Raw genomic sequence first — 141741 nt, 5'->3', positions numbered from 1 at the left:
TAGGTCAATCAAAAATTCAAGATTTATCAACAAGAATCGCAAATATTTAATTTAACATCTTAAATTTACGAAATTTTGCATTCGAAAAACTAAAACCTTCGAAAAGTCATAGTTAGGCTTCGAATTTGAGAATTCTGGGTTCGGCAGAAAAATACTAATTTTGTCAAAATTTTAGAATGCCTTTTACATGCGGAATTGACACAAAAATCACTCAATCCGGATGAGTAACGAAGAAACTGCCGAAAAACTGCGTACGTATAATTAAATAAACGCAATTTGCAATTAATTAACAATTACGAAAATTAATCACCCCTTTTAATTCTTGCAAATTTGTAATATTTAACCATGTTCATGCAATTTAGATTATGAAAATAATAAGGGGCTCTGATACCACTGTTAGGTTATGATACATATGACAATTCATAAATCATGCGGAAAAACCATAAACCCAGGAAAACATATTATTTACACATAATCATTTAGCATAGAATAGATGCATACTCTTTGTTGCGTGCCTTCCCTAGCTGCGCCCGAACCGAACAAGAACAAGTCTTTAGGACTCCAAGTGTCGTCCCTCCGTAGATAGTCCACAGCACGTCCGGATCCGCCTTAAGATTGACCAACTAGAATCGCCCTTAAGGTACTATTATTTTCGGCACTTTATAGGCAAATGTGTGACTGAATTTTTCTCTCAAAAACTCACTTTGAATACTTTGAAACTTGTGTTATAAATTGTGAGCCCTAGCCTCATATTTATAGCGGTATGGAAAGGGAATCGAAATCCTATTCAGATACAAATTAATCAAACCTAGAATCCTACAAGAACTCTAATTTAATTAATTTATCAAATAGAATTAGGAATTTAATCATTAACCGAACTCTGCATGTTTTAGGAAACGTGCACGAACACAAACACTTGCACACACACGCACGACAGCCACGATGGGCCTCATGCGTGCGCGCGAGCAGCAGCCCACTCAGCGCGCGCGCGCGCTGCGCGTGCTGTGCGCGCTGTGCGCGCTGCGCGCTGCGCGCAGCCTGCTGGGCCTGGCCTTGCTGTTTGTGCGGCGCGCTTGGCTTGCTGGGCGATGGCCTGGCTTCGTGCTGGGCCTCGTCCGGCAGGCCTCGTCCGATGCTTATTCGTACGATGCGCTTCCGATTAAATTTTCCGATTCCGGAATTCATTTCCGATACGAACAATATTTAATATTTCCGATTCCGGAATTAATTTCCGTTTCGAACAAATATTTAATATTTCCGTTTCCGGAATTATTTTTCGATTCCGGTAATATTTCCGATTCTGACAATATTTCCGTTTCCGGCAATATTTCCGATTCTGGCAATATTTCCATTTCCGATAATATTTTCCGATACGTACCATGTTTCCGTTTCCGGCAACATCTACGACTTGGATAATATTTATATTTCCGATACGATCCATATTTCCGTTTCCGGCAATATCATCGTTTCCGGAGTATTCATTTCTTGCCTGTGACGATCTTAGCTCCCACTGAAACCAAGATCCGTCGGTTCCGAATATTCATAGATGGAGTATTTAATGCCATTAAATACTTGATCCGTTTACGTACTATTTGTGTGACCCTACGGGTTCAGTCAAGAGTAAGCTGTGGATTAATATCATTAATTCCACTTGAACTGAAGCGGCCTCTAGCTAGGCATTCAGCTCACTTGATCTCACTGAATTATTAACTTGTCAATTAATACTGAACCGCATTTATTAGACTTAACATAGAATGCATACTTGGACCAATGGCATTATTTCCTTCAAGAAGAAGGTTGAACACACCCGGCCGGAGTTTGGCTGAGGTGGTGCCGGCGCAACTGCTAGGCTGTCGGAGGGAGAAGGGGGGGAGGGAAAGAGCAGGGAAGGAAGAAAGGGTGGTGAGGGAGAGGGGGTCAATTTAAATTTAAAGGGCAGGATCGTACTTTCACGCAAAAATTTGGGGTGTTTTTAACCGAATAGGGCGTCGAATAAAAATCCCCTATATTTAATGCTCACGTTGAAAATACTTAGACCCTTATGTGTCGCAACTCGCAACATGTATCGTGTATGTAGGTCGAGTAAATGAGTTAACGGTAATGTTCAATTTGAATGATATTTAAGTTGTACGGAGTAACTTTTTTAATGATTAAAAAAAGATAAATGTAACTTTCTCGAGTTGAGTCTTGCGGCGCACTGTGACGTAGTCTACTAAAGTGTACCAGCCGCCAACATGGCTAAGCGAGGCCATCCAAGGAAGAATCTGATTTAACAATCGGCAAACATTGCATCTCGATCGAAAGGGAAGACTCGTGTGGTTTGTTCTGATACCTACATCAAATCCAGTAGTGGGTCTACAACTTGTTCCTCGACGAGGGGTGGTGCTCTGGTGAGGTTTGCTACTGCTACTATTCAACCTAATACTCAGCAGGTTTCAAGGTGATTAGATCTGGTTGGTGAGGGAATTGCGATCCCGAGCAAACTACAACATACGACAACATTCAAATTGATTCAAAGGGTATGAAACTCTCTTTTATCTCTTCTACGTTGAAGAATGAATGTCTACGTAATGCGTGTTTGCAAGAAAATTTTATTGATTTAGAATCGATGAAATGTAAATCAACAATTAATTTCTATTGTAATACCTCTTATCTTTATAATAATTATAAATATATTTTATTATATTTATAAAAGCATTTTATGATTTTTAGAATTTATTTCGCATTTAAATATTATTTAAAAGTATTTTAATTAATTAGAATATTTATTATTTTAATTAATTACGAAACGAATTTAATTTTCGAGTCGGAAAATTTAATGGGTCGCAAGTAATTTTAAAGGTTTGGGTTTTTAAATAAAATTCCAACTCGTTTTATTAATCGAGCCCAATCAAAAGAATTTAATTCTAACCTTTAGGCTAGCCCAATCATTTAATTGCTAAGCCCAATGTCAAATTTCCAAGCTTAGCCCAATAGGGATTTGATAGCCTATAAATAAGACTCTCCTCATTAAATGATCCCCCTTGTTTTTCATTAAAGTCCCCCTTCTTTTCTTGCCCCACACTCTTCCTCCCTTTTCTCTCTCCTTGTGCCCGGCTCCCTCACCCGCAGCGCACATCACGAGCCCTCGTGTTGCCGTGCCTTGTGCCCTCGCTGCCCCGCACTTCGTCGCCCACACTCGCCCAGCCGCACGCGCTCGCCCTTCCCCTTGCGTGCTGCTGTTGCGGGTGTTGCTGTTGTTGTGTGCGTTGCTGCCTCTCCCCCAGCCACACGCCCCTTGCTCTCGTCCCTCGTCCCTCGCCCCCGCTCTCTCTCTCTCTCGCCAGCCCTCGCGTCAGCCCTCGCGCCCAGCGCGCGCTGTGCCCCTGCTCGTCGCCCCTCTGCCGCGCGCGCACACACGATTGCGTGTGTGTGTGTGTGTGTGTTCTTGTTCGTTATTTAATTCTTTCGCCCAATCACAATTAATTCGTTGTTGTTCCGTGCTATAGGCCGGATTGGTATAATCCTATTTTCCTTAATCTATTTTATTTCAATTTCGTATTTCAAATTACATTATTATTATTGTTTTGAATAACTAAAATGCTGGGAATCGGTTATGAACACCGTATTATGAGGATTTATATGTTTTGATTCATGAGGCGTATTTTAATTATTAAAGTATGAATTTTCAGATTTGTTTATATAATAAAGAATTGATTTTTGTGATGATAAATTGGTTTTATTGAGAAATTCAAGTTAGGGTTTTGACCTAGACCTAATGGGTCAATTGATTAGCATAATTAGGTGATTAATTTAATTATGATAATCAATTATATTTTCAGATTTATAAAAAGGTCTAAAGTGTTGATTTTTATTGATTTTAAGGGTGGAAAAAGTATGTTTTCATACTAGGGATTAGTTTTGCAAATTGAGATGATTATTTTATTGAAGAACGATTGAATTCTAGTTATTAACAAGGTTTTATATTTTATAAAGTTGCTGGAATTTTAATGAACATGGAAATAATTAAAGTTTCATTATTTTGATGATAGGAGGTGATTTCTAAGTGAGTGATCGTTTTACAAAGTGGCCCCTACGCTTAGGTATTCAAGGTACGTACAAGTCTAGGGCGACCACATTATTTGTCAAGGGACATTACATGATTGTTATTGATGTGAATTATATTATGTGAACTTGGTGGATTCATATTTGTTTTGGTGAACGATCATATGAATTATTATATTGGAATTATTGATTTATTGGTTGAACACGCATGTTGGGACTATTATGAGTATGGATTTCATTGTCAATCATGTTGTTCAATATTTATGCATGTATGGTTTGTTTCACATGCAAGGGATGAGTTATTTATTGTTATGTTATTGTACGGGATGTCTAGCATACTTTTGAGCCAATTATTCGTACCTCGTTGTACTATTTATTTTACCACATGTGAAGGGTTAGCTCACATAAGCCACCGCACATGTAGGGTTCAGTTGGGAATATTCTATATGAAATGAATTAGTATTTTTCGTGCAATGGCACAACCCTCATGTTAATAGGCATGATGTGGAATCTCACCTTTTGTGAGAAGGAACTTGGTAATAATTTCACTACGTCTTGATTTATTGATCACAAGTCCTAAAGGATTAAAATGAGATTATTTTGGTTGTCGTTTATTAATTGTATGTATGTGTGTTCGAGTCTCGAGTTCACCTTTAATAAAATATTAATGAACGTAAAGTGCAACCAGAACAAGCTTCAAAACTCTTGGAACGTATATACCTTGAGTATGAACAATGGTGGGAGATTTGCCGGAAAGCTTCAATCTCCTACTAATGATACAAGACGTTGTTTCATTTAATTTATGCGCTGGAATTCCGTCGGTATGGCCCGACACTCGGTATGGTTCGATATTACCCTTCCTTTATGGAATATTCTTTTGGCCCGTTCGAAGCTTATTCTAATTAAATTGCGAGTCAAGAGTCGAGTCAAGAGTCAAGTCTTGTATTCATGATTTACTTGTTGTTTATTAAATGGCTTTTGCATGTTGATTAGTACTTAGCGAGTGATGCATGTTTATAGTTTATTTCACTCTAGCCTTGTAAGTACTCAGCTTTTGCTGACTACGTGCTTTGTGTCTTTTGGTCATGGTCTTTGCCTTAATGACCCTATGATGATCCATCATTTGCACTTGCATTGTTGGGGAGTAGATTAACTTAGCAGGTTGGTAGATCAAAGTACGATCGAAATCATGTGGCTTGGGATGGTTGAGAGAGTTGCTTTCTTTCGTGTTTTAAAACTATTTTAAATTATACTTTATGCATGTTTTGGGTTTGTTGAATTTTTAATACTTTGGTTTTTGGGCCGTTATGGTTCCAACTTGTAGGAGGCCTCAATAATTATTATTTATGTTGGTTTGAAAGTTAATTGACATTAAATTCCGCTGCGTAATTCTGGTACTAGCCTTAACCGTTATCACGGTGGCAGTAATACTTTAGTAATTCCTTTATTTTTAGTTGGAAAATGGTTTTATAAAAGCAAGGAATTATTATGGTGTTACATCTATGTAGTTGGTGCGTTACTATAAAATACATGAGTATTTATGCTGAGTAAAATTGAAACACTGTTAAACTTGACATTTTCCTCCACAAAGAGGGTTTTTTTCTAGCTGATTCGATTTCAATCCATGGAAGATAGGAATATGGTGGTAGCTATTAGTTCCTATACTTTAGCTAATTGTCCTCTTATCATTAAGCAATGATCCCCTGACTTTAATTTCCAGGAGGAGGCATTGAATGAGGTTCCTCTTTGGATTAAGATTCTGAATTTGCCACTAATTATTGGGGGTCATATTCATTGAGTCAAATTAGTAGTACTAATGGAGACCCTTGTTTGCATATTAGTCTACATCTAATCAAATCGCATTTTCATTTGCTGGAACTTTAGTGGAGCTGGATGTTACATTGCCAAGACCATAAACTATAAGGGTTAACGACCTACAAGGAAAGAGTTTTGAACAAGAGATGATATTTGTTTGGTTTATACCTTATTGCAATGTATGTTAGCTTATTGGGCATGATTGTAGTGAGGAGAAACAACAAGCTCCTCCAAATAATTGGGGTGTGCGTGAAGTATAAGAGGATATGGTTGCCAAAAATAGTATCTCCTAGCACTAGTGTTGTGCGTACCAATACCTTCCTTTATCAGCCAATCTATTCACACTACAAAATAATCATTTTATAGAGACGAGTAATTTCGTCTCTATATAGTCCAATTATGTCTCAAAATGATGCTTATAGACGAATTTGAGACGGAAATAGGACGTCTCTATAGAGGGCGTCTGTAATACTCCGAAATTTTAAACATGATTTATTAAAATTAAGAATATTTGTTAGCTTAATTTCGTTTTAAATAATTACGAATAATCGAATTTCGTTAATTTAAACGATTTTACGATTGATTTTAAACGATAATTTATAAACGAAAATTTATTTATTTATTTTCGTTAACGATATTTTACAAAGAATTATTTTATTAAGCATTTCTATTTTTTTTATTTTCCAAAAATAGCAATAGAATTTCTAAAAACTTATCAACATTTCTAAACTACAGAAATAAGCCTAACACCAAAAACAAGAAACAAAACCCAGCTTCTTTTTTCTTCTTTGGGCGTGTGAACCAGACAATCCCACTTTTTGACTCCCCTTTTCCCTAAACTCAGTCTGTATACATTCCTTGGTCTCCAAGCACTTCCCCTTGTTCATCACTCTACCTAATTACAAAATCAGATTTTTGTTCAATTCAATTCCAAAAAATCAACAGAATACAAAATCAATTCCACTCTCCTTGATTTTCTGTAATTCAAACCACCGCCCACGACCACCATATTCCACCAATATAACCACCATTGTCGACCACCACCAACCACTGCACCCAGAACCACTCGACTGCCGCAACCACCACCGCACATCCACCGTAGCTCCCTGCTCTCTCTCCCTTCCACGTCGCAACTCCCCCTGCCTCCTCCCTCTTTTCTCTTCGCTGCACCACACCCGCAGCCACCAACTCAGCATCACCACCACCTCCAGCCACCATCACCACCTTGCCAACCAACTGCTGCCCCAAAATAACCCGTCGTGCCACCCTACTCCAGCCCAAAACCACTAGTAACGCCCCACAAAAGCTCCCCTGCTTTCACCCAAAAACCGTGCTCCACTCCTCCTCTCTCTCGCTGCTCCACCGCCGCGAACCACCCACCGCCACCATCAAATTAACCGGCGCAACACAGCCCCAACCGTCATCCCCTCTCTTCCCTCCTCTTCGTGGTTTCCATTCCCTGTTTCCTCGTGCTCTCTCCTCCCCTGCCATGATTCCTTCCCAGAAACAAAACCAAAATTCAATTTTAAACTTTGGTTTTAAATCCCAAACCCAATTTCAGATTGGGCCAACTTTCAATTTGGGCCTTTTGGGTGAATTGCAAACTGAATTGTATGTTCAGAATTTCTAAATTAATTTGCATGCCTTAAATAAATTTCGATACTTTAATTATTATTTTTAATAAAATTGTTTATTATTTTTCAAGAAGGAAAAATGTATATATATGTATTTAATTTTTGGTTTTACTAAAATAAAGTCACTAGCTTGGAATTAATAAAAAAAAAAACTGAATTTAAATATATTTTCATGAAAATCGATTTATGAAATATGAAAATTCGATTAATAATATTTTCGTTAAATTTCGAAATTATATTTACTAAAATTCGTTATTTATAAATTCATTACTTATAAATTTACGATTTTATAAAAGTTTGATTTTAAATTATTTATTGATTTAGTACTAATTCAAGGATTTAATTCAAGGATTTATTATTTTGAAAGAAATTGGACTCGGAGCTCAGGACGAACGAACCAAGGAAAATCCTTAGCAGAATCGCGGAAGTGAGTTAACGGCTATTGCTAGTACCCGCAATTCCCTTATAAATGCGATTATGAAATTACAACGTTATGATTGATTTATGAACTGAATGTTTTAACATATTTCATGAATTGCGGGAAATGAAATATGATTTGATTGGTTTATTTATTATAATATGACTGATTGAAATTCTTATAAAATGATATTTATAAGAAACCATGAATGAAATGATGTTTCTATGATGCCAGGAAATAAATGATATTTTATTGATTCAGGATCTAAATGATGTTTTATTATTATCTCATGATCCAAAGGAAATATGCCACTTCAACTGAAGTAAAAGGCTAAAATGTAAAATTAAATGAAACATGATAAATGAAAGTGAAAGACCTAGTCCATTTGGCAGTATATGTTCACAGGTTACGATTCTCGGTCATGCATGTACCCATGGGGCATCCGCCCATTGAGCCAAGGCTCTCATGTTTTCGGGCCAAGGCCCCATGTTTTATGGATAGCGGTCCATCGTGGAAGACGTTCCACCATGTCATACTTGCCACGGCTAGCATGTGAACCCAAAAGTTATGAATGAATTAAATAAAGGACTTTATAAAATGTTTTACTTTATTCTATTCTCCCTGTGTTATTAAATCAAATGAATTGAAATGAATTTACGTTGCTAGGATAGTCGTTACTGAGTTTTCGGCTCACCGTTTTGTTTTCTGTTTTAGGTACTGCGGAAAACGATGGAAACGAATAGTGGCGAGGAATTTCACCATTATTATATTCACTTAGTTGAGACTTAATAGTTTAATTAAAGATTTTTAGTGAGTTATGTACTTTTGCTTTGGGATTATAAAAGGATTATTATATTAATTTGGAGTTTTAATAGTTTATGATTGATGGTTGCCGTGTAATTCCCAAGAGGGAGTTACGGCAGGTAATGTCCCGACCAAATTAGGTTAATTCTGCTGTTAATTATACTTTAATACTTGAATTAGAGGTCGGGGCGTTACAACGTCTCAAAAAAAATTGAGACGAAATTCTTGCAAATCCATTACATATTTGAGACAGAATTTTTTAAATCCATATACAATTTCTCCTCAATGTTAATTTAGAGACGAAATTTTAGTAATCCGTCTCAAGTTTGAGACGTTTATTGTGTCCGTCTCAAAATTCATCTCTAATTGATGCATAATTTTTTAGTGTCATGAGAAAAATCCTCATGTTGGATCTTGGACTGTGGTCGGTAGCTAAGTTCAACATTGGCACTGCTCCAAATTCAGATGTGCGAGTAGATAATTCTTATGATAAACCTATCGAGCCGCCTATTTTGGAATTTGTAGATCCTGGCAGGAGAACTTCCCCTTGGGGAAGAAATGAAGTTGGTGCTCTGTAACGTACGGGGTTGCAACAAGGTGTTCAAACACAAGCAAAATAAGCATTTTCTCCTGAAGAACAAGCTTTGTCTTTGTGACCTCCTTAAAACTAGAGTGAAGAAGAATAACTTCCTTAAAGTATCTAAGAAGGTACTTTCAAACTGGAATGTCATAAACAACTATAATCATGCCTATATATAACAGAAGAATCTGGATTTGTTGGAATCCTTATGTTATAGATATCTCAATATTGGTTGTGTGTGCTCAAGTTATCAGTGTTCATATGGTGAATTTACAATCTGATGGAGAATGCAACTTTGTAGAAATTCATGGCTACAATAATCTTGAGCATAAAATTAAGTTATGGAGATTCATTGGCGATTTTGTAATCAAAATTGTGGCCCTGTTTTCCTTTGTGGAGGTTTCAACTCTCCCTTGTACATTGAAGCCATCAGGGAGCTCCAGTAACTATGGGAGAAATCCACAATTTTGCAAAGTGTTCGGAAGAGAATGAGCTTTATAAAGTAAGAACTATTGGTTCTTATTATACTTGATGTAACAAATAGAGCGAGGACAATAGAATTCTTCTCAAGATCGATAGATGTATATAAATCTAACCCGTTGTGGTTAGTAAATTATTCAATTGTTACTGTGGAAGTATTAGAGAGGGAGAATCAATTGAAACATTTAAGAAGAATTTTACGAAAATCTTGATAAAACTTGTGTTAGACCAAGACATATTGAGTGTATCTATCTATCCCGATCTTGTTTTATTGTGGTTATGACGTTACGTATTCCTAATTTTCTGGTGAGGTAGATTGGTATATGAATATTGATTGAATTGGTAAATATGATTTGAGTGCTAACGGACAGTTGTATAACATGCTAGCCTCGCTGACTGGCAGTAAGTGTAGTGGCCATGGGTTGTGAAGTGGTGGGAGTGGATCTACACTCTTCACGGATAACAATGTCTTTATTTTAAAGGTTGGTAAGTGGTGTTGAGAGGAGATACTGAGAGGAATCTGGTCTTGGGAGACATAATGTAAAGGCATGCATCACACATTCTAAATTAACTTCCAAATGAAAATAGATATAATGCAGATATAATTTACCTTTCTAATAAATTGGTTGATATACCATGTTGCTCGAGCCTTGGAAAACTTGCAAGCTCACAATGATAGTAACGGTAATAATTCCTCTGTAGGCCAGGAGGGTGCTTCTCTTGAAGCCTTGGTACAAATAACACATTCTCTGAAGGCGTCAAGTATCTTTTGTGGAAAAAATAAACTTTTCCAGCGTTTTGTTAGATTATGTCCCTAATTGTTAATGAAACTTATATTCGACATTGATGATTTACATCTTATAACTTCATATTTTAGAATATGGCATTGCTATAATGCTTGGTGTCTTAATTATGTTATCCTTATTTCTTGTGCAACAAAGATGATGAAGCCTATTTCAATATAAAGAGGCAACTGAACGAGAAAGGTCAAAATTCCGCCTAAAAATATGCTAAAAGAGATCCAAAATGTTTCAAAATGTAGCTAAAAATTCTAACGTTCCGATAATCAATAAGCACGATTGAGCGAGTTAAAGATAGTGCCATACAAATGAATCCACCTACACCTCAAGGTTTTGAAGTCACCTTTGATCCTATCCAGGATTCAAGGCCACACCTTTAACTCTTTAGAGGGCGTACAGTCTAGGCTCGTGGTATGAATAAAATACCTTTTATCAATGTTAATTTTTTGAATATTGTTGTGTATGCCTTATTTTCATGCTATATAACTTAGAAACAACACGCTCTTTGGAAGCTTATAAATGTTTTACTTATAATTACAACAGAAATATATATGCATTAATCGCATATAATATGAGAGAAACATTAACTCTTATATATATATATATATATATATATATATATATATATATATATATATATATATATATATATATATATATATATAATAGTGATATATTTTAATGAGAAACAGATTTGGGAGTACATTGTATGGATATATGTTGGATAACATTTGTCTCAAACATATTTTTGGTGTTCAGTTATACGTAGTACTCTTCTTGCTAAGCCAAACCATCGGTTCTTAATGCCGGTAGATGTTTTTCAATGTTTTTCTGTTGCGTTTTTCCTTTGTTGACTTAGCATATTTAGTTGCACTTTTGTTCTTATGTTTGTTGGGCTATTTGTCTTGTCTTCGTGTTTCTATGTAGCAAGATCACTCTATGAATACTTAGCATGTCATCTTATATAGTTCATTTTGGTGCTTAATTTTGATAACTTGGAGGACGTTGCATTTTGACTAGTTAGCCTATCATCATTAACGCACATCGTCCAATAACAATTAACAAGTGTGTTCATAAGATACTTTTTGACACATTTTCCTTTTAATAAGTACCAAAAAGTAACATAAAACGACAAAATGAATGTTATAAGACCATGCTCGTTTGAAGTCCCTTGAGATACAGGGTGAAAGACTAGTGGGAGTGCTGGAAGAGGGCTCTTTATCAAAAAAAATTAGGAGGAGCAAGTAATAAGAGAAATACGACCTTTTTTAGTAGTCATGCTTGACATTTAGGATGATTGGTTGTGATCAAATACACCAACTAAACTTGGAATAATGGATGGACATGAGTTGCAAAGAAAAACGAATATTGAGTCAAATATGACAAAATATAATGGATAATAATATAATAAGAATATTGGAGCTTGGAGTACTAGATGGAAACGAGGTGCAAAGCAGAAAGAATCTCCCCTCTTCGCGTGAACCGGGCTCAATTTGTTTCACTAAGATATTTCCGGTGATTTGACGACCTAATTTTGTAGCATCGATCAATTGTCCATTGCGGAGACACCACGTAGGAGAATCATCTAGTGTTATTGTAGTGGTGACCATTATTATTGACAATCTTTGTGGAGATGCTCATACAACATCTATAGTTATAATCTAGTGAAAACATGAAATAGATGACAGCCGCATTTGTCCATTGTGGACTCTTCTTTTTCTTGGTATGAAAAAATATGTTTAAAATTCAATCAAACTAAAAAATTAATATTTTTTCAAAATATTTACGGAATCTTCTAAACCTTTTGACTTTGGGGACATTTCTTACTTATCATTGTAATTGCACTTCACGTGTTCTTACAAAATCAATTTACCGCGGTAATTTTAACTTGAGATAAACTAAAATATCAACGTTCACAAAATTTTCTTTAAATAACCACCTTCAGATGTCATTCAATTATTCATGAACTGAATCAATTTACTACAATGATTTTACCTCTTCGGCAACAGAAGATCAGACCTCCTTTCTTCAACAAGAGATCTTTACATACACCCAAATCCATAAATCTGTACTTTGGAGCATGATTAACAATAATCCAGTTTCATGATTTTGATCTGCATTTTATTGACCCTACTCTTGTACTGTCATCTTCCACTAGTGCAAAAAGAAGAACTAAAATCTAATGTGGCTTACAATTGCCCACCAAACCCATAAAATAAAAAAACAATCTTTTTGATGATTTCAGCTTCCCTGTTTGGTTAGATAAACATAAATAAGAAACCCAAAGGTCCAAAATCTTTGATTATTACCAAATATTTGGGGAGTTTTTTAGCTTTATCCAAACAGGACCCACAAAAACTCAGCAGCACTTTTGCTCTTTCCTCTTTTTCCACAGGACAAAGCTTCAATCTTTCCATGTTTCTCTCTCTAAAATTTATTCTCTTTCTCTCTCATGAGTAGAGGTAGTTCCTTGTTTGGTATTGCTGATTTCTATCTTCAATTGGGAAAAATATTTTCAAATTACAGCATGTCGGTTAGTTTTTGATTGAATCGGAGGAGGAGACTTTGCTTGTTTCCAACGAGGATACCAAACAAAGGTTTTTGGCTTTTAGGTCTGGCAAAAAGTTAAGGTATTTGATTTTTAGGGTAGCTTTTCTGGGTTTTTTTTTTATCTCTTTAAAAAGTTTGTTTTCATTTGGATGCTATTTCTGGCGATTTTGAGTTCTGGGTATATCTAATTTCTAGGTTTTGTGTTTAATTTCACTTTAGTTGGGGATTTTGTTAGTTTTTACTGTTAGATTTGAGGGTTTTGATTGATAGGTTATTTGTTTGGGGATTTAATGGGATAGTTGGGTTTTGATTGATGGGTTGTTTGTTTGGTGATTCAAATTAGAGTGTTTTTGATTGAGGGGTTGTTTGTTTGGTGAATCAATTGGATAATTGGGGTTTTTGATTGAGGGGTTAATTGGTGATCCAGTGGGATCATTGGGGTTTTGAGCAAGATAGTAAGTTGAATTTTGATAAAATACATAGAGAAGTGGGTGAAAGAAGATGAAGAGAGGGAAAGATGATGATAAAATGATGGGACCAATGTTTCCAAGGTTACATGTTAATGATACAGGGAAAGGAGGTCCAAGAGCACCTCCTAGGAATAAGATGGCTCTCTATGAACAGCTTACAATACCGTCCCAGCAGCGGTACAATTCTGGTGCTCACCACAATAGCAACAACTCTATAGCTCCTTCTCCCTCAACAATGCAGGTGAGCTTTTAAGGCTCTTCAAATCATAAACAATTTTGGTTTTTGTCTTTGTTTTGATGGTTTTCCATCATGCTTGAGTAGCTGAGTTAATTGGAATGTCACTGTTATGTTATTTATCGATGTCTGTAGTTAATTTGTGTGATTAGAATATATGGCCCTTGCCTTTGTGTGCTTAGGACTTGACTGTATTTGTGTGGATAAAAGATTAAGTCTCCGGTAAGCAGTTGTATGCTGCAGAATCCCTATGTTACTGAGCTAAATGTAGTGATTTTGGTGGAAATTTGCTTGCTGTTGTCAGTTGTAAGTGGAAACTGCAAAGCATAGTCAATCCTTTTATCCTTGTAGAAGCTATGGATTATTTTGTTATGAGGCTGGACTTTCCTTCTTTTGAACTCCTAGGTTTTTTTCCTAGTATTTGACTTGAATCATTCAACTTGATTGGTGTTTTTACATCAATCTAGTATTCCAGTTGTTTGGATTGTCTCTAAACCCATCTTCAACATAAAAGAGTCCCTCAATTTTTGTGTGTGAAAATGTCCTGCTTTAGTGTTTACGTTTGTCATCTCTAGTTTGCCTGATTGGCTTGCTTTAAATGTTGATAAATGATTTTCTCTCCTCAAGGTGCCACATCTTGTGAAATGTCTAATTTTATGTACTGGCAAAGTGGCAAGAGATTTTGGTTATTGACCCAATCTCGAAAAGAAAAGGGAAAAGAGACTAGCTTTGAATTGCTCTAATCAGATCCCAAAATGAGAAATCAATGAAAAGTCAGTTGATAGCGATGGTCAAATTCTTAGATGCAGCCTCTTAATATTTATACTCCCTCCGTCCATTAATACTCGCACCGGTTTGACCGGTGCGGAGTTTAAGACACTTCAATTGACTTATTAATTTAATGTGTGTTAGTTGATAGTGGGATATTTTTTTAATATAGTTAGTGGGAAATGTGTAAGGGTGGAGAGTGGTGAGTGGGGGGTGTGAGTTTTTAAATGATTTTTTGTAGGGAGTAGGGGTGTAGGTGGGGTTAGTAGGTAAGTGAGAAATAATATAATATTGGTAAAAATTTCCATTTATAGAAGCGGTGCAAGTATTAAGGGACGGCCCGGAAAGGAAAGCGGTGTGAGTATTAAGGGACGGAGGGAGTATTAAGTAAAGGCTTATAACATATGAAGATTGAACTAAGGATATAATTACAGCTAAAGAGGCTATAAGCATTCCATCAATGACATCACCTATTCTTTGCTGGTCGAGAAAGTTTCTCGTGAAGCAGGATTCAAACCTATCACGAAAGCCTTCAGAGCTATTGACTAACAATTTGAGGCTTGACCTCAGGAGTTTAATTCACGCTCTCAACCTATGACCACCATTAGATTAAAGCTACTTTCTGAACCCCCGGACATACCTGTAAGCATGTTGACGGTGAGGCTGACTTTGTGAAATTTAGAGTTTGATGATAAGTTGAATTGTTGCAGTAAAGAAATTGAATGATGGCTGTGACCTTGTAGAAATAACTTATTGTTGATTGTCTGTTAATTTTGTATTGGTTGCCCTGATTTTCTGCATATTGGTGATAGAGTCAGCTTTGAAATATGGTGAAAGCTGTTATTTTCCGCCCTTCCATCCTTTCTTTTCTTTCTCTGGAGAATTGAGTAAACCATATTCATAATATAGCGTTCCTTGTTGGCAAAGAAACTGAAGTGAGATTACAAGTTATAATTTGAATAGGGCCATGAGTTGTCTAATACTATTGGCCTTGCATCGTTTAATCTGTATTCTTATTCAATTTCTCTACTGTGTCGTCAGTTAATTTCCTATTCGTGCATGGCCTCCATTGACTGATCAGATCTGGTTGACGATTAGAAATTTTCTTCTTTTCGTGTTTGGTGTATGAATACAGGGTACAGGCCATGAACAAAGTATGTATTTCCCTCTATATCGACCACCCATAACCTCATCTTATGACGAGGTTCAAGTAAGTCGTCCGGAAGTGGTGAATGTGAGTAATCGGAAGCAGCCGTTGGAAGATGATGATTTTATGGTTCCCATTTTTTCTCAACCTGGAACGAAACTATATAGTGGCAAAAGTCAAAATAGTATGCACGAGGGAAGACACAATCATTTTGGTTCAAGTCATTCAACAGCGCTTCCAAGCGCCGGTGAAATAGAGACTGACCAGAGAAATAGTGTAGATCTCATCTCAAAGCAACAAACAAAAAATCTGGATGGAAGAAGCTCAAGAGCATGTGATACTCCTACAAGATACACATCTGATATATTGATGAGGGAAAAGGATTGGAGGAAAGATGCTTGTGAACAGAGTGAATATCGAGATAAATACAGAGTGATTAGTTTAGAGAATACAGATGGCAGCTTACGACAGGACCATGATGACAATGTATCTCCCGTAAATGCTACAAATGGTATAGGTGTTACCCAACAGCCATTGGACTACCCTAGAAAAGAAATTACCTCGAGGCCGAGTCATACTCCTCGTCATTATAGGGGTGATAACGAGATTGGCAGTGAAATGCAAAGGGTAGAAGAATATCGGGCATTGGAGAAAGAAGGCTTAGATAAAGGGGATGCTGTCTCTGAAACATCCATGGAGGATACATCTGAATTGGACATATCTCCTGATGATGTTGTTCGCGTAATAGGCCACAAACATTTTTGGAAAGCTAGAACTGCTATTTCCACGTAAGTATCTTAACAGTCCACGAATGTCCGTTTTTACCCATTGTGAATTGGATTTTTGAATGGCAATATTGATAAAATGATTGGATTTTTGAATGGCAATATGATAAAATGATAGAATTTTTGAATGGCAATATGATAAAATCATATGTTGTGGCTTCTTTTAGATGCTGGGTTAATTTATACCATTCACTGTTTCCTCCGTCTCTCTCTGCACATGCTCTATTTATCCATAGCTTGTTTGGCGTTAATTGTCGGCATGTATCATTGCTTTCTTACATAAATCAATGGTTCCCTATTGTTAAAAGAAAAATATTGCTCCCTCCATCCCAAAAATACCATGACAACTGGCGATTTTAGAATGAAGAAAAATAAGGAGATATACATTTATTACTTTCTTCCACTCTCTTTTTGCGTAATTCTAATACTTCGTACAATTTCAGCCATACAGTGACAAACTTATTACTCCGTACTATACTTTGGGACAATCAATTTTATATATAAAAAAAATTCCTTCCCAGTTACGGGGCAGGTGGAATATTAGAATTCTGACATCATAATTTGCGTGGGTTCAATTGAAGGGTCACTTTTTGGACTGCTTGTTGTTATATGGATTATGTGGTCCAAACAGTGACCCTTTCATTGACCTTACCCGAGAGGGAGATTGTAACTGAGTTTTAGTATGGTTTCAAAGATTGAGTTTCCATGGATATCGATGTGGATATTTAGAAATTCTGATCTTCAAGAGAGTTCTCTGCCTACATGATGCTGTTTTATATTTGTTGTTTGAAAGTTTTTCTCAAATGTCGGATACATGTTAACTGGCAGGTCGTGGTGAATATTTTTGTGCTACTGTAAGCAGATGTGTGAAACTTGCTTTAAGGGAGGAATATTGATGTTGTGGAGATCATCAGTTCCTCCTATTGTATGGTCAGAAAACCTTCATAAATTCCAGCACCGGTTCATCTTAAAACATCTAGGACGATTTCCAATGCATTTGGTGCCACGAGGGTCTTGAGCCGGTGGATCATCCATGAATTATTGTCTTTTATCTCTGTCTTTGGTGAATGTATTCTGTGTTATGTCTTGATATTGCTTGGCTAACCATCATGCTTAGGTAAGTTCTCCTAGGTGCTCAAGGGGTGTGTATTATGAGGAAAATTAGTGTGGTGGTGAAGTGGTCCACATTTCATTTAGCTTATTGTACAAAGTGGTGTATGACAAATTTATCATGCTGCACTTATGATAGATTGGTAAGTACCAATGGGAATCAACTATCTCCTAGAAAGCTGCATCATATATGTGAGGATTCCTACTGGACACAATTGTCCTGTTACCCTGTGCCTAAGCATTAAAAAATTTGCGATTTTCTCTATGTAGGCATTGGTGCTTGTAGAGTTGTAGATAGGTAGATGCAAACACATAATTGAATGAATTGCATTGTTTCTAAATCTTGCCTTTGAGAAGCCTAATGATTTAGAAAATGTTGTTTTCTATGCTTTATGTTGGGTTGCTTAATGATTTGAGAACCTTGTGAATTTCTATGCTTTATGTTGTTTTCCTTTCTTCTGGGTACATATATTTGCGCATGACAATTGAAAACATTTGTCATTCGTTTTGAAGTATTATGCTTACCATAAAATTTGGTGCTTGTTAAGATCTGTATGGGTAGTTCTTTTAAATTATCCAGTTATGTCTATCCAAACGTGGTTCTGATGAAGTACATTCTATTGTAGTGGGACTTTTAGCTTATTCATTTTTCTCTGCTCTTAATCCAACTTATCTTACTCTTTACAGTCAGCAAAGGTTGTTTGCTGTTCAAATATTCGAGTTGCACAGATTGATAAAGGTACTTCGGAGTTACATAGGAGGACTTGTGCTACTACATTTGTTCTGTGTTTAAACTTCAAAGTTGAAACCTTTGGAACTTTTTGCAGGTACAAAAACTTATTGCAGAATCCCCAGATTTGCTACTAGAAGGTACTGCTTTTGTGGGTAAAGTTTCATTGAAGGATTCTTCTGTGAAAAAATATTCGTCAGAGTATGCAGTAAAAGCTCTTACTCATAAAAGTGCGTCAAAGGATGATTCCCGCAAGGAAACTGATAAGATGGAAGGTACAGCTGAGAATGCAGTTGCTAAGTCACCTCCAGTCCAATCTCAAAATGCTATCGCGTCTGCAGCCTATCATCAGCCTTCCTCTGTCAACACAATTCCACCGGTCAATATGGATCCGAAAATGAATCCTTGGAGCTTCCACCAATCACCAGGTCCTCATCAATGGTTGGTCCCTGTAATGACCCCTTCAGAAGGTCTTGTATACAAACCATATCCTGCACCTGGTTTTACGGGGCCAATTTGTGGGCCTGAAGGCCTGACACCTGTCATGAATCCTGCTTATCCGCATTATCTACAAGGGATGGGAATGCCACCTGGCATGCATTTCGGTGGGCAGGGTTACTTTCCTCCGTATGGCATGCCCATGATGAGCCCAAGTGTATCAGGGTCAACTGTGGAACAACTGAACCAGTTCTCAGGCCCAAACCCAAACCCATATAGTCAAACGGGTCAGCCTGTGGGGGCCAGTGCTAATTTTGGCAGCATTCAACATCAGGGTTCATTGAATATGGCTAGTCAAAAGAATGAAGCTATTGCACCAAGACCTCGCCCCCCAAAGGAACGCGAGGTGCAAGGAAGCACAGCAAGCAGCCCTAGTGAGAGAACACAGGAAACAGGTACAGTTCCTCTCATGAAAGGAAGAGATGCACTTCCTCTTTTCCCCGCAGCTCCAACGACCCAGATCTCTGAGCCTGGGGAGGGCTCTCCAACTGAAAAGCCAACTAGAGTTATCAGAGTCGTTCCACATAAATCTACTAGGGAATCAGCAGCACGTATTTTCCAGTCTATACAAGATGAAAGACGGCAGTATGAGTTCAATTAAACCCGGTGTTGATGAATACAAATTCTCGGGGCTGATTTAGTCTACATAATTTTGTTACTTAACTGTTCTCTTTGATGACAAATACTTTGTATCATGTAGAAAGCTTGTGTTATAGGGTGACTGATCTGTAGATATTGTATTTCCCTGAGGTTATGTACTAATCCATGTTAAGACTTAAGATTGTCTCCTGGAAATTCTGTTTTGAACTGGGTTGTCACACTATAATTTGTGTCTGATACCTCTTAATTATAGTGATGGTTAAACACAATATTTGGTGTGATTAAATTATAGGATTTGCAGTAATAAGAGGAAGTTGATTTTATTAGCAGTAGAAATGAAGGAACAAGCAGGAAGTGCAGTGGGTATGTAATGATGACTAATTACATCGCCAGCTCTCCCAGCCCTTGCCAGGGCCACCAAAGAAGAATTCAGGATCAGCAACATATTCCCAATGTAATCTGAGATTATAGCAATTGTAGTCATCTTTATAAGTGTATACCCAATCGGGATACCTAAGGTACATAGAATATCCCTGAATACGTATTCTCTTGAACCAACCTGAGGTTCCTTGAACCCAGTCTGGTAATTCTCCACTCCCCATCTCAGTCTGAGTATGACCTGGATGCTGAAGCCTCGAGCTATATACTTCCCCTCCCCACTGAACTGATGCTGCTGTTATACTTAAGCTCTCAAATAATTCAGCAGGCCAGTAACCTATCGTGACTGTTTCCTGGTACTGCAGCCACCAATTCATGGTTATTGGATCCTACAATATATGCAACATATTTATTTTAGAAAGTTAAAAATGTGTAGTGTCATCAAATGCAGATTCATCATTTCATTTTCCTAAACCTTAACAATGTGTAGTGTCATGATCCATGGAAGTCCACCGGGAACAGGGATTGATCGAATTACACCACCAAGAGCTATTTCACTGCTAGTCTGTATAAAACCGGGACAAAAGAGATCAAAGCAACCTGTTGCGTGAGAACCATCAACCTATTACACAAGAGAACCAGTATAAGCAACACCCCCAATAAGAATCTATACTTTACAAATTGATAGAGTATAAAACTAATCTTGGAGTTTCAACCATCAACTTATTAAGTTTTTTGTCGAGTTGGTCATTTGACATGGTATTAGAGCCAGAATGACACAAAGGTCATGGGTTCAAATCTCATCCACCCCACCTTTCAAAGTGGAATAGCGTTGGGTATGAGGATGCTCATGCTGCATCCACACTTCAAGCTCAAAGGGCTTTCATGTGAGGGGGGTGGATAGAGTAAATAACTAAAATTACGTGTTAAGGCATACCGTCCAATATGTGTATATCCGAGTATCTTTATCACCATACACGCTTGGATTCACCTGAAGGTGATAAATAAATACAGCAATATTAAGAATCAATATCAGGAACAATACAGAAAAGACAAGTTGTAGGCCGAGTTTATGTAACAAACCGCCCATCCAGACTCAAGACTTTCATAGCTAGAGTAATGGCCTGTTTTTAGAGCTATACGAGAAGCACTATACTCATCATCATGTTCTACGTTTGGAGTCCAGACTTTAATGTCTGCCTTGGCACCTTGGAAGTTAAATCCATCAGTCATCAGAATCGCCAGCTGTTAAAAACCCAAAAAAATCCCTATCAAAATATGCAAGATACATTTCAACAATCTTAACTGATAATTAAATTCAGATAAAAAATAATGTTTGTTCACAAAGGTGATGGGATCATAGGAGTTTACCGAACGGTTTACTTCGAGATTGTTGGAATTTCTATCGACATTGGGCTTCTTTGGGTGAAAGGGAAAGCTAGGAACCTTCTTTCCATAGTTTTGTGATGAATAGCTTTTGATATCTCTGATTCTTCGAATAGGAATTGTTCCAGTGGGACAACTTCCATTCTTTCTCCATAACTGAAATGTTTGAATCATGCTTGACTCTTTGTTCCCTGACACAGCTTCCATCTGCATTGTTTTCATGGAGCTTGGAGCCATCTGAAACAGGAAAAAAAAGGTTAGAAACCAGAAACAACATAGTTTAAACATAAACAGGAAAAGTTAAGCATGAAACCTGAATTTTGTGATTTCTTAGAGCAGGATGATCAAATGCTGGCTGCTTGTAGATGTCAACACAGTCCATAATATCGCCATCTTCGCTCTGCTAAGACCAACATAGAGAAAACAAGTAGGCTACTTAGTTTCTTTTCATTGTTGTGTTAAGAACAAGAATAAGTACTTTGCTGTAGACTGAAACAGACAGGAAAAACAAAAAACCTGGATGCTTTTTACAGCATGCTTATGCTTCATACTAGCCCGAATCTCCACCGTTTTCTTTGAAATCGTGTTTACTCCTGTGATCTTGTTACCAGCATAAGTAAAAACAAACAGAACAATCAACCATCTCAATCCACTCATATCTTTTACTTCAAAAGTTTCTTTTGTTGTGCACAAGTAAATAATGTACTGAATCCTGGTTTTATTCGATAAATATAAAGTGGACTTCTACGAAGCACATTAATATGATGATTTACCTTCTAATCATTTGAATCTTGTTTGCTATAACATCTGGAATTTATAGTTTCAAAGTTCTCTGTGATCTTCCTAGCTAGCATACCACACTTTGCGTGACATTCAGCTACTAAGTCATTCACAATACCATCAACATATTAACTTTGTGATCTTCCTAGCATAAATTAAGCAAGGTTCATCATGAAATTTAAGGGGTACTTTGAAACTAAAGGTATGTCCGTATGTTTATCCATTCCAAAGGTTTTCTTTTATCATTTTAATAGTACTACTCCCTCCATATCTTGTAAGTAGTTGCAATTTATCCTGCCGACCATATTTTTTTAGGAGTTACAATTCCAATTTTGATAACTTTTACCCATATTCTCCATTGTTTATTAATATAAGTTCAGACAAAATATGATTTTGGTCGATTTCTCAAGTCTCCTCATTTTTACTCATGTTATGACAAAAAGGGCTGAATTCAAAATAGCCAGAGTCCATGTAGCAATTCGGCCCAAAAAATCAAATACTAGCCATAGGCTAAAAAAAAAGCCTAAAACCGAACAATGAGAACCCAATTCAACAACCGAACAACGATAATCCATTTTGGTTCCAGTTCAACAATTTCAACAGTGCAAGAGAGAGAAAGCTTAGAATCAACGCCAACGAAAGGCGAAAATGGTGACCTTTAACCTGATGATCACTGCTGAGGTCGACAATGTTTCCAGCATTCAGCCTATGGGCGGTTGCGATGATCCTAACTTCACTTACTACTTTAAGGTTTTCCTTTCTCTTTCTACCTCTATGATTTTTGTGTTATTTTACTTGTACCCGCTTGAGCGGTTGTGGGTGTTTGATTTGTACCCACCACCATGGCTAATAGGTAGTTTGGGACTTTGGGGAATGGGGGTATTCGTATTCGCATCTAACCCGCCTCATTGCAATCCCCAGAACTCATAATTTTGGAGCTGAATTTGATTTATTGCCATTCAATTTGTGTTTTTGCAGCTGAAATGTGGGAATTGTGGAGAGGTGACTGAGAAGGAGACTTATGTGGTGTTGGGAGAGGTTGTTCCTATTCCTAAGAGTCGCGGCAATGCTAATCTCGTCCAGAAGGTTTATCTCTATATCTCTAATAAGCTACTCCTATTGTTCTATTATGATTTGGTTGTACTCTATCTTCTAGGATTAATTGTCACTTTGATACTTGTTAGTGGTATTTGAACCGGTAATGTCACAACTGAATCCGGGTGGAGGTAGTATTTTGCATAGTCTGGCCTTAAAAGGTGTGTTATCTATAAGCTGATGAGTGTTTATAAAGTCCATTTTTATAGCAAGTGAGGAATCTAATTGTGAAAGGAAGTGTTTCAAAGTGATTGAGAATTTGTAGCATTTAGGAGCTTTAATTTTCGCCAATGTACTAGACATGAGTTGAATGACCCTGAGTTTGAAATGAGTTGAATTTGTAGCAATTAGGAGCTTTAATTTTCCTCTCCCGGGGTTGTCAAGAAATCGGTTCCTGCTGCCTCAATTAATATTTGGTTTATGTAAAAATAAGAAATGGGAATCGGGCAACAATGGAACAAGTTCTCCCCAGAAGAAGAAGGGGCCGTAATGAAAAAGTATTTGGGAAGGTACTGTATATCGTTTTTGTTTAAGGGCTGATTGATCTACCGAAATACCAGTTATCTCTCCAGGGAAAGAGAACACATAAGGACTCCCCAGCCCTCCCATTACAGATTCACAACCTTGAGAAAAGGCATACCTAATTCTGTCTCGTTTTATAACAGATGAACATAAGATAATGTTCAAGTTTGATACTTCGTATAAAAAATTGATTTCTCAGGATAATTTATTCTGAACTTGCCTAATATGTCTTATGTTAGGCACTTGGGGAATGAATTCTTGAATTTGTGCCAGTTTTGTAGTTAGCTAATAGGAACAAGTGCAATTCTGTAATTGGCTAATAGGATTAATTGTGCTAGTTTCGTAGTTGGCTAATAGTATTAGTTTTGCTTGTTCTGTAGTTGGCTAATAGGAGTCTTTTATTTACCATTCATTCATTCATTTTCTTACAATTAACATCTTTTTCAATAATGGTGTGCTGATTGTAGTGATATTTGGTTGTGCTTCGTTGCAAAAGCCGTACTCCTAAATAAGCCTAGATGTCATGTGGCTATCGAGTGAGCTTAATCTGCATGAGTCGATGAGTCGTGTATTGCCTTTCCAATTTTTATACGAATTACACTTAACCGACACTTGTTTCCTATACTTTATATATGTAGAAATATTCTGAGTTGTTAAACTTGTTCCCTTCCTTCAATAAAAAAAGCTATATTGTTTTTCTGTGATACTGCCTACTAAATTTTTGGTTTTCCAACTCTGATGACGGTGATTGCTAATGAAACGACCCTTTATTATCTCAGTGCAAGTTATGCGGTAGGGATGGTACTATTACGATGATACCAAAATCTGGCCGCCCTCTAACCGGTGATGACTGTGAAGAAGGAAAGTATGCCCCTATGATGAGCTTTGATTGCCGGGGTTTGGAGCCAGTGGCCTACTCCTTTGGTGGTGATCAGTGGAAAATTGTAACTGTAAGTCTTTCTTGTGTGGTTTGTTTAACGAAATTTGCTAGATTCATCCATTGTTTGGTAGCATGTGAAGCACTTCAAATTCTTTATGCAATACCCATATTGTTTACTTTTTCATGTGATGGTAGTTTCTGTAGGCATAACATTTGGGCTGTTGTGTTTTCCTCATGCCAACATCACCATGAATACCCCTTCCCCTCCATTGCTTCACCCTGTGCTCATCTGTACTAGTCAATCATGTCTCATGTCAATAGGATAAGCTTACTTATCATTGATGTGGGGCCTCAGTGATGTACCTAATTGTGACTGTTTCTCGCTCTCTGCACGAGCTTTTGTCTATGGAAGGATAGCAATCTGCTGGTTTTCCCATATAAGTTTGGGAGAAATACTTTTGAAAATGACATTGTTGTTAGATTGTTTTTTCTTTTGAGTTTATATGCCATCTATACTTTAGTGCTTTTCTGATATAAGCCTAGTCTTATTTGTACAGACTGCTGGCACTGTGTTTGAGAACGTGGACCTGTCGGATGGGGATTGGGCTGATTATGATGAAAAAGGGAAAATGCCAACTTCAATCAGCAACCTGCAATCACGTTTTGATGTGGTGAAGACATAAACCAGAGTTTGTGGGGGAGAGGGGAAGGAGTGTAGATGGCGGTACCCAGACACTGACGAAACGAAGTGTGAATTGAACTGGTACATAAAAAACGTATAAAGATTACCAAAAAAAGTCTTTGCTAATGTAGTAATGTAAGTCAGCTTAGTACAGCTTGATAACTGCATTCTGTTTCTTGGTTACCAGAACTTGTATCTCCCCAAATGCTTGGTCTTTGCTGGCTTTGATGCTATGTGAAATGGTTGGTGCAGTGCAACTGCTAATTCCGGTTTTTCCTTGCAGAGAATATATTTTATAGCATCAATCCATGATTTTTTGTTTTCGAGTCTTTTGTCGTATAAAAAACGTTCCATTAAAATGTTTTTGCTGCCAAGAATTCTTTTGATATGCTTGAAACTCTTTTTTTTTCTGAGGTAAATGAAGGGCTGTAAGGAATTCGAAGTAAAAAAAAGTCATTTTAAAGATGGATTGATTTCTATTCTTGTATGCTACACCATATTGTATTGTCCAGTTCTGTGAAATCAGAGAGTGCTTCCTCTGCGTTTTTCATGGTTTTCAAGGAATGCACCGCGCAAAGGCATGTTGTTTTGTTTTAGTGGTTAATGGATTAACGAGATTTTTTTTTGTTTCATTTAGATTAGGGTTTTGGGTAGGGTTGGGCGAAGGCGGTCAAAAACTGACCCTATTCAACTGATTTTTGACAAAAATCGAAATGACCCCAAAAAAAGTTCATACATTCTGTCTGCATAAGCATTATGAACCCGCACAACTATATTATCCGATTATACCTGAATCGATTATGCCCGACTTTCAACCGATCGATGACCTGATTTGACAGTCGGCTGGCCAGATCGTCGTGTTGTTTAGCTCAACTAAGAATTATACAATCAAGTACTCCTAGTTAACTGATTATGTTTGACTGTGGACAATGTTGATTGTTCTTCTGTACCAAGTTGCTGTCTAAGTTTTAATATTGGACAAAAAAAATCAGTAAATACATATTTTAATGTGGGTACTATTGCAACGGTTGATAAGTCATGTTAATTGTTATTTATCCAACAAAATCACACTCCAAAATTAATAAGTACGAGAATGTCAATCAACAAGTAAAATAAGTACGAGAACGTTATTTCAACCTTCCATAAATTTAGTACAAGTACACAAACTAAGTACGTTATTTCAATCAACTAGTTTTTGGCCCGTTCTACGCACGGGCTATATTTTAGGAAACTCAATTAAAAAATGGTAAATTTACATACCAAAATGATAAAGGTATAAATGTATAATATTTAACTAAAAACTTTCACTAATAATTTTGATAGTACGTAGACAAACTAAAATTTCCAAGATATATTGGGTGGAAGGATTACTTTTATGGAATATATTATGAGCTCCCACAAGACCACAAATACATTCTTAGTTTAGGAGTATAGCTTTTATCCAAGGGGTTTTTTAAAAAATGATAATAAGAGAAATATGCTAGTAACTAAGCTAATCATATGTATTCTTTGGATTAAACCAAAGAAATCCACAAATCTTCAATATGATAAGAAATCCACAATTGTTGTTTGTTGGATTAAAAAGCAATGTTTCAATTGCCAAGTATACATGAAGTTTTGCACCATATCTTGCATCACAATCAAGAAAATTAACAAAAAGAAAAATGACCTAAGAATTAAGAGTTGTTGATCAAGCTAACCAGACGTGATATGTCAAAATTCTGGAAAATATCAAAGACTAAACCATTTTTTAAAAACTCGAAAATATGCTTACAGAGTTAGGGGTGTGGTAGTAGTAGATGTCATACACATTTCAAAACAAAAATGCATCCATGTTGTCGGTTTTTTAAGTCGTTTGTAAAAGAACTTGAAATATGATGATTATTAATATTGAGGCAAGTCAGGCAACGAGATGCAAAGAAGATGCACCGTTGATTTAAATGGGCTAAAAAATTTAATATAATGATAACATTAACTAATACCAACCTCATTAGAAGATATATTTTTCCAGAAAACAATGGGGTGGGCATGAATTAGAAGTTAATAACATAATTCTAACTTCCAGCCACCTATTGGAAAATAGTAAAATTCTTCATAATGAAGAAATTTAGAAAAATAAGTTAGGAAGGAATGTCGGTCTATAAAATATTGTAAACATGTAGGTTTAATAAATAGTCAAATTTATTAACCCGAGAATTATAACCATCTGAAACGTTTCTCATTCTTGATTCACCATAACCGCCAATGTATTAATCAATGTCTCTAATTAAATTGTTCTAAACTGTTAAACTAAATTGGAAAGGAAATGATGAAATGTTGAGGTGACTTATTGTGTATTAAATGAAGAATTGATTATGTATTCTTGGCCACGTGTCTTCTAAGTGGTGATGATTATGTGTCCGCCACGTGTCTTCTAAGTGGTGATGATTATGTGTCCGCCACGTGTCTTCAAAATGGTGTTGCTTATGTGTCATTAAAATGAAGTTGGTTTTCCTTTTTAAATACTAGGTATTGATTATAAATTTAGTACGAGTACACAAACTAATTTCACATGAATTCCCTTTTAGTGGTTTTATCATTCTCGTACTATCCTCTCATCCTAAGCAAGGATATAATGGTTAACCCAATTTACAAGTCATAAATCTAATATCTATCTATTACTATATACTAAAAGAGACACCAGGAATGACACGTGTCACTTCCTGGTGAAAATTTTTCCCGCCAAAAACTCTTTCTTAAAAAGACATTTTATTTTTATTTATTTATTATTTTCTCTCCTTTTGTATAAATGTTTATATATGGAAAAAATATAGGATTATGGAATATTCCATTATTAAAGTGTTGGTAAAATTTTAGTCAAACTGTCATATCAATAATAAAAAATATTCTAACTCGATATTTTGGTCAAATTAGCATATTAAATATATCAAATATTTTAGTGAGATCATCAAATTAAACATATAAAATATATAATACGTAGTAAGTTAAAATATGATAAAATGAGTATATTCGAGATTATTAATTACGTAGTACACAATAGATTTAAGGGATAAATAATTCAATTAAAAAATTTATAAAAAAGATGATCAAATAATAATTTTTAAATATTCGTGCGTGCGCGGTACCTAATCTAGTACATATATAAAGGAGGCATATTTGTTGAAAGAATAGAGCGCCACCTAGGATTACTAATGGTTTCGGCCAATGAAAAATAAGATCTCTAATTTCTTTTTTAATTAAAAAAATCAAGTGCCACGTAGATAATTAATTAGGTGCCTCGTAGATATTTTAATTAATTAATTACTAACATATACAACTCCATCTAAAATCAAACACTATAATAATTTTAAAAAAAAATCTAAAATAAAATTCATTCAAAATAAAACACTAATCTAAAATAAAATAAATAAAATTCATTATCCAATATTAGAACGCCATGTAGGAAATCTAATGGTGTCGGCCAATGAAAAATAAGATTTCAAAATTAATTTTGAATTAAAAAAGTCGAGTGCCACGTATATAAATAATTAAACGCCACGTAGATATTTTTTTAATTAATTAATTAATAATATTACGCATATACAATTTCATCCATAAACAAACACTCTCATAAATTTTTTTTAAAAAAAATCTAAAATGAAATTCAATGCAAAATCAAAAACTAATTTAATCTAATACGAAGTATATAAAATTGGTATATACATAGGAGTTTTATTTAAACATAACAATTTAATAGAATCCGTGTATCGCACGGGCTAAAATGAAATTAATTAATATTATGCATATACAACAAAAACAAACACTCTCATAATTAAAAAAAAATCTAAAATGAAATTCAATGCAAAATCAAAAACTAATCTAATCTAATATATAAAAGTGGTATATACATAAGATTTTTATTTAAAAATAATAATTTAATAGAAGCCGTGCATCGCACGGGCTAAAATCTAGTTATATCTAATTGAAATTATCATGAGTGATTAAAGACATTTTACTCCTTAACCAATGTCTCGAGTATTGAAAAAACCTCAGCTAGGAACTCTTCGCAGTAAAACCAAAAAACAAATCACAAACTATAACGAGGTCTAAGAAAATCGAGAGATTAATTAACATAGTGTTTTTATTACCCTTATTTGCCACTTGAATTTGAACTTAAAACTTGATAGTATTTTTATATGCCCTGTAGCTTGTACGGACTAGGGAGTAAGAAACAAATTTCACAAAAAATAGTGACAAAATCACCCCAAAAAAATTTGTTGGTTCTATGCACTATGCAGCTAGCCGATTTGTGTTAGGGACCAACTGTGTAGACTAGTCCGAACTCCAAACAAATATCCTTGCCGCTGAAAATGAATGCAATAATTCAACACGGGTGCAACGGCAATTACAGTTTGTTATTTATTTATTCTTTTTGGTTTTTCTTTGAGAAAACTAATCAATTCGATGGCAATTTAAAGTAGACATTCATTCCCTCTTAATTGTGTTCATCTACTTAGATGGGCACCAGATTTTCTTTAGTATTCCTTTAGGGGTACTCTTCCTTATCTTAACAAAAAAAAAACGAAGTACAAGATAAAGATATCATGGGACTCTTACTGATCGTTTGGTAATTGGTAATAAATTTGTGAGAATTGAACTGAATCTAAGTGCAGATGTAGAAAAGAAAGTAACATCTATCAATACGGCTAGCAAAAACTCTCTCCTCTCTCTCGAGCTGGGCGCACGTTAAGGGATACTACTAACGTACACCAACTCCATTGATGGCGAGGAAGAAGAAAGCAATACTGAATATTTCTACGACGAAAGTTGCAGCGAAGTCTCCCTCAGTAAGTTCTCACACTTCAGGCACCAGTACTACTCAAAATGATGCCCAAAATGCAAACCCAGATGCTCTGGTTTTTGACTCAGATGGCGAGGAGCTGATGCATTCTCCTCTAGTCCACCCTTCGGCTGGTATGATTCCACGCAAACTTCATGATACTATTTTGTTATTGGATCAGAATTTGGGTGTTGGTTGTAATAATACTGTGGGTGGAACTAACCCTCAGGGGAATGGAGAATCTGTTGATATTGGGGATATTGGGGGAAATAACACTGAACCTGGGGTAGTTGAACCTCCGATTGTTAAAGAACCATGGAAAAATCTGTTCACTGGATCTAAAATGGCTTCAAAAGGGGCGTCCCTATCATTTGTTACACCTGTGCTGCAGGATGGGAAGAAAATTGCTCAATTGCAGGAGGATGAAATGAATGAACTCACTGAGAAATGGAAATCATCTATGGTGATGTATGTGGTAGGGGATTCCCCTACTATAGCTTCTGTGAAAAGATATATGGAAGGGATGTGGAATTCTGTTGCTCAGCCTCAGGTGTTTTACCATGATGATGGTTACTTCATCATCATGTTTGTGAGCATGAAGGACAGAAACCAGATTATTGCAGGAGGACCTTATACATTTTATGGGAAACCAGTTATCATTAAACCCTGGACAGCAAACTTTAATTTCTATGAAGAAGTACTTAGGGTTATCCCTTTGTGGGTGAGATTTCCTAATCTGCCACTCAATTGTTGGGGGTGTGATTCACTAAGCAGGATTGGTAGTCTGTTAGGGGTGCCACTCTTTGCTGATGAATGCACTACTAGGCAAGATAGAGTATCTTTTGCTCGAGTGTTGATAGAAATGGATATCACAAGCCCATTGCCTGATTGTGTCTGGATAGAGGATTCAAAGGGAGGGATGTTCAAGCAAGCTGTTACTTATGACTGGTTGCCACAATATTGTAAAGTTTGCTGTACTGCAGGCCATGATTGTACTAAAAAGGCTAAACCACTAGTACCAAAACCTGTATCCAAAAAGGTGTGGGTTCCTAAAGCTGTCCAACAAGCACATCCAGTGTCAGAACAACAGGAGCAACCTAATGCTGTGCACACTCCTGAGTTGCCTGTTAACAATGTATCTGATCCTACTCCATGGAAAATTGTGACAAGAAGGACTAAGGGATTGTCTAGAATGAGGACTTTGAGCCCTAGCAACCCATTTACTGTGTTGCCTGCAGAATTGGGTTTCAAAGAATTAACAGGAGGTGATATGGAGATGCAAAATACTACTGAACCCCCTGACACTAGTAGAAAAATATTGATTTGAGGCGTCACTTTTATATTGATTTGCGGCGTTTTAGGCGTAGCAGCAAATAGAGTGGCAGCAAATGAATTGTATTGATTTGCGGCGTTAAAAAACACCTCAAATCAATCATTCATTTGCGGCGTAATTAGGGAAAAACGCCTCAAAATATTTGAATTGAATTGCGGCGTTTCTACCTGAACGCCTCAAACTTTGGTAAAATGGCAGAAGTTTATACGCCGCGAATAAATAATATATTTTTTTAATAAATAATATATATTTCGTATACTCAACAATCCCAAAAATGTAGACCTGTACTCACGCCACATTTATACAACGTTCAAAAGTGTCATCAACCACCAATAACTTTCCGAAACATTGATTTTTACATATAAGTTAACCATCATATATATGTTTAAAAAAATAAACCACCTAAATAGTTTCAAATCTATAATAACTATATCTTTTACACTTCGTACGTTACAAAATTGCACCAAAAATATAATAAGGCAATTATATATGATTTTAGTAGCACGAAACATCCACAAGAAGAGATCAATGAAGCGTTAATTACACACAATGTTCGGTGAAGTATGATGCCCATTTGTCTCGTATTTCATCAATTTGCTCATCGGTGAAAGGATCTCCACTCATTGAAATGCAAACCTAACAAAATAATATATATATATCATAAAATTAGGGTTAATTTAAAAGAATAGAAGAAATACACGACGGAAAACATTAACGAAAAACGTCAAATGGTAGTGTTAGTCAAACAAACCAAACTTATAAGGTAGTTAAATTAAAAAAAGTTTATATAAGGTAGCAATTCACAAAACCACCAAACTTAAAGGTAGTGTTTCACAAAATTTCCTATTTTAAACCCTTTAAATGTTTAATATTCTTCTTATTAGGTTACTTAGAATTATTCTCATCTACTTTGGTCAAGTTATGCGCGTTTAAGACTTTAATGATCATTATAGGTCATATTTTGACTGTTATAGTCGTTTTTGCTCCCTAACTCTAACCCATGAACTTAGATTGGTATTCTAAACTCTTTAAATGTTTAATATACTTAATATTAGGTTACTTAGACCGATAGCAACTCACAAGCTATAGATGAGTTTTCATTCAAAGAGACAACTGTGTCTGAGTTCTAACTATCGTCATTGTTAAATCATATTCTTTAAAAATTGCAACTTCGCAAGCTTTCCCGTAAAAAGTGGAAAATATATCAGCAAAAGAAAATAAGGTTACAAAATAACTAACCTCCCAGGAAAGGGCTCAAGCCATATATTATTAACAACATCAAAGTTTCACAAAAGAAGAGCAATTAGACCATGACCAGCCTTCCATACAGCATGTGGGAACTTTGTCTCCCTTGTCCACTGTCAACAAAATAAATTTAAAGCTTATTTGATTGGTCTAGAATATTAAATATCATATAGGGAAATAGGACATGATCATAGATCAATATTAAGGTAAACAAAACAAGGATATTATTTAATTGCCAAAGATACCAAAGTATCGCATATAGTGGGTTCGTGTTGAAACCCCCCCAATTATCAAACTGCCATCCATCAAAGTTTCAAGCAAATAATTGTCATACCAAGTAAATAATAGAGTCACCTTGTCCTCAAGGTGAAAAGCCGGAAATCTGGTCTGGACGGCAAGGAAATCTTCCCAAGTTGCCTCATAATCTGGCAGGTTATCCCACTTAATGAGTACTTCTAACGCAGTTCCATCTCCAGAAACAGCAGGTCGAACTCCTACCAAGGAGTCAGGTTTTTCCACCAACTCCAAGTTTGTTATGGAATTAGTGGATGCAAATCTGTACCCAGAAACAAAGGTAATAATATTAAGGCTAGGATAGAAATAGTTGTATTTGAAGCTATTAAATCACCAATGGTGCATACAACTGAGGTAGAAGGACAAGAAAAAGACAGAATATATCACATAACATTCTTTTACGGCTCCTGCCTTATTTATAGTGCTAGCTCTGACAACTCCTCTCTCATGCGTGACAATCACCAACTTGCTGCTCACGGTATTTTCTAACAGAATGCTGACACCATTAAGTTGTAATTCCTGATTTATCCTTCCTCTTACGTCTGACATATGTCATTCTCACAGGGGGCTTAGTTGGGGGTAGCTGCTGCACTACAGATCCCAGGCTCTCTCAAGCCTGTGTAAAACAGAGGAATTAAGGGAACGAACAAAGAAAAGAAGAAATTGGGAAGACTAAAGAATTACGGTATATAATTTTGTCGCGTAATATTTCTCATTTTGTCGCACAATCTTTTCAAAGCATGCATGATATACGGCATCTGCATTACATCCATCCTTAATTGATGGAATTCCGCCTGTTACAAGGACTTGCTTTAACCCTTGTGGGCAAAACTTAGATATGTAACAGCACAAAAACCCCCCATAGCTCTGTAAACAAAAGGGAAAGAAAGGGTCATTAATTTTTATGACTAAATAGTGACAAGGAGCTCAACAATTAGTATGCAAACTACACAGGCAGAGATCTCAAAATAGAATAAAAAGATGACATGAATAGTGAGCATACTCCAATAGGAAGCCAAGAACCATAACCTAATCCTAATAACAGTATTTGCAAATGAAGCTTCCTAAAAGTGAGCATACTTCAAGAAAAAAGCATTGCTTCCTAAAAGTGAGCATACTTGTAGGCATGTAATGGTCATTAGTGATGCAGAAGTTCTCACATCAATGATTTAAAAACTCCACGACATGAATACCTTGATTGGAATGGTAGCTTCATACAGCAACAGAACATCCCTTGCAGCATGATAGAATTCCAACGCCACTCTTGGGGATGACAAACAAACATCCTACACACAAGAATTATCAAGAAGTCATATATGCCGTCTTATAACATGCAATCAGCAAGATATCAATCCTGCCCAGAGTCAGGGACTCAGGATAGTAGGTATAACTGTGATAAAATGGTGAAGCAAAATGTTCATGTGAAGTAACTCTTAAACATGTCAAGTTTAAAATTTCATGGGGTTTATCCGCTAATCAGAATGATCCATGTATCACATTGAGAAAACATACTAGTTGTGATACCTTAACATCACAAAGACCACTGTTAGGTACAATTCCACCATAATTTGTCAAAATGAAAGCTTAGTGTGATTATAAATAATGATTAATATAAACAAGTGAACAAGTCAGAATAATAGCCAGAAATAACTATCTTACTTGAAGTGTTTGATGCACCAACTTCATCAACTGACAAGCAGCAAGGGACACTATACACTTCTCTGACGAAAATAGCAAATTGACAGCACAATCAGTGTATCTGTTATTTCCGAACTTAGGTCATTTGCTGCTAAACTCCTGAGAGCTAATTGTTAGTACGTAATTCCAGCAGATGAGCACAAAGATATAAGACAGGTTGAATGAGAGTTGACTTCTGGAACAGTAAAGTCACATCGTAGAATCAACTGTCTAGCATTTGCCAGCATTTCTCTCTTTTTCCTCACAGCAAAGTGTACCTCCACGTTATCAGCAAAGTTGCTTAATCTTTCATCATTCTTATCAGATTTGGAAATGAACATAATCTCCTGTAAAACAATCTCAAATTCAGAAGAAGAGTTCATGATCTTCTGAAAATCAACTAACTTTGAAGCATCATCAGGGACAACCTGAGAATACAGAATACAAAAGATTCAACACTGCAAAGAGAGGTCAGACTACACTTAAAGAAATAAAAACAAAAGACCAACGAAAACTATGAATTCGCGTTGAAGATCTTAAGCAATCAAACCTAGAGATAGGGTATCAGGTGAACATCAGCCCCCCCCCCCCCCCCCACGTCCCACACCAACCAGCTATCAACATACATGGAAAAAAGTATTTACATGATGCATGCAGTGAAGTTGAGCATAAACGAAACATGGATGACAAAGCTGAAGTGTTTACCTTTGAGAGGAAGTTAGAAATAATAAGCTCAGACATTCTTGGCCACGCAACCTTCCGAAACAACGCATCCAAGGACCATTTTCAAGACATATATACTGGTGGATAAACTTAACAACTACCGTCATTCTTGAGAATAGAGCATCGCTATCAATGTCATCTGTCTACATCAAAAAAAGGGGTTAATCTAACAGGCTATAGCATGCTGCGTTCTTTTCCTTGAATAACGTAGTCTAATGTTTTAGTGTGTTACTGACTAATTAAAATTTACCAATCACCAAATTCTTTAATGCTCTTCCTGATTTCTTATATCTTGCTTGTCTGCTTTGGCACTCAATATACATACAATTTCTTGAGTGAAAAGGGACCAAATTTATTATACGAGTATTTATATCATTGATGTTACCTTCGGCTCTAGACTTGAGACTATCTTCAAGATTTTGTCACTGCTCTCGACCAAGCTACCACTAGATTCTTCCAGAAACGAAACAGGGGAGTTAAATTTCACTGCAGGAGCAATGACATGCTTGATGAATAAGTCAGCGGTCCTTGCAAGCCCATAATCAAGTATTCCTAGCACCTGGGAAAATGACAATTGAAAACTATAAATTCTAGGAAATGGCAGCTAAATGAATCCTCAAGTTAGCCATGGAATACTCAAATCATACACTAAATTTAGCGAGTTTGCTAATGAATATCATCATACATTCATACACTCAGTTAGTTAAGAATAAAGAATTAAATAGCACATAACAACATCTCACTGCATTGAACAAACAGAAACTTACATCCATGGCTTCCATAACATTACGAAGCTCGACACCACGAGCCTCACCAACGCCAGAGCGATAAACAACCCGAATTCCACCAAAATCAGTGTCAAAACTCACCACAATGTTCAAAAAGTTGACAAGCAAATCTTGAATCTACAAACCCAAATACAACGTGTTACACCAAGGAACGAATTACAGTGAAATCTTAAATTTAGTTTAAAACCTAAGCAAAACCCATGAACAAAAATTTCAGGTTTCTTAGTCTCGAGCCTGAACCAACACCAAATTTGTAGGATACAATCAGAGATAAATTTAAAGCATTTTTAAGGTTCTTTTAAGCCAAAATTCGACATTGAAAATTAGGGTTAATTAATTTACAGTTTCAGCGGGAGAGAAGAGAGGAGAGGACAGAGCAAGAGAGCAATAATTAGATAATTCAAACACAATTCATGTAAATTGAGAGACTGAAATGAGGGGGAATAGAGCAATTGAACAAAAAAAAGGCAAGGATGAGGAGGAGCCAGTGGAAGCATAATGTACACCAAGTGAGAACGGCGGCGGCAGAGATGAGTTCGAATGACCACGGCGGTGGCGGAGCTTAAGTTTCCCGGCGAAATTCGATGGTGAAGAAAGTAGGTCAGAGTCAGTCAATCGTACGAAGGAAGAAGAAGGTGCTGGTGTTTTTGTGAAGTGAAGACAAGCCAAAAGAAAGAAAGAAAGAAAGAAAGAAAGAAAGAAGCTCCAAATTTGCGGCGTTAAAGGATAGACGCCGCCAGATTTTTTTTTTTTTAATAATTCGCTGCGTCATAATCGAAGATAATGCCGCAAAGTGTTATTTTTTTAACTAATTCCTCGAATTTCTCATTTAGTTAGAGGCGTTAATTGATTAACGCAGCTAAGTCATGGCAGCAAATTAATGTTTTTCTACTAGTGTGATGAAGAAGGTTAATCTTTGCAGCTGGAATGTGAGGGGACTTAATGATCCTATTAAGGTCCCAGAGGTAAAACACCTTATTCATACCCATAATATTCATGTTGTTGCTTTGCTAGAAACTAGAGTTAAGGAAAGCAATTTCTCTAGAGTAGTCAATAAGTTTGGGAGAAATTGGAAATGGGAAAATAATTACACTGCAAATCCCAGAGGTAGAATTTGGGTAGGCTGGCTTTATCAAGAAGTTGATATCCATGTGTTACAGGTGCATGAACAATTTATTCACTATGAAATTAGGGATAGGTATGGAGTGGTGGAATTGTATGTTACTCTGGTGTATGGTCTTCACTCCATTGACACTAGGAAGAATTTGTGGAACTCTCTTACTACTCTTGCCTCAAGTGTAGGTAGCTGTCCTTGGGTCATTACTGGTGATTTTAATTCTCCCCTGTATGCTGATGATAGAATCAATGGTACTCTTGTTTCAGCAACTGAAACCAAGGATTTTGATGAGTTTATTACAAGTAATGGGCTGTGTCCTGTAAAGAGTGTAGGACATTATTTCTCTTGGCACAAAGGCACTGGTGAAGGTAAAATTGCTAGCAGGATTGACTGGTGTTTGGGAAATGATGAATGGATTCATAAATTCAGTAATGTTCAGGTTGAATACCTAAACCCTTCCATCTCTGACCACTCCCCTTTACTGATAAACTGTCTGCCAGACAAGGTGGAGGGGGGTAGACCTTTCAGATTTCTCAATTATTTGGCTGATCATAGTAGTTTTTCTGCTATTATTCAGGCAGCTTTTACTGAAGTATACCATGGCACTCCTATGTTTAAACTCTGGTGTAAGCTGAAAAAAGTCAAGGCTGAACTCAAGAAGTTACATAGAGAAGACTTCTCTGGTATTACTGAGAAGATTACCATTGCTAGAAGTGAGCTTGATAAGGTTCAACAGAGTTTGCAAACTGGCAGATCTCCTACTCTTCTCAACCAAGAGGTGGTTTGCATTAAACAGCTTAGGCATTGGCTGAGAATTGATGAGATAGCATTGAGACAAAAATCTAGGATCCAATGGCTAAAACTAGGTGATTCTAACAACCACTTTTTCTTTTCCACTGTGAAAGAAAGAGTTAGATTCAATAGCATTGCCATCCTATATGATGATAATGGCACTAAATTGGTTGATCCTGATCTAATTCAAGCAGAAATTCTGAGTTTCTACAAAAAGCTGCTTGGCACTTCTGCAAACACTCTTCCCTCTATCCACATTCCAACAGTGAGAAATGGCTCTAGGCTAAATAATGATGCTAGACAGGATCTGTGCAGGGATGTTACTGATGATGAGATTGATTTGGCATTACATGGGATTGGCAATGATAAGGCTCCTGGTCCAGATGGTTTAAATGCAGTCCTTTTCAAAAAGGCTTGGCCTGTCATCAAACAGGATATTTATAGAGCAGTGAAGGATGTGTTTGTTACCAATTCCATGCTTCCCCAGTACAACTGTGCATCTATTACTCTCATTCCAAAAGTTCCTAATCCTACGAGAGTTAAAGAGTACAGACCAATTGCATGCTGTAATGTGGTGTACAAAATTGTTTCAAAAATTCTAACTACAAGAATGCAAGGGGTGATTGGTCAGGTTGTTAGTGAATGTCAATCTGGGTTTATTCCTGAGAGGCAAATTTCTGACAATATTCTGCTTGCTACTGAGCTCATTAAGGGCTACACTAGAGCCCATCTTTCACCCAGATGTATGCTCAAGATTGACTTAAAGAAAGCCTATGATTCAATTGAATGGCCTTTCTTGATCAGTGTTATGGATGCTCTTGGCTTCCCTCATAGATTTGTGCAATGGGTGTACACATGCATTTCCACTGTCTCTTACAGTGTGCTCATTAATGGGAAACCTTGTACACCTTTCAAAGCTAAAAAAGGGCTAAGACAGGGAGATCCCTTGTCTCCTTTTTTATTTGCTATTGGCATGGAATACTTGTCTAGACATCTCCATCAGTTGCAGACCAAGCCTGATTTTAACTTTCACCCCAGATGTGCTAAACTGGCTCTTACTCATCTAATGTTTGCTGATGATTTGCTTCTATTCTGTAGGGAAGATCTAATCTCTATTGACATGATGCTGGCCTCTTTTAAAAAGTTTTCTCTAGCTTCTGGTTTGGAGGCTAATATGGATAAAAGTAACATTTATGTTGGGGGTGTTTATGGTCAAGATAAAGCTGATATTCTCAATGCAGTTTCTACTCCTGAAGGTTCCTTTCCCTTCAGATATTTGGGAGTTCCCCTCTCAACTAAGAAGCTGAAGTATACTCAATGTAGACCCTTAATTGAGAAGGTGTTGGCTAGAGCTAAAGTGTGGACTGTCAAGCATCTATCTTATGCAGGTAGGCTCCAGTTGGTTCAAACAATATTGTTGAGTTTACAATCCTTTTGGTGTCAGATTTTCATCTTGCCAAAGAAAGTGATCAAAGAAATTCAAGGGTATTGCAGGGTGTTCCTGTGGACAGGCAACACTGACCCTTCAAAAAAAGCTCTGGTTGCTTGGCACAAGCTTTGCTTGCCCAAATTTGCTGGTGGTTTGAATCTGAAAGATATGTGCTGGTGGAACAAAGCAGCTGTTGCTAAACTCCTCTGGGCTATAACTTATAAGAAGGATAGACTTTGGTGTAAATGGGTTCATGCTTACTACATAAAGGGGAGGGATGTTGGGAGCACTCAATGGCCTGTTAACATGTCTTGGCCTTTGAGGAAAATTCTGAACTCTCAGAGTTTAATAGATAGCATTGGAGGGTGGAGTGCAGTGAGTAAGGGAGGTGTCTTTTCCATCCAAATCATGTATCATCTGCTGATGGGGCCATGTGATAAAGTCAGCTGGAGGAGAATCATTTTCCATAATAAAGCTTCCCCAAAAAGTTTGTTTGTCTCTTGGCTTGCTGTTTTGGGAAGATTGCCTACACTGGATAGACTTCTCAAGTGGAAAATTGTGGACTCTAATGTGTGTCCTTTATGTTCTTGTATGCCAGAGTCTACTCAACATCTATTTTTTGAGTGTAGCTACTCTGTTGCTATCTGGTCTTCAGTTCTTGCTTGTTTACAGTTTCACAGACCTGTTTCTCAGCTTGATAATGAAGTGGTGTTGATGACAAGAGCTGCCAAAAGAACTGGTGACAGATTCAAGTTGCTTCTGATGTTCTTTGCTGAATGTCTTTATGGAATATGGCTGCAAAGAAATGCAAAAGTCTACACTCATTCCTGCAGAAGTCCCCTTGATCTGCTTAGAGATATCAAATATCGAGTGGCATGTAGAGCCACTGATCAGCAAAGAAACTTGCTCTTGATGTAAACTTGTAGCTTAGTTTCAGTTTAGGCCTTTTGGCTTGCTGTGGGTGTTGTTGTTTTGGCCTTTGTGCTTTCTGTTGCTCTCAGTGGCTCAGTTGGTTTTGGAGCTTGTACTGTTTGTAAGCTAGTTTGCTAGCTTCCTCTTTGGTAATAATAATATATTATTTGCCAAAAAAAAAAAAAAAAAGAAAGTAACATCTTAATGTCCATAACAAACGAATATCATCCCAAACTTATATTTTCTTTACAAATTTCCATTTTCAACCAATATCACACACAAATGGTAATGATTTGTAATGAAAAAAATATATATATTTTTTTATAAGAAAAGAAAAATCAGGTTAACCCCTTTGAAGGGTCAACATATATCATCCTTTCAGATGATGAGGTTTTTTTTTAAGGAAAGAAAAACCAGGTTAACCCCTATGAAGGGTCAACCTATAGCATCCTTTCGGATTATGAGGGAGAGAGAAAGGTCAAAAGACGAAAACCAAAGCGACACGGAAATACAAGAGCTCCTTTTGCCGCCATAAAATCCGCCGCTTTATTTGCTTCTCGGTACCAATGGTTGATGAGAAACCCTCGGTGTTACCTAAGTCCGCCAAAGTATCCTCAATGAGGCGACTAATTTCCCAAGGGACTTGCCACACACTATTCATGGAATTGATGACCACCAAATTATCGCCTTCGTTGGTTAGATTTTGCAGTCCAACGCCAAAGCGCTCTTCACCCCCTCTCTCAAAGCTGAAGCTTCCACAAATAAAATAGAAGCATCCGGGTGTAGAGCTCTGGCTCCCGCAAGAATAAGATTTCCTTTGTCAATGCGAATGACGAAACCCAAACTCGTGGATATGGTTCATCTCTTGACACCGTTGAAGTTGAGCTTGAAGTAAGTCGGGGGTGGGCAGACCCAAGTTACTTCCTTTGGAGGGGCACGTCTTTCCTTGCCATGAGAGGTTATAGGATTCTCTTGGTCATCATTACTAGTATAAACTTACAAGTGATTACAAATCAAGTTGTAGGATAGAGATAGACTCGTCACAAGAGACTAATGTATTTCTTGCAAACCAAATATGGTGATTTTTCGACAATGATGCAATATTTAAGGAAAAAATAAAGTATCAAAATTGACCATATCTATTACTTTATACTAAAACAGACACCAAGAATGATACGTGTCACTTTCTGGTGCAAAATTTTTCCGCCAAAAATCATTTCCCTAAAAAAAAATTACTTTATTTTATTTTTATTCTCTATCCTTTTTTATAAACTATTTATGTATGGAAAAAATATTAGTTTATAATTATAGTAACAATAGATACTACACAATAATAATTTTGCTAAATATTTTTTGGTAATATTTTAGTCAAATTGGTATATTAAGGAAAACATATTCACTCGATATGTTGGTCACATTTGCATATTACACACATATAATATGAATATTAGATGAATAAATTTAAATGAATATATTCAAAACATTATAATTATGCAGTAGTTTGGAGATGTTCAGTTAAATATTTTGTAAAAAACTGTTTATAATCCGTACGTGCACGGGATCCAATCTAGTGATAACATAAAAAAACACATTTAATAAAGAGAATGGTACAACAAAAATACAACTCCATAAAAGAAAAATGATGCAAGATAAAAAACCGATGATGTATTGATGTATTCTTAATCATTAATGAAATTCTTAAGTGATGTGCATACCATAATTTAAAAGAAAAAAACTAAAAAAGTCCCCTCCGACAAAGGTCGATCGCTGCGTAATCGTATGCAAAAGACATACCACAAAACTTGGAAAATCCCAACATACAATTCACAAAATCCCCTCACTCTTTCTCTTTCCATCTTTCTTTATTCCCTTAATTTCAAAATTTCGCCCAGATTTCATTTCTCTGACTCATCCCACATAAATTATTATTTTTCCACTTTTTTGACCACCCATTATTGTCCATGAGCCGGCGCAATTAAATAAATTGATCTTGGTATCATTTTGATTTGGCAGTTTCTCGACTAATTACTCAACATATCACCCCTGATTTTTCTCCCCTTCTACTCAAATATTCTGGTCTAAATCAATAAATTTCTCATTTTACTTAAATTAAAACCTCTTCTACAGATCTGACATCATTTTTGATGCTAAAGATGTTACTTCTGTAATGGGTATTGATTAATTTCATTACCCACTTCCTAGAAATTCGAGATTATTGGGTAAATTTCTGAGTAATTTGAGGGATTTTAGCCAAAAGGGTACCCAGGGTTTGATCTTGTTATTTCTCAGTACAATTTTGAGCAAACAAGGGTTATGGCAATAGAAGAAGGGAAGGACCCAGGTCCTGTAACTAGAACCAGGGGTTTACCAGTGAGATTACTGTTAATACTGTTGATGTTCTTGGTATTATGTGTTGTATTCTCATTCATTAGTCTGAATACATTTAGGCGATTCGGGTTCGATGGCGGTGTTGCTGGGGTTATTAAGCCTAGTTATGAGCCATGTATTGGTGAATCAAGTGGGTTAGATCAGTGGATTAGACCTCCATCTAATTTGATGCATACAATGAGTGATGAAGAGCTCATTTGGAGAGCCACATTGGTGCCTGGTATTAGGAAATACCCTTTCAAAAGGAATCCCAAGGTTGCATTTATGTTCTTGACCAAAGGTCCATTGCCATTGGCACCTCTTTGGGAGAGGTTCTTTAAGGGGCACAAGGGGCGGTTTTCGATCTATGTTCACTCGATGCCATCTTACAATAAGGAGTTTCCTCCTTCATCAGTTTTCTACAAAAGGCATATACCTAGCAAAGTATGATTCTTGCTGCCTTTGTGCTCTTTTTTATTGTTTGCATTTGGAAATTTTAGGTGATTTTTGTTATTATGTTTGCTTAATTGCTTTATATCATCATTTTTATTAGAATTGGGATATGATTGTTTGATGTTGTATTTCGTGCATTTCTTCATATTTGATGAATCTGTGTGCAGATATTGCACTATGTCTATTACATTATACGGAGTATATCACAAGTCAATAACCTGATTCCAGCATTTATTTTATCCATTCATGAGGCTATGACGCTGTGAAAAGGAAAATAAAAGCTTAGTGATGAAAAAAACTAGAGTTATACAACTCATATATATATTCTATGAAAGACTCTGCCTAATCGTAGCATATAGTTGTATGTGTTGGACTGTTCCTAAAAACCACTGTTAGGAGCCTTTTGAAGACATCTGTTAGATGTTATGATTTGTGTGGTTTTAAAGTAAGCATTGATGGTAAGGACGGTTTCTTCTTGCACCGTGGTGGTTGTTGGAGGAATTTGAGAGAGATGTAACTCTTGGTTCTCATAAAGCATCCCGCCAATTAAGAGGAGGTACAAGGCATTTAGTTAGATAACTGTAAACCTGTAAAAGCTTCAATGTGTAATGATACTAGAAAATTAAGTCGCACCGTTCTTATATAGTCCATGCTTTAAGTTAATCTTTCTTGGTCAATATAGTATATTAATCCTTTGATTCACTAACTAAGAATCTAAGATGTTGCTGAAGATATCTTTCTTTGTTCTGTTGTGAAATATTGATATTCAGAGTTTTATAGAGGGTGATTTCTAGCTTCATAACCTCTGTATGCAATTCTTGTGCGGGTCACTTAAACTATTCCTTGCTTTGCATTTGCTCTACATGAACTTCTTTGATCATCTTGTGGTTTTTTATCCTTTACTTGACCTTCAGTTTTGAGGATTGTTTTTTGGGGGGGTAGTCTGGAGAATTTGATTTGTATTTTCATCACTTATTATGGGATTAACGAGTATGGTTATGAGAAAGCTAGTACCTAAAACCTTGGTATCTACAAGTTTATGATGGAAGTTATAATCATCATGTGGAAGAACGACTTTTGAATACCACCTTGTCAACTATTAAAGTGAGCAAAATGTTCAATAATCTGTTTCTGTATTCAGAGCATGGATCAGGGCTTACACTGGGTTATTACTAATAATTTGCTCGTTTAATTTAGTCTCCGTTTGGTTTGAAGGAAAACATATTTAGTGAAAAATGATTTTTTATGGAAAACATTTTTCCGTAAAAAATCATTTTTCAAGGAAACACAATTCTAAACTAGTTTCCGTTTGTTTGGTTCCTTACAAGAAAAGTCATAGAGAAAAGGAAAATGGGAGTGGATGGGTGAGAGAAGAGTGAGGTAAGGAGGAGGAGCAAAATTTGTTCCCCTTCCTTCCAAGTAGAAAATGTTTCCCGCCCTTTAGACAGTTATTTTCCATCACTTGAAGATTGTTTTTCACCCCTTTCCAAGACAAATAAAGGAAAACAATTGAAAAGAGGAAAGTCATTTTCCTGGGATATATTTTACACCAAACCAAACACTCCCTTAGTGGGGAATAAACTTTATTTGAGAAAGTTGTTTATAAAAAGTAAGTCTTGTGTGTTTGGTTTCAGACATCGAATCCTTTTTCATCTTAATGATTGGGACTCAAGGTAAAGGTGAAGGCAGTCATGCTACATAGCCCGTGTTGTGTGTGTTGTGTACTAGACTGGATGTTCGGTCCAGAAAATGATCAGTAAAAATGCTTGGTTTTGGTTTGCAAGTCAGATTCAGATTCTTTTTTCTTTGTTACTTTCACTTTCTCCGCTGACTCCGCTGAAGATGTAGTACACCCTTATTATTGGTGATAGTCAGAATCTAAGTATTGACATGACCTAAAATGGTTGTGGAAGCCATAGTTTAAAGTTAGAGCAATCTAATTAACTTCGGAAGCTAATATGCTCTTGCCTGACTAGTGAGTATTCTGGTTTGAAGGCATCTTTGAGAGTGCTCTGAGTATGCCAGTTGTGGGTTGTCTATGGCATGTTGTGTGTAGTAGAAAAGTGAGATTCCTAATACTTTATTCTTGATCTAGAGGAATTTCACTTGTTTGTATTCTTGAAGATAATCTGGAGACTGCACTGAAAGAGCTAACGTGGTTTAGACCTCGTCCATTCACTCTAAATAAGGTGGTTTAGGCCTATCATAATCTGGCAAGTTTCTGGGGATCTAATGGCTATTTTATATGCTAACTTACTTTAAAAGATATTTTCTACAGAGTACTAGTGCATTATGTTTGCAATCTTGAACTGATAACAAATGTTGAGCTGATATTAATATCGATTATGTTGAAGCTTTTTTAGTTGGGGAAACAAGATCTAAGAACACTTCCTCTGTTCCTACATTATTGCAACGTCTCCCTTGTACGGAGAAATGATATTTGTTGCAATTTTTCCTTCTTTGCATATGATTTCTCTTTATTTTTCTCCTCATCACATGGGGCCCCTCTTCTTATTGCTCTCTATCACTCTCCTCATCACATTATTTCTTTTTATTTCTTTCCTCGTCACATGGGTTCCTTAACTCCGGACATTGGTGCATCCCCTATGTGTTGCAATATCAAAGGAACATATGAAGTCCTTCATTTGCAAATATGATCAGTTAGTAGACCAATTGACATCCATTAATCATTATACAAACTTTGTGGAAGTCCCAGGCCTGTGAGGTTGGAAAGGGGAATCTCCCTTGGTAAAAATGTCCGGAGTTGGAAGAAGATGAGTTTGATGCATGTTCACTGGTCTGTTTGTTTGTGATGTGGGAGTCTGGGTCATGAAGGATTTAAAAGTAGTATTGTATCTTGCTTGTTAATTATGAAGGCTCAATTGCAATTTGTGAAAAAGTATAGAAAAGCAGCAGTTAGTAGCCTCGGCATACTGCAACATTGTTTAATTTTTAGTGCATGTGACCAAATTTTGTTGATTTTAAAACTTGAAATATGGCTAATCAACCTTCTGGCCTCTTTACTTGGCAGGTGGCGGAATGGGGGAGGATGAGCATGTGTGATGCCGAAAGAAGGCTTCTTGCCAACGCATTGCTGGATATCTCAAATGAGTGGTTCATACTTCTTTCAGAATCTTGCATTCCGCTCTACAATTTTAGCATAACTCTGAATTACATCACAAATTCCAAATATAGCTTTATGGGTGCGTTTGACGATACTGGACCCTATGGGAGGGGACGGTATAATGGGAGCATGGCCCCTGAAGTTAACATAACCGACTGGCGTAAAGGATCTCAATGGTTTGAGCTCAATAGAAGACTGGCAATTCAAATAGTTGAAGACACCACATATCACCAAAAATTTGAAGCGTTCTGTAAACCAGCTTGTTATGTGGATGAGCACTATTTTCCCACCATGCTTACAATCCAAGCAGCAAATGTTTTGGCAAATAGAAGCATTACTTGGGTGGATTGGTCAAGAGGTGGGTCCCACCCTGCTACATTCGGAAAAGGAGACATCACGGTGGAGTTCTTTAAGAAGGTTAGGGAGAGTGGTAAGATTTGTGATTACAATGGTAGAAATACTACCATCTGTTATCTCTTTGCTAGGAAATTTGCCCCAAGTACCTTGGAACCGTTGTTGCAATTAGCAACTGAGGTTTTTAGTTTCTAACAACAAAATTTGGCGAATGCGTCTGACTTTGAAGGTTACTACCGCAGAAATTGAAGAGAAAACTGCAGCTTGCAGTTTTTCTTTGCAGATGACCGAAGCAGCATTACAGCATCCGTTTTTCTTTGGCATACTTGGTTTACCCAGAATATTTATCTGGTGTACAGAGCTGTTTATCGTCAGTATTATAATAGGAGTATTAGTTGTGGTAAAATCTTGTAGTTTTTATAGTAGAATCTGAATAATGCGCCGAATGTACTCAGGGATTTAGATTTTTGATCTTGTGGTTGTATATGTGTGATATAACATAGATGATCTTGCGGGAGTTATTGATGAAATACTAGAGATGTATCACTCACTTTTTGATGGAATTTTAGCATTTTGAGACTATTCATCCTTTTTCTAGTGCATGCATTTCTTAGCCACCTTGAATCTCTGTGCAAATTTACTCAGTCAAGGGGTTTCTTTGCTCTATATTAAACCCGAGTACGCGCACGTGCGCCTTGCACGGCTGCGCAAGGAACAAATAAAAAATTGCCATCACTCTAATGCCTCCCATGAAGCTCAGATGTACCTATTCCCCTCACATATGGTTTGCCAAAGCCTACAGATCGTTTGCTGTTTCCGACAGTTATATATCCGTTACTCCTTGACATCTTCATTTAAACTTCCTTGTACTAAAATTGAAATGTTGTACTCATATGACGGGGATTTATTATCTCTGATTTCTCTGTATGAACTTGGGTTGGAGCTTTTCATTTGTGTTGCAAGTTATATTAATTACTTGTTTAAATAGTTCAACAAAGTGGCTGTAGTTTAGTGGTTAGAATTCCACGTTGTGGCCGTGGAGACCTGGGCTCGAATCCCAGCAGCCACACCTTTTTTTTATATTTTTGCACTCTTTTAATAAGTTTAGCTAAAAAATTGTACAGCATTGTTCATAAGGACTTTGTAGTGTAAAAATTCAGCTACAAAACTCACCAGCAAGGTAAAAACCATAACTTGTCCTATTCAATTATTACCTTCTTTTTAATTTTATATAAAAATTATTTTTATTTTTATGTAATAATAATGACATTATTTGGAGTACGCTTTGTAAGACTACTTTCATAAATGAATAATATTTAAAATGTTTACCAAAATATTTCATAGGGAAAGTTCATGCCAAAACATTTCAAATTGTGATCTACTAAAGAAGAATACACGATTGATAACAACCATATTTTGGTGTAAAGAGAGTCAAAAAAGTAATTGTGATCTACTAAAGAAGAAAACACGATTGACAACAACCATATTTTGGTGTAAAGAGAGTCAAAAAAGTTACAAGAGTTTCACATCTCATATTCTTGTCTGATCAAGTATAAAAATTATTACTCCCTTCGTTTTTTATAAAAATATTGCACCATTTGCAATTTTACACTATTTAAACACTGCCTTTTTATCAATATCTTGTGATTAACCATATTTTAATTAATTAAAACTAATTTTGATACAATGTTAAGGTTAAAAAAAAGGACTATAATATGACAATTTTCAATGTACAACCGGTAGTTGTTCCTTGTGCATATATATTACCACCAAGCTATGCTATTTCCTTGTTTATGTCGTGTATCTTAAGAATTATAAACACATTAATAAAAACTAGTAATTGATAATACCTTACATAATTGAAAGGTACGGCATATTATACAGTGAAAAAATTCTCACTACACGAACACGAAGGAAGTACTTAATACTTCCTCCATTTTTTTATAATTGCACCATCTTGGTTTTAGCACTATTCATATATTCTTATATAGTTATTTTTTGTGATTTATATGTAAGGAAAATATATTCATATGGGATCTTGTTAGATTCGTCTCGAAATATATTTTCAAATTATCAAATTTTTATAATTTTTTAAAATGTATAATGAGAAATATTAGTAGTTAAAATAGTACATTGGAAAGCGTGAAATCTCAGATGGTGCAATTAAAAAAAAAATGGAGGAAGTATATACTACAACTTGAATATTTTGTACAATTGAACAAAGGTGTGTCATATAGTTTATATAAGAAAACATAATCAGGAATTAAATAAGGAATAACATCAAAGTGCAAATAAGTAGTAAGGCTACTTAATTGGCGCACAATGTGGAGAAGGAATATCATGCGTAATCAAAATGGCAAGCATAAAGATTAGTGGGCAGTGGAAGATGATGGAGCATTTATTAATTAATTAATTAATTAAAGAATAAAGTAAGGAAGTTTGTAGGAAGCTATTACACTTGTCATTTACACATTTAAGTGAAGGTCGATCATAACAAATATCTGCTTGCTCCATCACTGTCGTTTCAAATTTGAATGAAGAATTTTGGTTCTCAACATGTTTGGGAAACTTTTCTTTGATTGGACGTCGATAAATTTATTTTCCGAGTAGTAATTTGTTAGGTAAATAAAATGACCCGGTAACTAGGAAACTTCCCTGTCGTCGGAAAAAAGAGAAGGAAGCCTTATGTCTGGCGTACTGTGTCTACAACGTGTTAAGGAAAAGTTGTGTGGTGGCGGGCTCAAGCCTCCCTTCCATAAATGAGGCCCATATGCGGCCCGTTCCTCGTGTTATGGTTAGGTCTAGTCAACTTTGTGCTCATATAGGGCTCGTGCCAATTTTATAAAATGATGTACATGCACGGTTCATGACCAATCGTCGTGCCTCTCATATCGTGCCACACTACTTTTAAGACGGGCTTAAATAGCCCGCGTGCTGGTCCGACCTGCACCCAACTCTAAATCCAGCCTTAAATATGCCAAACGAGCGAGATAGACAAGAAACCCTCATCCCTAAAGAAGTAGAGAGGCACCAACTAGGTAACGAGATACAATGTTTTAAGTTTCAATCTCGATGTTATGAGATCGATATAAGTGGATAAGCCTGACTAGTTACTATTAGATGGAGTACGACTTGGCACATAATTAATTGTGTAATCAAAGATACGTTTTCTCCTTACTTAGTCGCTAAACATAAACTACACGTACCGTACGTAGTATAATGTTTTATAAGTGGAACACATTTTACAAAGGGATGGCGATTCATGAATGAAGAAGGACAAGTGTGGAAGAAGAAAAAGCTTTTTTGTAAACTAACCTTACCATAATCATACATCTCCCCTACAGGTGTAAATATCATACAAATATTTAAATGGGCCCCATTTCCAGCCCAAACCCAAAGGCAAGGTCGGTAACATATGCCGCCAACATCACTCATTACTTCATTAGTCATTCCATACAATTATACGTTACATTACATATTTCAAATTTCTTAACTTTTAAACTTTTGAAAAAGTTATTTAAATTAGCTTATGAGCAACGGGAACATGTAATAGTTAGTGACATGCATGTATGACATCTTACACGAACTTTTAAGATATTGGAATAACTTCTATCAAAATAGGTTGAAAATGACTAATGAGGTTAAATTTAGATTAATTTTCTAATTGGGATCAGAGTGAATTACACGTTAAAAACTTCTTGATTGAGTTCATTTTCAGTTAACTACATTGATCAATCAACTACGGAGTATTACACTGTAGCTGGTTTGATTGGAGATTAGTTATGTATTTTCAACTTTGTAAAATTAATTAATGCACAAGGGTTTGGCCGACCTTACTTTTTGCAAATTTATGGCCATGTCCGACTAGCGTTTATGAATTCTTGCTACCGCGGGCTTTACGCAATCGATCATTGAAAATCTAACCACGGACCGGACGAGAAGAACTACCATTCTAAATTCTCGAGCTTATAAGCATGAAAAATGCATAAATGATAAGGACAAACACTAGCTAACAATTGAAGTGCATTGCACATTTGCGGCTTTGCGCTATTCTTTTAACAAGTTTTAAAGGCAAAATTCATAAAAAAGTATCATAAAAAACATACATCAAGTAACAAAAGAGAACCCAAATTGTGGTCACCATGTGATATTCTTTAATGTTGATTATATTTGCAAATCGTTATTAGTGGGATTTTAATCAGTTTAACGCCCACTAAAACCCTAAAGTGGGTCCTACATTACATAGCTGGCAACTCGATAATAGCTACTCTAATACCCGGGCAGCTACCCGTTCCAACAACCCTTCTGCCCGAACTCACCCCTCTATAAAACCCCCCACTTCCCCTGAACACCATTTTAACATCGAACTCTCTCTCACCTCCATTACTGAAAAGCCTCATCTCTTTCATTTTCTCTCTCCTCAAAAGAACTTCCGACTTTTTCTTCTTCAGCAATGGCCAAATCAGTGCAAGCTACTCTCATGGTCGTCATCTTCGCCATCTTGTCTCTCCTCAGCGTCGCCATGGCCGCTGAAGCTCCAGCTCCAAGTCCTACAGCCGCCGCCGGGATGGTCTCTCCTTCGCTTGCCGGAGGTATAGCCGTCGCAATCGCCACCGCTTTCTTCGGTTCTTTTCTCTAGATCTGAGTCATTTCGGTGGCTTAATTAGTGAATTTTATGGAGTTTGATTTCTGCGGATGGTATCGTGATTTCTAGGGTTTAAATAGTATTAATAATATTAGTATATATATACATTTCGATATATATATTATGATTATGGTTGGATTATGTTAGGGTTTGATGTTTTAGTTTTATGCTTAATTAAATGGGAGTGTGTTCTTAGATTTCCAATTTGTTGGCAATTTGATCCTTGTGTGGCTTTGGGGGTACATTGTTTAGCACATATCTATTTTCCCGTCATTATGATTATGATTATGGTTTAATATTATCATCTATTGCTCTTCCTATTCTCTTAATTACTCCTTGTTTGCTAAAATTTTCATGCAATTGCAAAAGAAATTAGAAGAGTAGAATTGCAGTGATTTTGTGGATTGAAATGAGGTACTTAGGCACTGGAATTAAATCGATTTTCGCTTTGTTGAAGAGAATTGAAGTAAGTACGATTTCTTACTCTAATAGTATAATTACTTTCCTAAATTTCTATGTATAATCTTTACCAATTAGGAATAAAATCGCGCATAATCTTGACCCTATTGGATAAAGTGGCACATATTCTTAACCAAATAGGAATAGAATCGCGCATATTTTGAGCTGTAACTTTGTTAACAGCTGTAATTTTCATACTTCAATACATTTGGGTTTACTTTCAATAGCTGCGATTTTCATTATACATCTGGGTTTGCCTTCAACGCTAATTAATTAATTATGACCATTTCGGAGAGCTCCTGAACAATGGATGTTAAGACACTGCCATTGTATCGGATTTGGAAATTTTCTTGTTGTTAGTGACGAGATATGAGGCTAATCTTGAAATAATCAAACAAATTCCTCGAAAATATATTTGACAATCCCATCAAAAATTGAAAACCACACCATATGCGTGCCCAAAAAAAATTATGTAAAAAATTTATACTTGGTGATATGTTGCCAACTAATAGCCTAATAGTAGAAAGATATGCCTCTGGGGATTTGAGGCTTAGCCATCAATTATCATGATACCAAGTAATTTTATTGGTTTTACGAGAAACACTCTGAAAACAACTAATATGTTTTGCTTAGTGTTGAAGAAGTTGGTATGTTAGTGAAATTGTGGACTAAAATGTAGCTTTATGTTTTGGTCATTTTATTGATAATAAAGGACAAAGGAGTTGCAAAATGCAAAATAACCATGTCCATTTTTTATATATTTTTATTTTAACCATAGCTGGTTGCAAAAGAAGAGATGCCTACTTTTTCTTCCTCTTAATGCTCGATGAATATGATGCTCCTGCTTTTTTTTATTTTATGGAACAACATTGATGTCACAGATGTTTGGGAAATTTTGTGCCATAATTGTGGCGTTTGTTCTAGATTTGCATGGTTCACAAAAAGTTTTGAATAATATTAAGGACATGCAATATCAGCAATAAAAATTTGAAACTTGCGTGTTTGGAGGGCCTTGGCTGTTGAACAAACACCTCAAACAACAAGTGGTTATTCTCTGGCATCAATCCACGGTGTATGGTGGTTGCATTGTTGCGGCTTTATAGGAGAAAGTAAACTTGAATTTAAGGCTTGAAATGGTATCATAATTCATAAGTCCACAATGCAAGCACATATATAGCTCTTGTATAATCCTTTTATTAAAATACATAAATATTAATCTAGAAAAATCTAGATAATATGCTTGTAAAAATCTAATAGTAAAGTATGTAGAAAAATCTAGTAAAAATAATATCTAGTTAAGTGTGTAGAAGGTAGAAAGTTTGAGAAAGGATGGCAGCGGGTCTAGGACCCTACCCGGACCCTGTTGGACCCTATCCTAAAATTAGGGTATGGGTATATGAGGTTTGGGTATATGAGATATCGGGTAGTGTAGGGTAAGAGTCCCATTTTTTTCAAATTCTAACCCTATCCATGGACCCTTAAGACCCAGACCCTAAACTAAATCCACTCAAATTTTATGAAATACATAAAAAAGAATAATAACAAAACAAAATACTAAAGCAATTCACAAAATAACCTCTACTCCTCTAAAAGTAGGGCTGACACTACCACCTTCTAAGTCAAAGAAACGTCGAACATTGACGTTGTAAACTTGAACTTTGTACTTTGTGAGCTTAGTACATTAAATTGTGTTGTATTTAAGGAAGACAAGGATGATTTTTGGAGACGAACTATTTATTTGTTTTAAAATTGACAAATTAACCATTATTCTTGTATTATTTTTTGCGCATTACATATAATTATATATAAAAGAACCCGATAAAATTTATCGAAAAAATAATCGGAGACTCGTTCTAGACCTTACCCGTACCCTACCAGACCCATAGGGTCCGGGTAAGGGTCTTATAATTTTAGACCTTAAAGGGTAATGGTAGGGTATGGGTATACGTCAAATTCGGGTAGGTCCGGGTACTGCTAGACCCTACCCATACCATACCCATAGCCATCCGTAACGTGCAAAATAGAGCTTTGTTGTAGGGTGATGTGTGACATGAAATGAGAAATGAAATACAATATTTTATCTTATGCGCACCCTTACTCTTCATATTAATACATAAACATCAAATACCCATCAATTCTTCTGATTTTTTTTAACCATTGTAATTGTTTAAGAGCTATGACATGTGGATAATAATCTACTCCCTCCGTCCCTTAATACTTGACCTGTTTTGATTTTTTACACTATTCACATAATTCACTTTAACCCTATTTTATTTCTAGTATATGAAAATAAATGTTAGTATATACTTCGTAATATATTGTTGGCTTCATCTTAATATATATTTTCAAAATATTAATATTTTTATAAGTTTAATATGTAGTTAAAGAAATTAGTGGTCAAAATTGTGCATCGGCAAACGTGTTCGATTAAAACAAGTCGAGTATTAAGAGACAGAGTTCAAAACCTCGAACATTTAACCTTTTGTACTGATGTCATTTTTCTCGCCTGAATTAATTTTAACAAAATTTATTCATGTTTACAACACTAGCTACGTTAAACAAACTCATACGTAGTTTCCAATTCCAATAAATAAATTAGTTAATTAATAAATAAATAAATAAATAAAGAGAAAGTCATAGTTGATCACTTGCTCTTTCCACGATTTTATTATGGACTTTTACAAATTATGTACTCTGCACAAATATTTATTTGGAACATATTAGGTGTAACTAGATTTTTCCAAAGGTCGTGCACACATAGGGTGTACCAATATTTTTATACAGTTTTTTGTAACTTTAACTTAGTTTTTTATAACATTTATATTATACAATAAAAAATTGATAGATAAACATTTCAAAGGATTAATGGTTAATTTTATACATCATTAGTGATTTCGGAGAATTTTTTTTATAAAAACGAAAAACTTTATCACTAAAAAACAAATAACTTTTACATATATTAAGATAACTTTTAACTTTTAAGCTTTTTTAGTTTATTTTTACTCCGGTATACTTGTAAATAAATTTTTTTGTTAAAGTTTAGGTATTAATCGTTGAAGAAAGTTGACAACTTTCGTTGTTCGGACATTCTAAATGAAATACTCCGTATATTCAAAATATCAAGCAAGTATACATTGTTGGGAAATGAGAAACCCCGCACAACAAGTTTTTGCTATATTCGTGTTACGTTAACGTAAGTTATCAACTTATACTTCATAATATCATACTATTGCTTGCTTCTAATTTCTGAATAGTGCATGTCCTTTTCGATATATAGGATAGGAAAATTTGGTAATATTAATCCAACCTTTGGGCGATTTTCTTTTATTAATCCCACCTACGACATATTTTTTAATAATCCCACCTTTACTACCCAACCACTTTTATTGGGCTTAAGTGACCGATAACTGGTGAAAAAGTCAACAAGATGGTGATGAATTTATGATGATGACTGGATATATCGAGTGAGAGTACTACCACGTAGGGATATATTACCGCCTACAACAGGTTTATGACCTTTTAGGCTCAATAAAAGTCGTCGGGTAGCAAAGGTGGGATTATTAAAAAATATGTCATAAGTGGGCTTAATAAAGGAAAATCGGACAAAGGTTGGATTAATATTACCAAATTTTCCTATAGGATATTAGGATGTTTAGGTCTATTCTTAATTTTATACCACCATGATAATGACGTCCACTGATTAGCTTTCATACATACTCAAATATTAGTATGTTGTATCTAAGTAACGTCTAACTTTAGATCGATTTGTACGGAGTACAAGTTTTGATTCTTCTGAAACAATTAAACAACATAATTAACAAAAGTTTCGTTCAAAAGGGTTTGCAATCTTAAGCCAGAAGTTATCGACACAACCATACTACAAACAAAATAAGGATAAAGTAGAGATTTCTTGATTGATTTCAATTCCTACAATATCTATTCTTCTTGACTGTTTTTGGGAAAAGGCACTAAAGTATAGAGTGATAGAGTTGCATGAGCTTGGACAAAGCCACAAATAGTGTTTATTTGGTAGTTTTTTCGTGTTGCCTTTGTAAACTTATCAAAACCCATTAAAAAAAAGAGCCTACAAATACTGAAAATTATTATATACACCCGAATGTACCATGTACTCAATACCCTGGGATCTGTCATATACAAAGTGGATGTCTTTCCATCTTAGCCAACCGCTGGATATTCTTTTTTTTTTACACGTAAATATATGTAGCTTGAAACATCAAATTGTACAGTATACTGTTTATCATTCAGTTCAGTGTAATTTATTTCAATTGCATCTAGATCCATTTAGTTCAGTCCAATTCAGCCAATTAAAATCCAGAAGAACAACAAAGCCTTAGTTCAAATATTATCAAATTGTTTACTGATGAGGTGATTGGACTTGTATTTGGTTGAATATCTTTTGTTGTGAACTTGTGTCCCAGATAATTAAAGATGGAAACGAGTCGTTTAGGTAGGGTATAGGTCGAGTCAAATTTGAGTGAGAAAACTTTTGAATCATGTCCGTTCGGATAAGCGTCAATTTTGGGTAGGAGAATTTTTGATAAGGGTTTAGCCAAGTCTTTTTTTTTTTTGGTGTAAACACCCGGTTCTTCCTTATGGCTAATCCGGATTTGGGGCGAGTTTTGGGTGGTTAGGTTTCAGTCCCCTCCCAATTGTTGTTGTCGGAGATTGAACACGGGTTCTCCCTACCAAGTTCAGTCCCAATCACCGCTGAACCAACAAGCAATTGGTGATCATTTTTTAAATAGGAAGAAAATTTCATTTTTAAATAGGAAGAAAATTGGCTATATATATAAAATTGTTTAATTACGATCACCCCCTTAAAAGCTAAATAAAAAATAGCGGTCCTAAGAAAATTTATTAAATAAAGTGACTAGAGTGCTTAATTTTATCTTTAACAAACAACTATTAAAAGTTTATTATATCTCTTGAAAGTGAACATTTATATTCCTTATAAATCTTAATGGGATTTTATTTGTCACATTAAAAGAGTATAACGCTACTCATTTTATTCGTTGCAACTTGCTACTTTTATCATCACATTCCCTTAATTGCAAAATATGCCATTAAGGAGCGACATTTTTGTTTTTGTTTTTGTTGATAAGGAAAGAAAGCCAGACATACTACCTAATTCATCATATACATTGTATACTTGATAATCCGACTATATATTTTTACCCTCTACATATACAATCAAAATTGGTATATTTAAAAGTAGGCCTGACCCTGGTCATAGCGAGGGGTGCGACGACCTAGAGGCCAAGGCCGGAAAGGGCACGAAAGTCTATGTTTCCGGTTATTATTTATAAGTAATATATACGCAATAAATTTAACATAAATAATTTTGTGCCTCAATGGTAGCTGACATGTTATTGATTTCCCTAAACTATCTCGCTTCCTCTCTGTGCCACATTTATTTTCCTTATTTAGGCTCCGTTCTATTGGACTTATTTTGACTGAACTTATATTATCTGAACTTAACAAACTTATTTGAACTTATCTGAACTTATTTTATCTAAAATAAACTTATTTTGTCTGAAATAAACTTATTAGTGTGTGGAAATGTCTGGAAAAAACTTATTTTTGATGAACTTATATTATCTGAACTTAACTGGACTTATTTTATCTTAAATAAGTCAAAATAAGTCGAATAGAACAGAGCCTTACTGATGTTCTCCTGCCTTTTTCTTCTCTTCTTTCCTTTTAACTATGGTCTATGGGAGAAAAAAAAATTCCCCACAATACTTGTTTTCTTTTCGTTTCTTTTTCATTTTGTATAAATTTAAGTTTTTCCCTTCCTAGTTTTATGTAATTTTTTTTTTGGGTAAATATTCCTCGTCTTTCTTATAACAACGTATCTAAATGAATAAGATGAGATAAATATTATTGCATCTGATTTATATATACGGAGTACTCTGTAAAAAATGTATCGTAAAAATATTAAAAAATGTATAAATAATTAAAATGTTTATTATACATGGGGTCCATATCACTTTGTTTGCATATGGCCCCTAAATGTTATGATCATCCCTATTTAAAAAGGAAGAGTTATACTTCGTATATTTTTACTTTTGTTTTGAGGGAAAAAAGAAGAGTAAAATAAGTTGATCCATATGTTCGATTCACATATCATGACTTTTGCATTTTTATTTAGGAAAAATTACTTTAAATAATCCAATCTTTCGACGATATTTCGTTAACAATCTAACCTTCATATCCCATTAATTTTTATTGCTCCCATTTGACTTGCAGCATATTGAGAAGGTCCATTTTATTTTATTTTTAGTTTAAAAATTTGGCCTCCTTCCTCCATTAATTTCCGCCCATGCATTTTCTTCCTACTTCCTACTTCCTCCTCCCTTCTCTTTTTTCTCCATTAATTAAACCAAGAGAATTTGAGCAGCCACCATGATTAACAAGGAGGGAAAAGAGGTGACAGTGGAGGAAGGTCAATGCAATCGATCAAGTCGCTTCAAGCTTTTCTCACAGAGTCATAAGCAACGTGTAATATGTAGGATCACCAGATTCTCTCCTTTTCAATCTGTAAATTTGAGGTCAATTTTGTAGTCAATTTAACTCTCACCCATCTGTTGGAATTTAAAGATGGAAAAGTGCTCAAAACCTGCCTGCCGGGTTTTGGAAAACCGGCAGGTTTCTCAAAACCTGCCTGCCAGGTTTTCCAAAACTGGTAGGTTTCGAACGTAAGTTGAAAAACGGACTTAAAAGGCATTTCTTGAAGTGAACCGAAAACCGGCCGGTTTTGGAAAACCGGTAGGTTTCGAGATCGGTTCTTGGTGTTGTCCGTTTTTGATCTTCTCTTTGGATTCCTCCTTTATGATAACCTTTTAAGTATGATTTATGGACAATTATCATTCTGATTATGGTGATTAAGTTGGTCCATTATTTCTCTTGATTATGGGGGTTATCAACTCTTCATTATCATGGATTTATGGTTGATTAATATCATTGAATTCCTTTGAAACCTTTGATTTCTTTGGATTGTTTTGTCTCCTCCACAAATCCTATAAGTACTCTTCGTTTTCTGAGTTGTTGACACACACATATATTGATCTCTTCCTCTCCTCCTCCTTTCCCTTTTGTTTTGGATGGAAGAATTTTGGTTCATGATTAAGTCATGAATATTTGTATCTCTTCAAACCTTTTCCTTCTTATTCTTTTGGGCATAAGTTTATGTGGCTCCATCTCATCACCCAAAAGTGCCTTTGTGTGTTGAGAGTTGTGTAAACCTTAGGGAACGAATCGGTGGATACAATTGTGCACCCCGGTTGCACCGAATCTCGTTTTCAAGGCAGTGGTTTGGTTACCACTGCGCAACGATTTCCTAAACTCGTTCTTATTCTTATTCTAGTATTTGCCTTGAAAACCCAATTATTACAACACCATCATCCTTTAAACACTAATAGTCTTATATGCATGCAATTCGTATGAAATAATATCAAAACTTTAAATTGTTTTACTGCAACTAATCACAAAAATTAATATGCCATAAATTTTGTTCACAAAGTCATCTAAAGAAATATTATACATCATTCATTTTTTTTTTTTTTTTGTAAAATAGCAGACTTTATCACCAAAAGGTAGAAAATCATCAAAATTCAACCATAGAAGCAACAAACACCAGTTAAGGGAGCACACCCGCACCCTCAACAAAACAAAAAAACACAGCAGCAGATTAGCATCTAGCCTGCATAGAGTATGCGTCAAACCAAATCAACCTACAACCAAAGAAACATCAACAACAACTCAAAGCAAAGGCACAACAAAATCAAGCACACAGAGCGAGCCTGCACACCAGAAACACGAATAAGGTGCTTGGAAACCACACTGCAAGACCAAAAGCATCAGTAGCCTGTAGAGAAAACAACGTCTACAATAGAAACCAGAAGTAGAGCTGTCTAAACCCCCTGCATACACCAGAGAGAGAGAGAGAGAGAGAGATAGAGAGAGAGAGAGAGAGAGAGAGAGAGAGAGAGAAGGGTGGGGTCTGGTGGCAGTGAAGGAAATAGGAAGAGGAGGTGGCGGTGGAGGAGGAATAAGGAAAACGGGGAAGGAAGAATAGAGGAACGAGAAAAGAAAAAAGAAGAAAAAATGAGATATTATTTTGTTTCAAAAAATTACAGTAAATGGTTACATGACAAGTGTACATGTTACCTGTTGTTCCGGTTGGTGACTGATTGGGTGTAATCAAAGTTAATGGGGTATAAATGTTGGATTATTAGATACTCCCTCCGTATTTTAAAAACAGATTTACTTTGACCGACATGTAATTTTAGGAGAGTGAGTTAAATTTATTAAAATAAGATGAAAGTGGAGTAGTGATGAATTGTTTTATTATAGTAAAAAGATGTGAGTAAGTGTATGGACCACAAGAAAGAGAGAAATCTTCTATTATATATTAAAAGACACACCAGGAATGACACGTGTCACGTGTTAGCGAGTCCTTAATATTTTTTTTTCCTTTTTTTCCTGCCAAAAAAGATTTCGCCATATTTTAAAGAATCTTACAAAGACATAATAGCATGTCATAATAGACATAATATTTTTTTTCCTTAATGTCATCTTCTGGTGCGTCCTTAGTATTTTTTTCAAAAAGTATTTTAATTGAAGTATCTTTTAAAATACCCCGATTTCCTGATGTTTTTCCCCCTTGTTTTTTTCTTCTAATTCATACTTCAATAGAAGTATATATGAAAATAAATAAATTATGATTTCAGGTATTACGGCAAAGATAAAAAAAAATATCACAACTTTGTTGATATTATTGTTTAAATGACAACTTTTTTGATATTACTTTTTGAAACTCCGTAATAGCAAAATAGCAACATATGTTTTTGATTTTCATATAAAATTTTCAAAACATTCATTATATTCTTAACCTACAATTGTTAATAAATAGATAAATAAATTACTCTGCATGTGTTATATGACCATATCTAAAAAAAATAAAAAATTATGTGAAACAAGTGTTAAAAAGTGGGTTCAACAAAATGTAAAGCCAGTTATATACGACGGTTTAGAAAATATAGTATTATAACTGATACGTTTATCAAATCAATACTATACCCAAAAATTTGGATAGATCAAGGGTACAGGTATGATTACGTTTACGAATATTATCCAATCACAAGTTATTATTACCAAGTGGTGTACGATAAATATTATACACTATAGTAAGAGTTAACTCAAAACACCAAAGTTACCCTAATGTATATATGTAAAAGTTAACTATTTTTTAATGATCTTTGATTTTTCATTTTAATAAAAAAAAAAATTATACAAAATTACTAATAATGTACGAAGTATAAAATTAACCATTTAACTTATTAAAATGTTTATCTATAATTTTTTTTATAATATAATAGTAAATCCAAATATATTAAAAATTACAAAAAAAAAAAAAAACTAGGTAACAATTATACTGGTGTACAATAAATTATTGTACACCTTGTCCGTGCAAGACCTTTTGTTATTCAATTCCAAAAGAAAAGGGACCTAATAATTGTCTGATGACTTTTTTTCCTTATATGTTCCCAACTTAAGTATTTTTGTCGAAACGCTAAACTATTAAAATTGTAATAATCACTTTACAATTCAAATAAATAATAATGTTCTCTGATTTTCCCAACAACCATTGCTAAAACCTGATTTTTATTTACTAAAAACTTAATTTAAGTAAATTATTCAGAGCAGATCGAAAAAAAATATTTAGTCTCATCTGTGCTTTGCATGGAACCCAATATAATATTAATATAATTGGAAGTGGGGACTAAGACATGTCAAAAAAGAAAAGTATTTCTCTTTTTAAAATGCGGTTGTTTAAGGAAAGCTAATCTCTTTTTAAAATACGAAGAGAGTAATAATTTAAAAGATATTAACGGAAAATCGCAAAAAAATTGGATTATTTAAAACAAAATTTCCTTTTATTTATAGAGAATTTTGCTGAATAGTTGGACACTTATTGAGTTATTAACCAGACTTATCATGTTGGACCGGTGTCACGGTGTGTAACCTCTTTGTTGGACCTTTACTTTATTAGAACTAGTTTAGGGCCCGTGCAACGCACGGCTACTACTAAAACAATTTATTATTTTAATAGTAACTAAAAGACTTGTGATATTAGGAAAACATGAAAATAAAAAGGATATATGAAAAAGTATAAATTCAAAGTTGTGTAAAAAATAAATTCAAATGAACTAAATTTGCATATTACTATACAAAGTTAAAAATTATAGTCGTTTACTTGTATGTAGAAGGATCTAACAACGTTAACCAAACCCGAATGACTCAAGACTAATTTTCGAAAAGACCCGAGCATAACCGAGTTAGTCAAATACAACATATTTTGAATTGAGTAAAATCTTGATAAATAAACTTATATGTTAGTCTACTTACCATGTATTATTATTTTAATTAACATTCTTACTTACCAGTTACCATGTATTATGTTATTAATAGTAGACTAACATTAGAAGTACATTTATCAATATTTTTTATATATTTCTTATCAGATTAAAAAGTTATAATAATACATAAATAAAACTATATCATAAAGGAAAAAATAATATTGATTTAGCTTTCCTCTAATAATATATTATGCAATACACATCTATGGTAATTAAATATATTTTTATCTAGTTTCCTAAAAAAACATAATGTAATTTATTTATTTTAAAGTAAAAAAATAAAAAAAATATTTTGGCGAGAAAAAATCGCACTAGGAAATGACACGTGTCATTGTCTCTTTTAGTAATATAGTACTCCCTCCGTATTTATTTAAGAGATACACTTGGCCGGGCACGGGTATTAAGAAAAAGAATTGAATGAAATAAAGTAATAAAATAAGTGGGGTTGAGTAGATATTTTAATAAGAAAAACAAGTGGGGACCATGTCATTTTAGAGAGTGGGGGGTGGGGGTGAGATGTAGATATATTATTTAATTAGATAGAGGGGTTGATAAGTTACTAGAAATGACAAGTGTATCTCTTAAATAAATACGACCGAAAAAGATAAGTGTATCCCTTAAATAAATACAGAGGGAGTAATAGATGGATAGAGAGATACATTTGCCAATTATGTCAAAAGTAGTAAATTACAGTCATCAAGTCTTCTTTGAGTCTTTCCTAATGTGGCATGGCCAGTTCATTCTGCGTTCCTTTTGACTTTTTATTAACCAGACTTATCATGTTGTTGGGCCTCAGGCCCTCATTAATTAAGGATGGGCCTTCCCTAAATTGGCTTGGGTTTTACTTAATGCCCTTAAATTCCAGAAGTAAAAGAGTGGTTATAAACTTATAACAGTAAGACAGTAACAGTAAAATCTAACTCTAAGTCTCTAACAACTTCCTTATAACCGCTAAATATTTTAAGTAATAGGAGTAATTTACATCTAGTTAGTCAATCATTGCTTTCTTATGTTAGGTTGATTAACACATTTAGTCGGGTTTGGTTCATATTTGTGTTGATACTTAACAAATTCCGGAATAAGAGCATCTCAATACTATTCGACTTATTTTATCTGAACTTAGATACTATCTTAACTTACTTTTACCTGAGTGCGAACGCCAGCCAACAGCCATGAAGGACTGCCTGGCCAGCCCACGGTTGACAAGCCCAGCCACGGTGGTCGACATTAGCCTGCAGCAGAAACCGGCAGCCGCAGCAAGTGGCCAATCAAACAGCAAGCAGAGAGCAGCCGATAGCATTTTCCTTTCTCGAATTCAATTTGATCCCTTGATACATATCATTTCTACACGTACAACATCGAAAACTCAATGGGAGCATCATGCGGACTTTGGCAGGATAATACTTGTTTAGTACCTTCCTCTAACCCATCGTAATATGAATATCCTTGGTTACTGATAATACTTTTTTTTTTTTTTTTTTTTTGTCAAGGAGGATACTCTAATACTTTATTGTTTTTTTTGAAGGGAATATAGAATAATACTTTCTTGCTTCTCTTATTGAATTTGGCAAAGTATTTATAACATTACAAGTCCTTGCGCATGTTTTGCTTTCCTAATCTTACCAATCCTCCTATAATTAATTTCCATAAAAAAGAAGTATTAATCAATTTCCTCAACCCACCAAATTTATCCAAACTTGCTGATTAAAAAGTGTATATATCCACAATTTGACAATAGTATTTCCTCCCTCCTATGATCACGAAGAAGGCATAAACGAGTCCGATTAAACTATTTTGTGAAAGTGTAGAATGTGAAGCGAAGCGTCTGTGTAACATAGATTTGGAATGGAAGTAAATACATCATAATATGCGCTGTTTAGAGTTTTTAACAGTGATTTATGCATGAGAATATGTTTAATAATCGCGGCACGAGGTTATTATTTACGTTAGATAACTAGCTAGATAAGAAGAGTGAGGGATTAGGGGAACGGCAGAACGAGCACGAGGAGACAAAATTCTATTTTCTTCGTCTTCGTCATTGCTTTCATGGGACGAAAATGTAACAATTTACACAGATTTCCTTCCTTTTCCATCATGCACATATGTGGATACTGCCATAACTTACATGAAATAACAACTCTACTCACTATTAATCCGAGTCCGATTCCATGTAATTTCCCATTGCCTTTAATCCTCTTGGCCTCTGCAATATACACCAAAAATATATATGCCATGTTAGAGCTTTCTTCGTCCGAGTACCATTTTTAGCTTCTTCCACAATATGGTTAAGATCTATGAATTTACCTTCTTAGTGATCTTTTTCTCTCTAACTTCGTAGCGCTCCAAAGTTAAATCGCACAACCAACCCCCAGGGCTAACTAACTGCACAACATAAATTAAATAAGCCCATTCAAAACTTCACATGAGGAAAAACATTCAAGTTTAAGATTCTTATTTCCTAGTCTTGAACCTTGAAAAAATGAAGTTAAAGAGAAACACAAACTCGAGTTTCATGAGCACCATAATGATAATGGGGAATTTTAACCATCATATTTTTCAATCTTTAGAGAGAAGACACAATCAATTTCTACGCTGAAAAAAATCTACACTAGAAGACAAGGTTGCTTGATTTTATAGATTGACCAATTCAAAACCTTTCTTCCTCTGGATTGACTTATCTAAATGGCATAATTTGCTGAAGGGTAAAATTAGTGCATTAGAAGAAGTCCATTTCTAATTTGATTTATAGCTCTTGTTTTCATGTCTTTGTCAAGGACTAATTATCGAAGAAGAGAGGATTATGTCTTTGATTACTTTAGATCATTTGACGACATGATAAATTGACGCATATACATTTAACACCTTGATTTGTTTGTGAAGCCTCTTCGTATTAAACAGAAGTGATCTTGTAATTTACTACGCATACGGCTTATACCCAACTAAGTTATTATCCTGAATGTACGCTTTTACACTACAATATCTAAATTAGAGACGGGCATAATTAATGACGGATACTTAATTCAAATTCGACATCATTTGTGTTATTTCTATAGAGAACTTTCACTTTACACCATATACAAGAAGCATGATATTCTCTAACGTTACTTTTCTGAGTTTCTTTTGTCCAAATTGCACAGTTCATGTAAGCTTTTTAGCTCATACATGTTCCTTTCTGAAACTTCAAATTAGCTTACTATTTGTGGACTAATAATTGCCCCCTTTTGTCCATGAATAGTACGCCACATTAAGCTTAATAAACTTGTCCGAATATAATGTCACATTGCCCCGTCTCTAACAAGTTTACGAACTTCGGAAATTCAATTAAACACGAAAAATATAGTGACAAAAGTTTCAGGGACGGAAAAAATAATACGGCTTAATTAGAATAACATAATTAAGTAGGAGAGAGAAAGAAAGTGAGCGGAATAGAAGGCTTACATTGAGGGTACGTTGAACAAACTTAGCACGCTTTTTGGGTCTTTGGGGTAGCTTAGAACCTTTAATTGCCATAAAATCCTCCTCCTTTTCTTTATTAGTAAGTGCGATCATAAACTTAGGTGGCCAAACGACGTCGCTACCACCGCCCGAGGATGACCCGCCACCCTTTGTCTCAGACGACGCTGTCCTACCACCACCACCTCCTCCACCGTTTACCATCATATTCTCGTGATGTTGTTGTTGTTGATGATGGGCCCCACTTTTCTTTTCTCTGTCTGGAGACCCCAACCCTCTCATGCCTCCTCCATTACTATGCTGCCCCTTCATTCCTGATCCAATTTCTGAATTCCTACACCAAAATAAAATAAGAAAAATTAATTAATTAATCTGGAATAAAATTAAAAAATTACCATTATTTTTAGGGATATGTGACAAAAATATGAATTTACAAAAGTAACCTTTAAAAGATGGGTAAGTCAAGGTAAATGTGGGAGGGTGAAATGGTCTTTGTGTGATTGAGAAATAAAGGAGAGAGAAAAAGAGAGAATGGGTTAGGCAGAAAACGTAGAGAAAATAGAGACAAGTGTGATTCGATAATATTAATAAAAATTAGGAAACAAAGGCATAAAAGATGCGATTTCCGATTGTGTTTTTGAACCGTCGGATTACGGTGATTTGTGGTATTTTATTGCAAAAGGGAAAGTACGTGTCCAAGTGTGACTAAGCTGGTGGTTGTACCAATCTAACGGTGTATATACAATGTCCATGGTCCACGTGGCAGCAGATCTTGCCTGCCTTTTTTTTAAAAGAACATAAAAACAGATCTTGACAAATGAATCTGTTCAACAAAATATAATCAACATCGACATCGGAAAATATAGATAAGGGTTTCTATAATAAATAAAGGAGATGAAAAAAATAAGCAAAAGGTCTTGTGCGCACTAGGTGTATAATAAATTTATTGTACACCAAGATAACTTTTACTCAATATTTTGTAACTTTAACCTAGTTTTGATTAACTTTTATATTAGTAATAAAAAAGTTGATAGATAAACATTTTAAAGGGTTAAATGATTAATTTTATACATTATTTGTCATTTTAAAGAAATAAGTTTTACTAAAATCAAAAAATTTATCACTAAAAAATACATAACTTTTACATATATAAGCTTAACTATTGTAAATAAGAATTTGTGAAAAATAAGATCGTTTATCTTTAATTTAAGAACTAATTATAGAATAAAACATATGAAGTACAAAGCATATATACACCGAATATATGAACAAGTATTTCTTAAAAATATTTTGAGAATTACGGAGTATTTTTTTTTTTTTTTTTGAAGGAAAGGATGAGAGAATTACGGAGTATAAGAATAACATGATACGCGATATTAAAATATTCAACTCTTGAATTTACACAGAATTCTATATTTTCTATTTAATTTGGAGAAGTATAGTTCAAATTCTTGAAAGAAATGGAAAGTTTGTGGAGTACCTTTAATGATAGTCCAACAAACTCACACAAAACATCCTTATTAAAAAAAATAGAAAAAATATACAAAGTTAAACATCTCCGTAAAATGTATCTTTAATGCAGATATTAAGGATAACAAAATCCCCTATGTCAAAAAAAAAAAAAAAAAAAAAAGGTAACAATCCGGAATTGCTTTAAAGATAAAAATCATACTCTTATAATCACTGAGGAGCTTCTCAGGTGATATTCCCAAAAATCCTCCAAAAGAAGTAATGAAGGAGTCAATAATAGGAAATTTAAAATAATTCAAGATTTTGCATGTCGATTCAGAATAAATTATTTTAAGTAAATGGTCAATGAAAATAGTCAAATGATGCAACTAAATTGAAAAGAATGTTTGAGCAAAAGCTATAGAAAATCTGCTACGGTTGAAATTCAATGTAATCCACATGTAAGTTATCATAAATGTCATTTTGTAAGTTTGAGGAGACATTATTGTCAATTGATTTTAGTATGGAATCTTCATTGGATTTATGGACCAAACTCTTATCCTCCCTGTTGGGTTGCCCAAACCCATTCATATTTTTTAATTTTAACATGGTATCCCAGCCCAAGTTTGTTGTTTGTTGTGAATCAATAGGCATTATTCTAAGCCAAGGGTTAAAAAATCTCTATTGGATGTTCATTCCCAGACAATAATACCTTACTATTGTCGATTGGTTTAAGTTGACCGAACTCTAACCATTTCTATTGTTGGGCTTGTAAGTTGACCGAACTCTCCTTCTCCCTATTATGTTATCCAAGTTCATGGTTGAGGGTCAACAATAGAGAATCCTTATTCCGTTATGCATGGATGCGAACTACTATGTTGGTTTAAAGAAAAGGGGATCCTAAAGGTCCTAAAAATGTGGAATCAAGTTTCGTCTACATCATTTGTAGTTTTGGATTCTCTAGAGTTTTAAAATAACTCTATAAGGTAGAGTTTGAGCATATCAACCATTGAATGAAAAATCAATGGTTCATATAATATTTTTCCAAAATTCCCCTATTTTTCCTCATCAATATCAGCCATTGATTTTAAAATGTATGGTTTAGATACAACTCTACCTTGTAGAGTTTTATTAAAACTCTAGAGGATCCAGACTCTTCATTTGCTAAACCAAATTACTGCTCCGTCATCATGAGGAAGTCTTTTCGGATAACAGTTATGTAATAACAATTAAATAACACAAAAGAAAAACAAAATAGAAAAAAGGACAAGACTTACGGGACAACTTTTTTAAAGAAATAATATTTTAGTGATTATTTTTTTGACTGATTATGGGTACGAGAAAAATGAAGTAATGGTACAAAAAATTCAGACAATGGTATTTAAAAAAAAAAAAAAAAAATTCTCTCTCTACTGTCGTCTAATTATCTCTCTACTTTTTTCTCCTCCTATCTTTCTTTTTCTGTTTTAATTGTCCTTTTTCTCTCTTTCTTTTATTCTTTTTGAGATTTTCCTCTTGTTATTTTTTCTATTTTATCTTTTTGCCGGTGTTATGTAATTGTTGAAGTATTACATAAATGTTATCCCAAAATACAACCTCTAACATCATAGCCCTCAAGTCGTAATCATACATAATTATGAGAAGGTATATTTGATATGTATTAATCTTATCACAATAATCATGCTCATGACAAGGTTTTCATACAACATTCTGTATCAAGTTATCAACTACACACTTCTTTCAATTATTACGACTATATTAGTTTAACGACTAACTTCGGTCAAAAATAATGTTTAAAAAAGAAAAAAAGTGTGCCAAAATATAGCAAAGTTGATCTCTATATATACATCTTGAAACTTTATGACCGTTTGGTATATATATATACTCCCTCCGTCCCGAAATACTCGACCCGGTTTGACCGGCACAGAGTTTAAGGGACTTGAATTGACTTATTTAATTTAATAGGTAGTAATTGATAGTGGGTATTATTTTAATGTAGTTAGTGGGAAATGTGTTAAGAGGTGGGGTTGGGGGAGAGTAGGGGTTGAATTTTTAATTATTTTTTGTATGGAGTAAGGGGTAGGTGGGTTAATAGAGATGGAGTGAGAAATAATATAATATTGTTAGAATAATTCCATTTTTAGAAACAGGTCAAGTATTAAGGGACGGTCCGATAAGGAAAACAGGTCAAGTATTCCGGGACGGAGGGAGTATATTTTTTATAATTATTTTTGGCTAAATTTAGCCGTTAAACAAATATAGCCATTACAATTGAGATAATTATTCGTATTGGCCAATAAAACTGACTGAGATGTGTCGTGCACTCATATTAGAGTCGCTAACGCGCCCAGTCAGCTACCACTATTTTTTTAAAACTATTTTTTGAGTTGTATTGATGCCATGAACCACTGAGGCTTGGCTAGTGGTTTGAGACTGAGTGACCGTGTACGATAGATTACAGGTTCAAATTCCCGTACTTTGTGGCTCATTCGCACCAAAATAAAAAAAAAATGTTGCCATGAAGAAAGAAGGTGGGTCCCATCATCAGCCTTGAAAACACTTTAATTGGTGACCAAGGGACTTGGTTGTCAGGGTCGTTTTTTCGAATATCAGATATCAGATAAAAGACAAATAGCTAAAAGACAAAAAAAAGAAGTACCATTCTGTAAAAAAAAAAAAAAAATACCATTCTGTAAAGAAAAGTACCATTTTTGTTTAAAAAAGTACCATTCTATTTCTTTTTGTCTTTTTTCCTATTTTGTCTTTTGTTCTAATATGCATTTGCAAGCACATACCAGATATCCAAAAATATTTCCTCCTTGGTCATCCCTTGTTTTAGGGTATGAACATATTTTTGAGTCAAGAGAGATCGAAAGGGGGAATATCAATCGAAATACTACTCAGCAAACCTTTTCTCTATAATTTCCCTTACATTCGTCTCACTAATTAGGAAAGCAAATTCTTCATACTCCATATATTGATCAAGGGGTGACAAAGTCTCATACTCATGATCACCAATAAAAGTGCTCTAAAAGTCTAAATGCAACAATTGGGGACAATCTCACCGGTTTTCTTTTGCTGACATTACGAAATCAGCATAGTTGGGACTTGGGTTAAGCAATAGTGATGGTAATTTAAAATTTTCTAGGAAACAACCTTAGACCATCCAAGTTTCAAACACGAGAAAGGGAAATTATTTACATGGATTTCATTATTAAGTAAACACATATGTATGCATCAAGTGAACACAATGCCATACACATAAGCGCTGAAGCACACACTCACGTAGTGCACACATTAGTGAGCAGAATGTTACAAGCTCAAGCGTGAACAATATATGGGGTTAATAACATCTTACACCACACTCAAATCTATACGTCTACCATCCCGGTATGTCTAATACACACAAAACACGCTTATTAATCCTTTTTTCTTTCTTGGGTCATGTTTCATAAACGCTCTCCAAAAAGGAGGCATATGAAAGAACCACAAGAATAAACTGATTAGGTAGAATATGTCATTTGTTCAGGAATGGTGCAAAACAAACACTAAATGGAAATGAGTGAAGGTTTAAAACATTCACATATTTTGTGAATATAGTTTATGTTACCAAATTTCAGCTAGACTGCAATGGAAGGAGTGAAGGTTTAAATTGTGTAGCTGGAGTTTAGAACATACCCTGAGTGGACTCCCAGATGCCAAATTGTCAAAAACAAAGTCAATTATACCCACCATTCCTCTATCGAATTGTGTTAATTGAATAGTTGAAATCAACAAACTATCATTAAATGATTGACCACACGAGATAGACATTACCAAAATTCAAATTCAGAAAATACTTTATCCACCCAGTGGGTAGATTACCCATTAGAAATAGACATTAACAAATACTCATTATTTTATAGTCTAATTCTAATGGCTAATTTACCCAATGCGTAGATACAGCCTTCTCCATCAAATCTGAGTTTTAAGTAACATATTGATTAAATTCGCATTGGGTTGCGCTGCTAGCAAATTGAGTGATGCGAAGTATTTTTTGAAAAGATACATTCATAACCTTTTTTACTTCATCACTATACTTTGGAGCATAAGTCAAATACCTAAAAGATCCAAAAAAGGACACCAAAAAGTTATAACTCCCAAACTTCTCAGTTACTAAGATTACAAAAAATTGGGGCCTAAATCATGTAGATCATACAGAATGCTGGATAGCACATCAAGCACCCACAAAGAATGAGTGCACCTTGCAACATTCATAATATGAACAATTTTCCATGAGTTCATAGTGCCTTGTGTGTGCACTATATTACTCTTGTATAGTACTCATGCCGCTGAGCCTAAACAAAACCTTAGTAAGAGATCACCCACCGAATCTAAAGTTAAAAGAATTGTAACAGAAAGAAACCCTCAAAAACCAGAATATGTTGGCAAAAAAGGGTACCTGGATGGCTTCAGTTTATCCCCAAAATAGCACCTTGGCAAAATAATGCTATACGGCTTCATAAGCATTTAAAGTACACGCTAAAAAGATAAGATCACTTCTTTGTGGTTTCCACTTAAGAAAAACCAAATGGAATAAACAGAGATAAGCCAAAGGAGACAAGCATCGCTTGCGTGTAATGTACTTGTTATCGCTCATTTGATACTATCCAACAAATTCTAACTAAAGAAAAACTTGAAAGATAAGGAAAAAGGAGCAGTCTTGGAAAAGATGGTTTATATAAAGCCAAACTCACAAAAATTGACCCACTAATGGATGAAAGCACAAACTTAAGCATCTTCTTGACAAGCATGTTAAAATGTTAATCTAGAGAATGAAGATAACCTATATGTAGAACTCTAAATAGAGCTTTGTTTTGTTGTATGGTGATGAGTGTGCAATGAAAAAATATAACATATTTTATGTTATGTTCACTCTTGCTCTCCATACTAAAACATAAACAACATATACCCACCAAGTCTTCCGCACCCAAATTTCTAACAAAGCCAACATCAAAAGATTTCTTCCATGAAAATCTGCTCCCCCCATTCCCAATTAATGTATGTTTGATCTTTCATCACAATTCACAAGATGTCCTTAACGCGTCATCCTCGACAAGAACATATTCGATGATGCTCGAGTTGGTTTATGCTAAGACGGATCTACCTAACCTTAATTTAATCAAGTCAATTTCTCCACACATCAAGTCATCAACCTTTGGTTCACAATTCACACAAAATTAGCACAAGTTTGATGAGTGGCAGTTAGCTCATCAACACTTCCGCAATAAAAACATGAAAATGAAATCAAGCAAAAAAAAAATTAAACAATTCAGCAGGAAATATACCTCAGAATTCGCGAAGGAGGCCGAGCAGGAGATGCAGGCCGTTGTCTTAGATTAAAATGCCCATTTGTAAGATGATTACCACCACCAACCGTACTATTGTTATTATTATTATCGGATCTAACTACCCGTCGGTCGACCCGGACAGTTGTCCGGGTGACCTGAGCGGACTCATTTTTGACCTGGATCTTCATACACCGGAGACGCTTCCGGCTTCCCCACCGCAACACCAAATCGGCCGAACCCTCTCCAATTATGTGCTTCTCCCTAAGGCTACTCGTTGAGGTATTGTTATTGTTGTGGGGATATTGCTGCTGATTATGATTCTTTACCACTTCCTTTTCCATCTACTACACCTGTCCCCATCAAAGAACAAATATTTATAGACATAGTAAGATAGATCTAGTAACAAATTAAGCATTATTGACTCTAGTTAACCAACATTATTTGGTTTAAATTAACTAGGGTTAGTTGGGTATCAATATAAATAAATGATTAAAGAGTTAAAATAAAATAAAGATGCTGGAAGTGGTGGAGGGATGGGATTAAACTGCCTTTATTACTTTATACGGAGTATTATCTACTCCTATCTTACAAATTCATTTCACAAAAATCCATTCAACTTCAAGCCTTATTCATTATTGACATTATAATAAAAAAGGAAAAAGATAAAATCATTTTTTGTTCCTTTAAACAAAATAAATGAAAATAAACTTAAAGAAATACACCTAAAACTGAGAGCACCATTAATGGCGGAAAATATTAAATTTTAAGAAATAATCTCTCGAAAATTAATTAAAATTAGAAAAATATAATATAAAATCAGAGGATGTTTGTAAAAAATTGGAATCTAAGTTTTCGTCTTTGTCCAATTTCTTTAGAAATTCGAGCCAAGGATGAAAAAAAAATGAGCTCAGAATCTCCATGAAAGTAAAGAGGAAAGAAGATCGGCGCACAAATAGATTAAGAAGAAAGAAGTTGAAAATGGGTGTTTGCGATTAAGCAGGCAGCTTAATTTAGGTGGGAAACAGAAAACCACTCAAACAGCAGAAAACCGCCGTTCGGTTAAAAAAACGAAGGATTCTGGAAAAGAAAACCACTTGAGAGAAATTATGCAGAAAACCGCCATTTGTAAGGAACTTGTGAAATACATTTTCGGAGCGAAAAAAACTATGAATTTGATGAACAAAAATAGAAAGAAAAACTGATCGGTTTAAATTCAGAAAAAAAAAAAGGAGAAAATTGCTGGAAGTCAGAGAAAATCACAGAGAAGAGAGAATTTTGGAGGATTTAAGGGCATTGTATTACCTGAAGAAAAAACTTGCAATTTTCTGGAAAAAGGAAGATTGAATCAGAGCTTCAATCTTCGAATTCTAGAAACAGGTGTAAAATGCAGAAGATTCTTCAAAGCTTGCAAATTTGAAAATGAAGCTTCAGATTGAGCTGATTTGAACAAAAATGGTGGAAGATGAAATTGAAGCGACGACTTCGAGGATCGGTACCAGTAATTGAAGTTTCTTCTTCCTTTTCTTCAGTATTGTTCTTTCTGTATGGTTGAGCTTTCGAATTGCTGAAACGCAGATTCGATGTACACAAGGTTAACAATGATTTGATGAAAATTCAACCAGAATTTGAACAGAAATCACAGTTGTTCTCTCACTCTTTCGTATAAATTTACCTGTTCTTCTCTCCGAATTCAACCACGTAACTGAAGAAATCGATTGATTTTGAGCCAAACAGCTGTAAAAGTTGAAGAAATTTACACATAATTAGTTAGATTTTAATAAGAAATGCTATAAATTCGTTAGCCTAAAATTGATTAACAAAAAAAACTTCCAATTTTCCAATTGTTCAATCGTCCAAATATTCTAGACATTTTAATCGTTTTGATGATTATTACAGGTTTTAACTCTTTCAATTCCGAAATCCTCCATTGAAACAAAAACTACAAACCTTCAAATTCCAGAAACAACAAGAAAACTCATTCAAGATCGTCAACTACAGATGAAAGCTACTACTCATTTTTAATTGAAACTCTGTTTTCGCATTTTTCACCAACAATTTGTAAAAAAATTCAAAAAAACTCAGAAAGTTGAAGAATTTGAAGTGCAAATGAGAAAAAGAGGAGAGAGAAAGCTTGAATGGTGCAAACAGAGAGACAAGAGAGAAGAAAAGAAATGTTCTCTCTCTTCTTAAACTGTTGATTTATACCCACCCGTTTCTTTCCTCAACTCCCATCTTTACATCATAGCCGTTGATCGTCAATCCAACGGCTCTCATATCGTCTTCTCCGAAAACCGTGACGATCTTTCGTACCGTTTTTTGCTTAAGCGGGTTAAAACTTGACGCCGTTTGTAGATCTAACGGAATCTTTAACTTCCCCGTTTTATTTTTTATTTATAATTAAATTGTATTTCTCGTTCACCGAAGCAAAGGGATGGCATTCAGTGATGTGTGTGGTATTTTTTAACCAGAGGAGTGGGTTAGTTGAAGGGTTGGTCATTTGTTAACTATGGTTAACGGTAACCTTGGTTGATCCTCACGAGTGGATGATTCATGGTTCATGCCTCATTTTTTTAGATAAAACATGGTCTCACTGATCAATATTGTACGGCGCATTGCATTAGTGTAAAATAAAGGACTAGGTTTTTTTTAGCGCATGTGATATACGAAGTACTCCGTATAAGTTCTGTCTTACGCCTGATATTGTTATGTGGAATAATTATATCCACCTTAGTTCAAGATTAACAGCTTATTTCAAGATTAGTAAGCTTGAAATATAATAGTTGATAAAGTTCAAATGGTGTAGTTTGTTGCGATATAAAACAATGTAATATGTGTATGTAGTATGACGTAAATTGCTTATAAGTTATAACTTCGTATATGATTATAAATTCGGAGTGTATAACAAGGATTAAACACTAGACCTCTTTGTTAAAAGTTACACTTACTACCATCTTAATCAACTACAACTTATGTTATATTCTTCTACAATAAATAACAAAGTGTAAAAGTGAATGCAAGAAATAACAAAGTGTAAAAGTGAATATACTACGTATGTTCTTTTTACAATAAATAACAAAATGTAAAAGTGAATGCAAAAAGAAAAGGGAATGATTACTTCATTTATAAATGTACAATTATAAGCTTCAACAATTAAAAAAAAGCTCGGGGTAATTAAATGTAATAATGAGTAAGAGGGGAAACATTGACAATGGTTGAGTAATTATAAAACAATATACATGCACCCCTTACATTTTCTCCTTACATGTGAGGAGAAAATGTGATAGGGACCACTAAAGGGTGTAAAAATTCTCTTGGGTGTACAGTGCACTAATATTTTCCAATTAATTAATCAACTAAGGATGAAGAAAAGGATTCAACTTTGTTTTGATTTTTGGATGATGGGTTTTAGCTTAGGAAGTTTGATAATCGACCGCTAATCTTGTGTCACCCCCGTAATTATATGACTACGACATCTATATGGGCACATATTCACAACAAATAAATCCGAATAAAAGTCAAAAATCCAGGGCAACGCCCGGGCCACACACTAGTTCTTATTTAAAAGGAGTGTACAATAAATATTATATATAGGAATAAAAGTTAACTCTAAATGCTTAAGAGTTGATATAATGTAAAAGCCATCTTTTATTTTTTGTGATAACATTTTTCATTTTAATGAAAGTGTTATGTCAAAATCACTGATAATGTGTAAAGGTATTTAACCATTTAAAATGTTTATACACCATATTTTTTTCATAGTATAAAGATTAATCAAAATATGTTAAAATTTAAAAAAAAAAAAATGGGTAAAAATAGTAGAATAAAATTAATGTACATGTTATGTTTGCAAGAATATCTTTTTTTTGGGATGTTAAATTGAAGAAATGTACTGAAATAACTTGGACGTCTCTTTTTTGCTCCCGATAGTGAAATTTACATATCTCATACTTTCAGGCTTTATTTGGCATGCCAGGAAACATTTATTCAAGGTAAAGAAACAAATAAAAGAAAACTTTACAACTTTGTTTTCTCTTTAAAACTATTTACCATGGAAATGCGTTATGAATAAAAAGATAGGGAGTGTGTTGCTCCTATATCCTAGACCTTTGTGAATTGTGAATATGTGAAACCAACGACAGAAGCACCTTGTCATTTGACCATTACACTTGTTATCTACATTGGTGTTTCAATCTATGTATCAAAGATTTGAAGGTTAATGATCAAAAGAAATCCAAAATCACAAACAACACTGCTTTTACATATAAGCATTTCATTACAGTTTCATTGAACAAGTATTATTTACACGGGAAATAATTACAGTAACTGGAGATACAAATGCATCTTTTCTATTGATTTTTCTATGATCTGGAGGAATAAAGCAGGCAGCATCAAGCGCTGAATCCCCTGTGCAGGGAACTCCAAGGACCAGAAGGAACACTAGGGCAAGCCTGTGCTGATGCTTCAGCCATTTGATCAGCTCTGATTCCAGCATTGCAAATATTTGCTATGGAACGCATGTGCTTCATTCCGTACTGAGATAGAGATCCACAGTGCATCTCAAACGTTTTAACCTGGATTTCATCAGTTAGATTCTATTAGAGGCTTTTTAAGAATTTCTCAAAGCATAAAGTATGTTCTTTATATGACAAGAATGGAAGATCAAAGTAGAATGAAAAGAATTTTGAGGACGGGAAATGGAAAAGTCTTTCAGTGAAGAAGAATGGTGATAGAAATTTCAGAGAGTCATACCAGTGTTCTAAGACAACTCCAGTCATCAACTAGGGGTTGCCCAGCAGGGCGGACAGTATGAAGGACCTCTGGACCTTTTCCCATTCCAAACAAAAGCTTGCCAACAAGTTTAATGCTGTGATCTAAGTGAACTCTGTGTGACATTGCCTCTACAAATCTTGTCTGAGCTTCCATCTTTTCTTGAGAGCCTTCAGGAGCCTTTCGAAACTGTAGACAAAGTCACACATAGGAAAGTAAATTACATGGTAAACAATGGTCCAACTCGAAAAGCAGAAGCTCTGTAAAAAATAAATCAAGAACTGCAAAGCACTGCTTTACAGGGAGTTAAAAGTGGAAATATTCAGCATAATAAAACAGTATAACACTTATTGACTCATGATTCAGTCCCAAACATATAAGAATTAAGAAGTATGATGTTTCTCAAATCATAACCAGATAGAAAAAGGTTAAGTTTTCAATGTGGGAAATCAAGAGAGTAGCTCATCATGTATCAATTTAAAAGTCATATGAATTAAACAATAGGGATGTAAAAGGTGCAAGTACAAGAACCTTTTCCCAAAAGTGGACAAGATCAGCATCCCGCTGGTTGACAGCTTTAGAGGACATCGGGCGCAATGAGTTATCATCCACAAATGTAAAATTATCATTAGCAGGATTTGTACCCATGTACATGTAGAGTTTCTCTTTGCTAAGCTCTTTATCACCAAACTGCAAGACATGAGAGCCATAATAAGAGCCTCCATTGGCTGTCCTCATCTTAACCTGCAATAACAAAAAAAATATTAGCACTCTTAAAATTTCTTAATAGAACTTCTGTGACAGTATTCTCATGTTCCATGTGCCACAACCTCCCACGCCCCCAACAAAGGATTTTTTCATAAAGATGAAGAAAACCATACTAGAAAATGCATCAATCCTAGACAACAACTGAACACAAAAATTGCATCAATCCTAGACAACAGCGGAATACAAATCAAAAGGTAATCCTGTACAAGCCTAAAAACCATAAGTTCTCACCAGTTCATATTGACGCTTCAAGGTTTCCGTCCGCAAGTTGTGAATCTCACTGTTCAGTGTTCACAAATTAGAATATTAGAAATCTGGAGATAAAATTACTCCAACCACGCAAAAGAAAGAAAAGGGAAGGGAAGAGGAAAATTTACTCAAAAGATTGTCACGAGGCTTGAAACAAAATTTCAGAACATGAATGTGGTGATATGGTAATGAGGAAAGGGTCTTAGAATAGAATGATGCAAAAAAGAAAGATTGACTTACATACTTAAGCAATCAACAAATGCAGGAATAGAAAGATACAAAAATCAACAGCAAACACCGGCTGAACATGTCATATCACATTCATGATAAATTACATACGCAGTATTACATGAAGAATTATCAAAAAAAAAAAAAAAATCTCCAATAGTCCAATGCAAAAAATGTGCCTTCATCTGCCCCAGAGAGAGAACTTTCTACAGCCTTTGAAGCAAAATGTTACTAGCCGTTTCATAGGACATTATTTTCCTCACCAACTGTACTCCTAGCATATCTAGTCAGTGCTAGTGTGTGCTAAGCTAAGTGCGCTGTTCTGAGTTAGTCATCTTTCAATCCCAAGCCTTTATCATTAAGTAGGTGTAAAGTGGAAGCCTGGTATTGCAGGCAGGGAGCCAACATTGATGAATGAAAAACAGGGAAAGTAGTCACTATCCAAAACATTTCAGGCCTTCCTCAGTTCCTCTACCTGTCCTAAAACCGGTAATGTACACAACTAAAGATGACGGTAACCTTTTCTCCTCCTTCCTCACAAGTTAGAGTGTCCTCTAAATTATCATCTCCTAAGTAAAATCCAAATCAGCCAATTCTTGTCTGATGACCTCCCTCCCCAATATTTCTTAGGTCTCCTACCTTTCTTTCTGACTAAAAATCGAGTATCTATTATCCTTCCCGGAAATGAAGATTGCAAGTGGGTCCATCACTAGCAAGTAAATATCATCAACACAAGCGCATACAATCCAGTGCAACCAAAGTAGTGTAGAATGTATATCTCCTGTAGTCTGTATATATCCATCGCCGATCAAGGCAAGATATTTCAGATATGTTCAGGTTTCTTTCATCAATTACCAAATCTATTCCAGCCTCCCATGTATATTAAACAGATGATGGTTTTGGGGGTCATATTTCAAGAAAAGAAAAGAAAAGAAATACAGTCTTGAGAGAAGACTATCCTAACTTTTGTTGTATCTTTCCATTAAAAAAAATCAAGAAAAGAAACTCCTCCTTTTGAGAGGATATGCATTAGTAAGCTGCGGTGACCCAGAGAAATGTGTGGTTTTGAGCCATTGAGATGACCCATGAATTTCGTTGAACCTTAATATTGATCCTCTTGCAGTGGCACCAACTTTCTGGGCATTAGGGGTGCTTTATCTTTAGGTGTGTGAGATAGTGGATACACTTCTTGCATCTTTCCTCAACAGGGTTCAAGGTTGTCATCTTGTGCAGTTATTACTAATTAGTTTTATTTGAAGTATTAGATAAATTATTTTCAATATTTATCTTCCAAATGTAGCTTTCTTCTCATCTGTCTAAAATTGATGTCTGGTGTTGTGTAAACTAAGATAATATTCATTGTTACACACTTGCACATGCAAATTTTGCATACAGGAGAAGTTTAGTGCTTGATCGGAAAATATAACTCTAATCACTACAACCCAACCCCCATAACCAACCATAAACCCAACTTTTAAGGGGCCAGGAAGGGGAAGAAAACTAAGAGTTATGCTGATTTTGTATAACAGTTATAGGTGTAAGTAATACCTGTCTTCCATCCAAGCCGCACTATACAGATCACCCAAGCATGTATCATACTCTGGAGGAGGACTAGGATAATCACCAGGACAATAGGCCCCCCAACTACTCTCTACAGCATTGGATGCGGTGGTAGCATATATGTTAAGCCCTTCAGGAAGAAGACCCTCAAAAATGCTGCCAGACTCACAGGCTTCAACATATATTACCTGACATTTCACAGATTCCAAATTCATTAGAACCCAAGTTAGATTAGATGGAAGATATGAGGGAAATAGGGAATACAGGGGAGGGAAATCTCACCATACTCTTATAGGTTCCAGAAGCATGCTTTTTTTTCAAAGTATTTATCAGCCCATCAGCATAGAGGAACGGAACAGTAGGCATACCTGAACAAGCACAATGAATGATATTCATTTTCACCAGAAAAATAAAATATTTTATTGAGCACACTGGAGAGAATCAAACAATGTACGTAGTAAATAAAAGCTCAATACTGAATTTGAACAATGAACATGACAGCCCTGGCGTAAGTTCATCTTCAAACGGAAATCCACTTGTAAAACAATATATCATCAGAACATTTAAGTTTCAATAGTCATTTTGTGGTATATTGATTAAGTACTTGAGAAGAGTCTATGAAGAACTTAACACTTAAGTAGTGTAGCAACAAGAGTAAGATTGGACAGTGGACTGAACAAGGCACTGAATAAGAGCAACAAGTATTCAGTTCACAGGTATTATGGAACCTGCCAATGTACTACAAAGTATGGAAAGAAGAATTTCGTAAGGGTCGTTTTAATAGACAACATGAAAGCATCTGAACAACAAGACGAAAGATACTAAGGATTCAGGAATACAAGCTGAAACCAAGTATGTTAAGTATTGCAGTGTTATACATACGAATAAATAAATAAATTATGACTGTCTTTGGAGCCACCAGCAGAAGAAACCAACAAAAAGCCGCTGCATGCCATTGGCACCTCAAATTGAGTAGCTCTACATAATATGCAGTTGAGCCCAATAAAAATTCAACATTCGATGAATGCTATAGAAGGTAGTACTTAGTAGTTAGTATAATAGCAGATTCTGTAGAAGAGTCATGAGATAAACAAGCAAAACAGCTTCCGCTAACAACAATAGAAGTACAACTTGAAAGAGAACTATGAGGCTCAAAGTACTAACCGAGCACACCAGCACCACCATGGTCTGAGTAATAGAGAAATATATGATCATTAGGGCCACTATCCACTACCTTTCCACTGCCACCAGTAATAGCTGCTTTGTCACCAAGTAAAGCTGCAAAAAAGTTGTTGACAGTCACATGTTCCCCAGTATAATCCTGCCACAACATATCAAGGAAATGAGCATAACTTCTTCACATCATTCATCAGTTGACTATGGAGAATGTGGGACTCGAGACAGAACCTTTGGGACTCCGGTGTAGACATCACTTCCATGGGGGCTATTGATGATGATCCCAGGTCTTGGATTTTCCTCGTGATAAGCGATGTCATCATACATGAAAACAATTATATTTTCATCCTTGAGACCGCCTTTCTTTAATACTTGGTAGGCATGACAAACATCAGCCTGGATGTAAGATTTAGCAGCAATATGCTGATTGTGAGCATTATTTCTAGAAAATTGTAAAATCAATCATAGGCACTGTGGCACATGACAATTGTACAAGCAAGTTTCAGACTGACTCACACTCTTTAGTACACACAAGGATTAGATATTAAAAGATATCAAATGTTAGTAAGAGATAAACGAGAGCTGAATCGTTAGACCAATGTTCATTACTCCATTTATCAAATCCAGAGTAAATTCAACCATGAAAATGTTCTGATGTGATCAATCTATTTAAGTTAGCTGGCCAAGACTTCCCTTTCTCCATCACGCTTGCCCCTTGTGATCTTACACCACCCCCAAAACAAAAATAGTCAAAATAAGTACCCATATATCTTCACAACTATTGATATCCACCCTATGTTTTAATTTCTAATCAGGCGGACATACAATCAAACTTGAGCGAAGCCTAACTCTTCCAAACACCAAAATAGCACCTAAAATAATACAATTATGATATATGAAGCCGATAAGTATTAAATACATTTCCTAATTTGGTATTAATTCAAGAATTTATTCCTCACTTGAGGACACATAAACGAAATAACCCATTTTAGGCTCAATTGATACATTATACACCAACTAAATACAGGTTTTTCAAATGAAACATGCCAATCATATGCTATAATCCAAGCAAGAAAACATTCACAAAACACAAACCCTCCTTAAAAAATCAAGTTTAAACAATATCACTGAAGCCTTGTGACTTAAAGAGGCCATGCCAGCTAGCTAAGTTGAACTTCTTGGGTTAGTACCGACTACTCACGTCTACATTAGTGCCTTTTTAGCTATCTACACATACCCAAAAAAATTGGCGCCTCAATCACAAATTCACAACTGCAGGAAAATTACAAAGCTTAACAAAAATCATCTTTCGGCCAATACGGAGTACATATTTAGTTATTTACTTAACAAAAAAAATTAAGTACCCCCAACCAATTTACAAAACCCAAATAATAATTTCAATAAAAATCAATACCCAAAATTACCAAGAAAATGAAATTGCATTTGAAATAAAGAATGAAAATGATAACCTGATGCCTGTAATTCCAGTACCCGTTAGACCCAGCAATCAGAACCGCCCATCTAGTTCCAATAGGATCATCATCAACGTCGTTCATATGCGGAAATGCATGATCAAGAATTGAAGAACGATCAGACGGTAATCGGAGGAAGTCGTCGGTAATCTGACGGCACTCGGCCAGTGGACTTAGAAGCAGCAGTAGGAATAACGGTACGCCGGCGATGTATCGGATCATTATTTCCGGTGACAAAAGTGGGAAAAAAATACAGTAAAAGGAAAAAGGGGAGGAGAGAGAATTTAGAGAGAGAGTGGGGATTTTTTTATGGATTTTGTTGTTGGGTTTATTCTATGGATATATATTTGTTGGAGGGTGTATTACGTGGAAAATTCAGGGGCGATGGTTATGATGATTTGGGTGGGTGATGATGGAATAGACGGCTCGGATGACTTTGCGGTTGGTGGGTCCACTTTCATTTTGTAGAGATTTTTTATGTAACGGATACGCTACTGTTGCTGATTGGCCATATGAAGAGTAAACAACTTAACAAAACAATTCATAGAGTATGATTTTTCCATAAGAATAAATAAATTAACAATCATATGATTGCTCATAATAATAAAAGCATAATTAGGGTCGTCAAAATCCGGTGATAAAAGACATTTTTCCCTGTTCGTCTGGTGTGATCTGATTTATCTAATTTTTGGTTTGATTTAGTGTGGTATAATCCGATTTGATTGTTTCCTGCGAGCCTCTTTTATTTTTTCTGGCTGGTCTAGTCTTGTCTAATTTGATCCATAAGAATAAAAGAACATATTCAAAATTAACGCGGTCTTTTTCCTCCATAACAAGTTAAGGAGTGTCACTATGAGAAGTTCATTTCACCTCTTTGGCTGATGGACCATGGACCTTGGTATAGACTATAGAGTAGAGCTGTCAAAACGGTTACTCGAGTCGGGTCCGGGTCTGGTCATGTCGGGTCACGGGTCATGATCTGGCCGGGTTGTGTCGGGTCATTTTATCACCGGGTGCAGGTCGGTTTCAGGTCGGGTTCGGTCAGGTTGAAAATTTGTCGGGTCATGTCGGGTTAATTTTCCCTTTCGGTATAAGTCGGGTTCGGTTCGGGTCGGGTCTTTTTCTAGTCGGGTAAAATTACGGGTTCGGGTCTTAACGAGTCAGGTCAAGTTCGGATCGGATAATTACCGGGTCGGTTAAAATTCAGGTCGGGTTTACTATCGGACACGGGTTAAAACCGAGTACGGTAGCTATCAGGTCTAGTAAAGTTTTAACCTTATAATTAACTTATTTGGTTAAATTTGGTTTAATGCTTTTCACTTGTTCTAGATTAGGTAATTATAAAAAAAAAATATTAACTTGATTTAAGTTATTATTTAGTTAGGTCAATGACAAATCGGGTTGTCACCAGGTCGCGTAAATTCAGGTAACGGGGTTGTCAGAAATTGAGTCAATAACAGGTTTCATCGGGTTATAATCGGTTTCGGGTTGACATCGGGTCGGGTGTTGAATCGGGTTCGGGTCATTTTTCGGTCGGGTAAGCTGACTTAGTTTTGTTATCGGTTATATTTCGGTCGGGTGTCAGGTTCGGGTCCGGGTCATGCATTAACGGGTCAAAATCAGTCGTTGGTTTTAGCGGGTTGGATACGGTCGTGTTACGGGTTTTTTATTTTAACAAATTTCGGGTTTCGGATCGGGTCCGGGGCCTTAAAAAAACAGGTCGGTTCAGGTCGGTTTTTCGGGTCGGGTCCATTTTTGACAGCTCGACTATAGAGGGTAGAATATATATATATATATATATATATATATATATATATATATATATATATATATATATATATATATATATATATATATATATATATATATATATAAAGACCTTTGTTTAGTTTATGGTGATTGGTGAGTTTTGATCTCCCTCAAATTTATGTGAAGAAACATCCTATGCATCCCACCTATACCCAAAACAAAACAAAAACAATGAATCATAATATTTGACTACATTAATGTTGCATCATAATATTTGTTACATTGGGCTATATTATATGCATCTTACTTACAGGGGAGCCATATTTACATAGATCGCATACTATGGAACTGAGGAATGAAGACCAAATTCACAAAATATGAACACGTACTCTTTACTACACAGGTACACAGCATCATCTCAGGCGCTAAATCCCTTATGCAGAGAGCTCCAAGGGCCCGAAGGTAAGCTCGGACAAGCCTGTGCTGAAGCCTCATCCACCTGATTAGCTGTGATCCCAGCATTGCATATGTTTGCAATGGAACGTATGTGTTTCATTCCATATTGAGACAGAGATCCACAATGCTTTTCAAACGTTCTTACCTGTATTCAAAACAGTGAAAGAGTTATTGGAATTTCTTCAACTTACATAATTCTTTATTGTAAAGTAGACCTGATCAAACGGCGGCCGGGCCGGGCTTGGACATAAAAAGTCAGCCCGTATGTCGGGCCGTGCCAAGATTTCGGGCCAAAATTTTGTGCCCAAACCCGAAAATCGCTATTTTCGGGCCTAAAATACCGGACTTTTCGGGGCCATTTTCGGGTCGGGTCAAATTTATAACTAAAAATTGTATATTTGTGTTTCCCAAACCCGCCCAAAAAAATAAAAAAAATCGGGCCGGCCCCGCAAAAATTTCAGGCGGGCCGGGCCGACGGCCGGGCTAAGTCTTAATCAGGTCTATTGTAAAGCATGAAATTAATATGAAGATATTAGTCTATTACCATTGTTTTTAGGCAGTTCCAGTCATCCACGAGGGGTTTTCCTGTAGGTCGAACAGTCTCTAGCACATCTAATCCCTTTTCAATTCCAAATAAAAGCTTGCCAACGAGTTTGATGCTGTTATCTAAGTGAACTCTGTGTGACATTGCTTCCATAAACTGCTTTTCTGCTTGTTTCTTTCTTGAAGATCCTTCTGGAGCTTTGCGGAACTGAACAAAATTGAAACTAGTGTTCATAACTTGGAAGTATATATATAATGCTGTATCAAGTAGCTAACAGCATTGTAATTTGAGTAAAGAGTTGATAGTAAAGGACCAAGACCTTGTTCCAGAAATGGATAAGATCAGCATCGCGCTGATTAACAGGGTTAGAAGATGAAGGACGCAACGAGTTATCATCCACATAGGTAAAATTCTCATTAGCAGGATTTGTTCCCATATACAAGGCAAGCATGTCCGTCTTAAGCTCTGTATCACCATACTGCATCACATGTGAGCTGTAAAAAGGATTTGATGATGTCCTCGTCTTAACCTGCAATAGTAAAAAAACACTCAAAATAACTCCAGCATATTTGTACATCATATATTTCAGAAAAATTCTGTGAGAAAATTCCCAATTCTTTATTAAGAGAGAAAAAAAGATCGTAATCAAAATTATTAGACCAACTTGATGCATAGCTAGGTACTGATCATGATCTCAGTAAGTTCTTACCAGTTCATACTGCTGCTTCAAAGATTCTGTCCGCAAGTTGTGTTTCTCACTGTCAATACACCAAACATTATTTTATTTAGTTACCATGATTTACTAGCACTTGTTCACTTATTTCAGGAAAAATAAGGGTTGACCAAGTACAATTCATAACTAAAATAAGTTTTGATAAATTCAATCAGGAAAAACAAGTGAAAATCAGGTGAATAGAACGCACCCTTAACAAGGGGAATAATCCAAAAGTTGCTTAAACAAACAACAACCTAGATAATAAACACACGCAAACGACCCAGTTTTTGGTCTTTACGTGTTCACTTTCCTTAGTCTCCGTTGAAAAAAAGCCAACGTGTGCTTATTAAGGGACGAGGAGAGTACAATTTCGAAAAACAGGAGTATGTGATCATAAATATGGATATGAAGATACCGAGTTTAGTGATACCTGTCTTCAATCCAAGACACGCTGTACAAATCACCAAGACAGGTGTCATATTCTCCAGGAACATTAGGATCTTCTCCAGGACAGTAAGTTCCCCAACTACTCTCTACGGCATTTGAAGCAGTGGTTGCATAAATATTCAGTCCTTCAGGAAGAAGACCCTCAAAGATGCTCCCAGATTCACAGGCTTCTACATAAAACACCTGAATATTTTCAGACACAAAAAGTATCAGTATGTATTATAAAGAAGATAAACTAAGATGGAAAACATATATATGCTACAGAAATCAACAGAAGCCAGGGTTTTTGGGAGATATTATTGCTTACCAGGCTTTTATAGGTTCCAGATGCATGCTTTTGTTTCAGGGTGTCTATGAGCTCATCAGCATAAAGATATGGAAAGGTAGGCATACCTGAATGAAGAATGGAGAACTAAGGGCCGTATTCATAGTACAAGTGTAGAAGAATAAGGTTGAATTGAGCATATAACAGATAAATTCAAACCACCCAAACAATAACTGTTACAATGAAGAAAACTGCAGCAGGAAATACTAACCGAGCACACCAGGACCGCCATGATCTGTGTAAAAGATGAAGATGTGATCATTAGGTCCACTATTCACCACCTTTCCACTGCCACCAGTAATGGCTGTTTTATTCCCAAGAATAGCTGCTAAAAAGTTATTCACAGTCACATCTTCCCCAGTATAATCCTGTCACAACAAGCGTAATTTATAAGATGAAATACACAGTTTTTGACTGATTTTTAAACAGGGTAACTATCATAAGTTGAACTTTAGATCAAACCTTTGGAACTCCTGCATAGACGTCATGTCCATGTGGGCTATTAATGATGACCCCAGGTCTTGGGTTCTCTTCGTCAAAAGCAATGTCATCATACATGAAAACGATTATATTCTCATCCTTCAATCCTCCTTTCTTCAGCACATGGTAAGCATGACAAACATCAGACTGCACCAAATAGGACATTCATACGAATTAAGATCATTGATACGAATGACCAAACTACAGGATGCATGAAAAAAAGACCATTACAGGGGAAACAAATAATCATCTAGGGTTAGCTAATCATAGCCAAACAAAGATCTGACTTGAGCAGTTCTCTGTTGTTATGTACCAAGAAAAGAACAAGATAGGAAGACTGATCACATGTTGACTATATCAAATTTTGATGGGAGTTCAATTGGTAGAGGCTCATGAGTCCTGAAATAAAAGACTTCATGGCCCGTTAGATAGCCTATCATAAATGGCATTCATGCCAATGAATTTGTATATAAATTTGTAAGAAAAATCAATATCTATTTCCTAGAGTAATGCTAGTTCACTCAAAAGTATATATTTTTTCTTTATAAATTTCCTTTATCATCAATTACCCTTTGAAGAGTGGTATTAGTTGGGAATGCAAATTTATGAAGAAAAAACCAAGTTTGAGACAAAATTTCATTACCAAAGACATCATGATGTTAAATTTTTTTTTGTCAAATAACACTTAAATTTATTTCCATTTCCACCATTTATTACGGACTATCAACGGACTATCAACGGGCCATCAGAATTTCAAACTCCCCTGAAAAGTAACAAGTAACACCTATCTCAAGGAACTTGCCTACTTCACAATACCAAAGGAACGCTATGTAACCCAATAACCATCATTGACTTTGACGCTTTAGCGGACTCCTTGATAGGAACAATTGACAAGTAACAAGGTTGGTGGTTTGACATATAAAACCTTTTTTTTTTCTTTTTTCTTTTGAGGGATGACATCAAAATATGGTTTAAGCACCCGGGTGCACAATGCTCATTGTGCACCCTGTTTTACAAAGAACATTTAGTTCAAATACAAAGAACATACAAAAGGTCTTGCGCGCACTAGGTGTACAATAAATTTATTGTACACCAAGATAACTTTTACCTATTTTTTTGTAACTTTAACCTAGTTTTGAATAACTTTTATATCAGTAAAAAAAACGTTGATAGATAAACATTTTAAAGAGTTAAATGATTATATTTTATACATTATTAGTAATTTTGAAGAAATAAGTTTTATTAAGATGAAAAAAATTATCACTAAAAAATGGATAACTTTTACATATATAAGCTTAACTTTTAAACATTTTGAGTTAACTTTTACTATGGTGTACAATATTTATTGTACAACCCTTATAAATAAGAATTTGTGAAGAACATATTGTTTATACCCAAAGAACATATAGTCAATGAACATTTAGTTCAAATCCATAGAACATATAGTTTAAATATTTCACTAGTACATGTACATTGAAATCATTCTCAATGTTCATTAGATTTTCAATAAATGTTCAATATGGTGCACAATAAACACTGTGCACCCGGGTATATAATCCATATTGCGAGGATGACATATAGAACCTCTAATACCATTAGTGGTTATATATGTTAACAGATGGGATCAAACCCACTAGGTGCTCTTTGGGATGGGTAATCTCCCCCTCGGGGAACTTGTGAGGGGTCTAATCTAATTGTGTCATGTTCTTTAAAAAAAAGGGATATATGTACTATAGATAAAGTCCATTTCATATTCAAAGGTGATCAAGTTATATAGAAGTCTCCCAAACTTTCTTCAGCACACAACCTGTACTAAATTAATGTTTTTTTATTTCTACTTTATTTTAGTTTTTAATTGCAAATGACTTGTGTCAAACAACCTATATGGACAAGAATCACTATTGGTTTGTTGTTATATCTCTAATCTATTGTCTTTTTCAAGCGCTCCAGAGTCCAAAATTGAATAATTGATACAATTATGGTTGGATTAAGCCCAACAAACTTCATATTAACATTTGCTGAAAACAGGAATATTATTTTAGGAAAGTACTTCATCCGATTTCTTGTTGGTTGCAATATTTTTTTCCCACGGTATACAAATGCATAACTTGAAAAATTAATATTTTTAATTATAAATAAGTACTCTGTAAAAATAAAATTAAAAAATTAATATTTGAAAAATATAAATTTAACCAGTCTAATAAAATCTCACGTAAATATATTTTTCCTTGAGTATAAATCATAAAAACATAAATAAAGTAGAGTATACAGTAGTGAAAAAAGCATAGTGTTAGTATTAGGAAGTACTTCGTATTAACTTTAACATTAAGAATTACTTAATAGCCAAAAGAATTTACCCTGCTTATCCTTAATGAGTAGTTATGCAACTTTTTAAAGCAATCTTATGTAGACAATTTTAGTAAGACGTGTCAATTACAAGTTGTACTATTTTAAGAGAAGTGCCAACTTTTACGAATAGTGACTAACTGACTACTTTACTTAGTGAATCAGATTATCAGAAGTTGTAACACTTGTACGGAGTACAATGCTACCAATAATGTTTTGGTTCAATGGTTAAGACTGGGGCCTGTGTACAATAGGTCTCAGGTTTGAATCCCCCACCTTTCGTCTTTTTCTTTGTGAGGCTTACATACGAAACCAATTACTCCGGTTTAAAACTTTAGATAAAGGTCATTCAAGTTCATAACAACCAATTAATTAATTCGGATAAAGGGTATTCGAGTTCAATTTACAAATTACAACTATGGAGTACAACACTAGGCTCTGTCATTTTAGACATTTTGACACATCGATCATAGAGACTACTAGCTCTTTCCTTTATACACTTTATCGATGTATATTTTATATTGTTAATATTTCTACTTAATTATCAACATAAAATATTGGTATTGTTTTTTTTTTTTTTTTTTTTTTTGACATAGGAAAATATTGGTATTGTTAATGTCATAAATCAAACAAAACACATAATTATGGTTTTCTATATATATTAGGCTATGTTATTTTCACCTTATTTCCACTTATTTCATAGAATATATAAGCTCAATAAAATTTAAATAATAAAATTAATAATACAAGTTTATAAAAAAATAAAAATTATTTAAATAAGTTATAATACGTTTAGATAAGTTTAAATAAGTTCAAACACGATATTAAAAAAGAAAAAAAAAGTGAGAATAAGGTTAATAGACACAGTGACACACCCTTAGAAAAACAAAGACAAAAAAGTTAATAACATTCTCTTTGTAAAATGGGAAGAACTTTACAGTTTACACATGGAACAATAAGTTTTAAAAATAAAATAAAAAAAATCACCTGATGCCTGTAATTCCAGTAACCATTAGACCCGGCAATCAGAACCGCCCATCTAGTCCCAACTGAATCATCATCAACATCAGGAAAGACATGGGCTAGGGTCGAAGAATGATCAGACGGCAACCTGATAAGATCATCCACAATCGGACGGCTATTAGCGAACGAGGTCAAGAAGAGTAGTAAACCTAATAGTATGCTGCCGGTGTAGCGGATCATAATTTCCGGGGAATCTTAATCTTAAATGCGGAGTAAAAAGGAGAGAGTGAGAGAAAGGAAGGTGATACAAAAGGTAATTGTATTTTTGGTAAGGCTATTTGTAGTGAATATTTTTTAGGGTATTAAAGTAATTTCAAGTAGGAGAATCAGCCGCCTGTTTGTGGTGATGACTACCTGCACGGCTGTGATTATAGGATTGAAATTTGGACGGCTAAGATGGGTTTAAGCTGGATTAGAAGGACCACTGACCACTGTAGTAATCCGTAAATTGTTAAACCAAAAGTTGCTGATGCGCCTGAATCTTTATTTATTTTTCTTTTAATTTTTGGTCCCTTTCTACACAATTGATTGAATGATTGGAAATGAGCCACTTGGGACTTGGGAGTTAGGGACTTGGGAGTTGAGACTCTAATGAGCTAGCCCAACTTTGTGGGCCCATGAAATGGAGTGAGTGATCACTCCATTCTTGAATACTTGAAACAGTTTGTCTTTTTCCGAATCTAAATGTTATTCCCGTTTCCTTTTTTAGTGTCCCAAAATAATCTTCTCATTTCTTTTATTTCCTTTTTAATCTCTTCATTGTAATTTTAACTTTGTAATTCTATTGGTTTATCAATAAAAAACCTTGTAGTCTCATTGGTTGGTTTAAGTTTGGATTGATTAATGAGTTGGCATTTTTATTCCTTAAATTCTATTGGTTTAACTATTTTGTTTTCTTGTGAAAATGGAATAAAAAAGCAACAATTCCCAATAAAACTACATTAATAATAGTTAATCTTATAATGTTTCTTTTTCCTTAATAACCGCGTAAAATGATAAACGGGAATAACATTTAGGTTCAGAGGGAGTATTAGTTATATATATATTGATTTTGATTAATATATAAAAATCAAATGTTATTGTATAATATGTTGTTGTATTAGTTTGATGTATATTTTTCAAATATTAATTTTTTTTAAGTTATGTAATTGCATATAATTAAAGTTAAAATAGTGCCTTGGAAAATATGCCTGTCTAGGGAATACATGTCAATTTTATTTCAAAATTTCTTGCACACACGAGGTGTACAATAATTTATTGTATACCTTGATAACTTTTACCTAGTTTTTTTTTGTAACTTTAACCCTTTTTTTCTTTTTCCCGTAAGGAGTAACTTTTAATATGTTTTGATTAACTTTTATATTATGGAAAAAAGTTGATAGATAAACATTTCAAAGAGTTAAATGATTAATTTTAATCTTATTACTGATTTTAAAGGAATAATTTTTATTAAAATAAAAATTTTAATCACTAAAAAATAGATAGCTTTTACATGTATTGGGGTAATTTTTTAAGCACTTTGAGTTAATGTATGCTCCGGTGTACAACATATATTGTACACTACCTTTAGATCTGTTTTTTTTAGGGAATCATTGTTCACCATCACAATAAGTCACTCAATAAGGAAATATCTATAAACATTTTGTGACAAAAAAATCCAATACCCTCAAAAGATAGTGTCCCAAAAATTTTCAAGCTACTGCATCCGTTTCAAAATGAATTTTACACTTTTGTTTTAGTCTGTTTGATAATGTTCTTACACTTTGTTTATTCTATTTTTCGATATGAAAATTTACTACCTTATCATTCTTACCCCACAATATTTACAATATGTCATTTACTTCTCTTACTTTATTCAATTTTTTTACCCACCCACATTTTTACACATTTCTCTTATTTTATTTGTATTTTATTATATTCAACTAATTTTTTTAATTTTATCTTAATATTTGTACAAATACTAACCGTAAAGATTTTTATAAAACGACATTAGTAATTAAGAGTACTACTAAAAATTGACATACGACTTAAGTTATACTCTATGTTTCAAGCTTGGCATATGTGATACGTCATATAAACACTCGATCATACATGAATGGTGTAGCGTACAAGGAGAATTCAACTTTGCAATTACTTCCTCCGTCTTTTAATACTCGCAACGTTTGTTAGTTTCACGCATGTCGATGCACAACTTTGATCATTTTTATCTTAAGTTCTCTTTATGCAAAAATTATAAAAAGTTGATATTTTGAAAATACACATTGAGACGAATCTAACAAGATCCAACATGACTATATTTTATCTTATATAAAAAACACTACGAATAGTCAAAGTAGATTATATGAATAGTGGCAAAAGTCCAAACGTTGCGAGTATTAAAAGACGGATGAAGTATAATTTAATACGGAGTATCTAGATTCCTAGACAATCATACTCCCGTATATAATTGTATTTTATTATTAATTCATTATCTATCCTTAAAGAGTTACTCAACTTCACTATCTTATTTTTATCAAAAAAAAAATACAAACTCTTCTATAAGACGGTCTTACACAAAAGACCACATTGATATCATATAAGTTAAGCAATGTAACCAATTAGTTAAGCATTTAAACTAATTAATTAAGCACTGAAATCAATTAGTTAAGCAATTGAATCAATTAATTAAGTAAAGTAACCAATTAGTTAAGAAATTAAACCAATTAGTAAAACAACCAAAATGGTCTTTCCGGTAAGACGGTCTTACACAAAAGTTGCCAAAAAAAAAAAATACAAAACAAAACTTCACTATCTTATTAGAATCAATTGACAAAATTACATGTCAATTTCTTTAATTTAATAATATCAAGTGGGTTGATGGAATCTTCCGTATGCGTATACGTCTAAGGGATTATGTATTGTAGGTAGTCACGATCAAGAATAGCCTTCCACATTAATTTCCTTTTCACTAACACAATTGTTTTATCCATGTCCACCCAAATAAAGTTTAGCTTCTTTGATATCTATTTGTGATTAGGCGTTAGATCATATTCAAATATTAAAGGGCAAGTGTGGTTCAAAGTTCAAATTACTACGGAGTAATTAATAACATAGTTAACCCTATGCCAGGTGTCCAGGTGAGAATTTTTTTTTTTTTTTGAAAGGGAAGATACACGAAAGTTAGGAATGTCTTCTCTCAAGACTGTAACCTAACTTATCTAAAGAAATAAAATAAGAAAACTTGCTGTCTATGTAAGGGTCAATATCTTGGTGTGTCTGAACTTGGTGACCTAAGGGAGGCAACATAATCAGCCGCACAATTGGCTTCCCGATACACATGACGAGAATCAACATGTTCGAAGTGAGACCTCAATTTCTTTATATCATCCATTAACAATCGAATCTTCCACGGACAACTAGATTTTTCCTGCAAAAGATTAATAATTAATAAGTTATCACCTTCAATGAAAATATGACGGAAATTAAAATCCATAGCTAGCAACAGGCTGTTGCGGAGAGCAATTGCTTCTGCAAGTATCGGAGATGATTTTCCCAGATTGTACGTACGACTAATGATATTATTACCCTGACTATCTCTAATTACAACCCCGGCTGAACCTGAATTGTTACGAACAGAACCGTCAAAATTGATTTTAACAACACCAGGGGTCGGGGGTGCCCAAGAAACATGACTAATAGTTTTGGGATCACGGGGGGTATAAGTAGTAGGAGAACAATTATCCAAAGAATCTAAACAAGTACGAATTTCCCATTCTGTAAACATTTTTAGAGCTCTGGTATAAATAGTCTTATAAGAAACAGGGGTTTGCCTAAAAATGAGGTTATTTCGGGATTTCCATATACTCCAAAGAGAAGTAATAACTTTTTTAGGTGGAAGTGTGAACTTATGACGCAGGTTGCGGAAAAGATCAATTAAGCATAGTCGAGGCTTGAACACGATTTCCCATCCATCGTATAACTGTACTAGAATCCCAATATTCTTTAGTGATTGGGCACTGCAAAAATAAATGGTCTTGTGATTCCACTTGAGTAACACATAGGGGACACGTATTGGGAACATCAATATTACGATTGGCCAAATTGAGTCTTGTAGGAAGTCCGTTATGAAGTAATTGCCATACAAATATTTTGAGTTTTGGAGCAATGTCTAGTTTCCAAATCCAATAGTACTCCCATTTAGAAGGAGAAGAGAAATTATGAGCAAGCCAGGTGGCGGATTTAACAGTAAAATCTCCATTAGTTGACCAACCCCAACAAGGTTCATCCGGTAAGTCATGTAGAGGTAAAGGAATACCCTTAATCGTCTGAACTATCGTATGAGGCACTATTAAGGAAAGTGCTTGAAGATCCCAAGATCGGTTCTCATTAATAAAGTGGTCAACAGTAATATCCAAGTTTTGAATGGTACATGTATCTAAATTTAATAAAGTAATCAGACTAGTTGAACAACACCAATTATCTAACCAAAATAGAATATTCGAACCTGTCCCAACTTTCCATCTCATTCCTTTACGAAGGAGTGGACGTATTTGCAAGATTTTCTTCCAAATCCAAGAGTCTTTAGAATGAGGTCTACATTCAAAAAATGAATTATGTTTCAAGTATTTTGCGTGGATAGATTGTACCCATAGATTATTTTGATCGGAGATTATTTTCCAGCCCAGTTTTGCCAAAAAGGCAGAATTAACAGCTTCTGTTTTTCGTAGTCCTAAGCCTCCTTGGTTCTTTGGTTGACAAATTTTGTCCCAAGATATCATTGGGATACCTTTCTTTTCTGGGGATTGTTTCCAAAAGAAATTTCGGTTTATTTGGTCTAAAGAATTGGTGATATTTTTAGGTAGTCGTGCCGTAGTCATAGCATAAGAGGGAAGAGCTTCTAGATGACTTTGTATTAAAACAGTTTTACCTGCTTTTGAAACTAAGTTCGAAGACCAGCTATTCATTTTTTGTTCTGCTTTTATTACCAGATGTTGAAAGTTCTGTTTAGTAAAAGACGTAGAATTAAAAAAGACTCCTAGGTATCGGCCAAGAAAGGATTTGGGTGTCATATTGAAATAACTCGCCAAGTATTGTTTTCTAGAATTACTAACTAGTTTGGAGAATACTATGGAAGATTTATGAAAATTAATCAATTGCCCGGACAAGGAGGAAAATTCAGCAAGAGAATCTCTAAGTTTAGCACAAGCTCCTGCTTTAGCCTTACAAAAAAGTAGACTATCATCTGCAAATAGTAAGCAAGGGATGGTTGGGGCGGAAGGGGATATCTTGATTCCCACACCCGATCTTTTATCTAGTGAATCTTGAAGTAATTTTTTTGACAATACTTCCATACAAATGATAAAAAGAACGGGTGATAGTGGATCACCTTGGCGTAGTCCTCGTGTGGGTGTGATTAAAGCAGTAGTGTTGTTATTTACTGCTGGGGAGTACGAAACTGTAGTAACACAAGCTTTTATCCATGTTATCCACGTCTCATTAAATCCAAAGGCCTTCAAGGTGTCCAGGTGAGAATGCCCTCCTTTAATGGATAGTTTCATGATATCAACCTTTATATTGTTTTTATCATACATATATATTTGAAAATATTTATAACAAACTGTGCAAAACATGAAATATGATAAATTAAAAACTGCACAAATTTTGAAATATGACAAAAAAAAAAAACACTTGAGAGAGTAGTGTATAGTTCGTATCCGAAATACTTTTTTGACAGGAAGTTTTTACAAAGTACTCCGTACGTAGTATAAATTTCTAAATAGAATGTACAAATTTAGGTATAAGTTACTAAAAGCCATACGAGAAAATGAAAACTCCGTAATAATTAGCAGAAGTATCTTTAGAAAGATAAGCCAATAACACAAATTTAGGACTTATCAAATATCGATCAACCGGGTGCTCTTATCAAAATGAGAACACAAGTGGGTGAATCTACATATTGACAGATTCCTCCCTCACACAACTCCAATCAAAAGGGAGACAAAGAATTGAATTATGAGACATGCATGTGCATGTAGCTCTCACTACTTTTGTAATAACAAAACTACACATCCACATCATATACGGAGTAGATTAATATGTACTTGTAGTAATTAATTAAATGACAGAAGCCCAACTGTTTTGCAATCAACTTGCCTTAAAGATCAGAGTTACTTTATCCCGAGCTTAAAGGTGAGTCTTTACACAAGGCTTATGCAAAACTTAAAAATCAATACAGTATGAACTATGAAGTTGCTCTATTCAAAGAGTTCAGAAAGAAATACGTTAAAGCAGTGGCGTATCTAGGATTATAGTAGAGGGTATGCAAAAAGAAATTACATATTAATGACAAGTTTCTCTCAAAAGAGCAACCTAGTAAAACTAAAGAAAACAAGTACGAAATTGTTGAGCTAGAAAAAAAACTACTAATTGTTAGTAGACTAGAATCGAACCCGAGTCTAGCGCATATCATTAGACTTCTTTTACCAGCAAACCATACTACTAGCTAGAGACAAATGGGTCTCGTTTAATACATGGAATCAATCTTGAAGCTCCAATATCAGCTATCTTGGCTGCATATATAACTATGGTTAGAATATGTCTTGAATCGGTCAAATTCGGCCCCTTACCGCAATGCCCCTTCATGAAGAGCTTTATGATATATGTTATTCTGGATTAGGTCGGGTTATCTGTTTTGAGCCCATTTTCTAGGTTTTTTCGCATTTGTGTAGGGAGTACTATATAAACTCTTTAGATCACAATCTAGTTGTATTCTGTAATATGTATTTCTCAAGATCAAAAATCATTTTTCTCCTCTGCCTGTAACTAGCACATTGTGAACCACGTTGAATATTTGTGTTCTTTATTTACTTTCTTAATTGTATTTCTTGCTTATGTTATAACAACTATCATCGAATAAAATATTTGAGGACTTAGGCTATGTTATGTTCGACTTATTTGACTTATCCATACAAAATAAGTTTAGATAAGTTCAGTTAATTAAGTTTAAATAATATAAGTTCAGAAAAAAAATAAGTTTTTTTTCAGATATTTTAACAAACAAATAAGATTATTTCAGTCAAAATAAGTTAAGTTTAGAAAAGTCCAGATAATATAAGTTCAGACAAAATAAGTCGAATAGAACGAAACCTAGCTTAATGTCTCGATGAATTATTGGTAACAGATGTATATTTGCCATTGTGTCACAATCCGAATGTTTTGGGCAACTGATTATGCGACACACTAGCAGCTAGCTTGCCTATTAGGCGGTGGGGGTGCAAGCCTTGTAAGAAACTGAGTCGTGGGGGCTTGTGGAGCACGAGCAATCAAATGTGTCTAGAAGAGTGCTCTTGCATGTCTACTGACGACAAAAGTAAGCAGCGAGGGTCGATCGGGCACTTATTACATGCACAAAACAATTGTATATCTTATGTAATAATAATAATAATAAAAAGGTTGCAACACATATAATTTGTCACAAATTACGACCTTTAATTTATTACTTAGAAAAATTCGAACATACGTGAATATTAGATACGGAGCGTTAAATCCGGAAGTTGTTTTTTTGCATATCAGATATGTGTGGCAACACATATATCAACTAAAAGACAAATAGTTAAAAGACAAAAAATGAAGTACCATTCATGTTAAAAAAAAGTACTCCGTACCATTTAATTTCTTTTTTGTCCTTTTTCCTATTTTGTCTTTTCATACATATCTGATATGCGCTTGTACTTCCTCGTTAAACCCGTGATCCAATATTCATGATCGACGTCCCGTGACGCGTCATGTCATCGGACTTAGGATGTCGTAACACGCAATGATGAACACGTAATATTTCAGTAAACATTTCTCGAAATTCTACGCATAATTTTTGTTTTCCTTATTTATTTTATATCGTTGTTCTATGTTACAACAAGAAATTCAACTAAAAATGTAACCAACCACAAACGCTTCTATAGAAGATCAAACTGATTTACCTCATAAATGATGCTATCATGGTTTCGATCAATCGTCAATGACGACTCTTGTTCGGGGACAAGTATGTTGTTTGCTTCCATAAGTCTCCTAATTCCATAGCCACTTCCTTCATTGTTGGCCTTTCATTACCCTCAACACTTAAACATCGCTCTACAAGCTTCGATATTGAGATTAATTGCTCTTTAGTTGCTTCCATAACCAACTGAGAATCCAGAATCTTGAATAAATTGTCCTGTTGCATTGACTTGACAAAGTATGTCGCCAAATTTTGGTTCGATTCTTCACTTTGCCTCTCCGTTAATAACGGTTTTGTCCTTGTTAAAAGCTCACAAAGAACAACACCAAAGCTATAAACATCACTCTTCGCCGTTAATTGACTTGAAAAGAAGTACTCTGGATCGAGATACCCTAACGTACCTTGTACCACCGTCGATAAATGTGTTTCATGTAATGGAATCAACCTCGAAGCACCGAAATCGGACACCTTTGCCGTAAAACTATCGTCTAGTAAAATGTTTGCGGACTTAATATCTCGATGAAATATCGGTATTGTATGAATATATGCCAAAGCATTAGCCGATTCCATGGAAATCCGTAAACAATTACTCCAAGAATACCAAGAAGCTCCATTTTTGTTATGAATATGATCATATACCGTACCATTGGAGATAAACTCGTAAACCAACAATGGAACTTCGACCTCCAAACAACACCCTATAAGTCGTACCACATTAGGATGTCTTAATCGTGCAAGAAGGATTAACTCGTTTATAAATTGCTCGATTTGGTTTTCGTCCACGAATTTTGATCTTTTAACCGCAACAATTTGATTGTTTGGTAAAAATCCCTTGTAAACTGTACCATAACCACCTCGACCAACGATTCTTTCATCCTTGAAGTTTTTGGTGGCTACCTTTAACTCATCGATGGTAAATACCTTTACTTGTTCCACATCGTCGTCTTGTTTACTGGGAGCAATTAGTTGCTTCAATAGAGAACCTCCGTTTCGTTGAAAGAATGTCTCTTTCATTTGAGTAAGTCTTCGATTCCTACTTGCTAAGAATACCCAGCTTCCAGTAATGAGTATAGTTAAGGAGCCTAAGCCAACACCTGTATCATGGAGTACACGACGTATATAGGTGACAAGGATAAAGAATGGACTGCTAGTTTGTAAATATTGTAAAGGTTTGTTTTCTCGTAGGCTACTAGTCAATTAGCCTTTGTTTGTTCCCCAAACTTTACAGTACGTAGCTTTCCTATTTGTGATACTACCTCGGTTTCAAAATGGTTTTTATACTTTCTATTTAGTCCATTTCATAATGTTCTTTACACTTTGCTTTATTCTATTTTTGGACTTGAAAATTTACTATCTCACCCGTCTTAAGTTATTGCCCGCAACATTTACAATTTTTCATCACCTCCCGTCACTTTATTCATTTTTCTTATACTCGTCCACATTTTTACCCATCTATTTATTATATCCACCCAAATTTTTACACACTTCTATTTTTTTCTTAATATTTGTGCAAATAGTAACCGCAAAGATAATTTTGAAACGGAGGGAGTAGGTTGTGATTCGGGTTTTAGCAATATAGTTCACATTTTAACAAAATAAATAAATAAATTTAACAGAGTATATGGATGTCAAAAATAAAGATTGGGATTGTAGGAAAATGGCCATGAATTTACCTAAGCCAACCTTCAAAGCGTATTGAGCCTGGCAACCAGTCCCATGTCTTGTACCATCGCCGATATATCCAGATGGACATGAACAAGTGTAGTTTCCTTGAGTATTAGTGCATATCATTGAACACGGACTACTATCGAGATCTTCACATTCATTTATATCTGCCAACCAACAAGAAAGAGTAAGCTATACTAGCTCATAATAAAGTTGTGTGTTGACAAACGTGAAAATCAGATATTGCAAGCTTCGAAGAATAATTAATAGAAAAGATATACAAGTAGTTATCGTACCTGAGCAACCTGGACTAAGATAAGGGTGACCCTCATAACCAGGGAGACAACTACAACGATAACCTCCAATGCCACTATCAACAGCATCGACACAAGTAGTATTCTCCTTGCAAGCATAAGAGTCGCGATCGCGTGGAGCATTGGCGCACGTATTATTGGCTATCACCCAATCTAGCACCAAAGGAGCATCATACATTGTCCTGTTTATAACGTTGGGGTCATCAAGATCTGGAATCCCACGAAATTTGAAACTTTCTTGGTCTGCTACAAATGAATACCCACAAGGGTTGTAAGAAACCAAGGTTGAATGGTTACTTTCGTAGTCAAGAGACACAGAATAAGATCTCATTCCCTTGGGAATTGCGGCTTGACAACATCCTATCCCATTGCATTCCCCTGCGACGACGTTCTTGCCGCCAGAGCTGCAGTTAGTCCTGCAGGAGGCAGTTCCATCGTTGGATAATGAAAAAAATGCGGCGTTGGTGCTTCCGGTGAAATGGGGGATGTCGCGGCACCCCACAGCAAACAATTTGTTTGCAGTGCCTGATTCAAATACGCAGTATATTAGGAAATGAAGATTGTCTCTACATAATCTACTACCTCTGTTTCATAACGTTCTTTACGTACAGTTACTATTTGCACGGACTCCAATGTAATATTTAACTACTAATATATCCAATTTTGTATGTGAAAAATTTATAAAAAGTAATATTCTGAAAATGCATACCGAGACCAATCTAAAAAGAGCTTACATGTAACATTTTAATGTATATAATAGTGAAAATATACGGTCAAAGTTTATATACTTTGGCTACATTTTCCAAAACGTAAAGAACTCTCAGAAATGGTAGTAATAATTAATTGCTCATTCTCAAATAATCTCTATGTACCTGACACAGTATAGGGAGCACGCTGCGTCATGAGGTAGAATGTGGTGGAGCTGGAAGTTGTAGGGGATGTTTCGGCCGTGGAATTGAAACATTTGTATCTAATTTGATTTTTGAGACGGATTTGAGTTTCAGATATGTCGAGGACCTCCATTGCATTTCGTTCATTATCATGGGCTGCTGCTAGAAATGCTTTTGGAGGATCGAAAGAAGTCATACAAAAGATGTCATACCACAGTCCCTTCGAGCAGCCGGCTCCCAAGCCGACCCCAAACGGGTAGGGAACGGTTAGGTTGCCACATTTCCTCGGGCAGCCGGGCTTGGTGATGTTCGTTGCACTAAACATGGTTATTGGTGTGGTAGAGGCCGTGAAGCATGTTGGAATGGTTAAGAGTAGGAGTAAGATTGTAGACAACATTATGGCATCCATAGCTAGTTTCAGTTCTTGGTTGGATATACTTGGACTTTTGTGATATCGTATGTGCTACATCGAATACTTGTATGAATTTTTGATGAGAAAAAAACTAGTTGAGGTCTAACTTTTTCATATTTATATCAATGAACCCATAAATTACAAATTTTGGGTATAAATTAATAAACTCCAACGACAATATAAATTACAAATGGAAAATAGGATACAAATATTAATTCATAATTTACTTTTTCTATAGATAGAGTACTACTACTTCGTATGGTCAGAACTAATTATTAATTTGAGTTTTCCAAACAATCGTGGAGGGAGGTTGTGGTGTTCATATGACTTGTCAACAACCCCATTTTATTGGAAATTATTTGTAAACAAAAGTAATTTAAGGATGCATACCCCATTGCATGATTAGAATCACCGTCATGGTAGAGAATCGTGCCGTTGATTCGGCTTGTTTGCCATAGTTTCACTACAAGAAATGGTACTATTAACGACGGGAAATCCCGTCGCGAAAGGCCTATAATGGTTGATTAACGACGGGATTTCCTGTCGCGAACCCGTCCTAAAAGGGGGCCGTCGTTAATAGAAATTCCGTCGTAAATTTGTCGTAAACCCGTCGTAAAAGACATTTGCGACGGTTATTCCCGTCATTGTTTGGTTGTTAGCCCCGTCGCAAAAGGCTTTTGCGACGGAATTTTTGACCCGTCGTAATTAGGTTGTCGTTAAAGATACAAATTCTTGTAGTGTTTATTACGGAGTAGTTAATGACTTAAGCACGTCTTTAAACAGACGAGAAAATTTCTTAACTTTTAATTAATAAACATAATTGTAGATTTGTGATTGATTTGGCCTTCAATTTCCAAGTAATTCCAGTTAGTTAGCACAATATTTTAATATGGTATGAGAAGTTGAGAATTGAGAACCACTACCAGCCTTCTAGGTACTTGCAAACAACAACATCTAGGCGCTGCAGATCGATTGGAGTCTTTTAACTTGCACAACATGCAGTTAAGGTCAACAACATCTAGGCTGCTTTATTCACCTTATTTTCACTTATTATTTCAGGTTCATTAAGTTTAGATAAATCCCGAAAAAGATTACTCATGTACAACAACGTAACTAAAGTACGTTTACAATACTCGTAAGCTTTAATAAGTTAAATTAATTTCATATAAGTTCACATAAATAAAAATAGATCGTATCCTACGTAGGAACTGGTTTGTTGGTGGAAAAACTTACATGTGTAGCAGTTAGTTCTTAACAAAGTCATCTTTATTCTAACGTACATGCATGATTCTATAAGCTATCTTCCAATTGAATAATGGCCTGGCAAATAATTTCCTCTCTTATTCTCCTCTTCTCTACAACTCTTTCTCTTGTGACTCCCACATATGCATCTAGTCAAGAAGATCCCGTCTTTTTACTCCGAAATTGCGGTTTAACAAGCGGAAACTATACCGAGAATAGCCCCTACCACTCAAACCTCTTAGATGCCTTCTCTAATCTTACCTCCCTTTCGTCATTCAACGCCTTCTCCAAAGTCACCGTAGACGCCGATGAAGATGACACAAGCAAAGTCTATGCGTTATACGACTGTCGGAATGACCTCACACTTCGAACATGCCATAATTGTATTCAGACCGCCACGGAAAAACTTTTGCAGGAGTGCACCACGAAAGAGGCCATCGTCATGTATGAGGTATATATATTGGTGTCCATAAGGATACATGTTAGAAACCACAAATTAGAAGGTACACCCGGTTGTATATATATGTAGCTCTATATGCAACCGGATTAAATACACATTTTTGTGATTAAAAAGGACATTTTTTCAATTTAATAGCACAATTTGGGGTTTAAAAGCACTGTAAAACCACATCATAATTTCAGATTTTTTTTTTTTTTTTTTTTTTTTTTTTTTTTTTTTTTTTTTAGCAATTGTATTGTACTTCGTATCACAAAATGTTCTTATATAGATGATGTGTTTTTTGCTTGTAAAATGTTCTTTTAATAAGTAAATATGTATTTCTAAACAATAAAACTGTGTTTTTTTGAAAGCACTACCCGTGCAAAACGACTCAATTGCATGTAGCTCTACATTTAGATCATCATCGGTGAGTAACATTAAATTAACAGATTTGCAAAATGTTGTCAATGGCAGGAGTGCATGCTACGCTATGCCAACCGCCAGATCTTTGCCGAAGTGGAGCTCAAGCCCTTTTATAATGACTGTGAGATAAGTATACCAGATGGAGGCGAGTTGAATCGGATAGTTGAGACAACAATCAAAGGACTAATCGATGAAGCCACATCGGAAAATTCATCGGGCTACTTTGCAACTAGAGAAAAGACTTACTTTGAGTATCAGAAGGTATATAGTTTGGTGCAATGTACTCCAGATCTTAGTAAGGAGCAGTGCAAAGAGTGTTTAGTGGATGCATTGAACCATACGCTTGACTGTGCGAACGCTAGCTTGATGATAAGTTATCACCATGTGCCTAGCTGCCAGATGAGATACGATGTCGTACGCCATTTCTTTAATCTATCTACATCAACAGTTTCTGTTTCACCCATGGCTTCTCCTCCTATTTCGTCACCACAATTAAAGACTGGTCATGGTGTTCAACGTTTGATATCGATTCAAAACTTTGTTATTGTCTTCTTCATTGTATTTTGTTTAATGTAATTAAACCTTTAGATCGATTTAACATATCAAACAAGATCAACTTTAATTGATTTGATCAACTTTTTCCATTTCCTATTGCTTTTTGCTATAGATATATCGATGTAAAAGAAACTATCTTCCAGATGTGATATAATAGTGTACCTTTCTTTGATCCATTATTTCGCCTTCCACCCATATATGATATATCACTTCTACTCCCGGCCAGTTAGTCCCGACCTCTCTTAGGCTCCGTATACTTTGGCGTACAATGTTTTCAGTGAAAAACATTTTTCAAGAATTGTTCCGAGTATGGAACTGGGGGAGCCCTGCCTGGTGATGTTGCCCTGTCAGGCAGAACGAACGTAAGCTAACCTCGGGGGTTTAACCGAGGAAACCCCCTCCGATGCCTAAGTCAGCAAATGAGATAATGCTCTAGAGAGAGAAAGTAGAGAGGGTTAAGAATTGTACTTGTATTGAACGTGTCCGCAAATGAATGGGGACAGCAGTATTTATAGGCGTACTATTCAGTACTTTGGCCTATTCAGATGTTGCCGCGTGTACGCTAGTGATGTACTTGTTGTTTGTCCTTTTGCTTAACGACGTATCTATGTTGTCGTCTAGCAGGTCGTTTCCCCGCAGACCTGAGGGTCTGCGCGGTTCTTGAGGACTTGTGGTACTTTCAATAGGTACTTCCTGCGGTTGCTTTGCTTGATCTGTCTTATCAGATGTCCGATGGTCTGCTGTGACATGGATGACCTGCTAGGTTATTTCTACTCCGTACAAGAATTATAATTTCAAACTAGTTTTCATTTTTTGATTCCTTAGATAAAATTAATAGAAAAAAAAAGATGAGAGAAGATTGATGGGAAAAAGAGGGAAGAGGGAGGTTCAGAAGAAAAGTGGAAAAGTGGTTTTTCTATTCATTTCAAATGGAAAAAAAATTCTAACTTTGAGGGATTATGGAAAATTGGTTTCCATCATTTCCAAAGCAAACAACGTAAAACGATGGAGAAGAGCTAGGAAATTAATTTTCCATGAAAGCTTTTACACCAAATCAAACCGAGCCTTAAAGACTGCAAATGAAAGTCAATGTTTGATTATTTTCACTGAGAGCTCTTCTTCGGAGACTATTATTGATTTGTGATTATGATGAGCTGTGATTGGTATTCTATTATTATGATAATGTTATTTACATATAAGATCAAGCTCCCTACAGCTATGGTTTTGGTAAGCTATAAATTAAGATATATACAAATACGATGATTAATTAAATAATACCGTCCGCTTCCTTGGTCAAACAATGTCGGATCGAAGCTATGTTACTTGCATTCCACTTTAAAACAAGAAATAAAATAGTCATTAGAAACATGTACTATGATAGATACTCCTCGAACACCCTAAGAAATAGAATTATTGGCTTAACTTTTAACACATGAATTGAACATGGTTTTTAATTTCTCTCTTCTCTTTATCTTCATTTTCTCCCTTTGTTTTTCTTCAACAACTACTCAAGCGGCTCGACAGTACTGGCCTAAATTTTGGGAATGTGATGGTACCAAGGGCAATTTCACTGGAAATAGCACTTACAGTTAGACCTGGTTATTGGACAGGGTAGTCCAATGGATATAGGGTTAGGGTCAAGTTAATAGGGCTTTTATTGGGCAGGACTCTTATTGGACAGGGCCTTTATTGGACAGGGTCATTATAGGGTCAAACTTATACTACAATTATTTTGAAAATTAAAATAGTAATGATACAAAAAATTACGTGTATAGCTTCGTATTTACTTGTACTTGCACATGGCTCTTTTGTTTTTCATTTTTCATTCCTCGTTTATTGACCCGCCCACTAATGACCCGCTATTGACCCACGACCCGCTTTTGACCCGCCCATTATCGATCCGCTAAAAATGATCCTTTCAATACCCGACCCTCTTTTGACCCGCACCGACCCTGACCCGCCCCGCCCAATTACCAGGCCTACTTACAGTATGAACCTTGCATCTGCATTTTCCAATCTCACTTCTGTCTCCTCTTCCTGTCTCTTCTCCAACGTCACGGTAGGGTCTGATGATGATGAGGAGAACAAAGTCTATGCACTTTACGACTGCCGGAATGATATTTCCCTCGAAAAATGCCATGGTTGCATCGAGGATGCCACCACGAATGCTCTAGACCTATGCTACCGTCAACCTAAAGAGGCCATCGTCATATATGAGGTAATATATACTATTTATGTCCCGGAATACTCGAAACGGTTTGACTTTTTGCACTATTCATATAATTTACTTTGACCTTATTTTATTTCTAGTACTTCGTATATGAAAATAAATGTTAGTATATAATATATTGTTGCCTTCATCTTAATATGTATTTTCAAAATATTAATATTTTATAATATGTAGTTAAAGATATTGGTGTTCAAAGTTGTGCTGACAAGCGTGTCCAGTCAAAACGTTACGAGTATTTCGGGACGGAGGGAGTAGTTGAGTACACTCGCATATACGGCTTTATAAACCCATTTTTTAAGCACTAATAATACAACAAAAAATGTTAACGATAGAGTATAAAACTAATCGTGTGACTTTGACTATCAGTTTAAGCTTTTGGTTGATTTGGTTATTTGACAGTTAACTACCAAATTATATGAACATAATGATATATGAAGTCTTAAAGTTTTTTTCTTGAAACCAGGAATGTATGTTACGGTATGCCAACCGCATGATCTTCTCAACCATGGAGCTCAACCCCAACTATACAAACTGCGCTGGAGTTAAGCTCCTCCTCGACAGAGGCCAGATCAAAGGGGGAGTCAGGAGGAATCTCGAATCACTAATCGATGAAGCTACCTCAGAAAGTTCATCTTCGGGGTACTTTGCAGTTAAGAATAGGAGTTATATAGCACAAAGGCAATTCTATTTTTTGGTGCAATGTACACCAGATCTTAGTAAGGCACAATGCAAGGAATGTTTGACGAATGCACTAAATTTCACGGTAGAATCATGTGCGAGAGATAGCCGATTATGGGGTCAAATTAAGGGGCCAAGTTGCCAAATCAGATATGAAAATGCACCTTTCTTTAATATGTCGTCCAACCTTAATCCACCCACGTCTTCTCCTTCAGAATTCTCGGGTGAATCCTTGATTGTTTCAGTCCCAAAGCTGTCTTTATTTTCTCTTTTACTATATCTTCAATTCTTTCTTCAATCTAAATTTGTAATGCTGTAAGTCCAGCGTTTGGTAATTTAGTATTATTTGAAATCATTTTATTCAAATTAATGAAGTGTTTGGAAAACACCAATATTTTGAAATTCAGAATTTCAATTACAATTTATGGTTTGGAAGTAGATGAATTTAATTGTAAAATAAAAAACTTAGCTGCTCATTTTCGTCAATGTTGCACGGAATTGGTAGAGACTATTCAATTTTCGGAGGTGTACATGCGGCTATGGCTTCCAATACTTGTTAAAGGAGATTTCACCATGAAGTCTTTATCTTCGAGCAACTCCAATGGCAAGCTAATTAGCTTGTTATGCCACACTAAAATCATTTGGCAATAGTCGGAGACTGAGAGTAACTCAACAATGTCTTTAATCCCGTTTTGTTTGAACAACTTATTTACTTCACAGGACATCTGAATTTCGTGTTCTTACGTAGGAGTATCGTAGTCTAAATGTGTAAAACACGAAGTTCTGTTATACGGAGTACTATATAGAAGAGTGTGAATATAAGCACTAGTGATCGCCATATATAATGAAAGACCTTATGAGGAACAAATAGATTATGCTACATTTGAACGTTCACCAATTCCTCTGTGCTAATAATGCATGGCACCATTCTACGTTGGTTGGTACGTACTGTTAAAAACTACCTAATTGGAAAAATGAAAGTTGAAAGTTTTTTCGGTTTTTTTTTTTTTGTTTTTTTTTTTGTTTTTAATCAACGTATGTTTACAGTAAATAAAAGAAAACGAGAATATAAAAAGAAAGCTTTCCAATTGAAAACCAACTTTGACCTCCATCACTAGTCCTGATATGTGGTAACAAACCCGGTGAAGTCATGGGTGGAAGGCTGGACGACACATTATAGAAAGGGGTGACATTGTATCTCATATGGCAGTTTGGCCCACTATAAATTCCCGCTAGCAGGCTAAAATCTGAACAGTCAATAATATATATGTAGCCCTCCATCAAACATTCCCTACATTGTTCTCGACTAATATCTGGAGTGCATTGCACCAAACAATACAATCTCTGATACTTAAAATAAGTCCCTTCTCCTACTGCGAAATACAATGAGGAATTCTTTGATGTGGCTTCCTTGATTAACCTTTTAAAGATCGGCTCAACCATTCGATTCATCTCACCTCCATCATCCAATAGACTGATACCACAATCAGTATGAGAGGGCTCCAACTCCATCAAAGAGAATATTGGACGATTAGCATAGCGAAAGATGCATTCCTGTCATGAAAACAACAGAAAAATTATTATGCCTCCATTACAAGGAATTAAAATGGAATAAAAGCTGACAATAGTTACGAACATTTGTATATTTATATATACACAATAGTACCTCAAACATTACTATGGCCTCTTTTGATGGGCAATGCTGCAAAAGGATTTTGGTAGCGTCCTGTATACAATCATGACATGTTTGGAGGTTAAGATCAAGTCGACAGTCGTATAAGGCATAGACATTGTTTGTCGCATTATTACCAGTTGAGACTGTTAAGTTGGAGAAGGTGTTCAGGGTAGAGAGGGATGTGAGATTAGAGAAGGCATCTAAAAGGTTTGATTCGAAGGGGCTATTTTGAGTGTAGTTTCCTTCTTTGAAGATACAATATCTGTGTAAAGATGGGTTCACTTGACTAGTTGGCCAAATAATGAAAGAAATAATGAAGATTAGCAACAGGAGGATAGGATGTAGATAAGCGAAAACCATTTCTCACGAGTTTGGGAAGTTCTTTGGATGCTTGCTACGACAATGCATTTGTAAATTATAACTAACAAACCTTCTCTATTTTTCAACTGAATATTCCTTGAACAATATAATATCCGATTTTTGATATTCTACAGCTTTTATTTTTTCTTAGAAATGGCCTGCAAGTCAGAGTAGAATCTCTATATATACTTGATTTGGCGGAGGAGGAAGTCCATTCTCGATATATTATAACGTCAGTATCAAAATCAAGATGATCAATGTACAGCTACGTACATGCATCTGGTAATAATTGGATTTGGTCGTGCACTCCAATCAGCTTAAAATAATATAAAACCAAAACCATCCCAGCTAATCAAACTCCAACAACCTACGATTACACATTCGATGTGGTACCCGCCTTCCTTTGTTTTTACCATAGCTTTCTTGTGAGACCGTCTTAAGGTAACTTTATCCAAAGTATGGGGACGAGTACTAGAAAATTCACATGTAAGACTCTTGCAACAAAGTGTAGATAAACTTAATAAAGTTTGCTGGCCGGGTTTGTAAATAACAAACTCCATTCAAGACTCATTTGGTAGGCCCATTTAATTGAATTTGTTAAAAAATAATATATTATTAAAATTTATTTAGTAATTTAATTAGTCTAGAGTGAAATTGAAGAAAAAGTGTAAAAGAAGGGAGAGTTTTGTAAAAGTCTGAATAATAAAAATTCATAAAAGTTAGTATGTGTGTCAGAGCTTAGCGTTCAGGTTTTACACTCATGATCACAATAATGGTGTATTTTTAAAAATGGTATTTTCATGGCCTGACATTACATTTTAAGCACTGCGTAAGAGTTGTCGTATCCCATTACGTGAATTCCTTTAAGTAATACGGAGTAATATCTATTAATTAATTACGGAGTACTTTTCAGGATCATTTTCTTGTATTGCCTTATCCAAAAAATTCTTCCCCAAATCAAGGCAACCCCTCAAACAAATTAAATGTCTTCCTTTACTGTTTCAGAGAGTGTAACGGGCACCATTCTAGTAGTTCTATTAGGAGCTATGATACTACAAGTGTGGTCTTTAGCACCAACAACCATGCTAAGTGCCTCGACCACCACCAAGCCTGGCTGCCTACGGAAATGTGGCAACTTAACCATTCCATACCCTTTTGGTGTCGGTTTTAGTGCCGGTTGCTCGAGAAGCATGTGGTACGACATCTTCTGCATGGATTCTTCTAATGGTGGCCCACCAAGAGCGATGATACCTTGGTTAAAAGACGGACGTGATAATGCCATGGAAATTCTGGAGATTACCGAAACACAAATCCGTCTTAAAAATCAAGTAGCTTACAGGTGTCTCAACTCGACTGCGGATACTCCTTCACATTTCCGGTCCTTTGAATTCTTCAACTCGAGTGCCCCCTTTGTCTTGTCGAGCAAGTCAAACAAGCTTTTTGTCATAGGGTGCCACGACTTATCCAGGTTTTACGATAGATCTGATGATGTCATCCGTTCTTGTACTGCTAAATGCAAAGCCGAGGCTACCAATGTTGTTGCAGGCGAATGTCAGGGTATCGGATGTTGTCAAGACATTATTCCAACGGGAATGAGGTCCTTTTCAGTGACTTTAGATCAAGTACAAACAAACAATACTTCTACTATCTTCAACCAGCCTTGTGGGTACGCATTTGTTGGTGATCAAGAAAAGTTCAAATTTCGCGGGGCGGTAGACTTCGATGATCCAAATTTTGTTAAAAGAATAATAACTGATGTCCCTATGGTGCTAGATTGGGTAGTAGGCGATCATAAGTGTGCTCAAGCTCAACAAGATCGGGCCTCCTACGCGTGTCAGCAGAATACAACATGTACGGATGCAACCGAGAGTGGAATCGGAGGATATCGTTGTAGTTGTCGTCCGGGTTATCAAGGCAATCCGTATCTTACTCCAGGTTGCTCAGGTTTGCCTTCCAGTGTTCACAAATTCTCGTTAATATATCACATATGGTGTAACAAGCAATATTAATGTGTAACTTAATTATATATTAAAGAGAACACCATATTAATTGTTATTCTGTTTTTGGCAGATGTAAATGAATGCGAGGATCCAAGTAATAGTCCATGCTATAACAGTTGTATCAATACTCAGGGAAACTACACTTGTTCTTGCCCGTCTGGACATTCTGGTGATGGTAGAAAAGATGGCACTGGTTGCAATCCACACTTTCCTGTCTTGAAGTTTGCCTTGGGTAATTTTTGTCCCTATCATGCGTTAATAAATACGTAGTACTTGAAAGTGTTGCAATATCTTTTGTACATTATTTATTACCAATTATCAAGACATAACTTTCATACTGAAGAATTCGATATATTGTTAAGCTATAGCTACACTATATATATAAGCTGCCTTTGGGGTATCGGTTATATCAGTATTTTTCAGACTCCTTTAATTTGGTATCAAATGTATTATATATGTTTCTGACCCGAACCCAATTTGTATTCGTTTTGGTATGGTGCACGCAGGTATAGGCTTTGGCACTCTTTTTTTGCTCATTGGTATTAGTTGGTTGTGCTTGGCAATCAGAAAAAGAAGGGGAATAAAAAGGAAGGAAATTTTCTTTCAAAAAAATGGAGGACAGCTTTTGAAGCAACTAATTTCCTCAAATAAAGAAGATGACATGGAGCAAATAAAGGTATTTACTATGAGAGAGTTGAAGGTAGCAACTCAAAACTTCAGTGAAAAGTCTATTGTTGGTCAAGGAGGATATGGTACGGTCTACATGGGTGTTTTGCCAAACAATGAAACAGTAGCGGTTAAGAAATCAAAGTTTATGGACCAAAGTCAAATTGAGCAATTTATAAATGAATTGGTCATTCTTGCACGAACAAGACATCCTAATGTTGTAAGACTTTTAGGATGTTGCTTGGAGGCAGAAGTCCCGTTGTTGGTTTATGAATTTATCTCTAATGGTACACTCTATGACCATATTAATCGCACAGAGGAACCCTCTTGGTATTGTTGGACCAACTGTCTGCGGATTGCCACAGAGTCGGCTAACGCATTTGCATACTTACATTCGATACCCATAATTCATCGAGACATCAAGTCTGCGAATATTTTACTTGATGATAGCTATATAACAAAAGTTTCCGATTTTGGTGCTTCAAGACTGATTCCGTTAAATGATACACATTTATCCACCGTAGTGCAAGGTACCCTAGGATATCTTGACCCGGAGTACTTTTATTCAAGTCAATTGACGGAGAAAAGTGATGTTTATAGTTATGGTGTAGTTCTCACTGAACTCTTAACGAGGGCAAGACCTATCTTAATAGATACTCGAAATGAAGAAAGGAGTTACAATTTGGCTGCATATTTTGTCAAGGGCATGGAAGAGGGGAATTTATTCAACATTTTGGACTCTAAATTGGTTGCAGAAGCATCTCAAGAGCAACTCTTCTCAATTGCAAAGCTTGTCCAAAAGTGCTTAAGTGTTAAGGGTGAAGACAGACCAACAATGAAAAAAGTTGCAACGGAGCTAGAAGAATTATGGACACTGCAGTCGCAGACGGCATAGGTTTTTTAATAGGAGACTGCAGGTTTGCTATTCGTTGATCGATCTTGTTATTGTTGGAACATCTATTTGATAAATGTCCTTATGGTTCACTTATGAATGTAATTGGAATTTATTTGTGTAGAATAAAACAAGGATTTAAGTATGTACTCCCTTTTCCCTACAAATTTCTTCTCTTTTCTTTTGGTAGTTATTGCTGATAGGTTGTCGTCTGTCTATCAAAAGTAACTCAACTTATCTGACACTTACTTTCATTATTGATAGCTTATTATTGCTAGAAGTAGCTAAGCTATCAATAACATGGTTCATTATTAAGAAAGGCATATGACCTAGTCTTAGGTGCAAAACCTTAGCATCTGATTGATGTGAAGATGTTGATGTAAGACATGTTGTTGAAGTTGTTCTAGTTGCTTCATGTTGGTTGTGTCCATACTGTAGAGTCCAGATCTAACACTGCCAAGATGTCGTGGCATTTTCATAAATGCCCCTAATTATAGCATTTGTCAACAGTGAATGAGAAAAAGTATTGATGATCTGAACACAACTTATGTACACGCAGTAAGTTCTACTGAAATTCAAGAACATGGAGAACACCCTGACGTGTATGTAATTTGCACATTTTAGGAGCCACTTAGGATCTCTTTTGTGTACATATTAGCATAGTTTAGTTGCATATTTTTGCAGTTGCCTTTATTTACTTGTTTTCTACAGAGAGCCCCTCTCTCCTTATTTTTAGGCCAAGTTAAAGCGACGCACGAAGTATGGATGTCTCTCTAATCCTAAAGAGTGCATGACCACACCAAACACTGCAAAATTATGCATCAATTAGAGATGGATTTTGAGACGGATACAATAAACGTCTCAAACTTGAGACGGGTTACTAAATTTTCGTCTCTAAATTAAAATTGAGATGGAATTGTATATGGAGTTTCAAAATTTTCGTCTCAAATTTGTAATGGATTTGCAAGAATTCCGTCTCAAAATTTTTTGAGACGCCCTCTATAGTGACGCCCTATTTTCGTCTCAAATCCGTCTCTAAGCATCATTTTGAGACGGATTTGGACTATATAGAGACGAAATTCCTCGTCTCTATAAAATGATTATTTTGTAGTGAATGGGGTTTGAGTGCAAGATTCACGACATCGTCGTCTTCCCACTTTATCACTATCATCAAAGGCTCTCACGAAAGAAGAGAAGTATGAGTGGAAAGCTTACACCAAGTCGAGTCGTTGGGCTTCAAAGATGCATGATATTTATGTACGGGAGAAGAGTAGAAAAGAAGTTGTGCGTGCATCTATTGCATCGCATTGAAGAAGCCATCTGCATCTTGGATAGTACATGTGCACTGACCGTGCACGATACGACATTGATCGTGCAACATCTGATGCACGACCCGTGCAACACGGACCGTGCACACTATCCCCACTTTATTGCTTTCTAATTTAACTCTTTCATTTGCTTTAATTTGTCTTTTGAGTTCTACACTTTTAGTAGCAAGATCTCCTCTTATAATTCAAGTATATTTATTTATTTCTTTGCTTAATCTCTTTATTGTTTTCATTTATATCTTTCTTGCTATTTTTTGAGTTTCTTTACCAGAAATAAAAACTCATTTTTTCATGTTTGATTTGCTTAGATCGGTCTTCTAGGTTTAAGTTCTAATATGTGTGAGTAGTCCTCTTAGGCTTAAGGGTTGGGTTACCCCTAGTAGAATCTTGACTGGTTCAGATATTCTGATATGCAAATATTTTCAGAGATTTGTAAAGAGCTATAACAAAATCAACTAGAAATGGTAGAAAGTAGACTAATCAGACATGAGTTGATCAATTTCTACAGATTACATGAGATGAGGAACTACAGACCTCGGAAACTGATGAACTCAAATTTGAAATCAAACTATGTTAGAAGCAGCTAATGCAACTGAGTCAGGATCTCAAATATCTGCTCTGGTATCATGTTGAAAACATCCATGAAATGCTAAAAGATATTCCCTTCTTATTTTAAAAAGAGATACACTTTCCTTAAATGGTCGTATTTTAAAAAGAGATACACTTTCCTTTTTTGACATGTTTTGGCCCCCACTTCCAATTATATTACTCCGTAATATTTCTCTCTTTCTTGTGGTCTCCACACTTACTCACATAATCTTTTTACTATAATAAATAATTCACTCACTACCCCCTTTCATCTTATTTTAATAAATTCAACTCACTCTCCTAAAACTACATGCAGGTCAAAGTGTATCTCTTTTTAAAATACGGAGGGAGTATTACTGAAATAAGAACACATGAAGAATGGTGATTAAGCAGCCTTAAACGGAGTTGCACATAAGCTTATATTTAGAGAGAGAGTTTGTTTATTACAGATTAGGAATATTCTCAGATAATGAAAGGAAGAAGCTAGCTAACTATATTTACTACTCTACTACATTGCTCTCACAACCAATCAGAATGCAGGGAATAAACAAGTAGCCAATCATAAACGTCCTAGTTGTCACAAGTAGACAAACTAGCTAGCTGGCACAAGCTGATAGTGTAACAGAATTCTGTTTTAGGGGGTTGCAATCTAGTGTTGGCAAGCCTCCCTTCTCGAGAAAGTATTTTCGGATATCTGATATGTGTGGCAACACACATATCGGTGTAAAAGACAAGTAGCTAAAAGACAAAATAGGGAAAAAAGGAAATACCATTCATGTTAAAAAAAAGTACCATTTTTGTTTAAAAAAGTATCATTCAATTATATTTCATTTTTGTCTTTTTCCTACTTTTGTCGTTTGCTATGATATGCATTTGCAAGCACATATCAGATATTCGAAAATCCTTCCTCCTCTCTTGTAGTGTTGTGCTTATGTAGGTGTTGATGGTGTATCTAATGTTGAATAAATGTGTCAAACAAAGAGAAAAAACATTAAAAAAAAAAAAAAAAAAAAACAATATTATTCAATTCTAAGTTGTGTTTAGTCGTGCTCTCCATATATACCTTGATGCTCTATCACTCTATCAGATATGATAATGACACCAGATATTTCAATGGATGTTAAAATGATCTATAACCATCATCATATATTTACTAAAAGGTTCAATATTACTAGTTTTTATTATCAACCTAAATTAATGGGATATCTCCAAATAACCAGGAGTATGATCTTGGTGACAAGACATCTTAACCACTTTTTTTTTTTGGCAGATACATCTGAACCACTATGTAATATGTATGCTCTTTATTACTAATTGCTCCACACGTTCAATATATTCCTAAGTCAATGTGTGGTAAAAAACTTATCCCTAAATCAAACACTGTCGCGCCAACCTCAGCTCCTTTAACCAAAAAATGTCTTCCGTCAGTTTTCCAAGAAGTGTTAGGATTTCATCCCTAGTATTACTTGTAGCCACTATGGTTGTACGGGCATGTTCGTTTACACGAGTAACGATGCTAAGCGCCTTAAACATCACTAAGCCTGGCTGCCAACGCAAATGTGGCAACCTAACCATTCCCTACCCTTTTGGGGTAGGTAGGGGTTGCTCAAGAAGCATGTGGTATGACATCTCTTGCAATGCTTCCACTAATGGTGATCCACCAAGAGCAATAACAACTTGGGTAAAGGACGAGAATGAAAATGGCATGGAAATTCTTGACATATCTGAAACACATATTCGTCTTAGGAACCAAGTAGCCTATAGCTGCTTCAACTCAACTGCAGAGACATCTACATTCGGTTCAGGATTCAAGTCCTTTGACCTCTTCAATTCGAGTGTACCCTTCACCTTGTCAAGTGAGTCAAACATGCTCTTCATTGTAGGGTGTCACGACCTTGGCTATTTTGATGGCAACTTCGACTTCAGAGGTAGCGTTTTCATTAATTCAGCCGATCAAACTGGCTCTTGTAGAACTGACTGCAGCTTCGAGGCCAAGAATGTTGTTGCAGGTGAATGCGATGGCATTGGTTGTTGTCAAGCCATTATTAACAAAGGAATGAAGTCCTATACGGTGTCTCTAGATCCGTCCGCAAACCACACTTCCTTTTTCTCTTACAACCCTTGTGGGTACGCATTTTTGGCTGACAAAGAACAGTTCAAATTTCGCGGGGCTCTTGATCTACATGACCCCAATTTTATTAACAGGATAATCGATGAGGTCCCTATGGTTCTAGATTGGGTTATAGACAATCATACTTGTTCTCTAGCTCAGCAAGATCCGGCCTCTTATGCATGTGATCAGCAGAATACGATTTGTGTAGATGCTGCTGAGAGTGGTATCGGAGGATATCGTTGCAGTTGTCGTCCTGGTTATCAGGGCAATCCTTATCTTACTCCTGGTTGCTCAGGTATACCTTTTACTTCTCTCAATTTTTTAAATTCCTAACATTACCATATATAAACCATGCATGTAGTACCTTATGTTATTGATGTTACACAACTTTTTTGTATCAATTCCTTAATGCTAACTAACAGTACTATATTGTACAAGTGTACAACTTGATATAATTTGTACTAGTTACATATAAACATGGGGACGTCAATTGTGGAAGCCATCAAGCAGGTTCTTTCACTTGTTTGAACTCTTTGCAATTTCATGATGATGTAGGATTGCAAAGATAATAAGCTAGTCGAACAAGGACTCTGGTTTGCTTTGATCTAGTCCACTATTTTTTTTCTTCACGCTTGACCTTATTGGACCAAGTTACCAATGGATTACATGCATGCATAATTGACTTACAGCAGAGCACTAAGCTAAGATATGACCACCGGCCTAAAATATCCGGATTATATTAAACTCCACTCCCAATTAATATAAGTAATAGTAATTGACTAACGAATACCGAAGGACAAAACCCTTGTTTGATAAGATGTAATTGACCAAATGTACGTATAGTTATCCTAATAAGCACCATGTTTAAATATTGGTTTTCCTATTTTCTGCAGATATAAATGAGTGTGAGAATCTAAGTGATAGTCCATGCTCCGTGACTTGCAAAAATACCCCGGGAAACTACAATTGTTCTTGTCCACCTGGATATTCCGGTGATGGTGAAAAACTTGGCACTGGTTGCAAGCCACCGTTTCCATTTCTAAAGTTTGGCTTAGGTAAACTTTTCTACCTTTTATCAAAAGGGAAAAAAATATATATATACATATACACTTTTTCTACCAATTATTTTTATATTAGTTGCAACCATGAATGGGGTCACGTACTAGCTCTTACTCCGTACTGACTATGATTATTATCAAGTAACTCATACTATAATGTCATCGTTTCTAAATTAAGCTCTTTTGCTATAAAATTCGACAAGTTTATGTGTTTTTAGTTTTGCCTTTGTTTGTTTGGTACTCGCAGGTATAGGCTTTGGCACATTGTTTTTGCTCATTGGTGTAAGTTGGCTATGCATGAAAATTAAGAAAAGAAGGAACGTAAAAATGAAGGAAATTTTCTTTCAGAAAAATGGAGGTTTGATGTTGAAGCAACTAATCTCTTCAAATAAACAAGATGGTATTGAACAAATTAAGGTATTTACTATGCGAGAGTTGAAGGTCGCAACAAAGAACTTCAGTGAAGAAACGATTGTGGGTCAAGGTGGTTATGGTACAGTCTACACAGGTGTGTTACCAAATAATGAAATAGTAGCGATGAAGAGATCAAAGTTTATGGATCAAAGTCAAATCGAGCAATTTATAAATGAATTGGTCATTCTTGCGCGAATACGACATCCTAATGTGGTAAGACTTTTGGGATGTTGTCTGGAGGATGAAGTGCCTTTGTTGGTCTATGAATTTATCTCCAATGGTACATTGTATAACCATATTCATAATACAAAGGAACTATCATGGTATTGTTGGAACAATTGTTTGCGGATCTCCATTGAGTCGGCTAACGCAATCGCATACTTACATTCGATACCAATATTTCATCGAGACATCAAGTCTATGAACATTTTACTTGATGAAAGTTATACAACTAAAGTATCTGATTTCGGAGCTTCAAGATTGATTCCATTAAATCACACTCATTTATCTACTGTTGTACAAGGCACATTAGGATATCTAGATCCAGAGTACTTTTTCTCAAGTCAATTAACAGAGAAGAGTGATGTTTTTAGTTATGGTGTTGTTCTCGCTGAACTCTTAACGAGGGCTAAACCGATCTTACCAGAGAGACAAACAGAAGAAAAGAATCGCAATCTGGCAGCATATTTTGTGAAGTGTGTAGAAGAAAATAATCTATTCGATATTCTGGACCCTCAATTAGTGGAAGAAGCATCTCAAGAGCAACTTACTAACATTGCAAAGCTTGTACAAAAATGCTTAAGTGTTAAGGGTGAAGACAGGCCAACAATGAAAGAAATTGCTATGGAGCTAGAAGAAGTACAGAAGCAAACAAGGTAGTCTTTCGAGTAAGTTGGGGTACATGAATGCGAATGCATAATTTCTAGGAAAATTTGTCTGACGAACCTTTTAAAGTCCAAAAATTGTGACAAATGACCTTTTAAAAAAAATTGTGACAAATGACCTTTTAAAAAAAATTGTGAGAAAGGGCACAATTTAAGTTTTTTGTTGTGAATCCAGAATTCTCGGGTCAAGCCTTGGTTCTTTCAATCCCAAATCTGTCTTTTTTCCTTTTATTATTTTTTCATTCTAAATTTGTAATACTGTAAGTTATGGTAGAACAAAAAAAAAATATCGTTGTTCATACACCTTTTGTCTGGGAATAGCAGTAACATTAATATTGTAAGATAATATATACGTAGTACTTTGTAGCTAGTAGTAATTCGCAAATGTTACACAAAAATAACAGTTGTTGTGAAGTGTTATACATTTTCTCGAATCACTAATAACAATGTACGTGACATTCATGGATCTCAATAAACAAAAAAATGTGACGTTAATGGAACTCACGTACTCGAAGGACTTAGTGATTTAATCTCATAATAATTCCTCTAGCTCCATTGCAATTTGTTTCATTGTCGGTCTATCTTCACCCTTTGCACTTAAACATTTTTGTAAAAGCTTTGCAATCGAAACGAGCTGCTCTTGGGATGCTTCTACAACCAAAGACGAGTCCCAAATGTTAAATATATTATTTTCTTCCATACACTTTACAAAATACGCTGCCAAATTGCAATTCCTTTCTTCAGTTGGCCTTTCTGGTAAAGTTGGACTTGCCCTTGTTAAGAGTTCAATTAGAACTACGCCATAACTATAAACATCACTTTTCTCTGTTAACTGGCTCGAATAAAAGTACTGTGGATCAAGATACCCAAACGTACCTTGTACTACTGTCGATAGATGTGTGTGATTCATTGGATTCAACCTTGAAGCACCAAAATCGGATAATTTAATCGTGTAGCTTTCATCGAGTAAAATATTCATTGATTTGATATCTCGGTGAATTATGTGTATCGAATGTAAGTGTTCTAACACATCGGCCAACTCTCTAGCTATTCTTAAACAGTTGGTCCATGTATACCAAGAAGGCTTTTCGGGACGATGAATATGCTCATAGAGTGTACCATTAGAGATGAAGTCATAGACTAGTAAAGGGACTTCAGCCTCTAAACAACATCCCAAAAGTCTTACCACATTTGGATGTCTTATTCGTGCAAGAATTACCAATTCATTTATGAATTGCTCAATTTGAGTTTCGTCTATAATCTTTGATTTCTTAACTGCTACTAATTGATGGTTTCGTAAAACGCCCTTGTATACCGTGCCATAACCTCCTCGTCCAATGATGGTTTCTTCCACAAAGTTCTTGGTGGCTACTTTCAACTCACGCAGACTAAATACCTTTAATGGCTCATTGTCATCTTGTTTATTTGAAGAGATTAGTTGCTTCAACAGCAAACCTCCGTTTTTTTGAAAGAAAATTTCTCTCTTTTTAATTATCCTTCTTTTCCTAATTGCCATGCACATCCAACATCCACAAATGAGCACTACAAATGTAGCACCTGTGATCGAGCATCCAACAAAACAGAGAAACATATTATTAACAACTAAAACTTATTGCATTTGATAGCAAAACATATATAATAGCTGCAACCAAGGTTATCAAAATCGTGATTCTAATTTGAATCGGAAAGGAGTAGAATCGAATCGTAAAATCGTAAGATTCTACAAACAAGTATAATCAAGATTTTATTCTCAAATTTCATTAAAGTGCTTATACTATAGGGAAAAACTTAATAATTAAAATAGTATTAGTTGTTTAATAGTTAAATAAGCAATAATTAACAATATTTATCTATTAATTACTTTCTTGGCATGATTCAAAGTTACGATGTTTTTGCTAGTCGAGAAAAAAAATGGAAGAATCATGTAGAGTCGTAAATCGAATCATAAGACATATTTACGATTCTACGATTTGAATCGCGATTTGAATAACTATGGCTGCAACTGAATTCATCACATTGTCCTCATTCGTAGTGTTTGAGTTTTTTATTGTTTTTTTTGTCAAAAATGAGCCATAAATAAAGGCATTACAAATTACAAATGGGAAAAAGGATTCAAGCTAGCATGTAACCTATCAACTACTAATATCACACACAAATCTTCAATCTTTGCCTCTAGGCGAAGACTTAAACTCATTGCATTGCTCATATATAGTGTTTGAGCATAATTTACCGTGGAAAGCAACAAGTATGAGTAAATGGGGGTAAAGTTACCTAAGGCAATCTTGAAAACTGGAACTTCTGGAAGTCGTAGCAGGCAACCGGTACCATTTTTTTTACCATCACCGTAGTATCCGAACGGACAAGAACAATTGTAGTCTCCTGGAGTATTGATGCAAATTTTAGAGCATGGATTATTATTTGGATCCTCACACTCATTTATATCTGCCAAAAGAAAACGATATTGGAAATGATATGTAAGATTTTATCTTATGAAAATACAAGCCAAATATAATAGAGGGTTATACTAAAAAAAAACATACCATAGCAACCTGGATCAAGATAAGGATTGCCTTGATAACCAGGAAGACAAGTACAACGATATCCTCCTATACCAGTCCCAATGACTTCTACACAAGTTGTATTATGTTTACATTTATAGGAATCACGATCTTTTTGAGCTTCATAACACATAGAACCATTTATGACCCAATCTAGAACAATTGGGAGGTCATTAGTTATCCTGGTTAGAAAATTGGGGTCATTCAGATCTGAAACCCCACGAAACTTAAACTGTTGTGTATTACCCAGAAAAGCGTACCCACAAGGGTTATAGGAGAGACTAGAAGTATGGTTTTTTGTCGAGCCTAAACTCAACGTATATGACATCTTTCTTACGGTAACATCGTTTTGATTGCAACCGATGCCATGGCATTTACCTGCAACGACATCCTTGGCATGAGACCTGCAACTACTAGAAATACTGGTGCTGGAGAGAGCAGCAAGATCGCCTGATGCTCCAGCATTGTCGTCGCACCCCACGACGATCAACGTGTTTGACTTGTTCGACAAAGCGAAGGGAATCTCTTCTGTAGTGTGATCGAAGTTAATGGACTGGACATTGGAGCCAAGTGGAGATGTTTTCGTAGTTGAGTTGAAACAATTGTAGGCTACTTGGTTCTTGATACGGATTTGTGTTTCGGATATGTCAACTATTTCTATGCTGTTATTGTTGTGATCCTTGATACTAGAAATAATCGCTCTTGGTGGATCATAAGAAGAATTGCAATCGATTTGAAACATCGAGCTTATAAAGCAACCAGCGAACCCTTCTACCCCTCCTATCCCAAAAGGATAGGGAATGGTTAAGTTGCCACATTTGGGTTGGCACCCTTCCCTGCTGATGTTCGGGGCAGTCAACATTGTTAGCGGTGTTACATACGACGCTTGTATTACCGTACTTGCTAGGATTACAACTAGGGATGCACCCATAACAATTTCTAAGGCTGACATTTGGGGGAGCGGCTTGATTTCCGGCCTTTATCCACCAGCCACCCACCAATTCAAAACAACCACCCCTTTTTTAATTTTAACCGACCACCACTTCCACCCACCAATTCAAAACAACCACCCCTTTTTAACCGATGACCACCACTTTCACCCACCAATTCAAAACAACCACCCCTTTTTAACCGACCACCACTTCCACCCGAAAATCGACCATCCCTTGTCTATCGACCACCGCTTCGACTCAAAAACCAACCACCACAGCCGCCACTTGGGGAGGCCTCAAGATCTAGGGAAGGGAGGCCGGAGAAGGAGGAAGAACGATGAGGAGGGGAAAGAGATAGAGCGGCGGCGGCGAAAAAGAATGAAAATAGTAGAGAGAAATTCCGGCGAGGAAGAGAGGGGAGATACCGTAGATGGAAAGAGGGATGGGAGGAGAGAGAAAGTCGGGACCTACCATGGGAGAGGAGGAAAGAGAAAGGGAAGCTTGGTTGTGAGGGTAAGACAGAGAGGGTTTTAGGGTGGGATTAGCTGGTAACAGGTGACTAATGGAATAAATCGGTGTTTTAGGGTAACAGAACACAATTAAATGGTTGAGACCGATACCAAAAATAGACAATAGGATAAGGAACGGAGGGAATAGGCAAGAAAAGGAATAGACAATCGGTGTTTTATTTTATTTTAAATGTAAAACAACAACAAAAAACTTAATGCTAAAGATTGCTAATAATGTTGAACAATATTTAGACATAATTATTTAGTAAATCAGTTGGATGTTCATGTAATCTTTAATTTCCTATCATCAAGACTTAACAGATTAACATTGAAAATCTACCGTAAGAATAAAATTAAGATGCTGATCATTATCATTACCCCATTGTCTCAAAGAGGCTCCCGTAAGAAGCGGGGTAAGGGGGTCGGACGTACGCAACCTTACCCCTACAATTGTAGAGAGGTTGTTTCCAATTGACCCAAAAATGATAACGGGGCGACCATCTTCTAATTCATGGAAAGGAAGCGAATAGATTTTAGAAGCCATTTAGCCAACCAATAAATGGATTTTAGCATCAGCTCCATTACACAACTAATTTGATAATAAAGCTATATTATGTTTGTTATCAAAAAAAAAAAAAGGCTATATTATGTGAGCTAAAAACTGATGAGCGGTAGTCATATGATTTCTTAAGCGAGCAAATTAACTACAAATTCAGGAAAATTTCCAAACAACCAATTATCCATCACAAAAAAGCTATTTAATTTGTGGTTGGTTTACTTGGACGCATTTATAAAATTTCATTATTCAATATTTCATGTTCTTTAATCTCTTTGAGGGTAGAGAAATGTTGTTCTATATTCTGGTCCCCATACCTGTTATACCTAAAATTCAAGTATCAGCAATATAGGAAAGCTATTAAAATATTATTACTCAATTGAAACAAACTGATCATCACTCAGAACTTCAGCCAATCTCAAAGCATCCTCCTGCCACTTTCCCGAATCAATCAAAAACTCAAAAAAATCTTCAATGTGAGATGGGTCATTCTCCAAATATCTCCTATAAACCCTAATTGAAGTCTCAATTGGAAAACCCGTTTGACCCACAAACTTCAAATAAAATTCCCAAATTTTGTCATGCTGAGTAATTGGCAAAGCACAAAGTGCTCGATCAAAAGTTCTACGAGTGCGACCTTTGTAAATAAACTTGTGCAAAAGTTGGTTTGAAGCATACTAATTAAGTAATAAGCTCTTGACAAATGGATACCAAATTGATACGATAATACAAAGTAACTAAGAACACGTAACAAATAAGTTTAATTTGATTAAAATATAAGTATAAGTTGTAGATGCTATAAGTATAAGTTGTATAAAATATAATTTGCTATGATTTGGACATCGATTTCTTCTCTTATATGTAATATATACTAGTAGTTTACAAATCATATTATTATTCATCAGCTAATAAAGCTTCTATCACTTAGCACAAACTTGGTTTGATACTTGCATCATTCGATCCTCATGAATCCCTGCATTGCAAAAGTTTGCAAATGCCCGAGTGTATTTCTTTCCATAAGTTTGTAGTGGTCCGCAGTGACGTTCATAAGTTCTTACCTGCATATATCATAAATTACCAAATTATTTGTAAAATCATGTCATTAAAATTAGGAAAAATTGAAATTTGTGTACACCACTTTAAAAAATAGAAATTGTATTTTACCAATTACAAATAAAATAAAAATTACTTTTTACCACCTCTTAACAGAAAGATATCGATGGATAGAAACGCTATCTATGTAGGCAAGAGAAGGAGTAGCTAGTATTTACCATTGCTTTGAAGCAATCCCAATCATCAACAAGAGGTTTTCCTGCTGGTCTATTTATTGTAAGATATGAAGGACCATGTATATCACCAAATAAAATCTTTGCAATTTCTTGTACACTTTGATCCACATGTTTCCTTTGAGAGATAACTTCATCTAAACGCTTTTGAGCCTCGATTCTTTTTTTAGAGCCTTCAGGAGCTCTTCTAACCTAATAAGAAAACCAATTAATAATTATGTGATTATAACAAAACCAACATTATTGTTTAATGATCTGTTTAGAGATTTAATTGATGTTAAATACCATTTCTTTGAAGAAAATAAGATCAGCTTCACGTTGCTCAACCGCGAACAAAGGGGGGTTAGGCTCCGTTTGGTTCGCGAAATAGGTTTTGGTTTGCTCACTAGATCCCAAGTAAAGAGCTAGATAGTCTGTACTCAGGTGAACATCACCATATTGTTGTACATGAGACATCCTACTTGTCCTCTTCTTCACCTGTATAGTTTTTTTTTTTTTTGACGGGGAAAAACAATTTCATTAATAATCAGTCATACGGCATCTACTTCACATGTATAGTTAACATGGGCTTAATTATAATTTTCAATTAAGTCGACAAGTAAGGTGAAGAAAAAGGAAGTCTCATGATCTTACCACGGCATATTGTTGTTTCAAAGTCTCTTTGTTTGGATCTTTTCTATCACTGTTAAAATATATCAAAAAAACAAAATGTTGAATTTTAATTTAAAACATAGTAAAAATAGTTTGAAGATTTAGTTTTAGTTACTCGAGCATTTCGTGTGAAATTTGTTTACCTGTCTTCTAACCATGAGATACTATACAAGTCACCCAAACATGTGTTATTGTATTCAGTGGGAACGCCCGGTTCTCTACCACAATAGGTCGCGTAACTACTTTCATCTGGTTTTGACGCAGTTGTCACGTAGATGTTTAGGTTTTTGGGCAAAAGACCGCTAAAAATGCTTCCGGATTCACAAGCTTCAACGTAAATAACCTGTAAGATAGTACGCGTACTTATTTAGCACATCTCTATTAAAAGAATACACGTATAATAAGGACTTCATCACAAATATATAACAAATATATCCATCTGGAATCAATTGTCACGTTCATGTTTTAATTTGAACTGTTACTCTATTATGACTTGCATGTGACAACTAAAGTGGATGGAGGTAATTTTCTTGCATCCCTCACCATAGTTTTGTAGGTCTTTGAAGCATGTTTCTTCTTCAAAACCCCTATGAAATCCTTAGCATAAATAGGAGGCTCGTCACCGGGCATTCCTAACAATAATGTTTCAAAATTGGCAGAATAGTTACTAGATAAAATATATTTCAAAGAATAAAATAAATGTATATATTTTCACTGATTTTATATTATTACTGTCCGTTTAAAAATAATAATAGTTTGTATTCGATAAGTCATATTTACACGTCTAAGGTTTCTGAAAATAATAACTCGCTTTCTAAATCGAGATTAACTGGAAATTTCAAAAAAAAAGTATGGAGTATATAATTTACCAAGAATTCCTGGGGCGCCGTGATCAGCATAATATATAAAGATATGATCATTTGGACCGCTATTCAAAATCTTTCCACTACCTCCTTTGATGGCATTTTTATCACCAAGTATAACCGCGAATACGTTCGTAGCAGTCAAATTTTCACCTGTATAATCCTGTTATATATACTCAATGATTTTTCAGCAGGTACAAGAAATAAAGTTAATTGTAAATAAATTAAGACATTTTATTATACGTTGTATATGGACATATGGTACACACATGATACATAAATGTACTTATATATTAATTACTGGATTTCAAACATAAATATAATTCGAATCACAACACGATGAATCATAAAAATATCGTCTTTCTAAATATTTTTGTAAGGGTTAATCAATTTGAAAACGAGGAAAATACAACATTAATTAGGTCACTATCAGTAAGTTTAATTTGCTCAGAGTGGGAGGGAACACGAACCTTAGGAACGTGTGGATACACATTTCTCCCTATTGGTTTATTTATAATAACACCTGGGTGCGGGTTATATTTGCTAAATGCAATGTCGTCATACATGAAGACGATAATGTTTTCATCTTTGAGACCACCTTTCTTCATTATTTGGTATGCATGACAAATATCAGCCTGCAAATCATGTAATACATCACCATTTTTTCAAATGTACAATAATTATAGAACGATAAACTAAAATTAGAATAATGTATATAGGGGAATAACTAAATGGTTTAACTATATATGTTGTCACAATCTCATAAGGTATGATAAAATTCATCGAAATCTTTAGTTATTGAATGATAATAACAAGATAGGAGAAAAGAGATTGAGCTACAATATTGTACTAGCTCAAATTCATTTCATAATTTGGTCTTGAAAATCCTATGGAGTAACTAAAATCGGGTCGTATGGAGTAATATAAATTACGGTACCTGGTGCCTATAATTTTCGTAGCCATTAGAGCCTGCTATTAAAACCGCCCATTTTGTCCCTCCGTCAACATTGGAATTAGTCGACAAAGATTGATAAATGTTGTTAAATGTATTTCCTCTAAGACGACCTTCAACATTTGAGGTGAAACAAAATGCAAAAATTATGGTTACCATTAAGATTATTATCGAGTGACAAGAGGCCATTTTAATCAGAACTTTTGTAAATTTGTGACAATTAATAATAATAATAATAATATAACTTAAATTATGTTGTATGATATGCAAAATGAATAGGTGATTATGTTCATTTTTATAGGCAACAAACATGACATACACGAAAATAGTTAAATTAATTTATTTTTTTTGTATGGTATTTTTAGATCCCACTTAAAAAATATAGAAAGGTATTTGGTTACACTTGCACGCAACAAATGTGCGAAAGTGCAAGTAGCTAGTTTACCGTGAGGAAAACAACAAAATAAGTTACATTATTGAACTCCTCGTCACTAAACAAAACTCTTTGAAGTACCAAAAATATCCTCCTAACAATATAAGTTAACTTTTTTTTTGGAAAAAAAAACGGTTTTTCAATGAAATACTCTCGAGATTTCGCAAAATGCACCAAATATCTCTCACGTATTCAAAAAACATAATATACCCTTTTTTTTCAAAAATGTACCAAATGTTCTTGAATTTAACAGAAGTCTAACATTTGATATTTGTAACATTATTTATAAATTAAATATGGTCAAAAGTAAGACATGTAAAATGTGTAAACAACTTCAATTCATTGACATGATGATCATATACACTTACATTCCTTCGCTTGCAAACCCTAGAAATGAAGGATAAAATATTAACATCACTAACTTAATTATGCGCATCATTGTAGTGCGTATTCTAGAATCACAAAGTTCGATTTATTCTACGAAGTACATACAAACATGTAGTTGCTATATATCTTATTTTCATCTATTTTTTATTCATTTGCAAATACTTATATTTTTCTTGGGTCGGGGAAAGTTAATTTAGGCTAATTATCGAAAATTATGGCTAATTAAACTTGTCTTCCACACACTTGTGATGCTACTTTAGCCAATTGAGCTTGTTGCACTCCATCATTGCACATATTCGCAAACGCCCGCATATGCTTCTTCCCATAGGTAGAGAGGACTCCACAATGTGTCTTATAAGTCTCAACCTACATACAATTAATATACTATTTAGAAACTTAATTTTACGAGTAATATTATAATTCTTGTAGAATTATTAATGAACAATCTAATCTAATCTAATCTAATCTAATCTAATATACATATATAAAGGAGGCATATTTGCTGAAATATTAGAGCGCCACCTAGGATTACTATTGGTTTCGGCCAATGAAAAATAAGATTTCTAATTTATTTTTGAATTAAAAAAATCGTGTGTCATGTAGATAATTATTAGGTGTCACGTAGATATTTTAATTAATTAATTATTAATATATACAACTCCATACAAAAACAAACACTCTAATAATTAAAAAATAAATCTAAAATAAAATTCATCCAAAATAAAAACACTAACAAATAAAATTCATCCAAAATTAAACACTAATCTAAAAAGCGCCACCTAGAATTACTAATGGTTTCGGCCAATGAAAAATAAGATTTCTATATTTAAATTAATTAGTTAATTACTAATATATACAATTCCATCCAAAATCAAACACTCTAATAATTAAAAAATAAATCTAAAATAAAATTCGTCCAAAATCGTTTCGGCCAATGAAAAATAAGACTTCAAAATTATTTTTGAATTAAAAAGTCGAATGACACGTAGATAAATAATTAGGTGTCACGTAGATATTTTAATTAATTAATTTCTTATATACAATTTTGTCCAAAATCAAACACTATTATAATTAAAAAATAAATCTAAAATAAAATTCAATCCAAAATAAAAAAAACCAATCTAATAGCAGTTGATATATATATGAGTTTTATTTTAACGTAACAATTTAATAGAATAAAATCTAGTAATTATAAAAAATGATCAAAAATATGTACCAGTGTTTTGAAACAATCCCAATCATCAACAATCGATTGTCCTGCTGATCGAACGGTCTTAATCATCTCATACCCTTTTTCTTCACCAAAAAGTGTTTTTCCAATATCTTCAAAGGTACGATCGACGTGCTCCCTATGTGACATTGCAGCATCTAACTCCTTTTGAGCCTCTGTTCTCTTAATAGATCCTTCAGGCTCTCTTAAAACCTACGGAGTATTTTATGTACGATTATTTAACATATAAAATTATTCGCCTAATAATATAAATAATCAATAAACAAAGGTGGCCTAACCATGGCCCGATCCACCTTGTCAATCAGCTTGTATTTACAATATTAACGGTTCACAATAATTACTAATGGTGCGTTTTATTCACCTGATTTCACTTTTTTTTTCTGAACTTATAAAAACTTATGAAATTTTTTTTAGTTATAAGTTGTACTTTGTCACCCTTTTTTTCTAAACTTATCTGAACTTATTTTTCCTAAAATAAATGAAAATAAGGTGAACATACCCCGTTTCATTTTTCTTGTTCTATTTTCCTTTTAAAAATGGGACAAGTGTGTCATGGGTGATGGAACAAGTTAATTGAAACAGAAGGAGTACACTAATAAAGGTATTAAATTGTAAATCAATAATGTCTCGTCGTAGTGATTAAAATTGAGGTTCTATGTACAATAGGTCTCAGGTTCGAATCTGCAGCCCCTGTTTGTAATTTATATGGAGTATTTCCCTTGTGACTTATTTGCAAAAAAAAAATACTAAATTATGGAAATAAAGGGACTAATTGAAGGTAGTACAAACGAACCTTTCGCTTTAAGTAGAGGATGTCGGCTTCATGTTGTTCAACAGGAGTCGAAGAGATCGGGTTGTGCTTATTGCCCTTGCCCTTGCCCTTGCCCTTGCCGCCTTTGTTGTGACCTTTATGGCTGCTGGAGACAAGGGTTGATGATCCAATGTACGATGAAAGGTGTTCCTTACTAAAGTCGGTATTACCATATTCCATTACATGTGATCCATGTTCTCCTCCATCCGAGGTCCTTTTCTTTACCTGCATAGTTTTATTTTAATATTAACGTACACTGGAATATATTTTTCTAAAAGATACTCCTTATTATTTTAGGAATTAACGTTAAAACCAAGTGTCTATCTGTCGATATATTATTATATACTTCGTATACTTTTAACTGACTATGCAGTATATGTGCTAAATATCATTTTCATATAACAAAATATCTAGTCTATTGAAAAATTGTAGGACTAGTATGTATTGGGCACAAAAACAAAAGAAGACACATGATTGAATACTGATTAGGCATTTAGGCGTATCACATCATTTCTACATTCTATAGACTTGGTCACTTGGGCATTGACCCACAATTTTGGAGTTTATGTAATTCAACATAGTTACAAATTGACAATTCAAAGTAGAACAATGATTTGACTTTTTTGAAAAGGAGATAATTTAATGCATGTTACGCTGTTGTACGCGCCATGGTCTTATCGTATTGTGAGATTAAGGTAATCATTATCGATCCACTTCAAGAAATATCAAGCTAATAATAGACTAATACATATACGTACTACATAGTGAATATTAATTATAAAACGGAAATAGTAGTCAATAATAACTTTAGCCACCAAAATTATTTTACGAGTCCTTACCACTTCATATTGTTGTTCCACCGTCTCTGATTGGGCATTGTGCATGTCACTGTTACATCATAATTATTGAAACACAAGTTAAAAACCAACACATCAAACATCAAACATACGTACTTATTACTTAGGGCTCGTTTGGTATCATTTTTTGTTTCCAATTTTCTATTTTTAACAAAACTAAAAACCAAAATATGAAAACCATAAAAAGTAGTTCCAAGTTTTTTTTGTTGTCAGTTTTCAAAATTAACATGATTACAATAGGTATGACGACTATTTTTTAGTTGATAATTCAATCTAAAATATATGACTTACAAAACCAAAAAACCAAAAACTGGAAACTGAAAACTGAAAACTGACATTGATACTGAACGGACCCATAATTACTTTGTAAGCTCGTATTTTGTAAAATATATTTAATTTTACCGTTTTCCTGTATTTTTTTACTTTTTTTTCCATATTTTATACGTAGTATGTAACATTAAGTTGAGGCGTCTTTCATCTATGTTGTACGTAATCAATTATGAGTAATTAAAGAAGCTAGTGATAAATTGAAAATTACTCACCTATCCTCCAGCCAAGCAACACTATACAAGTCGCCTAAGCAGGTATCAAATTCAGAAGGAGGACTAGGATCAAAACCAGGGCAATAAGTTGCCCAACTACTTTCATCAGGATTTGATGCCGTAGTCGCGTATATGTTCCACTCTTTCTGCAGAAGACCCTCAAATATACTCCCTGCTTCACAAGCTTCTATATATATCACCTACAAACATATTCATTCATAAATTAACAATCTTGTCAATTTCCAACCAATTATCCTAATAATATTGATAGAGTATAAAATTAATTTTGGGCTTCAACCATTAGTTTAAACTTTTGGTTGTGTTGGTCCTTTGACATGGTATCAGAGCCAACGAGACACAAGGGTTATGGGTTCAAATCTCATCCACCCCTCCTTTCAAAGTGAAATATTTCACGCTGGATATGAGGATGCTTATGCTGCATCTACACTTCAAGCCTAAAGGGATTTCATGTAAGGGGGAATGATAGAGTATAAAACTAATTTTGAGGCCTTCAACCATCAGCTTAAGCTTTTGGTTGAGTTGATCCTTTGACAACTATGATACGTAGTACGAAGTATAGCTTAATTACATACCATGCTTTTGTATGTGCCCATTAGGTGCTTTTTCTTCAAGGTGTTGATAAAATCTTTGGCATAAAGATCGTCATCATTAGGCATAGCTAAGATCATTCCAACGGTACGTGTAAAGGTTAGTACAACGTAACGTACAAACATAACATATACTCCGTGTTATATGTAATTCAATCGAGTAATTGAATTATGTATAATGTTACTTACTAAGTACGCCGGGACTTCCATGATCGGAGTAGTAGATAAATATACGATCATTCGGGCCACTATTAACAACTTTGCCACTCCCTCCTTTTATGGCTGTTTTGTTTCCAAGTATTGCAGCTAAAAGATTGTTAGTCGTCAAACTTTCGCCCGTGTAGTCCTACAAGAGAAGGATAATACCGTGTGAACAAGGTAAGACTACTTACTTGACCTACCAAATTAATTTGACGTAAATGAGAAGTTAAAATCAAACCTTGGGAACTCCTTTGTAAACATCGGCTCCTTTCGGGTTATTGATTATAGTTCCTTTTCTTGGATTTTCTTCGCTTTGAGCTATGTCGTCGTACATGAAAACAACGATGTTTTCATCCTTCAAACCACCCTTTTTTAAGATTTGGTACGCGTGACAAATATCTGACTGCAATTATTCACGCATTAACAAACTATGTAATTTCCTACGTGGCACAAATCAATGAGAATTTGAGAATTTTTTTTTATAAAAGTTGATAAAGATAGTAAAAAGCGTGTGTATCTACCTGGTGTCTGTAATTACCGTAACCCCTTGAACCCGCCACGAGTACAGCCCAATTAGTCCCTTCATCACCATAATTTTTTGATGAAGTTGCAAAAGTTGTTGTCAATGTTTCGTGTGTTAAACGGCTCTCAACAAGTTGAATACCCAAGAGCAAGATTAAGATAGGAGAAAGGTGGTGAAAAGCCATAATGTGAGAACTTTTGATACTAGTGATATCTTATAATGCCAAAAAATTGGAATGACAAAGTGGAGTATTTATAGTGGTTATCGCATCCCCAATAAGCAATATGCGCATTGATGTGACATTTTGAGGAACAGAAGATTCTTATTGTTTTTTACTTATTATTTTGGTGAAAAGATTCCAATTGTTAACTATTAGTACGATTTTATTAGTAATGATTAATTATTAGCTAATGTGGAAATTAGGAGTACTATTTGATTAATGAGAAATTTTGAAGAATAAAGATAGTCCTCCATGTTAAATCTAATATGGATTATTGCCGAGTATTTTAAATATGGATTATGGTTACACGGCAATTATATTAATAATCTAAAAGCGGAAACCGGAGAAAATTAGTTAAAATGACAATTGAAAAAGAATGGATGAAGTAATTTATTATAATGTGAAATTAAAGGATAATGCTTATAATGGAAAACATCACAAAGATGAAGTAAATAATTAATTGCAATAACCATGGTCTATTGCAATTTGCAAGATATGATTTGTTGGCTTGTAGTATATGATTTATTTCCTTTTTTTTAGGGGATATGATTTGTTGGCTTGTAGTATATGATTTATTTCCTTTTTTTTAGGGGATATGATTTATTTCCTAGATTGTTTACATTTTACCCTTTTCAATAGTTTTTTAATTGGTAAAAATCTCCTTGTTCACACAAAGTATTTTTTAAAAAAATTCTCCTTGTTCACACTTAAAACTATTTAATGTTTATTGACCCCGAAACAATTTGGATCTTAAACACAAAAAATGATTGAATCCAAGAAATGGTTTAATACAATAAAAAGGCAAAAAATACCAAGTCAAACCTGACCCAACTTGACCTATTAAATTAAGGGCGTAAATTAAATTAAAAAATGCCCTAATTTTTTTTAAAAAAAATGCTATCTTGTGGAAAATCTTGTTGAGTTAAGTGAATTATACTCCCATACTTAGTTGTTACGTACACTTGTACGTATTTTTAGAATGTTTACCTACATACTTGAACCATTTTTCTTGAAGTATATATATGTAAAGAAAAACAACAGAAATTTAGGTATTATAATTTGAAAATGTTTCATCTAAAACAAAAAAATTCGGAAAATTTGAAATTGAATAAATAAAATGAAGAAGAGCCTTAAATTTAATTCAAAAACTAAAATAATTTATTCTTAAAATAATACTATAAGTTTAGCCCGGTCGAGACTGTATGAAATAGTGATCCATTAATTGGTTTTAAAAAAACTCAAACCGGTTTATTGGTTTTTAATTGAAAGTAAAAAATTAGCTACTTTTTTTTTGAAACTAATTAAAGAATAGCTACTTTGGAAAATACAATTTAAAACTAGCCGTTTTGGTAAATAAAATTTTAAAAGTAACTAGTTTGGTAAAAGATCCCAATAGTGGAGGCTAGTCGTCACTCGACAATAAGCAATTACTATACCCACTAATATTGGTGTATCATATGGTATTGGTGGGGGGACCTAAGTCAAGTCTCTATTTTTGACTCTTTTGTTGATTGGAAGACTTTGAATTTTGAAAGAAAGGCAATATTACAACAAGCCATACATTTAAATAGTCAATTCGACATTTCGTATATACTCCAATTTTAAATGGTCCACACGCACAAAGTATAGTATAACCCTCGTAGGACCCTCTTTCTTCCCATCTTCCGTAAAGTTGAAGAAACTTCTACTCTTGCTTGTTTCCACTCAAAATGATTTGTATTAACGTGCTGTGAGGATTTGGGAGGTTCAAAGATTAGAATGTTGGTTCCTTTTGACTTAGGTGTTATTGAACCTTGAGTGCATGCACCTGTGTTAATGCAGGAGATTATGTTAGCTATATTTTTATAAACAAAAATGAAGGTCATAAGAAGTAATTAATCTGTTTTTTTGTTTCTGATGTTTGGTCTATATAGAATTGTTAAAATGCGGTTTTCGAGGCTTTTGGTTAAACGAAGTTGAAATTTTAATATTTTGTTAGGATCATGGTTGATAAACTAATTTCTCTTTCGGATTTTACAACCCTGTTATTATAGGATTCAAATCACGTTATCGTCTTATCGATTTGAATTTTTGGTAGGTTTTTAATGTTTGTAGGATCTTATATGTTATGATCCAAGTTGGGGAAAAAGTTGGAGTGGTAGGATCTCCTTATGATCTTAATTAGAGATTTTATCCAACACATAATAATATACTTTACGTGCATATGTATCATATTATTATTACTCAAAAATCAAAATGAAAGAAATGTCACATAATTTTAATTAATACTTAAGACTTATTTACTTTCTTAAATTTATCGTAACTAAAATTTTAATTCCAATAACTTCGCACCCAACTTATTAGTTGCAAAGGGCCTTTAAGTATTAATATTGCTTGAAATGCTATACATGACTTTTTGCATCCTATAAATATACGGAGTAAATATTATTTTTATATTAAGTAGGATCTTAATTACAACCGAACAACTGACCAGATCCATGTACCCCCTCTCATCGATCCAAGGTAGGATTTTCATACGGAAAACCTGTGATATGATGTTAGAATTCACACATATATTTAACTTAATTTGTTAACCTTTTCATGTATATTGTTTGAGGTACTTAGAATGTTTATTAAATTAATTATTAATTAAATAAGAGTATAGTGAAGTATAGGCCGGGCCACATAAAATACAGTAGGATATTAGAAAACAAAATTCTACGGCAGTGGGTTTGGTAAGCGCCAATGCTATTCGACAGTACCACATTGTAATATTATATGATTAGATAAATCAATCTTATTAATATCTTAATCACATTATTCGCACGTTCGAATCTTACCAGTAATGTGATATTGTGATGTCCCTTTTAATTTATATATTTGGTAATTAGCTGGAAACGAACTGGAGTTACTCTCATTGATTTTAAAGAATTATCAATTAGTATGAATCTCTTAGTGCGTACGTAGGACTAGTAATTGGCCCAAGCGATATCTTGATTACCTTGTGTTAGATCTCCCACTGTTCTTTGTACAATTGGACGTAGTACGTAGATGCATACGGATCCGTCTAGAATTATATTTGAGGTTTGTGCTATATACTCAAAACTTAATTTGATTGTAATTAAACAGATCTTTAAAATTAATTATCTAGCTAGTTTTCTTGGCCGTTTAGGCCGGAAGTAGTCTAATTTCATGTCAAATTAGACTATTTCCGACCATTTTTCTTGATTTTTATTGTTTTATTTTCCTGTTTTTGTCTTGTTTTGGTTTATTTTATGTTGATTTGTTCCCCATTTATTTTTGTGTTGTTCCCAATTTATTTGGGTTTTTCCTAGAGTTTTCTAGGTTCTTGATTCTCATTCATGGATGAGAATTTTTTTAGGGTTTTAATAATTGGGAAGGAGACTTGGATTCATACAGGTTTAGAGTTTATCATCAAATCGTCGATCAGAACAATTCGTGCGCAGATTGCGAAGGGCTCTACTTGGAAAGATGTGAAATCATCGAAAAATCACTGTTCGCGTCAAGCTAGAAGCGGTGGAGTACGATATGTGCTTTAGGATGTAGAATAGTAATTGTTTTGATTGTAACAGTTATGTATTTTCTTTGAATCTGTGGTATGCAGATCTATTTTATCATTGTAGATGCCGTATGGCTTATTATTAATGATATTGTTAAAAATTTATCTAGCTAGTTTTGTTCTCAAACAAAAGTACGTCGTTACTCTAACCTAATGACGTGACCAAGAGTGTTCTTACGAATTGCAAATCGAGTACGTACTAACACGATCTTTCAAATTAGAAAATATCGTGACTAAGCTAAGTAATCATTTGAAACCCTTAAAATGGTATGTGTAAGTGTAAGTGTAACTATTATTTACGGGTGGAGGGAGTTGTCAAAGTTACAATCGTTGTATTGGAGACTATAAGTTGTAGATCAGATTGGCATTAATTGTAGTGGATTTATATTGTGGCAGTACGTTTAGATATGATATATATGATTGATTAGAATAATTAATACTTGTAGATCGAAAGTGCACGATTACATTACAGATTTACAGGCATGCTGTTGCGGTGACAATGGAGCATGAATGATATGGGAGGTTACCAAACCCACTAGAGCTGCTCTGCAGCTGGAGTATATATTGCTCCACTATTCACTATACTGCTACTACCTACTAATTGTTCTTCAATCGCTCATTATATAATTAGTGGACTCATCATCTTCATGTCAAATTGCACGCGTTTACACCATTATATTGCTGGGGATGTCAACAGATCGGATCGGATCAGATTGGATTTTACGGTCTGATTTTAAAATCAGATATTTTAAGTCATATTTTTCCTCGTATCGGGTTGGATCCGATTATTTTAGCACTTAAGACATCACACAAATAAGAGATTTACGAGTTTTTTTTTTTTTTTTTTAGGGAAAGATTTATAAAGATATTATCCAAAGACGGAGTACTATACGTCGATCTATAATATAATTTACTTGTATTTAATAATCCAAACATAATTGATGAGCTGGCAATAATAATCAGATTCAGGTCGGGTTCAAGATGAATTTCCATTCTATATATACCGTTTTCATACTCAATATTTCTACAAATTATTTGGTGAACCCTGTTATATTCATTTTATTTTCACTTATTTTAGGATAATGAATTTTAGATAAGATAAATTGTGGAAGAACATTAATTTCTCCTGATTTCACTGTGGATGTTTTATTGGAGGAAATACCTCCCTGGACTTGCTTTTGTAATCTTTAAACTCTTTTTATTAATCTAAGTTCCTTAATTGCTTGCAAAAATAAGCCAGATCCAAACTTGGATATTTGATACCGTTATAAGTTTTACCCAACTAAACAAGTTTACTTCGGCAATATCTCAAATCATATAATCATTCACTGATTTGATATCTTGCTAGTTCCATTCCTAACCAATAATCATTAATTTTGATTATGGTAAGGATTAAATTGATTGGATTTTTTTTATTTTTTTTTTGCGTGGACCTGATCCACAAAAATATTATTATGGACCTAAAACCAACAATTACTCTAATATCTTTTTACATATATAGTGACCTTTCTTGTTCACATAGTGACTATAATAAATTAAACACCAATTTTGTTAGATATGTTAACCATTTCTTGAAACAAAGTAACCCTATGTTTTTAAAATAGAGTCGTGACTGTTGGTTTACAACCTGCTGATCCTAGCTCAAGTCATGCATTACATGAACATGCAGCAAGCAGTACAAAGCTCACCACAGTTCACACACTGCATGACCATGCAGCCAGCAGTGCAATGCGTATTATGGATGATTCTAGAAGCAGATATACTCAACAGCATACTCAACCAACTTCCCTAGATTCACGGGAGTTTGTTAGAGAGTTAGTTACTTGATTCAACTTGTAATAATGAGCTTAGAATGCTTAGGTGTACAGTAGGTTGAATATGATTGGTTGTTAGTTCTTAGCTCTCTTCCTATTGGTTGAAACACATCATACAATCTGTTGTATATATAGCTCAGATTGCTGTAATATTATTCAATGATTCAATAATACAAAAATCATCTTCTTTTCTCTCTCAAACTACTGAGTTTTCTCAGAAAGTATTTCATGTTGAAACATGAAAACTGACATGGTATCAGAGCAAGTCAATCGATCTTGCTGATTTAGTTTGTTGCTGTAAGCTTGTTTTCAGCAAATTCTTGGTAAACACTTCAAATTCTCGAATTATTCTTTTGATCAAATTCATTCTCAAAGATGCCTGATCAAACAGATCCTTCTCTTAATCCAAATTCCGCATATTTTCTTAGCAACCATGATGTTAATGTTTCAAAGTTAGTCAGCATAGTGTTTGATGGAAAATGCTTTAATGACTGGAAACGTTCTATGGTGATTGCATTATCAGCTAGGAACAAACTTTGTTTTGTTGATGGTTCATTGAATCAACCAGCAACAAATGCTCAAAACTTTAGAATCTGGACCAGATGTAATGATTTGGTCATCTCTTGGATTCTAGCTTCTCTTGAACCTTCAATTGCAAGAAGTGTTCTATATCTGAAGACTGCAAGAGAGATATGGCTGGATTTGGAAGATAGATTCTGTCAGTCCTCTGGTCCTCAGTTGTTTTCTATTCAATTGAAACTTTACAACCTAAATCAAGATGATGATGAGGATATCTCAAGTTTTTTCACCAAAATTAAACTTCTCTGGGATCAGTTAGATGGACTAGATCCTTTGCCTTCTTGTTCTTGTACTGGTTGTAATTGCACTCTCACACAAAAACTGTTAAAATCTCAACAAAATCAGAGGTTGATCCAATTCTTAATGAAGCTTAACCCAAAGTATGAGCATCCTAAGAGCACGATTCTTATGATGAATCCTTTGCCAACTATTTCTAAGGCATATGGCTTATTACTCCAAGATGATCAGCAGAGAGAAGTGCAGAGCAACAGAAGCTATATGAACTCAGAATCAAAAGTATTCACTGCTAGAAAGTTCACTGATAACAAGTACAGATCACAGTATCCTTCTAGCACCAACAATCAAGGTGTTTTTGCTGGATCTCAATCAAGAAACACCACCAGAAACAACCTATTCTGTGAGCATTGCAGAATGAAAAATCATACTATTGACAAATGCTGGAAGTTACATGGATATCCTAAAGATTTCAAAGGCAAAGGCAAAAGAGTTGCAGCTGCTGTACATATGGAAGATTCCTATGCTGATGATTCAAATCAAGAGGATAAAGGTCTGGTTCATGCAACTTTCACTGAAGAGCAGTATAATCAGTTGATGAAACATATCAACCCACACCAGGTTGCTAGCCAAGTTGAGACCAATGGCTCTAACTCTCTTGGTCTGGCAACCAGTTCTCAACCACAAGGTACATTCTGCCTTTTATCTAACTTCAAGAAAAAATGGATACTAGATAGTGGTGCAAGTGATCATATGTGTTCAGATTTGAATATGTTCAGCAGTCTTGAACCATTAACTGATAGATATCACTCTATAACTATACCTGATGGTACTGAATTTCAAGTCAAACACAAAGGTGTGGTAAATCTAGGGGATAATATTGTTCTCAAAGATGTTTTGCATGTCCCAGGGTTCCAGTTTAATCTCATATCCATTTCACAACTCTGTCATAACACTGACTCTTATGTTTCCTTCACTGATAATGAATGTGTCATACAGGACCTTTCCAAGAAAAGGCATTATGTGCTTGGTAGATTGGACAAAGGTCTTTACAGTTTGAATGATGATCTGTTGGATTCTACATGCAAGTCAACTTCTAATAATTTTGCTCTGTCAAGTGCCTGTTTCACTGCTATTGAGGAAGCAAAGCTATGGCATCTTAGGTTAGGGCATGTTTCTTTTGGAAAAATAAAGAATATCAAAGGTATTGATGTAAAAGGTTGTTTAGCAGAATGTTTTTGTCAGATTTGTCCTCTTGCAAAACAATCTAGATTTCCTTTTTCAACTAGCAGCATTAAAACTACAGAACCATTTCAGTTGATACACATAGATGTGTGGGGTCCATATTCTGTACATGATGCTTCAAAATGTAATCAATTCCTTACCATAGTGGATGATTATTCCAGAATGACTTGGACACATTTAATGAGGAACAAAACTGATTCTGTACAAGTTCTCACCCAATTTTTGTCCTATGTTGAGAATCAATTTGGCACAACTGTTAAACAGATCAGGTCTGATAATGCACCTGATCTTACTGAAGGAGAAATCAAGCAATTATTACTTAAAAAAGGCATACTGCAGCAGAAGAGTTGTAGTTATACACCACAACAAAATGGAGTTGTGGAAAGGAAACACAAGCATCTCCTAGAAACTGCCAGAGCTTTGTCTTTTCAATCCAAGCTTCCAGCCAAGTTTTGGAGTGACTGCATCTTAACTGCTACCTATTTGATCAACAGAATGCCCCTAAAGAGTATTCAATTTGCTACACCTTATGAGAGATTATTCAAGGAACCACCAGATCTTTCTCATCTAAGAGTCTTTGGCTGTCTTTGCTACATGACAACCCCCAAAATCAATAGATCCAAATTTGATAGTAGAGCTTCTCCTTGTGTTCTAATTGGATACCCTCCACAACAGAAGGCTTACAAAGTGT

General features: G+C 35.0%; 16 protein-coding genes and 1 non-coding gene across 21 annotated transcripts; 7 read left to right on the top strand and 10 right to left on the bottom strand.

Annotated features, from left to right (window-relative positions):
- The first annotated feature begins 12862 nt into the window (after nt 1-12862).
- Nucleotides 12863-19737, top strand: LOC110789269 (protein EARLY FLOWERING 3). The gene is made up of 4 exons (XM_021993919.2): nt 12863-13836; nt 15734-16533; nt 18328-18379; nt 18468-19737. Exons 1-4 carry the CDS (start codon nt 13627-13629, stop codon nt 19467-19469), a joined length of 2064 nt encoding a protein of 687 aa, XP_021849611.1. The 5' UTR covers nt 12863-13626; the 3' UTR covers nt 19470-19737.
- Nucleotides 19738-19762: 25 nt separating this feature from the next.
- On the bottom strand, nt 19763-22021 carry LOC130472275 (uncharacterized). Of its 2 annotated transcripts, none has more exons than XM_056842824.1 (7): nt 21749-22021; nt 21546-21635; nt 21218-21469; nt 20930-21091; nt 20784-20837; nt 20322-20468; nt 19763-20235 (listed from the first exon to the last, which is right to left on the bottom strand). In XM_056842824.1, the coding sequence occupies exons 1-7, from the start codon at nt 21887-21889 to the stop codon at nt 19846-19848; spliced, it is 1236 nt and encodes a 411-aa protein (XP_056698802.1). In that variant the 5' UTR covers nt 21890-22021; the 3' UTR covers nt 19763-19845. The 2 variants fall into 2 exon arrangements, with proteins under 2 accessions (XP_056698802.1, XP_056698812.1); XM_056842834.1 differs by having other exon boundaries at nt 21546-21632.
- A 532-nt stretch (nt 22022-22553) lies between these two features.
- Nucleotides 22554-25517, top strand: LOC110789268 (uncharacterized). The gene is made up of 4 exons (XM_021993918.2): nt 22554-22762; nt 22991-23098; nt 24409-24579; nt 25067-25517. The coding sequence occupies exons 1-4, from the start codon at nt 22661-22663 to the stop codon at nt 25190-25192; spliced, it is 507 nt and encodes a 168-aa protein (XP_021849610.1). The 5' UTR covers nt 22554-22660; the 3' UTR covers nt 25193-25517.
- Nucleotides 25518-31640: 6123 nt separating this feature from the next.
- Nucleotides 31641-35377, bottom strand: LOC110789232 (centromere/kinetochore protein zw10 homolog). 3 transcript variants are annotated; one of them, XR_008926192.1, is made up of 3 exons: nt 32923-33539; nt 32583-32701; nt 31641-31979 (listed from the first exon to the last, which is right to left on the bottom strand). XR_008926192.1 is itself a non-coding variant. In XM_056834877.1 (3 exons), the coding sequence occupies exons 1-2, from the start codon at nt 35298-35300 to the stop codon at nt 34694-34696; spliced, it is 330 nt and encodes a 109-aa protein (XP_056690855.1). In that variant the 5' UTR covers nt 35301-35377; the 3' UTR covers nt 31641-31979; nt 34542-34693. The 3 variants fall into 3 exon arrangements, 1 of the variants encoding a protein (XP_056690855.1); XR_008926193.1 differs by having other exon boundaries at nt 32943-33539; XM_056834877.1 differs by lacking the exons at nt 32583-32701; nt 32923-33539 and adding exons at nt 34542-34987; nt 35265-35377.
- A 6660-nt stretch (nt 35378-42037) lies between these two features.
- LOC110789267 (glycosyltransferase BC10) lies at nt 42038-47204 on the top strand. Its single transcript, XM_021993917.2, has 2 exons — nt 42038-43131; nt 46172-47204. The coding sequence occupies exons 1-2, from the start codon at nt 42634-42636 to the stop codon at nt 46811-46813; spliced, it is 1140 nt and encodes a 379-aa protein (XP_021849609.1). The 5' UTR covers nt 42038-42633; the 3' UTR covers nt 46814-47204.
- Nucleotides 47205-47615: 411 nt separating this feature from the next.
- On the top strand, nt 47616-47687 carry TRNAH-GUG (transfer RNA histidin (anticodon GUG)). The gene has a single exon. It is a non-coding gene; the product is annotated as a tRNA-His (tRNA).
- A 16483-nt stretch (nt 47688-64170) lies between these two features.
- Nucleotides 64171-74564, bottom strand: LOC110789266 (uncharacterized). Of its 2 annotated transcripts, XM_056842804.1 has the most exons (8): nt 74344-74564; nt 74069-74130; nt 73893-73960; nt 73699-73800; nt 72394-72746; nt 65603-65951; nt 64469-64546; nt 64171-64367 (listed from the first exon to the last, which is right to left on the bottom strand). In XM_056842804.1, exons 5-8 carry the CDS (start codon nt 72735-72737, stop codon nt 64314-64316), a joined length of 825 nt encoding a protein of 274 aa, XP_056698782.1. In that variant the 5' UTR covers nt 72738-72746; nt 73699-73800; nt 73893-73960; nt 74069-74130; nt 74344-74564; the 3' UTR covers nt 64171-64313. The 2 variants fall into 2 exon arrangements, with proteins under 2 accessions (XP_056698782.1, XP_056698780.1); XM_056842802.1 differs by having other exon boundaries at nt 73699-73960.
- Nucleotides 74565-76633: 2069 nt separating this feature from the next.
- Nucleotides 76634-84062, bottom strand: LOC110789265 (vacuolar-processing enzyme). The gene is made up of 9 exons (XM_021993913.2): nt 82614-84062; nt 81376-81540; nt 81133-81289; nt 80251-80336; nt 79957-80156; nt 78163-78211; nt 77695-77907; nt 77146-77352; nt 76634-76967 (listed from the first exon to the last, which is right to left on the bottom strand). Exons 1-9 carry the CDS (start codon nt 82836-82838, stop codon nt 76785-76787), a joined length of 1485 nt encoding a protein of 494 aa, XP_021849605.1. The 5' UTR covers nt 82839-84062; the 3' UTR covers nt 76634-76784.
- A 535-nt stretch (nt 84063-84597) lies between these two features.
- LOC110789264 (vacuolar-processing enzyme) lies at nt 84598-90972 on the bottom strand. The gene is made up of 9 exons (XM_021993912.2): nt 90666-90972; nt 87315-87479; nt 87064-87220; nt 86835-86920; nt 86511-86710; nt 86075-86123; nt 85685-85894; nt 85366-85572; nt 84598-84966 (listed from the first exon to the last, which is right to left on the bottom strand). The coding sequence occupies exons 1-9, from the start codon at nt 90879-90881 to the stop codon at nt 84784-84786; spliced, it is 1473 nt and encodes a 490-aa protein (XP_021849604.1). The 5' UTR covers nt 90882-90972; the 3' UTR covers nt 84598-84783.
- A 7397-nt stretch (nt 90973-98369) lies between these two features.
- On the bottom strand, nt 98370-101675 carry LOC110789240 (wall-associated receptor kinase 5-like). The gene is made up of 4 exons (XM_021993887.2): nt 101525-101675; nt 100635-101177; nt 100347-100505; nt 98370-99767 (listed from the first exon to the last, which is right to left on the bottom strand). Exons 1-4 carry the CDS (start codon nt 101673-101675, stop codon nt 98692-98694), a joined length of 1929 nt encoding a protein of 642 aa, XP_021849579.2. The 3' UTR covers nt 98370-98691.
- Nucleotides 101676-103149: 1474 nt separating this feature from the next.
- On the top strand, nt 103150-105212 carry LOC110789239 (cysteine-rich receptor-like protein kinase 25). Its single transcript, XM_021993886.2, has 2 exons — nt 103150-103647; nt 104110-105212. The coding sequence occupies exons 1-2, from the start codon at nt 103270-103272 to the stop codon at nt 104632-104634; spliced, it is 903 nt and encodes a 300-aa protein (XP_021849578.1). The 5' UTR covers nt 103150-103269; the 3' UTR covers nt 104635-105212.
- A 3285-nt stretch (nt 105213-108497) lies between these two features.
- LOC130466178 (cysteine-rich receptor-like protein kinase 25) lies at nt 108498-109530 on the bottom strand. The gene is made up of 2 exons (XM_056834876.1): nt 109188-109530; nt 108498-109075 (listed from the first exon to the last, which is right to left on the bottom strand). Exons 1-2 carry the CDS (start codon nt 109194-109196, stop codon nt 108563-108565), a joined length of 522 nt encoding a protein of 173 aa, XP_056690854.1. The 5' UTR covers nt 109197-109530; the 3' UTR covers nt 108498-108562.
- A 1009-nt stretch (nt 109531-110539) lies between these two features.
- On the top strand, nt 110540-113117 carry LOC110789238 (wall-associated receptor kinase 17-like). The gene is made up of 3 exons (XM_056834489.1): nt 110540-111500; nt 111627-111788; nt 112063-113117. The coding sequence occupies exons 1-3, from the start codon at nt 110540-110542 to the stop codon at nt 113115-113117; spliced, it is 2178 nt and encodes a 725-aa protein (XP_056690467.1).
- Nucleotides 113118-116431: 3314 nt separating this feature from the next.
- LOC110789237 (wall-associated receptor kinase 5-like) lies at nt 116432-119743 on the top strand. Its single transcript, XM_021993884.2, has 3 exons — nt 116432-117438; nt 118037-118198; nt 118449-119743. The coding sequence occupies exons 1-3, from the start codon at nt 116445-116447 to the stop codon at nt 119492-119494; spliced, it is 2202 nt and encodes a 733-aa protein (XP_021849576.2). The 5' UTR covers nt 116432-116444; the 3' UTR covers nt 119495-119743.
- Nucleotides 119744-119823: 80 nt separating this feature from the next.
- On the bottom strand, nt 119824-124062 carry LOC110789236 (wall-associated receptor kinase 17-like). Its single transcript, XM_021993883.2, has 3 exons — nt 122040-124062; nt 121771-121941; nt 119824-121056 (listed from the first exon to the last, which is right to left on the bottom strand). Exons 1-3 carry the CDS (start codon nt 123007-123009, stop codon nt 120032-120034), a joined length of 2166 nt encoding a protein of 721 aa, XP_021849575.2. The 5' UTR covers nt 123010-124062; the 3' UTR covers nt 119824-120031.
- A 723-nt stretch (nt 124063-124785) lies between these two features.
- Nucleotides 124786-128061, bottom strand: LOC110789235 (vacuolar-processing enzyme gamma-isozyme). The gene is made up of 9 exons (XM_021993881.2): nt 127792-128061; nt 127325-127489; nt 126861-127017; nt 126535-126623; nt 126135-126334; nt 125974-126022; nt 125626-125817; nt 125326-125532; nt 124786-125112 (listed from the first exon to the last, which is right to left on the bottom strand). The coding sequence occupies exons 1-9, from the start codon at nt 127993-127995 to the stop codon at nt 124975-124977; spliced, it is 1401 nt and encodes a 466-aa protein (XP_021849573.2). The 5' UTR covers nt 127996-128061; the 3' UTR covers nt 124786-124974.
- A 499-nt stretch (nt 128062-128560) lies between these two features.
- LOC110789263 (vacuolar-processing enzyme gamma-isozyme) lies at nt 128561-133634 on the bottom strand. Its single transcript, XM_021993911.2, has 9 exons — nt 133398-133634; nt 133115-133279; nt 132865-133021; nt 132661-132746; nt 132068-132267; nt 131508-131556; nt 130651-130893; nt 129843-130049; nt 128561-128992 (listed from the first exon to the last, which is right to left on the bottom strand). Exons 1-9 carry the CDS (start codon nt 133581-133583, stop codon nt 128849-128851), a joined length of 1437 nt encoding a protein of 478 aa, XP_021849603.2. The 5' UTR covers nt 133584-133634; the 3' UTR covers nt 128561-128848.
- Between the last annotated feature and the right edge of the window lie 8107 nt (nt 133635-141741).

Source organism: Spinacia oleracea, chromosome 1, assembly GCF_020520425.1.
Source record: "Spinacia oleracea cultivar Varoflay chromosome 1, BTI_SOV_V1, whole genome shotgun sequence".
NCBI classification, from domain to species: Eukaryota; Viridiplantae; Streptophyta; class Magnoliopsida; order Caryophyllales; family Amaranthaceae; genus Spinacia; species Spinacia oleracea.
Note: the sequence above shows the minus strand (reverse complement) of the source record. Positions and strands in the feature narration are given on the sequence as shown.

Excerpts from the sequence above, each read along its gene's own strand:
- LOC110789269 (XM_021993919.2), top strand. The coding sequence starts at position 13,627 with ATGAAGAGAGGGAAAGATGATGATAAAATGATGGGACCAATGTTTCCA. Across the intron at positions 13,837-15,733 it reads CTTCTCCCTCAACAATGCAG|GGTACAGGCCATGAACAAAG; the intron begins GTGAGCTTTTAA and ends GTATGAATACAG. Across the intron at positions 18,380-18,467 it reads AGTTGCACAGATTGATAAAG|GTACAAAAACTTATTGCAGA; the intron begins GTACTTCGGAGT and ends AACTTTTTGCAG.
- LOC130472275 (XM_056842824.1), bottom strand. The coding sequence starts at position 21,889 with ATGAGTGGATTGAGATGGTTGATTGTTCTGTTTGTTTTTACTTATGCT. Across the intron at positions 21,092-21,217 it reads ATCTCGAAGTAAACCGTTCG|CTGGCGATTCTGATGACTGA; the intron begins GTAAACTCCTAT and ends GGTTTTTAACAG. Across the intron at positions 20,838-20,929 it reads GTCTTGAGTCTGGATGGGCG|GTGAATCCAAGCGTGTATGG; the intron begins GTTTGTTACATA and ends TATCACCTTCAG.
- LOC110789268 (XM_021993918.2), top strand. The coding sequence starts at position 22,661 with ATGGTGACCTTTAACCTGATGATCACTGCTGAGGTCGACAATGTTTCC. Across the intron at positions 23,099-24,408 it reads ATGCTAATCTCGTCCAGAAG|TGCAAGTTATGCGGTAGGGA; the intron begins GTTTATCTCTAT and ends TTATTATCTCAG. Across the intron at positions 24,580-25,066 it reads ATCAGTGGAAAATTGTAACT|ACTGCTGGCACTGTGTTTGA; the intron begins GTAAGTCTTTCT and ends TTATTTGTACAG.
- LOC110789232 (XM_056834877.1), bottom strand. The coding sequence starts at position 35,300 with ATGTCTGAGCTTATTATTTCTAACTTCCTCTCAAAG. Across the intron at positions 34,988-35,264 it reads TTTCTAACTTCCTCTCAAAG|GTTGTCCCTGATGATGCTTC; the intron begins GTAAACACTTCA and ends CTGTATTCTCAG.
- LOC110789267 (XM_021993917.2), top strand. The coding sequence starts at position 42,634 with ATGGCAATAGAAGAAGGGAAGGACCCAGGTCCTGTAACTAGAACCAGG. Across the intron at positions 43,132-46,171 it reads AAAGGCATATACCTAGCAAA|GTGGCGGAATGGGGGAGGAT; the intron begins GTATGATTCTTG and ends TTTACTTGGCAG.
- LOC110789266 (XM_056842802.1), bottom strand. The coding sequence starts at position 72,737 with ATGGAAAAGGAAGTGGTAAAGAATCATAATCAGCAGCAATATCCCCAC. Across the intron at positions 65,952-72,393 it reads CCTCCTTCGCGAATTCTGAG|GAATTCAGAAATTGGATCAG; the intron begins GTATATTTCCTG and ends ATTTTGGTGTAG. Across the intron at positions 64,547-65,602 it reads TTGTTCAACGTACCCTCAAT|TTAGTTAGCCCTGGGGGTTG; the intron begins GTAAGCCTTCTA and ends TATGTTGTGCAG.
- LOC110789265 (XM_021993913.2), bottom strand. The coding sequence starts at position 82,838 with ATGATCCGATACATCGCCGGCGTACCGTTATTCCTACTGCTGCTTCTA. Across the intron at positions 81,541-82,613 it reads ACTGGAATTACAGGCATCAG|GCTGATGTTTGTCATGCCTA; the intron begins GTTATCATTTTC and ends TCTTACATCCAG. Across the intron at positions 78,212-79,956 it reads GCGGCTTGGATGGAAGACAG|TGAGATTCACAACTTGCGGA; the intron begins GTATTACTTACA and ends AACACTGAACAG.
- LOC110789264 (XM_021993912.2), bottom strand. The coding sequence starts at position 90,881 with ATGATCCGCTACACCGGCAGCATACTATTAGGTTTACTACTCTTCTTG. Across the intron at positions 87,221-87,314 it reads TCTATGCAGGAGTTCCAAAG|GATTATACTGGGGAAGATGT; the intron begins GTTTGATCTAAA and ends TTGTTGTGACAG. Across the intron at positions 85,573-85,684 it reads TTATCCATTTCTGGAACAAG|TTCCGCAAAGCTCCAGAAGG; the intron begins GTCTTGGTCCTT and ends AATTTTGTTCAG.
- LOC110789240 (XM_021993887.2), bottom strand. The coding sequence starts at position 101,675 with ATGGAGGTCCTCGACATATCTGAAACTCAAATCCGTCTCAAAAATCAA. Across the intron at positions 101,178-101,524 it reads TGCTCCCTATACTGTGTCAG|GCACTGCAAACAAATTGTTT; the intron begins GTACATAGAGAT and ends TATTTGAATCAG. Across the intron at positions 99,768-100,346 it reads CGCTTTGAAGGTTGGCTTAG|GTGTTGGCTTAGGCTCCTTA; the intron begins GTAAATTCATGG and ends TCCATGATACAG.
- LOC110789239 (XM_021993886.2), top strand. The coding sequence starts at position 103,270 with ATGGCCTGGCAAATAATTTCCTCTCTTATTCTCCTCTTCTCTACAACT. Across the intron at positions 103,648-104,109 it reads AGGCCATCGTCATGTATGAG|GAGTGCATGCTACGCTATGC; the intron begins GTATATATATTG and ends TGTCAATGGCAG.
- LOC110789238 (XM_056834489.1), top strand. The coding sequence starts at position 110,540 with ATGTCTTCCTTTACTGTTTCAGAGAGTGTAACGGGCACCATTCTAGTA. Across the intron at positions 111,501-111,626 it reads TCTTACTCCAGGTTGCTCAG|ATGTAAATGAATGCGAGGAT; the intron begins GTTTGCCTTCCA and ends TGTTTTTGGCAG. Across the intron at positions 111,789-112,062 it reads TGTCTTGAAGTTTGCCTTGG|GTATAGGCTTTGGCACTCTT; the intron begins GTAATTTTTGTC and ends TGGTGCACGCAG.
- LOC110789237 (XM_021993884.2), top strand. The coding sequence starts at position 116,445 with ATGTCTTCCGTCAGTTTTCCAAGAAGTGTTAGGATTTCATCCCTAGTA. Across the intron at positions 117,439-118,036 it reads TCTTACTCCTGGTTGCTCAG|ATATAAATGAGTGTGAGAAT; the intron begins GTATACCTTTTA and ends TATTTTCTGCAG. Across the intron at positions 118,199-118,448 it reads ATTTCTAAAGTTTGGCTTAG|GTATAGGCTTTGGCACATTG; the intron begins GTAAACTTTTCT and ends TGGTACTCGCAG.
- LOC110789236 (XM_021993883.2), bottom strand. The coding sequence starts at position 123,009 with ATGTCAGCCTTAGAAATTGTTATGGGTGCATCCCTAGTTGTAATCCTA. Across the intron at positions 121,942-122,039 it reads TCTTGATCCAGGTTGCTATG|ATATAAATGAGTGTGAGGAT; the intron begins GTATGTTTTTTT and ends TTCTTTTGGCAG. Across the intron at positions 121,057-121,770 it reads AGTTTTCAAGATTGCCTTAG|GTGCTACATTTGTAGTGCTC; the intron begins GTAACTTTACCC and ends GCTCGATCACAG.
- LOC110789235 (XM_021993881.2), bottom strand. The coding sequence starts at position 127,995 with ATGGCCTCTTGTCACTCGATAATAATCTTAATGGTAACCATAATTTTT. Across the intron at positions 126,335-126,534 it reads CAAAGACCTACAAAACTATG|GTTATTTACGTTGAAGCTTG; the intron begins GTGAGGGATGCA and ends ACTATCTTACAG. Across the intron at positions 125,533-125,625 it reads TTATTTTCTTCAAAGAAATG|GTTAGAAGAGCTCCTGAAGG; the intron begins GTATTTAACATC and ends TTTTCTTATTAG.
- LOC110789263 (XM_021993911.2), bottom strand. The coding sequence starts at position 133,583 with ATGGCTTTTCACCACCTTTCTCCTATCTTAATCTTGCTCTTGGGTATT. Across the intron at positions 132,268-132,660 it reads TGGGCACATACAAAAGCATG|GTGATATATATAGAAGCTTG; the intron begins GTATGTAATTAA and ends ATATGTTTGTAG. Across the intron at positions 130,050-130,650 it reads TCCTCTACTTAAAGCGAAAG|GTTTTAAGAGAGCCTGAAGG; the intron begins GTTCGTTTGTAC and ends AATACTCCGTAG.